The sequence below is a fragment of the Haliotis rubra genome, unplaced genomic scaffold, assembly GCF_003918875.1.
Source record: "Haliotis rubra isolate DU_JTF1 unplaced genomic scaffold, ASM391887v1 Scf80, whole genome shotgun sequence".
NCBI lineage: Eukaryota > Metazoa > Mollusca > Gastropoda > Lepetellida > Haliotidae > Haliotis > Haliotis rubra.
This window is the reverse complement of record NW_025767524.1, coordinates 602,892-747,070: the sequence shown is the minus strand read 5'-3', so window position 1 is coordinate 747,070 and position 144,179 is coordinate 602,892. Positions and strand designations below refer to the sequence as shown.

Genomic DNA, 144,179 nt, shown 5'->3' with positions numbered 1-144,179 from the left:
AATCCACTTCACGATCCCTCGTTATCACAAGGCACTTCTTGATCTTTAACCACGTAGGTAGAGAGAGGGTTTTCTTGCCGAGAACGTAATTAGTACGGTACACCCTGTATGCGACATTGGTGATGAATACGGGCTTCCACTTCGTGTTCGGACGCTGTTGGAAGATGAGTTCGTCTAGGTTTTTCCTGTGAATTCTTTTCACTACACGGTTCAGCGAATCACGCTTATGAATTAAAGGAGGTCTGTCAAAAACAAAAGTGTTCTCGTATGGAATAAAGTATCTGTATTCACCCGTTTCAATGTGACGTAAAATCATCCCAAATGATAAGTTCACTTTAAACGAATTTTCTTCGTGCTGGAAAATGTAATCCAGCTGATTCCGGAAATTGATTGCGTCCGTGTTGGCGGATTCGGTCAATGGGAAATTGAACGTGTGCACAATATTATCTCCGCCATATTTATGCGGACGCAGTATGATATCTCTGTGGGTGATGTATACGTCTTTAAGAGTTTCGTTCACCACCGAAGCTCCGTCGACTTGGTCCGTCCACGGTCTTCTCGCATCTCCTTCTGGCCATGGTTCGGGTTGTAAGAGTTCGCCATTAGCACCGTAATGGCTTCGACGTTGATGACGCCACAATAATTTACGACTTTCAAATCGTTGGTGACATTGACGGCACGTTACCTTCTTAGTCGTTGCTCCGGAAGACGACGTCGTTGATAGATCATTGTTGTTGCGACATTGCGACGAGTGGTCGTGAAACGATCGTTGGCTTTGGAATATCTTGCCACAGGATTCGCACGAATACAAACTCCTTCTACAACATTTCTTGATATGTGCGTTGAATTTGGTGCGAGTCCGGAAGAGTTTATCGCACTTGGGACACGTGTACGTAATACCGGTTCGTTTCCCCGCCGGGAAACATTTCACGTGCGTGTGAACAGTCGTGACCGGCGCCATTGTCACAAACGAGTCCGCAGGACTCGCACAAATAAACGTTGCTGGGAGTACGTTGATTACCGTCCTCTCTATCATCATTAGTTTGTCGGTTACTACACGCGTCAATATGACGAATAAGATGATTGCGCGTGTCAAATCGAGTCCGACACAGTCTACACTCGAAACAACGTCTTTGCGTACAGGCACAATCTACGACATGTTGGTTAAATGCTTGTCCCTTCACCCGCTGATTACAAAGTCTACACCGCCGATGTTTATCTTTTCTGTTCGTATTGTTGCTACCAGACGTCGACATCCTACTTCTCTCTCTGGTCGATGTTTAGTTTTCTTTTCAAATATTTGATCACTTTCAGGAGATCCTCCACGGGGAAGCATATGCCGTTATCTTTTTGGTAGAGCGTGCCCTCTTGTCCCTTAAAGCGACGAACATCCGCGTACCAGTAGTTATCAATCTTGGTGAAAGTACAACGGTAGAACGGTTTCCTGGAGACGAGCAGTTGAGCCGCCTCTCTCACGTCGTGATCTGATTTGTGTCGCTTCACTACCACGCTGTACGTGTGTTTGATGACCCCGGTCTTCTCAAACAGCTGTAAATAAATAAACATAATAATTTTAAAAAAAAAAAATATTTTGCAATCATCATAACACGTGCCCTGATAAAAATGAACAATTGCTGCGAGCGAGCGTTTGTGTTTCATATACCGTTAAATATAAAGCTAAAATATATATATATATACATATGTCATACATCTTAAGTTTTCCCCCTACCCATGCCCCGCGCGTGCACACACACACACACACACACACACACACACACACACACACACACACACACACACACACATTAAATGGAGAGAAAAAAAAAGTTAATATATATAATTGTTACGACCTTACCCTTTCTCGCAACATTTTCCGGGAAGCCCAGGTTTCTCGAGCGTTTGTGACTATAACCGCAAAACTATTGTCTCTCTTAACCTATAATATGATTGTCCATACTGGTAAATAAAATAAAATACTTGGGGCAAACTGTATTCGTATTCGTTTGTTTTAGATACGGCTTTGGATTTGTTTGGCTATCCCAAACCTCTGGGCGACGTTAATGCATTTATCAAACTCTATCGTACCAGGGCTATTGATGACTTTAAAACAAGACTGGTATTCATCTTTATATGAAAAGTTCAAGATATGAATGTTATCGTGAGTTTAAATCTTTACTTGAACCCGAGTCGTATCTATACAACTTACGTAGTAAAAGCTTCGTAATGTTTTCATGCGCCTGAGACTTAACCTAAATGTTTTATACATCAATCAAGGAAGATATTCATCTATTATAAAATCACAAAGGTTCTGTCCATTTTGTAATACTGTAGAGAATGAATTACACTTTCTATTTCTTTGACCAGCATATAATGATTTAAGGCAACTGTATTTTCCACAACGGCTAGAAATCAAATATTAATGCTACAAAACTGTATTCAATACTTTCATGTAAAGCATTCCTATTACAATATAAGGTAGCTCCATTTATTTTATCACACGCTTATATTGAGAAGAGATTCAATGTAACGTGTGTGTGTGTGTGTGTGTGTGTGTGTTACATGTTGTACATATCATACATATTTATTCTGACCTTCATGCAATAAACTGATATATACGCCAAGCACGCTCTCCCCTCACGCACACACACACACATTCGTGCGAAACATAGGAAAATAGTGACATTTCATATACCGTTAAATAAAGCTACAATATAATTAATACATCATAAGTTTTTCCCCTACGCATGCCACACACAACACACACACACACACACACACACACACGCGCGCGCGCATTAAATGTAGAGAAAAGTTACATCTTAAGTTGTACCTACCTTTCTCGCGACATTTTCCGGGAAGCGCAGGTTTCTCGCTGATGCAAATGTATATTTTTGGATGTAGATGATACCTCCGTCGATCTTGATTGAAATCTTTCTGGAGATAGTGTCCTTTAAAGTGACATAGGGCACGTTTGGGTTGCCGAACTCGTCGTAGTCATCGTCGCTGTCATCGCTTAACAGGATAACATCGCTTTCGGTTTCGCTGGTAGCGTCATCGTCGAGGTCTGTTCTTTGTTTTTGAGTAAGATTACTCAGCGCGAAGACATCGTCGTCATCATCATCGTCGTCACAGATCACGATATCAGTATCTTGTGAGGAGCATTCGGTTCGTTCTTCCAGTTCACCGCTGGTCGCTTTTTCGTTTTCTCGAAGAAGAACTCGATACAGAAGAACGCGGTGTCGATCGCAAGAAATCAGCATGAGCTACTTCACCAGAAAGGAATATCGTTGATGCATCGATTGATGCCGTGATCACCGGATCCTTGTTCGGATTGGTCCAATGTCGCATACAGGGTGTACCGTACTAATTACGTTCTCGGCAAGAAAACCCTCTCTCTACCTACGTGGTTAAAGATCAAGAAGTGCCTTGTGATAACGAGGGATCGTGAAGTGGATTCACTATGCGCTTTCAGATGTCTAGCATATCATCAACTGTATCGTGAAGCGGGAGGGTGTAGATTAAAACAAACACCCAAGAAAAGTACCATTTTAAAGCTATTTCGAACATTTATGCGTGCTAAGGGAAGAAAGGAAATCAGCCCACTATCGTTTAAAGGATTGAACGTCCCGGATGATGTTCCTTTGTTCGAGAGGACTTTTAACGTTCGTGTCAACATTTTCAAAATGCAAGACGAAGGTCATTCTTGCGTACCCGTCTATCTGTCGAATAAACAAAGCAACGACAATGACAAATCCACTCTGAATATGGACTGTTACGAGAACCACTTGTCCTATCCGCGGTAGATCCACATCCTCAAAGAATACACCGCCGCTCCCACGATGCAGAGGAGTACGTCTTCCAAATAGGAAATCAGTTCTGGTGAGGGGAAAAAAGTAAGATATTATATGCTCTATTCCAAGTGAGAGTGTTCAATAGAGAAGGCATCATCAGCATAGGCAGGGGGAGTGGGCACGCTCTGGCACCGGGAGCCGATGAGCTCGATGTCCGGCACAAAACGCTGACGTGCACCACGTCGACAACACCGTCTAGATAGACGTCGTAGTCGATGCCTGCACACAACCCCGATGACGAGGGTAAAAATTAGCCATCCTCCGCTCAGCACGCCAACAAGGGGGTACCACATAACTTTCAAATCTGGAAACCGAGTAGAAAGGGAAAAGAAATTAGGGGTCGTTTGATAATATGTTATCTAATTACTTCTTCGTACAAAGTATTTTCTTCATCTCCCTCCGATTCAAAGCAATCATTATTAGATATAAACCCGGTACCACCCCTGTTGACGAGATGTTGCAGTTCGATAGAAGAAGGTAAAACACTTCGCATATGAATGTAATTAGACCTTCTCTGAAATCTACACATGACACCACACATACATATCAAGATCACACAAATCACACCCAAAATAACGAAAATTACAACGAATAAATTCCACACTACCACCGTGTCGTTAACACCCGTTCTCGACGAAGCTCTATCATCGCCGATAGTAAACACAGCACTCGACGCGACGATGTGTGAAACCGTCATAGTAGAAACAGGGTCAGCAGCAGGAGTAGTAGTAGTAGTAGTAGTAGTAGTAGTAGTAGTAGAAGTAGTAGTAGTAGTAGTAGAGAGGTTTATAGCAACAGTACTCGCAGAAGTGATAGAAGGTGCTCGTGTTGATCTATTAACACCTGAAATGGAGAAAGAATCTGAATCCGTGCAATAATGAGTATCTGAAGTATCTCTCTCTCATCCAATCACACACACACACACACACACACACACACACACACACACACACACACACACACACACACACACACACACACACACAGACAGAGAATGAAATGCGAGTTTACTTACTGTCAACTAGAGCGCTATCGCTTGTCGAGTATGTCGTGATGTATCCAAAGGTTGGTAGGTCCGATCCAGCGTCGTCTAACAATAGAGAAACAAAGAACATTAAGAAAAGAAGTTAGAAATACAACAAAATAAGTAAAATACGATCGGTTTCAATACAAAAACTAATGGGATATCTAATAACAATACCTGTGAATGGAGGAGTAGTGGTGGTGGTGCTAGTTGTCGTAGATGTGACGGTTTTGATGACGGTTGTCGCGGTTCCGGACGTCAACGGTGGGCTAGCAAGAATCTGCGAAAAACACGAAATAAATGAATAAATAAATAAGTAAATAATAAAATGAATAAATAAATAATAAAATGAATAAATAATCCTCAAACTCTCTCTCTGCTGCATAGTACTTTTAATCTGTAAAACATTATATATCATAATTATGTTTGCATAACTCACCTCGGGACACGGTTCGGCGTTAATCTGTATCGTGACCCAGGAGGGTCTCGCAATCTCCCCACAGGTCACGGCGCTGTTTTTAAGGTCTATGAATCCCAGGTTAGGATAGCTGTGACCACTGACAGAAAACTCCCGGTCCCACCTCTCGCCTGTTATCCTTAGGACCCGGGGGTACGGTCCTCCCGTTGAGAGGTCTCGGGTGCCAGCGTAGCACCACAGTTCCCCTCCATCCATCAAAGAGCATCTTGGGGGTAACCCCAGGACACTGCTGGTAGTCCACCATAGACTCACCAAACTCAACCAAGACATGTTAAGAAATCCCATTGTGATCTTCTCGTCGCGCTGTCTCTAATCGACTGACCCCAGTTAGTTAAGACAATAGGTAACGTAACCCGATACCCGAAGTCCGGCATGACCATGGGGGGAGTGTGGGGTGGGGGGAGAACAGGTGACCCGATACCGAAGTCCACTCGGATACAGGGCTTGTGGAATTACATAATTTCCACATACTCGAGCCGCGCGGTTCGTCGAGTGGAGAACCTTGCTAGCACACGAGATACCAATCCCCAGTTTCGTGTAATCATTAGTTTTTGGACTAGATGAATATTTACGTGTCTAAGAAAGTATTTAATAAAATACAGACTACAGCGGACTCGATGATCGAAAAAACAAATCAAAACCTTACATATATACGTTGATCATGTCGAACGAAAACTATAAGGAGAAGACACAGCACCAATCGGATAAAATATCATCGACTACCCAAGACGATTCATCCTCAGAAGATGACTGGTTAGATAAACCGTGGTTTGTCACGTTCGATGAATTTATAACGTTACGTCCTTTTGCAATACCGCAGAGTAGATTCATCAACCAGTGCGAAAAAAAACAACTCATAAGTGCAGGAATTGTGGTTTCAAAACGTATAATGAAGTGGACACTGAATATCACCGAGATCAACACGCTCGCTATCTCAATGAAGAAGTTGAATTTGTCGTCATTCATCATACTACACATACGGTATCAAGAGACGATGATCAAGAAATACGTAACACACAAGACGAGAGGTAAGTACACCCATAACGAATGCAATAATATCACGTGGTATATTAGTCACAACGCTATCAGGGATATCACACGGGAATAATTAATACAAATGTATTTATGTATTTGTAATTTATTTATTTTATTTTTTGCAGTGCCGAACAACACCACGAAGGGCAACGAGAAAACACTGCATAAGTCGCAGTTGAACAACGAAGCCGTGTACTATGATCGGTTCGCAAATGGAACAGAATATATACAACATTCCATTCAAAACATCTCTTTTCTTATTGGCGTTCTTCCTTCTGGCGTATACTTCTCGTAGCGATATGGTCCAATGTCCGTTCAGTCTGAGTGGTTGTTTCAGGAACACGGAAAATTTATAAGGTTTATTTTCAGGAAAATACTCGACGCTATCATCGCTCTTAGTCACAATCCATTCCGTTGACATCATTCTCTCACTACGTGTACGTTCTTGATTTGGTCAGCGTCGATCCATGAATTGAATTTCTTTGGATATCCCAACCACTTCACTAAAACACGTTTGGTCCTTTTCTTACTTCCTTTCTTACCGATGTATTTCGTTTTGAGTATTTGTTCAACTCGCCAATTCACTTCGTTGGGATCGTGAGGATATTTCTGCAACTCGTTTTGATAAAAGGATCCTTTAATGGGATCGGATTGAAGGTCTTCTATCCAATATACGTGTATATTGTCTCTGAGTTGTCGCTGACGTATCCTAAATACTTCTTCCGACCATTTCTGTTCGTATTCCTTCTCGAACGTTCTCTTGACCAATGATGCTCTGACGTGGTCTCCTACTTTAAATGCAAAGTTGCTGTTTCGTAGAGGTTTGATATTCGCTTTGTCCGCGTATATATCCAACCATATGCTAGCTTCGTTTGATGGTTTCACTTCCACGGGTGCTCTTCCTCTCAGGCTCCTGTGCGGGCGATGGTTGTAATTATAAACAAGGTCTTGTAATACGTTGATGTACCTATGGGTATGCTTGTACGTGAGGAATCTATACATCATAGATCTCAAAGTACGAATGAATCGTTCGGCGTAGTTCGCTTTAATGTCTGAGTTTTGCGTAACAAAATGTTTGACGTTAAATAGAGTGTAAATCCGTCGCACTGTTTGATTATTAAATTCCTTTCCTTTGTCCGTTCTTAGTGTGTATGGCGGTTTCTCCATAGATGACAATAGTTCCCTCATCGCTTTGGCAGTCGTGTTTGATTCTTTATTTTCCATAGGTCGAACCCAGACATACCTCGAAAAGCAGTCGATTACGATGAGAATATACTTAATTCCATCGTTGTCTTGCGCTAACCTAGAAACGTCGCATAAGTCTCCGTCTGCTTGTACGTACATTCCTCCCACGATGACTTTATTTCTTGAAAATCGTTTCTTTGGTAAACGATGTAGGTTGTAGGCGTCTTGCGTTCTCATCCATCTTCGTACGCTATGAGAAGAGACATTAGGGTTACGATGCTTCAGAGCGGCATAAAATTTTTGTTCACCCGCGAAAGCGCCTGGTTTCCTGGGATCGTAGTATTCCTGATGATAATCAACCTGCATGATTATACTTTCCCACACCAACGTTTAACCGTCCTTTTGATATGGTTCATCCACTGGTCGGTTTTGACACTGGTATCTCGGTAGTCTCTACATTGATATTTCAGAAAATATAGTGGAGAGATGACGCGTAGATACGGATCACAATCCACGTACTGACGCCACTTCAGAATAACCGCGTCTTCGTCAATCGCTTTCATAGACGTATGAAAAAAATGTATCGAAATCGTGCTCTGTGTTCCTCTCATACTTTTTTATGAATTTCCATACCACCAAGGTATAGGCGCACGATAGATAGTATTCCAAATATGTCGTTACTCTCTCAGAGTCTATTTCGTCCACTTCTATTGGTAAGTTCATTTCCTGTCCGCTATGATGTAAGGACTACGGTGGTTGTACGCTGTCCGAGAATATATATATATACACGGGCTTCCCCATGAGTCTGGAATGTCCACGGGTCGATATCGCAGCTTCTCTTCCAGATGGCGCACACACTCTCCTTTTGAATAATACCAACGTTGACTACATCCCAACACGACTTCGTCGTCGAAATGCGCTCTATACCGTTGTGGTGGCTTGGCGACAATAACCCACTGATATTGTTTCGTATCCATCGCGAAATATACAATGAGTTCGGTGTTTGTATGTCTGTAAGTTTTATGGTTCTCGCGTGTACGTATATTGTTTACTTTCGACTCGACGTCTGTGTACTTTTCTCGCTAGCTTCCCGGGGCTGGTGTTTACCCTACGCGGCGAGGTGTTTAATTAGTGGGCGACGGTCGCTCGCCGTGGCAGAGCTCGCTAATTGGGGTACCTCTTTTTATCGAAAAATTTAACATAGGAATCCCCATTCAAAATTACTGGATAGCAGCTAATACATAACTACTTACCCATCAAAAGTTTAGACTCACTTAAAGCACTCACTATATGTTATGTATATATACATGGTTACATCGAAGATGAATTTCTGCACTATCTTGGAGGAACCAACTGCAAACCTTATGCAGATGAATTGCTGAAAAGCATGTGCATGTGAACTGTTGCGTTTTGATGTAAGTTTTGTTAAGAATTCGCAAATATTCACTGACTTTCATCATTTATTTAACTCATGACAATGATCTTTTTTCAACGTTACAATTTGGTTTTACAATACATCAGTTCATGTGTAAACAGTACCTTTAAACAGTATTGAATATTTTGCAAAACCTAGCTAAGAACAGTTGCCTGAAGTGGCTACATTTACACTAGTGAGTCTAAACTTTTGGTGGGTAGTATATGTAGGTCTGTCCGTCCGCCTATGTTTGTGCGTGCAATGTAAGCTCATTGCACATGGTTGGATTAATATATCAGGATAACAACATACAGGGAGGCCAATCGGGTCAGCGAGAGAGAAGTCAATGTACCCACTATATACCAAGAATAGAGCGGCCTCGCAGCCAGCAGTTTGCTTATATCTTTGCTTATATCAATCAATATCCGAATATGAGTTTCAAGATTACTGCATCTGTGTGATCAGTTGTGGTATATCGATGGGATTTGTGATAGCTGTCTGCAAACGATTTCATAAACAAACTTGGCGAACTGTCGGTTGGTACATATTCGACTTCAGCTGTGCAACCGAACTGGCTGGCACTCGTCATCACTCGTGTCTTCCCATAACACGTGTCTTCCCGTAACTCGTGTCTTCCCGTAACTCGTGTCTCCCCGTAACCAACGCCATCGTAACTTTTGCGAATGAGTATATCGCCAGCGAAACAAACGTTTCTACAATATAGCATCTTGTCTCTTGTATGAATATTTCACAATGCCACTTGGTACTATTTAATTACTTGCATTATTGTCACTGGGTATTTAATTACGTTTATGCACTTTTAATCGATACGTCACACAGTCTCAGTGAGACGACGTCTATAATGATCAATGTCTACCAGTGATTGATCGCCTCTGGGGAGTTATTATATCATTTATCATTACGTATTCGATCCTCCCTTTTTCTTTTCTATCACATGTAAAGATGCAATCTTCCATGATTTGAATATTTCACATGATATGGGAATAATTCACATGTACTTCCTAGCTATCAGCGGAGAGGTGATTACGAAGCTGGAAAATCTCACTCTCTTACTCATTCACTCACTTGCACTTGCACACGCACACGCACTACCAGGTACCTGTACATACATATACTCTCCCAAAAAGAAACGCATCATGAAAATAGCAATTTCATGTAGCAATGAATTAAAACCTGATTCATTTTACAGAAGGTTTTGCACTGTTTATGAGTCCTATGGTGTTTATGTTTTGAAACATCACAACAAAACGCACCATCCGTAAAATACCCGTATTAAATGATTTTCAGTTTCGGCGTGTAGTGTCACAGAATACACAATTCACATGCAATGCACGTGAAAGTTGGGGATCAGATAGTCTCAATGATGGGTATAAAAGGTTGATCGCTGTCTGTCGATTATTCACTGTATTTGGAATATTGTTGACGAACGCAAAATGCCACGTCTAAGTGAAGCCAACCGTCATATCGCCATTGGTTTGCTAGAAGCTGGCCAGTCTCAACGTGCAGTTGCCTGACGCATGAATGTTCACCAAAGCACCATTTCACGGCTCTGGGAGAGATATCGCCGGCAGAATGCGGTAGCAGATGCCCCTCGTAGTGGGCGACCTCGAGCGACCACTGCGGCGAAAGGATCGCTACATCCGGGTACATCACCTGCGTCATCGAACACCTACGGCGACCAGTACCGCTCGGCAAATACCCGGATTGAGGAGGCTTTCTGCACAGACCGTCAGGAACAGGATGAGAGAGGGTGGTTTACGTGCAAGAAGACCTTATTTTGGCCCTGTGCTTCGACAACAACATCGTCGACATCGAGTTCAATGGTGAACCAACGTTCAGGCCTGGAACCTACCGAATTGGCGTAGAATCTGGTTCAGTGATGAACCACGATTTCTATTGGAACGACGCGATAGAAGAATGCGGGTGTACAGACGTCGACGTGAACGTTTCGCCGACGCTTGCGTTTCCCAGGTGGACAGATTCGGCCGGGACAGTGTTATGATGTGGGGAGCGATCACCTGCCGTAGGAGAAGTGATTTGGTGATGATACAGGGCAACCTGACAGCTCAACGGTACTGTGACGAAATCCTACGCCCACACCTCCTGCCAATCATTGATCGCCAGAGGGAGTTGTTTCAACAGGACAATGCCAGGCCCCACACAGCACGTCACACTAGAGACTTCCTCCAGAACCACAACATCAATGTGCTCTCCTGGCTCTCAAGATCACCGGACTTAAACCCGATCGAACATCTGTGGGATGCCCTGGACAGACGGGTGCGACGCCGTAACCCTCAGCCCCAGACACTTCAGCTACTCGCACAAGCACTACAGGCAGAGTGGGCTGCAATTGGGCAACACGAGATTCTGAGACTTATTCGTTCAATGCCGAGGCGATGTCGTGCAGTTCTGGATGCCCACGGTGGTCACACGAGGTATTGACTTCAGCGCCACCACACGTCTCCATGTGACACTCAAACTGACTTTCCTCGAGTTGTTGCCTGAGACGGATAAGTCTGCATTCCCTATATTTCATTGACTCATAAAGCCTACAAGATGTTTCAAAATAAACATAAAATACAGTTGAAATTCCTATATGCGTTTCTTTTTTGGGAGAGTATATATTCTTACAAATGTAGTTGACACAAAAACATTAATTCCAATTATTAAAATAATGATACCGTGTATGTCTGCTAAGCTTAACATCAAAACACATCCTATAGCTTGCTCGTGCCCCTCGCTGCACCGTCACACACGATCGTGTAGTGTCATCCGTGATTTTGACACTTTCAGTGAAGGTCGACTATTCTCTGTGGGCCTTTACTTTGATTTCATTCACCATGTTTTAACTGGCGATACGAAGTCTGCAAAACGCGGAACACCTATTGACATGATGGAAACTAGCAGGTATCTACGTGCAGATGTCATTACGTTCAACGTTCTACAGACCGCGTTAGGTAGACAATGAAACAAGTATAAATAACAAACAAGCTATCAACGATAGTCCCCGTTCAGGTCAACCCAGGTCAACGCCAAGAATACAGGATGGATTGGTCCGAAACCAGGGTGTATGAAATCAAACGGTGAGTCAAATTGCTGCCATGCTGGAGAACGAATTACGAATCTGACGATGAAACATCTAACTGCAGCTTATCTCAAATACGGTCACGTGTAGCAACATACTTACCACATTACCAACAGACAGTAATTGTGTCTACAACATCGAAACCATGCGCTGGTCGCATGGTGTCAGATGAATCTCTATTCACTTCCTTACTAGACATCACCATGACTGGATGAACATCCATACCAACCGAGGAGTGAGTGAGTGAGTATGGTTTTACGCCGCTTTTAGCAATGTTCCAGCAATATCACGGCGGGGGACACCAGAAATAGGCTTCACACAATGTGCCCATGTGGGGAATCGAACCCGGGTCTTCAGCGTGACGAGCGAACGCCTTAACCACTTGGCTACCCCACCGCCCCTCCCACCAACCGAGGAAGGGTCACTGGCCAGAACTATTAGGACAACATGGGGACCGGTTGTTGCTAAGGCGTAGGGGTTCTTTTAAAGCGTCAAAGGTCGCCATCCAAAAGCGTTAACGCAATGTGCTTAGTGGTGTGAATGAATGGTTGACAATTTGTTGGGGCATTTAGCACCACTGATCCAAAAACGTCAAGATTGTTGACGGGCATAACATCTACGCTCATACTTCACTACCGTTTCGTCTGTGTTTCCATTTCGTACGTTATTACCGTAGGACTATTGCTTGAAGCTAATATTTCTCACAATTTTAAAGATTGTAAGTTATTTTCGAGTATACAGATACACACACTCTCTGTCATTTCACTCTATCCTCTCCCGACCGCCTCTGTGGTGTAGTGGTTAGAGCGTCCGCCCGGAGAGCGGAAGGTCGCGGGTTCGATCCCCAACCGCGTCATACCAAAGGCGTTAAAATATGGTACTTGCTGGCCCCTGCCTGGCGCTCGGCATTAATGGGTACAACAAGGACTGGTCGGCTCGGAGTCAGTATAATGTGTCTGAGTAGGGTATTCATGCTTCTCTGTGGCATGGTATCTCAGTGGGTTAGCACTATAAAACCAGCTTAAGTCTGGGCTAGTACAAGCAGCCGCACATACACATACACACGCATGCACGTCATCATATGAGCAAAATATTCTCAAGCACGACGTAAAACCCAATTTCACCTCACCTCACCTCTCCCCACCACACACGCACGCACGCACACATACACACACACACACACTAACCTTCTACCAGCATTAAACCTTTGACCTTTGTTGTGTACAATGCACATTACCTTCACCGCTACCACCGCATATGCCGCATATGCCACCACTCGCGTCTTCCGTCTTCCCGTAACCAACGTCATCGTAACTTTAACAAATGAGTATATCAGCATCGACGCCAACGTGCCCACACTATTGCATCTTGTCTCCTGTTTATGGATATTCCACCTGCGTATTGTCAGTAGTTGATTTGGTCGATTAGGTGTGATATGACCTGCATATTACGGTAAATGACTTGAAGACATGACTACAAAACACAAACTGATCGATACCAATCATGATCAGATGAATAGGTGAATCATTCGTTTACCATCAAGCAGTAGCATTCGAAATTGATCTGGCAAAACATCCACGTTTATCAAATGGTTGAAATACGAACATTCCTGGGTTATTAGTTTCGGTTTTATACGCCCCGTGGATTTGGAGAAGATGGCGGAAATGTGCAGTAAAGTTTGAACTAGAATGGCGAACAGACAGACAACGTTAATGGCATATGCTGGGACATTATAAGGACTGATCTTCTCAAAAAATCATTGAATATGTAATTGGTTTTCAGTCGGATCATTAATAACATACACCATTTGATCAATGCACATTATTAACCCCTTGGCTATTGCAACAGATGTCGGTGCAAACGTGTGACATGACAGAAGGGATGTAGCGAACCGGAAATGTCACTGTATGAGTTATATGTATTGATGCTATCCACTGAGTTGCTATGTATTCCTATAATTCCTTTGTGAACACAATGCAACAACCAGGCCAGCAAGGTTTCTGGACCGCGGCTCTATTAAAAGGGGTTGTTTGCACCCTTGGTTGCACAAACTTCAGTGTTAGGAATTCGGGATGTCAACATTACCCATCTACCAAGAACAACCAACGTCCCTTACACATGACCAAGCCGTTCACACACACATACCAGTCCATGACTGTCTTACGATCAGCGGAATCCCATCAGGTCGTTGCCTCTTTTGTTAAGACTCGATGTTGGATATTAGTATCAAAGAAGAAACTCCATTAACATAATTTGAAGTCAAATCGTCCTAGCGTGTGTCAGCTGTTTCATCAAAGGCCACCACAACACCGGCTTGTATACAAATGAAATGGAATATTTTGACGCGAGCTCTCGTCATGAGGCATTGTCATTCTTTAACCTGCAAATAATTATTGCATGTTTGACTGGGTTCCGCCAACTGACGCCATGTCTGAGGATACCGTTGTTATCAGAGCCTTACATTAGTAAACAGTTACGGGTGACCTACAATCGCCAGTGTTACACGCGGCCTACAATAATTAGTGTTGTCAACTCATTCCATATCTGTTTTAAAGAGACTTTGCAATGAGGACACATGTATGGGCGTCCGCGATTACAAGACAATAAGCCAGTTTCGGGTGTCAATATTTGTTTAGATACCATGCCAGCGTAAACACAGACCTAACTCGTGTAACTCACGTCGGTAGGAACGACTGTGACAGAAGGACAACATGTACTGATTCAAGGACTGTGGTTATCACCCGTGTTTAAAGGTAAGAGCTTCAAGTTTATTGTTGTAAGGGTCGCGGGCGGTGTTCAGCATCCTGTTAATCAGGCTGTGTGCTCTCTATAACTACAGTTGGTGGTCACAGAGGGAATTCGAGGAATCAGACAAATAACATACACCGTATTTCTACCTTTCACAGATGTATGGCCATGCAGCGGATAATAATCAATTGATAATTTCACATTTGAATCCCATATACAATAAACGGGCTCCGTGTGATTTGTTTGTTTGTTTGTTTGACGCCGCACTCAGCGATATTCCAGATATATTGCGGCGGTCTGTAAATAATCGAGTCTGGACCAGACGATCCAGTGATAACCCTGATTAATGGCGAGTGATAAAGAGACGCATTCTCTTACGTCTTCTCTGAATGGACTAAATAGTGAGATTTAACATTTCAACGTAGTCTGTATCACAGTCCCTAAAGAAACCCGTAAAACCTTCGAAAAAACAAAGCCCATACGCACGCACGCACCCACGCAATCACCCAGTCCACAAGGTCGGAATTAATGGTTGAGGGGATTCTCCGGCAAATCCAGCGCTATCGTGGCATTTCTCATATACCAGAGTAATGCTGAATGAGGACTATTTTTATGGATGTACAACTTCTTTATTCTATATAGGCGACGTTTCGACATAGATGCTAATGTCGTCCTCAAGCAAGTGGTACATGAGAGGTAATTTGGGTGATATATACATGTATACATGAGATGTTTGTACAATAGATGAGGGATGAGGCGAAACTGAGTTGTTTATACAATAGAAGAGGTTGATAACACTGGATTAAGTAGGTTGATAGGAAGCCAGTAAAGAACATGTACATAGTTGTATACATAAGAGATTAAGGATGTTGATGGGCAGCCAGTAGGGAATGATATACATAGGTTGTTTACATAAGTCCAGTGTTGAAGTGATGTTTACTCAATGGATAATGTACAGTGTTACACAATGGATAATGTACAGTGTTACACAATAGATAATGTACAGTGTTACACAATGGATAATGTACAGTGTTACACAATAGATAATGTACAGTGTTACACAATGGATAATGTACAGTGTTACACAATCGATAATGTACAGTGTTACACAATGGATAATGTACAGTGTTACACAATAGATAACGTACGGTGTTACACAATGGATAACGTACAGTGTTACACAATGGATAACGTACAGTGCTACACAATGGATAACGTACAGTGTTACACAATGGATAACGTACAGTGTTACACAATGGATAACGTACAGTGTTACACAATGGATAATGTACAGTGTTACACAATAGCTAATGTACAGTGTTACACAATGGATAATGTACAGTGTTACACAATGGATAATGTACAGTGTTACACAATGGATAATGTACAGTGTTACACAATGGATAATGTACAATGGTTGAGTAGGGTTACATGAAGTTAATTGAGCAAGTGATGTTATAATAAAATGAAAGACATTAATGCATAAGGTAGATTGTAAAAGCAATGATGAGATACAGTTAGGTTCTCACTGTAATATACTCTGATACTCAGTTCTCTGCTACTAATCATCCTCGATAATCTCCAGGGTGTACGTTACGATCACTCTCTACTATACCCTGGATGCATCCACGGCTTGGCCCGATAATTATATTACCTCCCTTTGCTGTCTCCGCATTCTCAGGGTAGCCAACCAGCTAAGCCGCCGTTACATCCGAGTTTTCCAGTGTCGACAAAGATAGCGGTCGCAGTCGTGAAGGTTATTCGCAGTGCCACTTGGATTTTTGGGGAAATAGTACAGACAAATTGACAGATCTAAAATTTAAAACAATATATGAAAGAACTCCTTTCTACCTCTTTCAGAGTACCTCTGCATCAATTGTGTTGCCAAGTTTAAACGGTTAGATAATGTGAGAAGCGAAAGTGAGTTGTGATTGGTTCGCTCTACTTCCCGGCGTAGACACCTGATTGGATAAACAACCAGCAAAGGGAGGTTATAAAATCATCGGGCCAAGCCGTGGATGCATCCAGGGTATAGTGGAGAGTGATCGTAACGTATACCCTGGAGATTATCGAGGATGGCTACTAATAGGCTTTTAACCAACTAAACCCTACAAAATGGAGCGTTCGCCTAGCACTGATGGTCACAATGGCTAACCTGCAGAGGGCAGAGTTCATTTTGTCTCAGAGAGGAGAGGTACTACATGGTGGCCACAAGTATCGACTGAATGTTGTGAGACAAGTAGCCACACACTGGGAAGTGACCAAACTCACTCACATCAACGACCCGAATGATGTATGTCGAATAGATATGTGAAGCAATCAAATAGATACTAACCAAGCCCATTTATGCCTTTAGAAGTCATTCTGTTGGTTTAGCCTATATCCCAATTCGTCTACAACCCATATCGCATACAAATACAATGTAGGCTAATTGGGATTAGAAAATGCACCCCCATACTCTTATAATGAGCCTGACTCACTGGCCAATGACTCACTCGTCAGGGCCATACTAATCTTGATCGACTGTTGTTATAAGGATATGTAGTTGAGTAGAGATGATTAGTGCATCCACTAAGAATTTACAACTGGGTTATAATAAAATGAAAGAGATTAATGCATAAGCTAGATTGTAAAAACAATGATGAGATACAGTTAGGTTCTCACTGTAATATACTCTGATACTCAGTTCTCTGCTACTAATCATCCTCGATAATCTCCAGGGTATACGTTACGATCACTCTCTACTATACCCTGGATGCATCCACGGCTTGGCCCGATAATTATATTACCTCCCTTTGCTGTCTCCGCATTCTCAGGGTAGCCAACCAGCTAAGCCGCCGTTACATCCGAGTTTTCCAGTGTCGACAAAGATAGCGGTCGCAGTCGTGAAGGTTATTCGCAGTGCCACTTGGATTTTTGGGGAAATAGTACAGACAAATTGACAGATCTAAAAATTTAAAACAATATATGAAAGAACTCCTTCTACCTCTTTCAGAGTACCTCTGCATCAATTGTGTTGCCAAGTTTAAACGGTTAGATAATGTGAGAAGCGAAAGTGAGTTGTGATTGGTTCGCTCTACTTCCCGGCGTAGACACCTGATTGGATAAACAACCAGCAAAGGGAGGTTATAAAATCATCGGGCCAAGCCGTGGATGCATCCAGGGTATAGTGGAGAGTGATCGTAACGTATACCCTGGAGATTATCGAGGATGGCTACTAATAGGCTTTTAACCAACTAAACCCTACAAAATGGAGCGTTCGCCTAGCACTGATGGTCACAATGGCTAACCTGCAGAGGGCAGAGTTCATTTTGTCTCAGAGAGGAGAGGTACTACATGGTGGCCACAAGTATCGACTGAATGTTGTGAGACAAGTAGCCACACACTGGGAAGTGACCAAACTCACTCACATCAACGACCCGAATGATGTATGTCGAATAGATTTGTGAAGCAATCAAATAGATACTAACCAAGCCCATTTATGCCTTTAGAAGTCATTCTGTTGGTTTAGCCTATATCCCAATTCGTCTACAACCCATATCGCATACAAATACAATGTAGGCTAATTGGGATTAGAAAATGCACCCCCATACTCTTATAATGAGCCTGACTCACTGGCCAATGACTCACTCGTCAGGGCCATACTAATCTTGATCGACTGTTGTTATAAGGATATGTAGTTGAGTAGAGATGATTAGTGCATCCACTAAGAATTTACAACTGGGTTATAATAAAATGAAAGAGATTAATGCATAAGCTAGATTGTAAAAACAATGATGAGATACAGTTAGGTTCTCACTGTAATATACTCTGATACTCAGTTCTCTGCTACTAATCATCCTCGATAATCTCCAGGGTATACGTTACGATCACTCTCTACTATACCCTGGATGCATCCACGGCTTGGCCCGATAATTATATTACCTCCCTTTGCTGTCTCCGCATTCTCAGGGTAGCCAACCAGCTAAGCCGCCGTTACATCCGAGTTTTCCAGTGTCGACAAAGATAGCGGTCGCAGTCGTGAAGGTTATTCGCAGTGCCACTCGGAATTTTGGGGAAATAATACAGACAAATTGACAGATCTGAAACTTTAAAAGAATATATGAAAGAACTCCTTCTACCTCTTTCAGAGTACCTCTGCATCAATTGTGTTGCCAAGTTTAAACGGTTAGATAATGTGAGAAGCGAAAGTGAGTTGTGATTGGTTCGCTCTACTTCCCGGCGTAGACACCTGATTGGATAAACAACCAGCAAAGGGAGGTTATAAAATCATCGGGCCAAGCCGTGGATGCATCCAGGGTATAGTGGAGAGTGATCGTAACGTATACCCTGGAGATTATCGAGGATGGCTACTAATAGGCTTTTAACCAACTAAACCCTACAAAATGGAGCGTTCGCCTAGCACTGATGGTCACAATGGCTAACCTGCAGAGGGCAGAGTTCATTTTGTCTCAGAGAGGAGAGGTACTACATGGTGGCCACAAGTATCGACTGAATGTTGTGAGACAAGTAGCCACACACTGGAAAGTGCATCATAGATTAATGTAAGAGTAAAGGTAGAACCATTGGCGACCACATATCTTCCGTCACAGATCACAACCACCCTCCTCTGGTGAATGGAGAAGTGACCAGACCCCTCACCAGACTGAGGCAACGTGTTCGTGATGAGATACAGCCCATCCAACAGACCTACAATGAAGATTTCAATACAAACAAATAGAGACAAACTTTAAGGTTTTTATTGCTTACAACAGGATGCTAATCTTCATAACCACAGAGAAGATGGATACCATTGCTGATGCCGAAACAGTGTACGTGGATGGGACATTTTATGTGTGCCCGAGTCTCTGGACCCAAGTGTGTGATTTGCACTGCCTTGTACAGTACCAGATGTATCCAGTGGCCTTTTCCTACTTTCCAGAAGAGAATGGACATGCCCACAAGTGAACTTTCTCAATACTGATGTGATATGATGTGATTTGTATATGATAACTATATGATCATTTGATTGTGATGAGAGAATGGTGTGATGTGATGGTATCAACGATTTGATTGTGATGAGAGAATGGTGTGATGTGATGGTATCAACGATTTGATTGTGATGAGAGAATGGTGTGATGTGATGGTATCAACGATCCGAATGATATATGTTGAACAGATTTGTAAAGCAATCAAATAGATAACAGTTAAGTCCATTTAGGCCTTTAGAAGTCGTTCAGCTTCCGGATCTGACACCGTTTTATGACATGGGCGTAACAGTAGGCATCTATTGTATCTTATTGGTGGGAGGCGCAAATGCCTCCAACCTTATAATCAGGCTGAATTTTCTCTCAGGTGAAATTTCCCTCTATATATGTATATACTTGGAATATTCAAAATAACTTTCAGCCAATGATATTTTTATTTTTTTTTTTTCACTTTATTTCTTTTTTACCCATTGGTACAGTTTTATCATTCATACTCAACATTATTTCAAATACACAGCACAATAAGTAACAAGCATAAGTGAGATCGAGTAGGTTATGTAAATAAGCCAATGATATTTAGTATCTTTGTATTTTGGCAATTCCAAATGACCAATGAACAGAGATTTAGCAAATTAGGAGCCACGTGCTCATGTGGGTAATCCGAAATAATTGTCCCGCTTTATTGCGGAAATTGAGTTTTCTATAAATCTCTAATTTAACACATTTTGTGTTTTTACTGATCAAAACGTTAATAAACTGATACAGTTTCAATTCAAAACAATTTTACACGCACACTTGTACTAGTTCAGTGATTAATTTCGAATTGCAGAATCCGAAATCCATTCCATTTTAGTCGACCCATTAGGTTTTTGTAGATGCATAGCGGCCACATACATGCGTTACATAGCGCTCACGTGTGTTACTTTAGGGAGGGAATTCCTGGCTCGTCACAGGTCACGATATTCAAACTGACGCCTCTGGATATTCAGATAACGAAGATGAGGCGCACTTGTAGGTATAAGTACAAAGACGTCATTCATATAAGTTTTTCGTGCGCAATAATCGTAACAGGTGCCCGAAAGTGCAACAAAGGTTTTCCTCGATTGCGGCCTATAGACGAGCTTCATAGCGTTCGTGTATGTGAGTGCCTCGTATCTCAACTAAAACATGGGTAAACATGACAAAGACCTTTGATATAAAATGTCATATACTGGAGATGAGAGTACCGTATTTGCGATGCGAGTACCGATCTCTAATGGAAGCAAGACTCTAATAGACGGAGGTATGGTCATCCTGATACTCTTGAAATCAGTGTTTGCCCTTAACCCTGAAAAGCTGCAGACCCTAAGGACCCAGAACCATAAAAGGTTCTGGGCCAGGATCAGAATGTGTGGGCCCTATATTTTAACATGGAAATAATACTCTTAGTTATTGGGGATTAAAAAGCTGTCGGCCATAAGGAGTTGTAGAAAACAAAAGTTGTGGGTCGGCTTCGGGCTTAAGGACCGACGTTAATTTCGAACGCAGCTTGAAATCAGCTTCACCCCAAAAATGATCTCAGGTCCGTCTCACTAATTTTCTTAATTTACTCACGTGCCTCCAACGTTGCCTTTCAAAAGGCTTTTCTTGTTCGTTTTGTGAACACAATGCAACAACCAGGCGAGCAAGGTTCTGGACCGCGGCTCTATTAAAAGGGGTTGTTTGCACCCTTGGTTGCACGAACTTCAGTGTTAGGAATTCGGGATGTCAACATTACCCATCTACCAAGACCAACCAACGTCCCTTACACCTTACCAAACAATTCACCCACACATACCAGTCCATGACTGTCTAACAATCAGCGGAATCCCATCAGGTCGTTGCCTCTTTTGTTAAGACTCGTTGTTGGCTATCAGTATCACAGAACAGACCCCATAAACATGTTTTGTAGTCAAATCGTCCTTGCGTGTGGCAGCTGATTCATCAAAAGTCTATACAACACCAACGTGTATAAAAATAAAATTGAAAATTTAGACACGTGCGTTCACCATGAGGCATTGCCACGCTAAAACTGCAAATAATTATTTCAGTTTGACTAGGTTCCGTCTGACTCCATGCCTCTGGCAGAGCCCATGGCCCACCAGCCCTCAGTGAGAGAGAGAGAGATTCTTTATTTCCTCCAGAAATCAATCCGAAGATTATTGATACATGCAGTCAATCAAACATACAATACAATAGTATTTACAAACAGGACAATGTTATTCATAGTTGACAATTGATATGTACAGAAACATTTACAAAGGGATGGCGTCACTTCTGACTCCATTAAAATACAAACTCAAGATATTGTTTCAAATGATAGACATAGTTTGCAAAGTTTATAATGACAGCATGGTATGTGTCCCGCACTAGGGATCGTGTGAACTGTGTAGCTGCACCTTGGAGAGTTGACAGCATTTCCTCGTCTTCCAACATTTCAAAATTTACATAGGTTTCAACATCAAGTAGATCAATCAGAGATGAGAAAAAGTTATTTCGGAGACCTAATAATTTTTCACAGTGTAGTATCACATGGTTGTCATAGTCATAAGCGTGCTTGTTACAAAGCAAACATTCTTTTGAGATTTTATTTCGTGATGAAAGTTTCAAACATAATTGCAAGGCTGCTCTGTGTTCAGGGTATAAAATGCTAAGTTCAAAAGTATGTGATAGTCAGTGATGTATGACCTCGCATGTAACGAGACAGTCCTGCATTAAGTGATACTTTGTTACGCCAGATGTGTTCTTCATATTCTTGTACGTGTCTGTTTGTAATTCGTCTCCACTGGTGTTTGGGGAAATGAACCACTGTATAAGTACGTATGTAAGTAGTTTATAAGGTTGTATTTGCACAAAACAGACTGAAGATCTCCACAAATAGTTGATTTTCGGGGTGTATTAGCCATGGAAGCACAGAATATGTGTTTTATGAGATTGTCACAACTAGCGTTGCATAAAGAGCCAAAGAACTGGAGTTTACTTTTATCAATGTAGCCAATCATGGTCCACAATCCTAAGTTTGCAATAGTGGATTCAGACGGAGATCTCTTATCTAGTCCCTGGACAGTGCGGGCAAAGTACCGCTGTGTGTTTTCTAGCAACCAAAGTTGCTGCCCTTTAATGTCAAACAATAGTTCACAGCCATAAAAACTTGTTTTCAGAATCATTCTTTGCCATATCTTAACACTGGTAGCTGGATGTAGGTCAGTGTTATTTAGCCCCAAGCATTTAAGGGAATTAACACTCTGTCTTGCTTTCTGACAGCACTTTTCGATTCTAGATTTACATGTTAAATCAGACGTTAGAAGTATGCCGCCGTAAGTAGTGGAATCTGCTGGTGCGATGTTTTCATTGCCAAGAGTGTAGTTTACAGTTTTAACTTTACGTTTACGTTTATTAAAAATGATTACTGTGCTTTTTGCAGGATTGTATGTTAAGCGCCATTTATTGGCATATGTATGTACAGTATCGAGAGCAGTTTGAAGTCCCTTTGGTGAAGTACTTACAAGTGTTGTGTCGTCAGCAAGCAATATAGTCGGAACATTCACACCATACACACTTAGGCCATTACTAGCCTGTCTTAGTGAAGAAATTAAATCATTGATAAACACTAGGAAGAACCAGGACGACATGACTCTGCCTTGGCCAACACCTTGCTTAATAGGATACCTGTCAGAGTTTTCACCCTTATATTTTACAAAAGCATAACTATTTGTATAGCTGTAGTGCAGTAGTTTCCAGATGTTTCCCTGGATACCTAGTTCATGTAACTTGTAAAATAGACCATCGTGCCATATTCTGTCAAATGCTTTTCGTTATCTAAAAGGCAGCATATACTGTAGAGTTTCTCTCAATGTAATATCTGATACTTTCAATAAGAGCAAAACGCTCATAACTGCGCCATGTTCCTTTCTAAATCCAAACTGGAGTATATCAGGGAAGTAAGGATTATTTTCAAGTAATTTAGTTTCTATTCGTTTAAGTAATAGCTTCTCAAAAAGTTTTCCAAGGCATGACGTTAGAGTAATTCCCCTATAGTTTCTGGGATCGGATTTTTCCTTTTTACCTTTATAGATTGGAATGACCATACCAAGTCTATAGTTAAAAGGCACATAGCGAAATTTAATTATTTTGTTAAACAGGTCACAGCCCATGGCCCACCAGCCCTCAGTTATGTGGTTCATTTAGCAAACATTATGGGACATGTCAAATTGCTGTGACTTTTTAGCCATGCACTACAAGTTACTTGTATGAGTTCACTCCCTTTTTAAAACTTTAAATCCACGTGAGGTCAACAACAGACAACAGAAACCATTTTTCAACTCATTAATAAAACAGTTAACCTCAAAAAGAATTTGAAAAATATGAATAAATAATAAACTATAAACGAACCAATCTCTAAGTTCACTGACAAGTCAACTGAACATTTCAATACTGACTGAACAGTTTTCTTAGTCTAGCTGGTACGAAGTCTGAGTTTTCAACCTGAAACTTTGAAAAACTAACGGACACTTCAACAATAAACAGTGATTATGATCAGTCTGTCAGTGACTAATACATTTATGTTAAAGCGTCCGAAAGCCAATAACACAAGGATACCTGTAATGTTGGTTCGAAAGTCTCACTCAGAAATTAACCATACCCCATAAACACACTGTTTATTTCGTGGGTAATGTACATCGTTGCTTGTTTGAATGATAGCTACTGGCAAAGATGGAACCACATACTTTTAAAGAACCAATCACGTGTACACAGCTTTTTCTCGAAAAATGTAAGACTTTCAGACTGATATCGGCGTTTTACAGCCAATAGGTCCCCCATGGCAACAAAAGTGGGAAACTGCAACATGCAACATGATTGGTTCACTTAACGAGAACTGACCTATCGCAACCAATTTTACTAGGCGCCTTAGTTTTTCTTATTACACCGACTTGCAGGTCTCGCAATATCATTCTAAACACGGGTTGAAAGTAATGAGCTGAGTTCAGAGTTCTCCAAACTCGTTTCAGCGAGAATAGGTGTAGTGTTGTTTTTCAAAGACGTACTTGAGTTTTGCTTGACTTGCCAAGCGAAAAGAAACACGTGATGCGTTTCAGATTACATTTATGGACGCGTCGACACGACCCGCCCGTACCCGTAGAGTGCGCCATGTTAAATGTTAGTGTGCGAATGGCGCAAGGGCGCGGCCTAGAATAAATGCGGCCACTGTTGGAGTGACATACTTCCGGTAATGTCGTTATTATCAAAGCCTTACATCAGTTAACAGCTTAATCTGTGTCACGGGTGGAATACAATCGTCATTGTTACGGGTGGATTACAATCGTCAGTGTTACGGGTGGCCTACAATCGTCAGTGTTACAGGGTGGGTTACAATCGTCAGCTTATTCCATAGTCCTTATCCTGTTTTAAAGAGACTTTGCAATGAGGACACGTGTATGGGCGTCGGCGATTACAAGACAAGAAACCAGTTTCGGGTGTCAAAATTTGTTTAGATACCATGCCAGCGTAAACACAGACCTAACTCGTGTAACTCACGTCGGTAGGAACAACTGTGACAGAAGGACAACATGTACTGAATCAAGAACTGTGGTTATCACCCGTGTTTAAAGGTAAGTGCTTCAAGTTTCATGTTATAAGGGTCGCGGGTGGTGTCGGCATCCTGCTAATCAGGTTGAGTGCTGACTGTACCTACAGAGGGAGGCTGACAACATACACCGTATTTCCACCTTTCATAAATATAGAGCCATGAGGCGAATGCAAATCAATTGATAATTTCACATTTGAATTAACATATACACATGTACAATAAACGATTTATTGATTAATGAAAAACATATGTTCAAACAAGACCGATGAGCAATGTCAGCGAGAGATTGTGTCATAGCTGTTTATACACTGATCATTTGGATTATTACTACAATAATGCCCGGCCAAGATATACGATCAAAGTATGATCTCGAAGCTCCGTATGATTTGATTGTTTGCTTGACGCCGCACTCAGCAACGTTCCAGATATATTGCGGCGATCTGTAACTAATCGAGTCTGGGCCAGACGATCCAGTGATAACCATGCTTATGGCGAGAGATAAAGATACACATTCTCTTACGTCTTCTCTGAATGGACAAAATAGTGTGATTTTTAAATTTTAACGTCACATCGTAGTCTGTATCACAGTCCCTAAAGAAACCCGTAAAACCGGCGAAAAACAACTCTCCGACGCACGCAGGCACGCACCCAATCCACATGGTCCTAATTATTGGTAACCGCCTCCGTGGTGTAATGGTTAGAGCGTCCGTCCGGAGAGCGGAAGGTCGCGGGTTCGATCCCCAACCGCGTCATACCAAAAGACGTTAAAATATGGTACTTGTTGGTCCCTGCCTGGCGCTCGGCATTAATGGGTACAACAAGGACTGGTCGGCTCGGAGTCAGTATAATGTGTCTGAGTTGGGTATTCATGCTTCACTGCGGCATGGTATCTCAGTGGGCTAGCACTATAAAACCAGCTTAAGTCTGGGCTAGTACAAGCAGCCGCACATACACATACACACGCATGCACGTCGTCATATGAGCGAAATATTCTCAAGCACGACGTTAAACCCAATTTCACCTCACCTCACCTAATTATTGGTTGAGGAGATTCTGCGGCAAATCCAGCGCTAACGTGGCGTTCGTCATTTACCAGAGCAATGATGGCGGTAGTCTTAGTAGTAGCATACTGCACTTATACAGATATAAGTATCTCGTCCAGGTTAATTTGTTCCCCGACAAGTAGATCGGCTTCTGTTTATCATTCTCAACTCCCTAGTCAGTATACAAGCGGAGCTGCCTAGTTGCGCTAGAATATTTTCTATGTATCAAGTTATCTTTACTCCGAGACAAGGAAAAGCTCATGATAGTGCTGATACCAATTCCGTCGGGAACATAAAGGGAGATTATTATTTACCATGTCTTGAGCTGATGATGTTGTAAAGATATATATGTTCCGCTCTAAACAACATCACGGTTAGCAACGATAGCGATATTACAGAATGCCAGGTATTGATCTGTGTTGTAAACAAGCTACCAGACCCGGAGGTTACAGACACGCTGTTACCGTCGAGGGTTGTAAATTGTTCCGCCTTGTCGAAAGGTTACCAAACGCACAGCACACAATGTATGTTGTAAACCCAATAAGTTTATTCAGTAACCAAACACGCTACACGAAATATGTGCCAGCCCTTATGGACAGCAAGTCACGCCATCAATCAATGTGTAACGCTAGAAAAAAAACCAGTGTATGTGATTACCTGACACGCTGCTCCGTGAGTTGGAGAAGGAACGAGTATTCCAGGTATGTGACGGCGTGTCAGATTAATGTAGGAGCAAAGGTCTCAGGCGTTTGCCGTTTTGGTGAAACCTACGAGTACCGGAGTTACTGCTGGCAAACCTTAAAGCATAATCGGGGCCTACCGGGATTCGAACTCACGATAGGTTGCTAAGGAACGCGACTGCACAGCCTTATGCGGCGCCTTAGACGTGCCGCCGTGTGTTGGATCAGTAACAAGGAGACGAGTATGGTCGGTTCACGTTATAATGGGCATATCGTCAGTGAGCCGAACTTTCCTTGTTTCGTCAACTAACAGGGTTCAAATCGAATATAAAGATGTTCAAATCAAATTTAAAGACGTTAGTATTGTGCATACTGGTGTTCGTATATTTTATTTTAATTGAAGAATACGTTCATATATGTCATGGGCAACCTATGGTGGAAGTAAGAGTCGATCGGATGATGGTCACATTCCTCGACTTTATGACTTTGTCATTAAGTCAATCACTGGATTTTCCGATTCAGATTTGCCTCTTTCGGAGGCTACCGTAATGTAGCTTGAATATTGCGGAATGAAATATTATCGGAGAGGGGCGGTGGGGTAGCCTAGTGGTTAAAGCGTTGGCTCGTCACGCCGAAGACCCGGGTTCGAATCCCCACATGGGTACAATGTGTGAAGCCAATTTCTGGTGTCCCCCGCCGTGATGTTGTTGGAATATTGCTAAAAGCGGCGTAAAACCAAACTCAGTCATTCAGTATTATCGGAGATTGACACACTAACCAGGCAGTCCCTCGGTGGTTGGTGCTGGGAGATAGTACTGTAAACGTCTACTGATCCGACTGGCCTGTTATATTTTGGGGCGGTGGGTATCCTAATGGTCAAAGAGTCCGCTCGTCAAGCTGAAGGCCTGGGTTCGATTCCATACATGGATACAATGTGTGAAGCCCATTTCTTGTGTCCCCCGCCGTAATATTAATTACTGGAATGTTGCTAAAAGCGCCGTAAAACTAAACTCACTCACTCACTCACTCCAGTTATATTTACCTGAACTTTCATTGTTACGTTGTTTGAATCATTATATCAGCAAGGTACGGCTATGGTGCGGACAAACCAAGCATCATAATCAGGTAACGATCTTGGATTCGAACTCATTATCATAGCATCTTAGCACGCCTAAGAGCTGCAACACAGTCTTTACCTATACCATCAACTTCATGGAAACTACCGTATGTTAACTTCATTGAGAGATATTGATTTTAACGTTGATTCAGTCGTAACACATTTCTATTTTATGTTGAGGAAAGACGAAAGTTACACCCCCATTCCACTGACCATCGGAACCTCACCTGAAGCCCATCTCATCCCAATTTGGCGAAAATTCAGCGTTCCGAAAAGTTCCGATGAAAATTCATACGACATCCTTTTTTTGGGGGGGTCCATTTTTTCCGTAAAATCCGACAGAGATCCAACACTGATCGGGTTGATCGGATGAAAGACTGGTAGCGGCCTGATGTCTGTCCGCCATAATCATCAGCGGCGTCCGACTGATCCGACTGCAGTCGGATTGTAATTCGAGGGTGACCTGACACTAATCTGACGCTTCCAACACTCTCCCGACACCAATCCGACAAATTGGTTACTATTTGAAGGGCTATCGGACACTGAACCAATCCTGGTCGGATTTGTAGCCCAAATCGGCAGTGGAGTATAAAAGCAGGCTGCACCTCCTGACGGTACTAGTCATGGATCTACTTCCTCGCAACGCTGCAGCCCTGGACTTTGTTTTTATACTGCAGCAACAAACTATGCAACAAGATGCAATGACCCTTGAGGTCCTGAGAAGGACAATATAGAACAAACTATATGGATAACAACTTCTTTTTATTCGTGAGTGCGACGTTTCGATACAGATTCTTGTACCGTTGTCAAGCAGTTCGATACAGATTCTTGTACCGTTGTCAAGCAGGAATGCTTGACAACGGTGGCTTGACAACGGTACAAGAATCTGTACCTAAACGTCGCACTCACGAATAAAAAGAAGTTTTAGAACACGCCCGACACGTCGGACACTGACCTGATAGTCGACAAACAAAAATCGGATTCCTCGGACTGTGAATCGATACTCTTCGGTGGGTTACCGGAGAAAACTTTCCGATGAGTGACCGATGAGTTCGAAATCTCTGTGGAATGGGGGTGTTAACGTTAACATTTCAAGTGTGTAAATAAGTGAGTGAGTTGGGTTTTACGCTTACGTTTAGCAATATTCCAGCAATATCACAGCGGTGGACACCAGAAATGGGCATCACATATTGTACCCGTTTGGGGATTCAACCCGGGCCTTCGGATTGACGAGCGAAAGCTTTAACCACTAGACTACCCCACCGCCCCATTTCAAGAAGGACATGTATTGTAAATGACAAATATGGGTATAGAACATAATATTTCTGAAGTACCTTGAGTCAGGAGACCCTCAAATAACTCTCCTGTCTTTCTCTCGATGTTTTTTTTCATCATTCGAGCACACTGCTCATCATCGATCGGGGCGGTAGCGTAGCCTCGTGTGTGGTTAAATCATTCGCTCGTCACGCCGAAGACCCAGTTTTGATTTACCACCTGGGTACGGTGTGTGAAGCCGAATTCTGGAGTCCCCCGACGTGATATTGCGAGGCTATTGCGAAACGCAGCTTAAGGCTAAACTCACTCACATCAACGATCCGAATGATGTATGTTGAACAGATTTGTAAAGCAATCAAATAGATAACTGTTGAGTCCATTTAGGCCTTTAGAAGTCGTTCAGCTTCCGGATCTGACACCGTTTTATGACATGGGCATAACAGTGAGCATCTGGTCTAACCTTATTTATACAGCAATTCTCTAGCTCTCGGGGTAACAGTGAGCATCTGGTCTAACCTTATTTATACAGCAATTCTCTAGCTCTCGGGGTAACAGTAAGTGCTTCTTAGAAGCTTTTCAAGCGTAACAACACTATATTCTGTTTGTGTTTGAAGTAAGAAATATGAATACGGAGCTCACCCATATATTGAGTGAGTTTATGTAAACACAGAGGAGGAATTTATTCTATTTTTCTCAGTTGTATCCAATCAAATATGCATTTACCGAACACCACCAAGCAGCGTATCCATTTCCCTAATGTGGCAATGTTTCACAAAAGAGACTATTCAAGTCTATATCACCACTGCAAACAAACTTTTCGTTTGGGGTATATTTCTGAACAAACTATTGTAAAAAGTCTCATGTACCCTGCTAAGTAAACATTAAAACATATTTAGAATGAAATGCGACACGTTAGCTCACTATCCTGAAACGAACAGTAACTGTAAAGCTGCGATGTCACTAAAACATTTCAACTGGTCCAAACAATTTATACAACGTTTTATTGATGTCCTACATCCACAATGATAGGTTTCAAGTTTACCCGGAAGCATGACTGGTGTTACACAAGGATACTTTCCGCCTAACTGTGACATGCCACTTATAGTGATGGTATTATAATGGTGGACGTGTAACTCATAGATTGTCATGTCCAACCACATTCATGGAGAAAGTAAGTATTGTTTTAGTCTTTATCTGATGTTTTATCACCCAGTTTGTCAGTCTGTTACTTATGATTTGATATTTTAATATTTGCTGAAACACACCACCTAGGGCTGTTATGACTGTTGTATCACGTTGTTGGTCCCTTCCTGCTGTTATTCACACTGCCAAGTGGGTCAAGCTGACACGCATGTATGTATCCTGAATGTATTGTATTTCGCCGATTGTTATTCATGACAATAACGAAACATAAGGATTGTATGAAGAATCCATTATTCATGATCCTCAGACTGGCATCCTCACAACTAAGTGAAACTTATTCAATCGTGCCGGATCGCGATTTACAGAATGATAAGGTGTCAACTGGAAGAGCTTCATACACTACTCATATTAAGTTAAGGATCAGCTGTTTTTTCATAATGGAATGACAGATTAACTATAGCAAATGTGAAAGAACAGGGAGAGAGAGAGAGAGAGAGAGAGAGAGAGAGAGAGAGAGAGAGAGAGAGAGAGAGAGAGAGAGAGAGAGAGAGAGAGAGAGAGAGAGAGAGAGAGAGAGAGAGAGAGAAAGAGAGAGATTCATGTGTTTATATAGATCTATCTACGTTAAATAAAACTGTTGTTTTAGCACTACAGAACAGAACAGAACTTTTATTACGCTCAGGCCGGGATCCTCGGCATTAGAGGTTCAAATACTAGTATACAGTTAAGTGTACATATGATAGCGGGATCGTTTACATGGAAGATTGTACAGTTTTCATGATGGTTTTACAAAATATAATTAGTTTACAGTTAACGAATTCGTTAAATTTTAGCACATTGTATTTTTACATAATGGTTGAGATATAAGTTTTCCAACGTTGTTTGAACAAAGGTCAGAGTAAAATGTAATGAAATTCATCGCCAACATCATCTTCGGGTGGAATTTTGTGCCACCTACCTACGTCTGTATGTAAACGATGGCAGGAAGTTCTACACAAAAGAAATGCAAGAGCCAAGGAGAAAGGGATATATGTCAAATAGTTTTCAAGGACAAGTTCAGTTTTGAATATGCGATAAGGGGTGCCTTCGAAATCTCTGCGGGCTGGGTATGAGTTGCTACATGAAGTAACTTTAAGGAGATTATAGATTTAATTTCATTGGGAAAAACAGATTGTATAGTAAAAGCTATATAGCCATGACTACACAATGCCATTTAGAAAGTGGTCAAATGTAACATATATTATATGTTGCTGGAAGTCGCGGTGAGCGTTGCTGAGCGGATAAGGTGGCTGACTTTGCGTGGTGGCGATTAGGTGCCTAACTCTGAGGGTGTGGGTTCGAATCCCGGTTGAGACTCAACCCAACAAAAGTGCTAGAATCTGTACTTTACTAAGAAAGTGTAACCCCAAATATAACACGAGTGTATAGCTAGTTTATAAAAACGGCTTTCACAGATTTGATCCAGTTTTGATTGAATTGATTCATCCAGATTTGATTGTTTACACAGGTTTCATTATATAACATTTGGTGTAAAATTGTTGACAGCTTTTGTTCTTTGAAAGATAAGAGTCTAGCACAGAAATATACCATACAGCATTTGATAGAGTTAATTAGGGGTAGCCTTCCACGTTCTCCATATAACATGTATAATGGCGTGCTTCTCTTAACGGGAAGTAATTTGCGTAAAAGGTTAACATGAACAGATCGATGACTTTACTGTTTTCAAAACCACAGGTCCGGTTTCGCAGCCACATAACAGAATGGCTTAACCATGGTATCAAAGTGATATAATTGGCATTTTATTGATAGGTGAAAGAAATTGGACTTTTACGCAGAACGAAATACATTGATTTTTGTAGCAGATTCGCAAAGGGCTTTTACAGAGGTATAAAACTGTGACATATTGAAGAAGGCAGGTGGTCCCTCTAGTGACAGAATTGCGTCAAGAATGTTTTGTAGAACGCAATCATATATTCCCAATTTTAAAATATACAAATAATTATTTGATGGAAATGCAAAATATACATGTATATGTCTGGACAGAATCCCCTTACGGTTATCAATGGTGCTCACTTATATGTCTGGACAGAATCCCCTTACGGTTATCAGTGGTGCTCACGTATATGTCTGGACAGAATCCCCTTACAATTATTAATGGTACTCACGTATACGTCTGGACAGAATCCCCTTACAATTATCAATGGTGCTCACGTATATGTCTGGACAGAATCCCCTTACGGTTATCAATGGTGCTCACGTATATGTCTGGACAGAATCCCCTTACAAGTATCAATGGTGCTCACGTATATGTCTGGACAGAATCCCCTTACAAGTATCAGTGGTGCTCACGTATATGTCTGGACAGAATCCCCTTACAGGTATCAATGGTGCTCACGTATATGTCTGGACAGAATCCCCTTACAAGTATCAATGGTGCTCACGTATATGTCTGGACAGAATCCCCTTACGGTTATCAGTGGTGCTCACTTATATGTCTGGACAGAATCCCCTTACGGTTATCAGTGGTGCTCACGTATACGTCTGGACAGAATCCTTACAAGTATCAATGGTGCTCACGTATATGTCTGGACAGAATCCTTACGGGTATCAATGGTGCTCACGTATATGTCTGGACAGAATCCTTACAAGTATCAATGGTGCTCACGTATATGTCTGGACAGAATCCCCTTACAAGTATCAGTGGTGCTCACGTATATGTCTGGACAGAATCCCCTTACAAGTATCAATGGTGCTCACGTATATGTCTGGACAGAATCCCCTTACAAGTATCAATGGTGCTCACGTATACGTCTGGACAGAATCCTTACAAGTATCAATGGTGCTCACGTATATGTCTGGACAGAATCCTTAAGTATCAATGGTGCTCACGTACATGTCTGGACAGAATCCCCTTACAGTTATCAATGGTGCTCACGTATACGTCTGGACAGAATCCCCTTACAAGTATCAATGGTGTTCACGTATATGTCTGGACAGAATCCTTACAAGCATCAATGGTGCTCACGTATATGTCTGGACAGAATCCTTACAGGTATCAATGGTGCTCACGTATATGTCTGGACAGAATCCTTACAACGGTTATCAATGGTGCTCACGTATACGTCTGGACAGAATCCCCTTACAAGTATCAATGGCGCTCACGTATATGTCTGGACAGAATCCTTACAAGTATCAATGGTGCTCACGTATATGTCTGGACAGAAGTGCTATCAATATGTCTGACAGAAAGTTATCCGTATATGTCTGGACAGAATCCTTTACAAGTATCAATGGTGCTCACGTATATGTCTGGACAGAATCCCTTACAAGTATATGGTGCTCACGTATATGTCTGGACAGAATCCCCTTACAAGTATCAATGGTGCTCACGTATATGTCTGGACAGAATCCTTATGTCTGGACAGGACAGAATCCTTATCAATATCAATGGTGCTCACGTATATGTCTGGACAGAATCCCCTTACAAGTATCAATGGTGCTCACGTATATGTCTGGACAGAATCCCCTTACAAGTATCAATGGTGCTCACGTATAGTACAAGTATCAATCGGTGAGTTCCCCTGATCAGTGGTGCTCACGTATATGTCTGGACAGAATCCCCCTTACGGTTATCAGTGGTGCTCACGTATATGTCTGGACAGAATCCTTACGGTTATCAGTGGTGAATCCTTACGGTTATCACGTATATGGTGCTGACATACTGTCTGGACAGAATCTTTACGGTTATCAGTGGTGCCTACGTATATGTCTGTACAGAATCCTTTACGGTTATCAGTGGTGCTCACTTATATGTCTGAACAGAATCCCCTTACGGTTATCAGTGGTGCTCACTTATATGTCTGTACAGAATCCCCTTACGGTTATCAGTGGTGCTCACTTATATGTGGACAGAATCCCCTTACGGTTATCAGTGGTGCTCACTTATATGTCTGTACAGAATCCCCTTACGGTTATCAGTGGTGCTCACTTATATGATGCATGCGCAATCACAAGACCACGAAAGGAGTATACCACAACTTAAACAAAGCGTCAAACCATTTCTATATTCATAGGAAATCTGTTGAAAGCCTAGTGGATTGTACGATTCCGGCTTGAACACGTGTTTATGAATCACTATCACACAGTGATGCCAGCAGGTGTTGACGATAGGTGGGCGCATCCTGCTCTACCAGTGGCACTCATCACAGACGCGGGTTGGAATAGGCCCCAGCAATCCATGCTGGTTGTAAGAGTGAGTGAGTGAGTGGCGGCGGTCTATAAATAATCTGGTGTCTGAACCAGACAATCCAGTGACCAGCAACATGAGCATCGATCTACGCAATTGGGATACGATGACATAGGTCAACCAAGTCAGCGAGCCTGACCACCTGATCCCGTTAGTCGCCTCTTACGCTGATTGTAAGAGACGATCAAACAGATCGGGGGTCAGGCTCGGTGGCGTCAGTGATTATTTGTCACTGTTTCCCAACTGCTGGGCTCTCCATCACAGGATTGTCAGGCCCAGATTCGATCGTGTATAGACATCGTCCAGTATAAAGATTTGACATCATGATCTATACATTCGGAAAACGATGCCGTCCATCAACCTGAGCCATAACCCAATACTGTTAATCCATCTCGTGACAAGCACAAGTTGTTGAAGACATATTCTCACCCGGAACTTCACCGGAGTATTATTACACTTACGCCATACCTACATCCATAACCACATAAGTATTCCTCGTGGCAGTAGCACTTGATGACACAATACCAGTCTGACCGTCGCCTGCACCTGTGCATGTAAATAGAACAGACGCCCTCACACCTGTAACGCCATGCAGGTTACCCCAGGTTTACGATAACATAAAACGGTTACATAGGCTCGGTTGTTCTACATATATAACCACCAAGGTATGCACATGATTCATCGTGTTAAGCCCGAGTAACAATATGCTTCTTAGGCACACGAGAGGTAATGTTGTACTTAGGTTAATCTGACAATGAGTGCACGGCGAGTAGGAGGAATGCTGTACACAGCAAAAGGAAAATGAGTAGCCGAAGTATTAATCAACGTGTTCTTGGGGACGGTTCTTACAGGGATACTCTACAACATATATAGTCTCCCTGGTTCTTACGGGTGTCAGGAGAAAGGCGAGAGCATCACCGTGTTAAGGTGAGATGTTAATGTGCAGGGAACCTGTGGAGATCAAGGTTAGACGTCTTCAGCAGCGTTGCATGCTAAGAGGCGATTAACATGATTCAGGGGTCCAAACCGCTGACTTTTCTTATGCATACAGGGATAGAAATACTTTTTTTTCTAAGTGTGCCTTAGGGCACCAGACAAATATTTTAGGTGTGCCTTTCAGAAATTGAGTATGCCCACATGTTTTTAGAATAAATGACAATGATGATGATCATTTGAAATTTATTGTTAAATAAAGAAATGGGTTTTTGAGCATTCAAATATGTATGGTATTATTCAATTTGGAGAAAAAAATAATTGTTTTGGGGATTAAATGACCAAATGTGAGTTATGTCTCTGAAAAATCAGGCGTGTCAAAAGGGCACCGAGAACATTTTTTAGCCGTGCCATTTCAGTATTTTACCGTGCCATGGCACACTAATATATGGGGTATTTCGAACCCTGGCATATCGTCGTAGATCGGTGCTCATGATGTCAATCACTGGGCTGTCTGCCAGTTTCTATTATTTACAGACATATAGCTGGAATATTGCTAAGTTAATAATAAGAACAAACAAAAAAGGTATAGAAAAATAATTAAGATGGTGATATTGGGGGTAGACCTATATTCCGTGATGTCTAACATTCGTACCACCTCTAGTAAAGGCCTATTTCAAAAGAATTCGCAGACACCTATTCTCACAGCCCCTGTAAATTGATTGAAGTCTGCAGACATCGTAAATGCACACAGTATTGTAATCTCTGGGAAAGATATTCTTTATCTATGATAATACATCATAATGTTGACTATAGGACAATATGTCGATCAACTACACATTGGGGTGAGGGAATTAGGAGCACAACCCGCTGGCGGTCCCTCGGTACAAGAATAACTATCACCAACAAAAGGCCGAACACAAACTACAAATTTTAATGTATGATCAGAATTGTAAGCAAATATCAAAACGGCAGCCAAAATTCCTATCTGGTTATTAAGACGTTATCCATTAGCAATTTGGCATGTGCTTAGTTGTGTATGTCTGTGTGACTGCCGGCCAGTCCTTGTTTAATCCACTTGAGGCCAAATGCCAGGCAGGAAAGACACCAACCAAATTTTAACATCTTTGGTATGACCCCGGCCTGGGGATCGAACCACAGAACCTTCCGCTATCCAGGCTGACGCTATATCCACTACACCACGGGTACAGTTTAGACTGATGGCTCTATGGCTAAACTCCAATGGGTTTAAACACATACAAAATACGTATATCCAGTTCTTAGAAGTAGACGAATAGAATCAACTGTGACTGGTTTCCCCCAAATAACAGTTCGATATTTTACGAACTCATTGTAGGACAGTATAAGCACAATTCCATGGGGAGTTGAATTTTGTTCTCTTATAAATATCAGTGTGTTACTTTCTACGTTTCTAATAATACTCAGTGATTTCAAACTCATAAAATAATTAATAATGAAATATTTACCATAAGCACTACTACCAAAACACGACGAAATGAGATCCTCAGTTAGTGTTGTGTGCTGCTGACAAGTCTGCACGTTTTAGTGAGGGTCAGACTGCTTTTGATGTTATCCTCGTGAGCCCTGAGTTAATGCGACATGCATTATGTGCACACATGTTCTAGATGCAGCCTCCATCCAAACCCAGCCGATGCTGGAGATAGTTGTTATGTAACACTACACATCACGTTACAAGTATACTACTCAAACTCCTGCAGTAAGCCTGGGATGGTATTCTCCGTCATGGCACGACTGACCAATTACGGCAGTATAAAGGGAGTTGAGAAGCGTAACATTTATAGTGGCATATGATCCTGTTCGAGTGTGTTGAAGGTTATCGTCCACGTCAACGTGTTGTGCCGTTCATGGCATTGCCGGAAGTCATCGTGATCGTGTAAGTGTGTCTGGGAGGGGTGGGTGGTGTTGTGCACTCGTGTTGTCCTTAACATATTTTGAGTAGTATACGATGTTGTTGAGAGACATTGATAATCCTGACTGTGTCTGTTGCAGTTTATCCTCCACTTCAACATGCTGTGCCGGTACGCGAGTGTGCTAGGGGTCATCCTGGTCGTGTACCTGTGTCTCGGGGCGCTTGTGTTCCACAACATCGAACACCCTAAAGAGGCCGAGGTCAGGGACAACCAGCTCAGCTCCATCAAAGAATTTATGTGTGAGTACCCGGTAGATACTACCTGGTTGCCTGTTACTTGTCACCTGGTGTATCTGGTACCTGTTACCTCGTGTATCTGTTGTCTCTTACCTGAAGTATCTGTTATCTGATGTTTCTGTTACCTAGTATATCTATTACCTGTTACCTGATGTATCTATTACCTGTTAAGTGATGCATTTGTTACATGTCACCTGATGAACCCTTAACTTGTTACCTGATGTTTCTGTTATCTGATGTACGTATTAGTGTACTACGTGGTTGTCATGAATTCTTGGGGCGTTGGGGTAGACTTGTGGTTAAAGCGTTAGTTCGTCACGCCGAAGACCCGGGTTCGATTCCCCACATGGGTACAATGTGTGTAGCCAATCTGTGGTGTCCCCCGCCGTGATATTGCTGGAATATTGCTAAAAGCGGCGCAAAACAATACTCATTCACTCACGAATTCTTAGTGACCAACGACTATATCCGCCTAGAATATGTGAATGAGCATATAAGTATATCTGCGCAAAATGTGTATATCAAAACACACGCATTATATCAACGAAAAAGAAGTATACCAGCTGACAATGAACATATCAGAGCACAACTACTATATCTGCGCACAAGAAATATATTAGAGCACTGTCTCAGTACACAGCAATTATATAAGTGAACAACAAGTATATCAAAGGACAATGAATACATTTGGCCCCAGGCCGTGTATCAGCCTACAGTGAGTGCCATAGAAGGTAAAACCCTTGGGAGTTCCTGGGTAAGAGAGTTCCCCAGCAACCTGTACTGGTTGGCGACTTAATTGATCAGGCGATGAGACTCGGTGACTTGGACCATTAAGTGTTATCCAACACCGCCGGCGTTGATCATTTTTCGCTATATCAATATCTGTATTGTCATCAGGAAACATCAGGCCCAGACTCGATTGAAAGAGACATAACACATTTACGGTCTGTGGGTCAGGATCGACAATAGAGTTGTTTGGCATCCCTTAATCATCATTGAATGAACATACAGCAGAAGGTCGGGTGGTCGGTCGCTCCCATTGATTTGATACCAAGCGCTGCCCTACCCAATATTCCACTTTTATGACCGCAGTCTGTATGGACTGGCGTGGTAGGATTAACTGTTTGTTATTTCGTTGTTTAACGCCACCAGCAGCAATATTGCAGCTATATGACGGCGGTCTGTACATAAGCGAGTCAGGACCAGAGAATCCAGTGATCAACATCATGAGCATGAATCTACCCAACTGGGATACGATGACATGTGTCACCCGAATCAGAGATGCTGACAACCAGAACACGTTAGTCTCCTCTTACGACAGGCACGTGTTGCTGAAGACCAATTCTAACCCGGAACCACAGGGGCTTGTAACGCTAAAAACAGCCATCAAGGTATGTACTGTCTCTAACGGGGTCTTATCACTACATAAAAGGAAAGGGGTGTAACGAGGTCAACACACCAAGTTCGTTTCAGGCCGAATTTAACAACGTTCACTGTATTTATCCCATTTAAGGTATGCACAAGCCAATAGATTTACCTACAAAACAAGACATACAGCACAAACATCGAAGCAGTACTTTGGGAGCTAAGATCTTTGGAAGCTCGAAAAAAATCGTGCTTTCTCGATTCCGAGCCAAATTTCCCTGCTCAGAATTTGTAGCGGTATTCACCCATTTTCTTGTTTATTTCACAGTATACACAAACGACATGCACAAACACATGTTGAACTGATGGCACCTGTCAGCGCGCTAGTCGCCATTCTTTCGGAGACACTTACACCTTACTGTCATAATGAGTTTACGTACATTAATTCATCGCAAACAGAATTGTGTCTTGTCCGTTCGCCATTGACGACCTTGGCCTTAACCTGCCCCGCACTGAAAAGAGTCAGCGATCTGATAAGACATATTTTATTTATAGCCAATGAGCTCCCTTACTCCTTTTAGTGCGATTTTTTCGAGCTTCCGAAGACCCTAGCTCCCAAAGTACTGCTTCGGTTTTTGTGCTGTATGTCTTATTTTGTAGGTAAATCTATTGGCTTGTGCATACTTTAAATGGGATAAATACAGTGAGCATTGCTGAATTCGTCCTGAAACGAACTTGGTGTGTTGACCTCGTTACACATCCCTTTCCTTGTATGTAGTGATAAGACCCCGTTAGTGACAGTACATACCTTGATGGCAGTGTTTAGCGTTACAAGCCCCTGTGCCCGGAACTTCACAGAGGTAAGATTCAGCCATACCCCTCAATTATATTTTACTCAAGAGGGAGTCTGTCTTAGTGACCTGCTCCAATGACTGATCAACTTTAGAGTGAAATAAAAGCTAGGATAAAAAAGATCACTCCCCCCTCATGACCAAATATCCCACATCACCCCACATCACAAATCCGTAAAAGTATGCTTGAATTACGATGACATCGAGTCAGACCACCCAATCCACCAAAGTCATTTTAAAGCATGGTATGCTTTGGACTAATTCCAACTCGGCACCCCACGGACTAACCCGTTCGTACTTCTTACACATGCTTCGTTCTCTTTCCAGCTAACTACAGCTGCCTGTCTCCTGCTGAGTTGGATCTGTTCATCAGGAAGGCGATGGCAGCCTATAAGCAAGGCGTCCTCGTCACCACCAACACTACCTCTAAGGACAACTGGGACTTCTTCAGTTGCCTTTTGTTCTCGCTTACCATCGTCACCACCATTGGTTAGTAGATTAATCTCAGTACTTGTAATGACTGTGGTAGCTGCGAGGGAACATCGCCTTCACGAAACGGGAAAGCGACAGAGCGAGAAACCGATATAAATGCGTTGCTTTCAAGTCTTGCAGTATGCCTTCTCTTCTCCTGTTATCGCCAATATGGCTCCTAAGCCCAAATCAACGGAACAGGAATATGAGGTTGATAAAATCTGCATTCTGTAATGTTTCCGTGGGTACTTAAATAAATACGACAAAACCCTTTCCATGATCTGTTAACATAAGCTTATTCCCGTTACTGGCTTTCAATTATCTGTTGTCACAAGCCTATTTCCTTAACTGACATTCCATAATCTGATGAAATATGCCTATTTTCGAACTGACTTTCCATAATCTGTTGACATGAACCTATTTCAGTTTCTGAGTTTCTATAATATTTTAACATACTGAGCCTATTTCCGTAACTGACTTTCCAGAATCTGTTGACATACGCCTATTTCCGTAACTGACTTTCCAGAATCTGTTGACATACGCCTATTTCCGTAACTGACTTTCCAGAATCTGTCGACATACGCTTCTTTCCGTAACTGACTTTCCAGAATCTGTTGACATACGCCTATTTCCGTAACTGACTTTCCAGAATCTGTTGACATACGCCTATTTCCGTAACTGACTTTCCAGAATCTGTTGACATACGCCTATTTCCGTAACTGACTTTCCAGAATCTGTTGACATACGCCTATTTCCGTAACTGACTTTCCAGAATCTGTTGACATACGCCTATTTCCGTAACTGACTTTCCAAAATCTGTTGACATACGCTTCTTTCCGTAACTGACTTTCCAGAATCTGTTGACATACGCCTATTTCCGTAACTGACTTTCCAAAATCTGTTGACATACGCTTATTTCCGTAACTGACTTCCCAGAATCTGTTGACATACGCTTATTTCCGTAACTGACTTTCCAAAATCTGTCGACATACGCTTCTTTCCGTAACTGACTTTCCAAAAGTTAACGTCTTTCCTGATCTGTGTGAAATCTCCCCCCTCTAGGGTACGGCAACATGTCCCCGGTGACCCCCGGGGGGCAGGCCTTCTGTGTGTTCTACGCTCTAGTTGGAATACCCTTGTGTGGAGCCTTCATCCTCAACGTGGGCGTCAAGCTGCAAACTCCTATGCGGAAACTCTTGGGGAAAGTGTGCTTTCCAGAGCATCCGAAAATTGAGATGTACCTTAAGAACGGCCTTTTCGTGTTAGTTGGACTTCTAATGTGGCTATTTCTACCAGCAGTGGTATTTTCAAGGGTTGAAAAATGGACATACGGGGAGTCACTGTATTATTGTGTCATCACCATGACAACAGTGGGTTTTGGAGACTTCGTGCCAGGTGAGTGGTCTCCTACACAAATGTATTTTACATCTTATTGATGTGTTTATCGAACATTTTGACTTAAAGGGGAATTGTTTATACCCAACATGGCAGACATCCGGTTTGTGTTTGACAATGTGATTTAACATAGTGTGTAACATCTGTCACATTAAATCGTTTGCATCGTTGACAGATTCATATTCGATTTTCCAATTTATGATATTTCCATTTCCTAATGTATTATGCATATCTATCACTATCGAATGTATAAACATAATAATAATAATATTATTATGCGAATATTATTAATCGGGGATACGGAATATTCCACACCTAGTATATCTGCCCACTGTCTACTTATACCAGGGCAGGAAACTTGAAACAACTTTATATATATCCAATACAAGCAACAAAGATTTGTCGTAACATGTGAATCAACTCGTGACATATTGTAAAGTGCCTCTCGTGCATGTTATTGCAGGTCAACAAACGAAGATCTGTCGGGTACTGATCGTGTATGTTCTTGTAACGCCATTTGATATCATTTCAGGTCAACAAGTGAATTGATATCAGGAGGTATAACGGGCCCTAGGGGTGGATCTTCCAGTAACGCCATCTTATATTATTGCAGGTCAACGGGCCTAGGAATATCGGGAGGTATATCGAGTCCTGGTGGTTGATCTTCCAGTGGCGCCATGTTATATTATTGCAGGTCAACAGGCCAAGAAATATCGGGAGGTATATCGGGCTCTAGGTGTTGATCTTCCAGTCACGCCATCTTATATTATTGCAGGTCAACAGGCCAAGAAATATCGGGAGGTATATCGGGCTCTAGGTGTTGATCTTCCAGTAACGTCATCTTATATTATTGCAGGTCAACAGCAATAATATCGGGAAGTATATCGAGTCCTGGTGGTGGATCTTCCAGTAACGTCATCTTATATTATTGCAGGTCAACAGGCCAAGAAATATCGGGAGGTATATCGGGCTCTAGGTGTTGATCTTCCAGTAACGTCATCTTATATTATTGCAGGTCAACGGGCCAAGAAATATCGGGAGGTATATCGGGCTCTAGGTGTTGATCTTCCAGTAACGTCATCTTATATTATTGCAGGTCAACAGGCCAATAATATCGGGAGGTATATCGAGTCCTGGTGTGGATCTTCCAGTAACGTCATCTTATATTATTGCAGGTCAACAGCAATAATATCGGGAGGTATATCTAGGTGTTGATCTTCCAGTTACGCCATCTTATATTATTGCAGGTCAACAGGCCAAGAAATATCGGGAGGTATATCTAGGTGTTGATCTTCCAGTTACGCCATCTTATATTATTGCAGGTCAACAGGCCAATGAATATCGGCAGGTATATCGGGTCCTGGTGGTTGTGTGGATTCTAATGGGTTACGCATGGCTCGCAATGCTTCTCAGCAAGATGACAGACACAGTCGTTAACGTCAACAACACCATCGAAGATAAAATACGGCCATCGTCAAGGGTGAGTAGATTGGAATATGCTTTAATTGAAATTCTCAAGGTAAGGGGACAATCATCTGGTATTCTGTGGGGGAGATCTAGGGCTATTTGGTAAAATAACTTTCTCCCAGGAAAAAGCTTGACAGAGGCAGTTGAAAAGAAAGAATTTGTTTTCCACACAGAAATACATAGTGTCAATAAATTTCAGACTCATAGTTTCATCAAAAATATTCTGGTGAAGCTGAAAACGTATCTCGTCTCCATGCAGGCTATCATACTGTTTATGTTGTGTTGGGGTATGGTAATTCGTGTTTGTATTTACGATCAAACTATGACTTACAGAAGTCGTCTACTGACGAAGATGGAGAAAGTTGTACAACCACTGAGAAGGGCACAAAAGAGGTGAAGGTCAAGAATGAGGTCAAGGACATGAAAGAGGCCAAGGACACATCTATGATCACCACCATTCTGTAGTAACAAGACACCGGAATATCGATCTGTGAAAAATAGTTGCACATGACATTAATGAAAGGATGATGGCCTCGAGAATCTCACAAACGTACAATTTGACAATTTTGGGTTCAGATCATAATGAATTCATATATGGTGGTGCTATTTCGTACAAAAGATGTTGGTCCGCGTAAAAAATGTAAGTAAGAGGTAAGTGAGTTGGGCTTAATGTGGTCGAAAGTTTCATGTTTAACATGGTGAAGACAGACATGAGCACGACTTGAGTGGCAATTCTAGGGTACAAATTGTACCCATGTGGGGACTCGAATCCGGGCCTTCGGCGTGACGAGCGAACGCTTTAACCACTTGGCTACCCCATCGCCCCACAATAGAGAACGGCAAAACGATTAGTAACTGTTGTAGGGAAAACTGATGCATACAATATTCATATCGATAATCATTAAACCTTCTTCCCATCATAGATGATTTGCCCTTCTGGACACTGCACTATTTTACTGTTTTCATCTTCTGTAGCCGAGTGTACTCCACGACAGTATAAATGCTGTTTTAGGGACTTACTTCTTCCATGTACCTATGTCCATAGCGAAGTGCTATCCATGTCATCATATTCAACACAAACAAATAAAATCTATTTTTGTTATTCCACAACAGCATGATATTAAGCGAACTTCGTCAGTTAAAGGCTGTGGACATTGTCTGTTGTGAAACGCCGCGCTGAACATAGTCCAGCTATTGTTGTAGCTACCTGGAGGAATCTGACTGAGAGAGTGAGGTTAATTTTACGCCTTTATTTTAAGCAATATTCCAGCAATATCACGGCGGGGGGCTTCACACATTATACCCATGTGTGGAATCGAATCGGGTCTTCGGCGTGACGAGAGAACGCTGTAATCACTAGGCTACCCTATCGCGCATAAGCCGAATCTGGACCAGACAAACTAGTGATTAATGTTATGAACCACGCCCAACCTTCGGGGCACGATGACACGCTGTCAGCCAATTCACCTAACGTGGCGTGAACATATTGAGTCCTTGTACAGATTGCTGAAGGAGTCCGGACATTCCACTGGAATAGTGCAAGTAGCGTAGAAATCGAACTAAAGACTGAAGACTGAATGCCTGCAGATGGGATAGGTAGCACAGGTTTGGTTTTCTTGCATAAAACTACGAAAAAAGGAAAGAGTTCAGTGGTTGCATTAATGGTAGGAGTCAATTGCCAGTGTGGACTTGCCAATACAAGGTACCTGGAGGTTGGAACGTTTTTGGCTTGTCACAATCTACGTTTTGTGTCTGGACACACCAACTGTTGTTTAAATACCTGTATGAAACACATCGAGATTGAAAACCACGTACTGTCACAACTTTTCGGAGATGAAAAGAACGCTAAGAAACATATTCAGGGAATCATTCGGAATCACAGAAGCATGCAGTCCTATATGTATCATCTCCCAACAACACCGAGCTATTCACAAACAATGTAACTCCACATCTACACGCTCTTGCTCTCGTCAGTGTCCATGAATAAACGTTAATTCACATCGTCAGTATTTTTCTGGATTTTGACATGTAATGTTTCAGAGTTTACAGAACACACAAAGGCGTTGTTGTCTTGTCCGACATGTTTATAGTGCATTAGTTTGACGTCCAACGGTGTACTTGGTGACCTGGCTTCGCCCATGTTGGTTGTGATGTCCTGGGACCGGCGCTGATACTTCATCACTTCCTGGCGCAGTCGTCTCAGCTCTGCCTGAAACAGTTGGGAAAAGATATAGAGGATTTTATGTACGCTTCGTGACGGTCTTCGTGACAGCCTGACGCCATTCCGAGACAAGCCAGATGAAGGATTTTATATTGGCGTATGAATGTCAAAACTACTTCAAACAAGCCTTTTACATGCATATACTCACCTCCAGTTCAGTGAACGTGTGTCTCTCCACAGATGGGGCTTTCTCCACGACTGTGTTTGAGATACAGCTGATGATGAAACACACATATATACTCACCTCTACCTTGGTCAGTGTGTGTCTGTCCACAGATCGGGCCTTCTCCATGATGATGTTTGAGACACAGCTGATCATGAGACACACATATATACTCACCTCTACCTTGGTCAGAGTGTGTCTCTCCACAGATCGGGCCTTCTCCATGATGATGTTTGAGACACAGCTGATCATGAGACACACATATATACTCACCTCTACCTTGGTCAGTGTGTTTCTCTCCACGGATCCGGCCTTCTCCACGATGGTGTTTGAGACACAGCTGATGATGAGACCACAGGGGCGTGTCACGCTTAGAAACAGCGTTGGAAAGACATATAGGTATATAGACCCTACCCTAGTACTATATAAAAGGAAAGGGATGAAACGACGGAACCACCCCCTCCTCGATCAAAGTTAGATTTCACCACGTAAACTATTTTTAAGGCCCCGTCGAGCCCTATGGATCGAAAGCGAGACGATTTGCCTACAAAATGAGCTATAAATGGTCACAATCGGATCATTATTTCAAAAGTTATACGCCACGACTCACCGAAAACAGCTACCTTCGCAATTCCAAGCCAAAATCATGGATCACCCAAGACAGCGAAAACTCACATTTTAAATTCGTTTACTAATTCCAGCCACGTTGACAGCACCTATGTAGGGCTAGATTCAATCGGCAGCGGCATTCCACGGGTCTAAAACTTATTGCAACATCTACAAATCATTTCCTCGACAGTAAGCAGGCATTTTCTCCAAAACCACCGGTAATCATACTCACTTGTCGGCCATAGATGGCTTTTACATTTAAGTGACCTGAGCAGTAAATTTGTAAGAATAATTTTAGAGGTTAAATATTTATAAATATAATTTCCTAAAAAGGAATCAATATCGAATGCATTTTTACAACCTCTAAAACTATTCTTAACAATTTACTGTTCCGTACATCACCCCAAATAGAAGGAATATTGCAAAGTTCATATTTCGCGCCCATTAGCAAACAGTCAAAATCTTACAGTATATTATATTTACCACCAATCGGATGGCCCAATTCAGTTTCTGCGGATCTGCTCAGATCACTTGAATGTCAAGGCCATCGGCGGGGCCTTAAAAATAGTTTACGTGGTGAAATCTAACTTTGATCGAGGAGGGGGTGGTTCCGTCGTTACATCCCTTTCTTTTATTTAGTACTAGGGTAGGGTCTATATACCTATATGTCTTTCTAATGTTGTTTCTAAGCGTGACACGCCCCTGTGGATGAGACACACATATATACTCACCTCTACCTTGGTGAGTGTGTGTCTCTCCACAGATCGGGCCTTCTCCACGATGGTGTTTGAGATACAGCTGATGATGAGAGATATATAAGCCAGTCCGATGAAGACCCAGATGTAAAGGGAGAATCTGTACAGACGTCTGTTCCAGATCAACAGATCTTCTGAAAGAAAGCGGGTAAACCGAAATTTCGAAGTATCCATTGCATCAACACAGGGTTTTCTGCTGGCAATCACAGTTTGCAGTTGATACCTGCTTTTTTCGTAAATTCATAAAACGATGTTAAGTGAACATGAACAACACTCGCGCTTTGGTCGCTTTGTGAAACAGGTTCCAGTTGGCATATATGTATACTGATATCAATTACATTAACACGAGTTGATACAGTTACAAATATCCGAGGCTTGCCTCATCAACTGGAACCTGTTTCACAAAGCGACCAAAGCGCTTCGAGTGTCGTTCATGTTCACTTTACATCGTTTTACGAATTTATGAATGTCATAATCAGTGTTGTCACAACCCCTAGTGTACAATACACAACCCTGTGCACTTAAAAGAACCCGCAAATCCGTTGGTATATGAACAGATGGTGGCCACATTAACACCTATAGTTTGGCATGAAATGCATGTGGACCCGGTTTTTGTAAATATCTCTTCATCCAATGACCCAATCGATCTCAAACTGTGCAAGTGGATGTTTTGTCAGACAACCTAATCACATTGTAAATCACCGATTTTATGCATTTGTATTAAAGAATCTGTCTATGTAACTGTCAACAAAATAAACAGCAGAACGCAGACGGCTTGCAGAGGGTGGGAGCCAATGACCTGTAACAGCGGCAGCGTTGGGTCATAAAGGTCAACGTTCGTCAATGTAGGTCAGCTATGCTGATGACCCTGATGTCAAAAGAATCTAACTTTGGATGCCTACCTTATTCAATAAAAAATGTACATCTCTGAACACGGTTCTACCATTAGACTTGCAGTGCTGAGATGTCATAGCATTGTGACGTCATCAAGTTCATGACGTCATAGCATTGCCAGGGCATTGTACAAAATCTACTGTCGGAACGATATCTCCCAGGAGATATCGGTTGATCTCACACAAGCAATATCTCCCGTGAAACACAGTTTGGGATGATAAAGATATCTAGGATATGTTTTATTCAGGTTTTTGTTATTTAACCCCCTTGATGCCACAGGGACATATATGTCCTTCCCCTTCAACCCTCAATTTCAAGTCCAATAAAAATCAAAATATCCCACGCACACAAATACACTTCACAGTTTCGAATTCTGCGGGAAATTTCCTGTTTCTTGATACCATCCACTATTATTTTAGACAAAGCTCAAGTGCTGAAAATGACCTTTCAAAATAGGCTTCATCGAAAATGTCGCCATTTTTGACACAGCACGAAATCGCGATTCACAGCATTATTTGCTGTATGTTTTGAAATGTGAAAATCGGATAATTACTGGGAGTATGGAATTTCAAAAATAACATATTCATGATCACTGATATCAGTTTTACATGAAATCGCTAATTATAATTCTGAAACGTTGCCGATGAATCTAGAATCGGTTGGGATGTTATCGAAAATGCACTTACACGAACGCCGTAGAGCGCTTTCCGCCATATTGGATAGTGTTTACAAAATCACGTTTCGCGAAGGCCGGTATTGAGACGCCTATTACATCGTGGATAGTGTGAAGCGGCCTTTTATACGGGGGTGTTTGGTTTCAGCTTCGTTCACATTTGAAAATTCCACCGTAGACCCTTTAAAATATTTGCAGCTTCACTGAATTCAGAACCCCATACATTTTAAAATCAAATTACAACTGGTCTGTGTCACCAATACCAACTGTCTAGATAAAATGAAACGGAACATATTGGGTGTGAAAACGAACGCTGTGCTTGAAAGACTGCGCTTGTCTGAAATGTAAACAAAGCCAAATTCCGATTTTACACTGCGTAGCATTTTCTGAAATTTTTCAACATTCATCCGTCTATTCATTGCTTGCAATGGCTCAATACCTTTGGAATATGCATGGAAAGAGTATCGTAGCAAGCAATAGGAAATTATAAATAGATACAATGCAATGATTTGATAATTCATAAGAAATTGTCAAAGTTTCCATGCAGCGTGACGCCATGACTGACGCAAAATCACGCAGAACGACAACTGTAATTATCTGCATTTCTGGCTTTTTCTCTTACTTATAGTGAAAACGATAAAAACATATAACAATACACAGATAGTCAGAATCATTCTGATTACTTACATCTCATATTTATGTACAAACGATCCCTGAATCAATGGAAGGGTCCTCGCAAAATCCTGTGTACCCTTGTCAGCAAAGCCGCCATTTTGTAAGAAATCGGTCATCGGTAGTGATGTCATACGTCAACATTGTTCTACATATTAGGCAATTTCTTTGAGGTGAAGGTCGGTTGAACAAGAGTAAACACAATCGCCCAATACTTCCGATTACACTGTAAGTATTATGGTGTATATTTTGCGTATAGTTCAGGGCCCTGATCCACAAAGCATTCGTAGCGCTACGACATTCGTAAGCTTATGATAAACTATAAAGTTACGACAGGTCGTAACGTTACGAACGCTTTGTGGATCGGGACCCAGATACTTTTTCATGAAACTGACTTCAGTATCTACATTTAGCCTTGTTCAATATCATATCATACGTGCATATAGGGTTTACGGTGTTTTATTCTTTGAAAGTTTTTGATTGTTTGAATCATATTTACATAAGAAATTGACATATTTAGTGCAATACACCATATTCTAAACCTTTCACAAGTATTAGAAGATCAAACGTAGCCATAACTGCAACTACTTTAGTTCCTATAATGTACAATATTCAATTTGTTTGGACTAATATTGCAATTTCATATGAACAGGTTAATGAATAGTGATTTAATTCCACCTTATATGTAAAACTGATAATATTAATGAAAATGATTTATATATGGTATGAAATGTATATGCACACATATTTAAGGGAATTGTCTTGTTTATTGCATAATTTTGTGTCGTTTTATAGACAAAAGAATGATGCATATTGATCGGCCAGGTGCGCGTTTGTTGGAAACGTTTTATGATTCTCTATCATTGTTTTCGATAATATAATCAATTCATATTCGATTAAATAATATTGTGATGACAGGATATCAAACTCTAACTACATTTATAGGAAAATTGTTGAAAAATATATATACTATCTCATGTGTTAATTCGGACAAATCTTACATCCATATTCTAATATATAGTTCCATATATAAAAAGCTATCTTTTTGCATCTTTCATTGCATACGTATGAAGAGAAATAGCGACATAATCATAAACAAACAAAATCCCTATCCCAAACAAAATATTCGGGTGTTGTGAAATATTATTTTTATTTACGTTAAATTGATGCCAAACAGGTGCGCGTGTTGTTCACAATAAGATATGCTGTCAAACCGTCTAATTGTTGATATATTCAGGACACTATTTAAATGGAAAAATCAGTCATTTTATGTTTTGTCTAAAGAATGTTAAATTCTGACGTAGAAGCCGAGACCTTTAATGGAAATTAGGGGAGGTATATACTAATCAGCATACCAATGTCGTCTTTTTCCGACGTCGCAAAATGCATAAAACAAGCAATGACGTCAACTAAAATGTTGTACTATTTTCAGCAATTTCATTACATTTGAAGATATGGCTAGTATTCTGGTAATAAAGATGCAAAATTAGTCAAATTACATCTACACCAACAGGAGAATATGGGAATCTAAGAACTAACTTATAAATGGGATAGGGCCATCCAAATCGCTATTACGTGCTTTCACATGTAATACGTTGTCATTTTTCTTGTAAATTGTGAAACTACCAAACTGCATCCGCTTACATTGGTGAACTCTGAATTGGAATAGTTTGGTTCACCATGAACATAAAATAACGAAAATATAGCGTCCGTATCCACAACAAATTCTCTCCAAGTGATCAGAGTTACATTGACCTAGTGGTACGCATAACGGAGTTATGCCCCTTATCATTATACGTGTATGACCTCTCTGTCGTCGTTTGACGTCATAGAAGAAAATCGATTTTTTGACATTTATTGCGAGTCATTTTTAATGTTGAGCGTATAACGTTATATGCACAAGTAGTCCAGGAGGAGAATCTCAAAAGGTGCCTAGAAATAGGATTTCGTAGCCTCCCCAGTACTGATTTTGTTTGAGACTATTTTCAGTTAGTATGATGTCTTGGGCTCATGAAAAGGCCTGTAATACTCTCAGATTGTGGTATCAGTTTTTTTTTACAGGCCATTATATGTGGTGGGGGTCTCCGAGCATTTTCGTCACATTTGGTTTGCTGTCCGACAACACATAAAAGTTAATCATTAATAGTTTTTTTTACTATCAATCTGACCCCTTTCATTTTGACTTCTGTGTACTGCTAAAGGATGTAGAAATTATTTGACATAATTTTGTTTTGAAAAAAAAATCAAAATGGCCGCCATTTTGGCCGCCATTTTGTTTTGTCGTGTTTTGCCTTCTCGGTACTTAAATTTACATAAAAATGAACACCGAATGTTTCCATTTACATCCAAAGTTGATACTTTTGATGTTTTTTGACACTTGTTTCTCCTAGAGTGATGACTTGGGCACAAAACAAGTTATTTTGTATGATAATATCGTGTTAATTGAATGTTTTACAGCTTATTCTTTGAGACAGGGGTATTTTAGCGATTCTCCGACTTTTCATGGAAATGTGTGATGGTGATTTATTTAATGGTAGTTAACATTATTTTGTTACTAAAACAAGTTGTTTTTGTTTTCTCTTTACTTCTAGAGTGACAGCATATTATTAGGAATTTTTATATATTACCCAGAATTCAAAATGGCCGCCTAAATGGCCGCCATTGTAGTTTAACTTCATATACTTAGTGGAGGACTAAATTTGTACTGATATGAAATCCAAACAACTCATTTGGTGTCTAATGTTTAATACAGTTTAGGAATAGAGCTAAATTTCAATGATATTGTCAATCAAAGCTTCACACTCCTAAAATATTTGATGAAATAACATTATCCAGAAGTGTTTGAAAACTATGCTTCATGACCGATAACTACGTTTAAGCTTTGGTTGTATGTATTCAAATTGTTCTATCAGATAACTCTTAATCACATTTGATGCATCCATAAGCTTGCAATTAACCCTCCTTTTCACTTTCTTTCATTTCATATGTTACTTCATGTCAGAATCGGACCTGTAAAGATCCGGGTTAGAATTGATCTTCAATAACCCATGCTTGTCGTTGGAGGTGACTAACGGGATCGGGTGGTCAGGCTCGCTGACTGGGTTGACACATGTCATCGTATCCCAATTGCGCAGATTGATGTTCATGCTGTTGATCCCTGGATTGTCTGGTCCAGACACGATTATTCACAGACTGCCGCCATATAGCTGGACTATTGCTTAGTGCGGTGTGAAACTAAACTCACTCATGTCAGAATCGGAGTCATCTACTGGCAACAAGTCGAAGATGTTCGGGCAACAATCATCTGCCATACAAATGAACATGCCTCTGTACACACTATATCATTCTTTCTGCTGGCATGCTGACCTTTTGCATTTACACGATGTCAGTTCAACCAATCCACGGGGAGCAGGATCTCAACACATAGAATAGGGATAAGCTGACCATCACAAATGCTCCAACCATGGTCAACTGGTGAAGGAATGTTCATGATTGGTTGCAGAGACTGTTTCCAAACATGGACTTGGTAGTTTACTCGTTCAATGTGATGTTTTTGACTGTTGGATGTTGGTGGGAGGTTTTCATGCAATATCTTGTGTCATCTACAAACATCACTGGATTATTTGGTACATACATAGAACTTACAAACTTGCCACAAGATGTAATGAGTGTTTCTTGAAGATCTAGATTGTCACCCAATTGTGTCAATGTTTGTTGGTGATTTTCAGAGGACTTCTGTAAGTTAATTCCCCATGTCGAACGTTCTACACGTTCTAAAATTGGACGGAGTAATAACGTACTTAAAATGAGATTGCCATACTAAGAACGGAATTGCCATACTACGAACGGAATCGCGGCGCTTCAATCTTACTGGGTACGTGTGCGGACGTAGTGCAGTCCGGCATCAATTGCAATACGTTTGTACACAGTTTCCAACTGGTCCATCCCATTTGCAGAACTCTACTGAACTCTAGTTAGTCGCTATTCCAATCAATTATGTTCAAAAGAAAATGAATTGTTCTGAAGAAGCTTGTAGTAGAAGGTTTTAACAGTTTGCAATGGGTTCTCATCACGTTCTACTCGTAAGTATGTTTATGTAGTTCTCATGCAGTTCTTACTTTGTCAACTCTGTGTGCATTACGATATGACAAGGTAGGGTATATATACATGCGTTTTTAACATGGTCGTCATTTGGGATTGAGTTTCTATGAACAAGTTTGCAGTTGTCAAAATATTGAATGCTGGTTTCCTGCAATTTTTTATCGGACTGACTGAGTTTAGTTTTACGCCGCTTTTAGCAATATTCCAGCAATTTCACGGCGGGGGGACACCAGAAATGGGCTTCACACATTGTGCCCATGTGGGGAATCGAACCCGCGCCTTCGGCGTGACGAGCCAACGCTTTAACCACTAGGCTACCCCACCGCCCCATTTTTATCGGAAGCAGAGCAAGAGTACAAGGAGTTGGTAGAGCAAGAAAGAAGGAAAACACAAGAACTTGTTGGGTGAGGAACTGGCTTAAACCTGAGAGGTGAATAGTTGTGGGACATTATCATCAACTGATGGACGAGCTCCGCCTTGATGATCATGAGTCCTTCTACAATGTCTTGAGAATCACCCCACCCATGTTTGATGAACTTCTTGAACACATTGACCTCTTTAAAATTAGTTTTCCACCCTTCTTCTTCCTTGGAGGCATGGTGATGTCAATGTTTCCACCTTGAAACTGAGAACGGAATAAGAATGGGCAGGGTATTTATACAAATCGAACCAGGAAGTGATTGCTATTACGACTGCACGCACTAGAAACGGAGGAGAAAGTAGTGAGAATGGGAAGAAGTGCCTGAAAATGAGTTGGTTTAGTTAAGAATGAGTTAGAACGGGGTTGTGCTTGTTAAGAACGAGATAGGTCTAGTTCAGAAGGGATATAAAGTGACTAAGGACGGGACTGGACTGCTTGAAAACGTTGTCCACACGAGGTGAACGGGCAATTTTACCCACTCTAAACGTAACACCAACTGTCTGGGAATGGGGTAAAGAGGAGACAGACGTACTGAGAACTGTTTATGATCAAACTAGCATTGTAATTTATACAAAAGTTACACGTTCTATCCCGTTCGAGCTCACTTTACAATTATTGTTTGGACGAGTCAGGACATCCTAAGAACTACCTTGGTGTGACTCGGGCTTTACCCACAGGTAGCATGGCTGGATCAACAGAACACCATCGTTCGTTCATAAATACTACAAGACTAGACTTGTTGACTGCTGATGTGTTTGTCCCATTGTCTTGGCATTGGTTTGTTTTTGCCAACAATCTTGACTTCTACCGCCGTTGGCGATCCTCTTTTGATTTGCTCCCCTACTTTGATTGACTCTCGTCTATGCATACCTGTCCCAAACAACATCAACTCTAATGTAGTCTGTTCGATTCAGAATTGAAGTGAAGTTGTCCCAATGCATATCAGCCAAGTCTCCAAATCTGGAAGCAGTTCCCTTTCTGAACATTTGCAATTTTGCCATTCCATCAACTATATGAACTGGCAACATTCTCGCTTCTGCTAGTATAAGCAGCGAAGGACCAAAAACTTCCTTTTCATGTTCAATTAACAAACCGCTTTTGATGTTCTTTCTTAATTTTCCATCTGAATGAGCCATTGTAAAATGAACACTAGAAATGTCCATGTTCACATCAAGGCTGATGACAAATCCATTCAATCTTCCAAATAAATTATGTCTGTGAACATTGAAAGTGAAGTTGTTGTCCCAAAGGATATGATTCACAGCCTCTTGCATGTTAAACAGATTGGGGCAGAGCAAAGGGATAACTTCATAAGTAGTCGATTGAACTCTTCCAGGACAAACTTGTGGTCACCTTTACATCGACTGAACCTGAAAACCTATTCTACATTGATTCCCAAAAAGGCTGTAAAGCCCAGGGGTGAGAAGCTTCACACAACAAATGGATGACAAGTTGGATGTTCAAGAAACACTCATTACATCTTGTGGCCAGATTGTGAGTTCTATACATGTACCAAAAAAATCCAGTGATTATATGTCTGTAGATGACACAAGATACTCAATGGAAACCTCCTACCAACATCCAACAATCTAAAACATCACACTGAACGAGTAAACTACCAAGTCCATGTTTGGAAACAGTCTCTGCAACCAATCATGAACATTCCTTCACCAGTTGACCATGGTTGGAGCATTTGTGATGGTCAGCTTATCCCTATTCTATGTGTTGAGATCCTGCTCCCCGTGGATTGGTTGAACTGACATCGTGTAAATGCAAAAGGTCAGCATGCCAGCAGAAAGAATGATATAGTGTGTACAGAGGCATGTTCATTTGTATGGCAGATGATTGTTGCCCGAACATCTTCGACTTGTTGCCAGTAGATGACTCCGATTCTGACATGAGTGAGTTTAGTTTCACACCGCACTAAGCAATAGTCCAGCTATATGGCGGCAGTCTGTGAATAATCGTGTCTGGACCAGACAATCCAGGGATCAACAGCATGAACATCAATCTGCGCAATTGGGATACGATGACATGTGTCAACCCAGTCAGCGAGCCTGACCACCCGATCCCGTTAGTCACCTCCAACGACAAGCATGGGTTATTGAAGATCAATTCTAACCCGGATCTTTACAGGTCCGATTCTGACATGAAGTAACATATGAAATGAAAGAAAGTGAAAAGGAGGGTTAATTGCAAGCTTATGGATGCATCAAATGTGATTAAGAGTTATCTGATAGAACAATTTGAATACATACAACCAAAGCTTAAACGTAGTTATCGGTCATGAAGCATAGTTTTCAAACACTTCTGGATAATGTTATTTCATCAAATATTTTAGGAGTGTGAAGCTTTGATTGACAATATCATTGAAATTTAGCTCTATTCCTAAACTGTATTAAACATTAGACACCAAATGAGTTGTTTGGATTTCATATCAGTACAAATTTAGTCCTCCACTAAGTATATGAAGTTAAACTACAATGGCGGCCATTTAGGCGGCCATTTTGAATTAAGGTAATATATAAAAATTCCTAATAATATGCTGTCACTCTAGAAGTAAAGAGAAAACAAAAACAACTTGTTTTAGTAACAAAAATAATGTTAACTACCATTAAATAAATCACCATCACACATTTCCATGAAAAGTCGGAGAATCGCTAAAATACCCCTGTCTCAAAGAATAAGCTGTAAAACATTCAATTAACACGATATTATCATACAAAATAACTTGTTTTGTGCCCAAGTCATCACTCTAGGAGAAACAAGTGTCAAAAACATCAAAAGTATCAACTTTGGATGTAAATGGAAACATTCGGTGTTCATTTTATGTAAATTTAAGTACCGAGAAGGCAAACACGACAAAACAAAATGGCGGCCAAAATGGCGGCCATTTTGATTTTTTTTTCAAAACAAAATTATGTCAAATAATTTCTACATCCTTTAGCAGTACACAGAAGTCATAATGAAAGGGGTCAGATTGATAGTAAAAAAACTATTAATGATAAACGTTCAGGTGTTGTCGGACAGCAAACCAAATGTGACGAAAATGCTCGGAGACCCCCACCACATATAATGGCCTGTAAAAAAAAACTAATACCACAATCTGAGAGTATTACAGGCCTTTTCATGAGCCCAAGACATCATACTAACTGAAAATAGTCTCAAACCAAATCAGTACTGGGGAGGCTACGATTTGAAATTTTTCAGCTGCCTCCTCCTGGACTAAAGCACATTAACCCAATTCATATACACTTATGTCGTTCAGATATCAGGCTGTATTTTCTTCTCTCACACTTTCCGTAAAGATGCCACATTAAAAAATTCGTAGCACAGTGCTTTTATCAGTGCGCGAAAAATGCGGATAAATTTACTGTTTTTTAACGCATAACAAACTTTGGACAACATTTAGCAGTGTCTATTTCTCAAAACCGCCAAGGTAGTTGCACTTATATTTATACCAACGGATAGGAAATTTAATATTCTACATTTCTGCGTAATTTTATAGCCGTACGCAGATCCAGGGCCACGCGAGCGCAATTCTCGCACAACGTTCACTTTTCAAACCGTATGAAAATGTGCGCCTGAAAAAAACTCGGCGTCAAGGGGGTTAACTCCGCAATTTAATTATTACAACTATATGTTACAGCGTTCTGTAAATAACTGAATCTGGACAAGACTTAATAATACTCTTTATAAATGTGTTTTACTGTTGCCATTATCGAAACATCAGTCTGACATGAACAAAGTGAAATTATACTGTATTTATCGACGAAGCCGAGTATGACTTTAGTATATACTATCCCGAAAAAGAAACGCATAGACGTTTTGAATTTTTAAAATCTATTAATTACCTATTGTGTTCATACAATCGTCAAAATATGTAACAAATGTGTTGATAACATAATTTTACACAATTGCACAAGTAGAAAATCGACTTTACCTGAAAATGTTGATTTTGATGAGATTTCTTACAAGGATTAAAAAGACATCGCCACACGCAATAGAAATTGTTTAAATTGTGCAGCAAAGAGCGTGCACTGTCTGCCTATAAAAATCCAGATTACTTTCGGAAATCGGCATTCGTTTTGAAGTAGTTTCAAGGGTCAAATCACTACGCCACGTCTTGAAGCTGCGACACGGAACATCGCCATTGAAAGAATGCACGCTGGAGATTAACAATCTTCTGTTGCCAGGCGTCTGAATGTTAGTCTGAGTACGATATCACGGCTTGCAGCTCGTTACAACCAAACAGGTATAACAAATGACCGTCCCAGTACAGGTAGACCTAGAGTCACCACTGCAGCCCAAGATCGGTACATCCGGGTACTACATTTGCGTGTTCGTACTGCCACGGGTGAGAGCACAGGAGCCAGGGTGCCTGGACTTCGCAGGATATCCGGTCAAACGGTACGGAACAGGTTGAGACAGATTGCACTGAGAGCCAAAAGGCCCGACGTCGGGACCGTGCTACGTCGTCACCATAGCGCTCAGCGTCTCCGTTATCTAAAATAATCCACTTGGTTGTATAGACATATCCTTCTTCTAAACTGATGTAAAAATTCATGTACTAAAGTCTATTTGTGGACGAGTTATACATGTTTGAAAATACAACATTTTCGCAACAGATTTCTGACATATGCGTTTCTTTTTTTTTGGATACTATATCTGGTATCTATAATGACGTAATTGGCTATGAGAAGGCTGGTCACGTGTCATCGCTTGTACGTTACTTTGCCCATATTATCAACCACTAGCTTGTATGATTCTGGCTGGATTCTAGGTTGTTTACAGAGGTCATCATATGGTTTGAATATACACGGCTGCGGTGTCACAAGAACACTCTGAAAAACACTTTGTTTGGTGGTTTACTTACAGAGTTAATTATATTTATAACTAACCTAAAGTTCAATTTGAAAGAAATTTAACAATTAATCAGACAACATTTTCCTCCTGTTTCAACTGTTATAAGTAGTAACTTGACCGGGTGTAATTATATTAGACAGCATGCATTAACGTCACTCACACTATCTCGGATCAAACAACGTGTTTACAGACGTCTGTGGTTAACACTAATCGTGCCGTTACTATGGTATGTCCATAGCTCTAGACTATCCTCGTACTGCTAGATGTGATTGATATCAGCTGATGGATCATGTGTTTCTACTGATCAACCCTGATTAAACGTGCATTAGGTGATTTCCGTCCCGTGAAGCACTTGGTATTTCAACTCGCTCGCTTACTGAAAGTAATGAATCGAATTGGGAGAATACAACAAACACATCAAAAGCTTAAATTAACAGAAACTGGCTTCCCCTAACGAGGGGCGGTGGGGTAGCCTAGTGGCTAAGGCGTTCGCTCGTCACGCCGAAGACCCGGGTTCGATTCCCCGCGTGGGTACAATGTGTGAAGCCCATTTGTGGTGTCCCTCGCCGTGATATTGCTGGACTATTGCTAAAAGCGGCGTAAAACCAAACTCACTCACTTTCTCTAACGAAGGTGATTTGTCGTAGTTGGATGTACACAGCTTGAGAAAAGTACAGCTCCCTTGCTTTGTGTGTATATTCTACAATTGCGAATATCCGATGGCAATAATCTCACAAGTGAGTGAGTTCATTTTTACGCCGCTTTTAGCAATATCCCAGCAATATCACGGCGGAGGACACCACCAGAAATTGGCTTCACACATTGTTCGCATGTAGGGAATCTAACCCGGGTCTTCGGCGTAAGGAGCGAACGCTTTAACCACTATGCTACCTTATTGCTTCGATCTCACTTTGAACAATACCTTCGTAAACCACCGAAACTTTGCAGAAACAATATGTAGAAGTCTTGCATATTTCTCAAGTTGACCGCAAATACCTTTATCTTACCTCAAACATAAATGTCGCTTTCTGATTGGCTGAGCGCTCTTCTATATCATTTTCAATGTACCTCGCTTACAAGCAAGTAACATTTCAATGTACCCCGCTGTCAATGGCAACTCATTCTGTACTTCGTGGTAGTAATTCTTTATCTCGAATAACATTGAATCACGTATGATGTACGGAAATGACCGATATTTTGCGAATGCAAATCGATGGAAGGGAGATAACTCTAAATCTGTTTTTCTTGTCAGCAAAATCTAGCGATGGCTACAAAAAGATTTGTACCCGTGCTTCAAACAGTTCCAAATCAACATTAAGGTGTTCGGTAAGATAAAATGTTGTTCACTGGACCTTCGGGGCCCATGGGTTGATGTACCCTCAATGTTTGTTTATGTTCCCTGAGCCCGAAGGGCGAGGGAACATAAACAAACATCGAGGGTACATCAACCCATGCCCCCCTCGTGACCAGTGAACAACTTATAATGTTGTATACAGGGCATACCGATTCTCACCAATGACGGAAATAACTGTTTCGTTTTGTAAACAAAAATAACAAAAACAAAGTCTGTTGCAAGGGAGCGCAGCATAGAATATTTTTTAATGGTTTAAAAAAAATGCTATCTCTTTTTTCTTATGTATAACATTGGACTTCAGTTTGTTATTGAAAAACTGTTTCTATTCATATTAACCGTTTCTATACTATACCATTACACGTCGGGTAAATAGGGACAATAAAATGTAATTACACTGAACATTTAGGAGCATAACGTATATTGAATTTCACGTACTTCGCTTTGCCGGCTGTGTGTTAATGTAGCGTTAATTACAGCTGCCCTCATAGGTGGGGCCGTCATGTATTATCACGGCTACTGGTAATTCATCGACATGACTGAAGCTCACTTTTTTCCGTATTGCAGGTACATCATGTACTGTCAGACAAATTTGAGTGAGTGAGTGTGGTTTTACGCCGTTTTTAGCAATATCCCAGCAATATCACGACGGGGGACACCACCAATGGACTTCACACATTGTACTCATGTGGGGAATCGAACCCGGGTTTTCGGCGTGACGAGCGGACGCTTTAACCACAAGGCTACCCCACCGCCCACAGACTAATTTGAGAAGACTAAAGTAACTTAGGTCATTATATGGAATGTAACACGTTGCTCAAAGTATTGGCCACAGGTAGATCAGGAGCACGGTCGTATAATTTGGTACCCGAATCTTGGGTAAGCGGATATTGTCATGGCTAAGGTACATAATTATCTCGTGACTGAGTACCGAAAACTATCGTTCACAAAGGTCATCAATATTCAAGCTACATCATGGTGGTCTGTAAATAATCGAGTCTGAATCAGACAATCCAGTGACTGACATCATGCGCATCGACATGCATCAACCACGTGTGGGAACCTGACCACCCGATCCCGTTAGCCGCCTCTTACAACAAGCACCAGCGAGTGAGATGAAGGTGCTGAAAACCCTCCTAACATAATTGGAGCTAACCGGGATTCGAACCCATTATCACAATTCTGTAAACCACTGGGCCAGCAATACGCCAGAAGTTAAACAACATACCAGTTGTGTATAAAGAACTCACCACCCCAAGGCAGAAAATCCCCAAAGCCAATTGTACTGAGTGTGATGAAGCAGTAGTAGACAGCGTCCATCATCGTCCACCCCTCGACGTGAATAAATAACGCTGACGGTAGAAGTATGGTGACGTTAACGCCCACGAAGACAACGATGGATACGTTGATGGTCCTGTTAATCCAGGTCCTCTGACAATACTGTACCCGGTACAAGCGGGTTATCCAGTTGCTCAGCTTGTCGCCGATGTCCTTCAACATGATGAGGGTGAGGGGGATACCGATCAAGGCGTAGATAACGGTGACCACACGACCGGGCGTCGTAACGGGGGTGAGGTGACCATAACCTGCAATATAGTCATTGTATATTGTCACTCAGTTATACAGCCACTGTACACTTTTGTGCTGACGGTATAGAACATTGCCGTATATAAGCAACGACATATAGCGCATACCTGTTCGTTTTGTTGGTTGGTTGTTGTTTAACGCCGCACTCAGAAATATTCCAGCTACATGGCGGCAGTCTGTAAATAATCGTGTCTGGACCAGACAATCCAGGGATTAACAACATGAGCATCAATCTACGCAATTGGGATACGATGACATGTGTCAACCAAGTCAGCGAGCCTGCTCGCCCGATCCCGTTAGTCGCATCTTATGACAGCGACAACGACAACCTCCTACGACACAGGTACTCACCACGACATAAAACGTTCTCGTACAGTCGTGACGAGACACGACATCGAAACTGACTGCCAAAAACCTTTACCATGCTTCTAAATCAATTTGGGTTATAAAGCACAAACGATACATGCATGAATTAAAATGTAATGAGTGTATCAGAACCTCAAAGAAATCAACATTCAAGAAGACAGAAACATTCATACAGAAACCGATATTGACAGTTGCCCGAACTGAGATGGAGCAGCAAAACAAGCTTTCGATATAACGGGGGCAGTGGACATAGAATCTGAAATCGCTCAGATGACGTCACATCAATTGCGTGCATGATAATCCCTGTTGCAATACTCGCAAAAGCTAACGTCAGTTGTCTGATGGCGTCGCCTTTCTTCATGTAGGGCTGGATCAGTTAATGTCGGTTAGCTGATGGATGGGGTCACTATCGAACAACGCCCATGAGATCCCAGGGGGACAAGTTGACGATGGGTGCTCTACAAATCGGGTTGTATGGGGCCTGGCGCTATAGTGTTGATTAAGACAACACGTGGCAGATATAGAAATGTTACGATTTGGATGGAAACGATGACACGTGTCGACAAAGTCAGTGAGCCTGACCACCCGATCCCGTTAGTCGCCTCTTACGACAAACAAGGGTTGCTGAAGACCAATTCTAACACGGATCTTAATGGGTCAGTATTGCATGAAAAATATCCATGAGCTACTCCTGCTCATCGGAACAACTGTGTTACGAAATCGTGGTCAAAGAACCTGTATACCTGAGACCAACATGCTATTCCACATTGATGCACGACGGCCATCAATTTGCAATTTCATTTTGAAAGTGGTAGTTTCTTTTGGCCACCAGTTTACTTGTAGTTGTGACGACATATAACACTTACCTGTAGTAGTGACGACGTATAACACTTACCTGTAGCAGTGACGACGTATAACACTTACCTGTAGTAGTGACGACATATAACACTTACCTGTAGTAGTGACGACGTATAACACTTAAAGGTAGTAGTGACGACGTATAACACTTACCTGTAGTAGTGACGACGTATAACACTTACATGAAGTATTGACGACATATAACACTTACCTGTAGTAGTGATGACGTATAACACTTATCTGTAGTAGTGACGACGTATAACACTAGTAGTGACGATCATGTAGTAGTGACGACATATAACACTTACCTGTAGTAGTGACGACGTATAACACTTACCTGTAGTAGTGACGACTGTAGTAGTGACGATAAGAACACTTACACTGTAGTAAGTAGTGACGACGCATAACACTTACCAGGTAGTAGTGACGACGTATAACACTTTACAGGTAGTATGACGACGCATAACGACCTGTAGTAGTGACGACGTATAACACTTACCCGTAGTAGTGACGACGTATAACACTTACCTGTAGTAGTAGTGACGACGTATAACACTTACCTGTAGTAGTGACGACGTATAACACTTACCCGTAGTAGTGACGACGCATCTGTAACACTTACTGTAGTAGTGACGACATAACACTTTACAGGTAGTAGTGACGACGTATAACACTTACTGTAGTAGTGACGACGCATAACACTTACCCACCCGTAGTGACAGGTAGTAGTGACGACGCATAACACTTTAGTATTGACGTATAGTAGTGACGACATTATAACACCTGTACACGTAGTAGTGACGACGTATAACACTTACCCGTACCTGTAGTGACGACGTATAACACTTACCTGTAGTAGTGACGACATATAACACTTACCTGTAGTAGTGACGACGTATAACACTTACCTGTACAGTAGTGACGACGTACCGACTGTAACACTTGTAGTAGTGACGACGTATAACACTTACCTATAACACTTACCCGTGTAGTAGTGACGACATATAACACTTACCTGTAGTAGTGACGACGTATAACACTTACCTTGTAGTAGTGACGACGTAGTGATAACACTTACTACTGTAGTAGTGACGACGTATAACACTTACCTGTGTAGTAGTGACGACGACGTATAACACTTACCTGTAGTAGTGACGACGTGACGATAACACTTACCTGTAGTAGTGACGACGCATAACACTTACAGGTATGTAGTAGTGAGTGACGACGTATAACACTTACTGTAGTAGCTGTAGTATTGACGACATATAACACTTACCTGTAGTAGTGATGACGTATAACACTTATCTGTAGTAGTGACGACGTATAACACTTAAAGGTAGTAGTGACGACGTATAACACTTACCTGTAGTAGTGACGACGTATAACACTTACATGTAGTATTGACGACATATAACACTTACCTGTAGTAGTGACGACACTTATAACACAACGTATACCTGTAGTAGTGACGACGTATAACACTTACCTGTAGTAGTGACGACGTATAACACTTACCTGTAGTAGTGACGACATATAACACTTAGTGACGACGTATAATAACAGTGACGACTATACACAGGTAGTATTGACGACATATAACACTTACCTGTAGTAGTGACGACGTATAACACTTACAGGTAGTAGTGACGACATATAACACTTACCTGTATTTATGACGACGTATAACACTGACCTGTATTTATGACGACGTATAACACTTACCTGTAATAGTGACGACATATAACACTTACCTGTAGTAGTGACGACGTTTAACACTTACCTGTAGTAGTGACGACGTATAACACTTACCTGTAGTAGTGACGACATATAACACTTACCTATAGTGGTGACGACGTATAACACTTACCTGTAGTAGTGACGACATATAACACTTACAGGTAGTAGTTACTACGTATAACACTTACTTGTAGTAGTGACGACGTATAACACTTACAGGTAGTAGTGACGACGTATAACACTGACCTGTAGTAGTGACGACGTATAACACTTACCTATAGTGTTGACGACGTATAACACTTACCTGTAGTAGTGACGACATATAACACTTACCTGTAGTAGTGACGACATATAACACTTACCTGTAGTAGTGACGACGTATAACACTTATCTGTAGTAGTGACGACGTATAACACTTAAAGGTAGTAGTGACGACGTATAACACTTACCTGTAGTAGTGACAACGTATAACACTTACCTGTTGTAGTGACAACGTATAACACTTACCTGTAGTAGTGACGACATATAACACTTACAGGTAGTAGTGACGACGTATAGTGACGTGATTACCTGTACTAGTGAAGACGGATAACACTTACATGTAGTAGTGACGACGTATAACACTTACCTGTAGTAGTGACGACGTATAACACTTACAGGTAGTATTGACGACATATAACACTTACCTGTAGTAGTGACGACGTATAACACTTACCTGAAGTAGTGACGACGTATAACACTTACAGGTAGTTTACAGGTAGTGACGACATATAACACTTACCTGTAGTAGTGACGACGTATAACACTTACCTGTAGTAGTGACGACGTATAACACTTACAGGTAGTAGTGACGACGTATAACACTTACCTGTAGTAGTGAAGACGTATAACACTTACCTGTAGTAGTGACGACGTATAACACTTACCTGTAGTAGTGACGACGTATAACACTTACCTGTAGTAGTGAAGACGTATAACACTTACCTGTAGTAGTGACGACGTATAACACTTACAGGTAGTAGTGACGACATATAACACTTACCTGTACTAGTGAAGACGTATAACACTTACCTGTAGTAGTGACGACGTATAACACTTACAGGTAGTATTGACGACATATAACACTTACCTGTAGTAGTGATGACATATATCACTCACCTCTAGTAGTGACGACATATAACACTTACCTGTAGTAGTGACGACGTATAACACTTACCTGTAGTAGTGATGACATATATCACTCACCACTAGTAGTGACGACATATAACACTTACCTGTAGTAGTGACGACATATAACACTTACCTGTAGTAGTGACGACGTATAACACTTACCTGTAGTAGTGATGACATATATCACTCACCACTAGTAGTGACGACATATAACACTTACATGTAGTAGTGACGATAAAGGCACTTACCTATAGTAGTGACGACTGTGATAGCAAATGACATCGCACCAGAGTAATCCCATGTGTCTGATATGGACCTGTTCTCAACAACCGCCCTGGCCATCCGCACGTCGCCCTCCACAACTCCAACCAGGTAGATCAGCTCCGACATCGTCACACACGTGGAGTTGGCTGCGGTAAAACCACAAGCACGTTACAACATGGTATTATTATAGGGATGAGTGAGTGAGTAAAAGTATTCCAGTCATATCATGGTGTGTCACTTTAATATGGGAGGGAAACCCGAAGTCAGGCATATCTCAGACGTTCACTACTTTAACAAAACCCAAGAGCGCCGATATGGTTCCGACAAACCAATCCAGTTTGGATCTTGGGATGACCTATAACATTTGTCATCATCATCATCATCATCATCATCATCATCATCATCATCATCATTAAATTACTACCTCTGCCTCTCACCTAAAAATGCCTGGATCTCTTGAATCATCTGGTCTCTCATTGCCTTCTCGTTGTCCAGTTCAAGGCTACGGAATATGAACATCCCGATGAACAGGTAGGACGCGGTCACAAAGATGTGCAAGCCCAGACGGCCATTGCCCTCCATCGTCTCCTTCATGACCAGAAGAAAATAACATCAGATGCTTCTGTATGTGCTGTATAACTGAACTGAACTGTATTTACACTCCGGGTGCGTTCTGCGGCATTAGAGGTACATGTTCCCATCATTATGTACAGCTTATATATGTTACATACATGTGTGATACACATTATATATGTTACATACATGTGTGATACACATTATATATGTTACATACATGTGTGATACACATTATACATGTTACATACATGTGTGATACACATTATACATGTTACATACATGTGTGATACACATTATACATGTTACATACATGTGTGATACACATTATACATGTTACATACATGTGTGATACACATTATACATGTTACATACATGTGTGATACACATTATACATGTTACATACATGTGTGATACACATGTTATACATGTGATACATACATGTGTGATATTGTTTATTTGATGAGACATTATTATTTTTCATACATGAAATTACATGCATGCCATTATGGATACACAAAAACATTGCTGAAGAAAATAATACTAGATGCGTCTGTATGTGGTGTATAACCATGCCGGACTCTGGTTGGTCAGAATCATTTCCCAGACACTTGTGCACTCCAATCAGATTCTCATAGCCCTGGGGGGTACACAACCTAGTGGGCCATACAGGAAGTAGAATGATTGGCACTTGCGTTATCATTTCATCCATTTTCATTAGTTTCCTCACCTTAGATACCGTAAATTATTTATTGCATGCGTTTTCCCAAACTGGCATAAAAACAGACGGTCAATATACTTGTGTTTACAGCTGTACATGATTATATTCTGTCGCCTGAAAGATTGAACCTATTCATGATTTTTTCTCTAATTATGTATCGCATTTAGTTACTTGTATCACACTTAGTATCCTATTTTACAAAAGGTGGCGGGACTGAATATGGTTTTAGCAAATGATAATTCCATTCACAAGGAGGTACTAGCTATAGTTTCGTGCAATCACGCCAGTTTCGTGAAAGCGTTTTTCATGATGCGCATGTGAACATGGTTGGGCTTAACTACGAAATTTACAGCGAAACGTGTCAATGAGTTCTTGTAGTTTTCAGAGATAGAAACCAGACTGAAAGTTTTTCTGATATTGTTTGAAACACTTATATATTTTTCTAAATGCGGCATCTCTTGCGCCAGCAAAGCAATTGGCATGTTGGAAGTTGGAATAAGCTCGAACTCTCAACGTTTCACAGATAGTAATTAACAGACTATAATCAAAAGACAAATAACGTTGATAACAGACTTGATCTGGTCGACTTTGAGGGACAAATGACGGTGAGCGACAAGACCGTTCTTCAGGACGACTGTGTTACGAAATCGTAGTCAAAGTGCCTCTCGAACTGGAGATGGGCTGCAGGTGTTAGAGTGAGTGGACAGACGACTGGTAATCAGCGAAGATGTTTAAGATGAAGGAAGATGTTGATTAGGAGCATGCCTTGTCGAATCATGGACTGTCTTGAGAATAGAAGCCGTTACTCGCAATATTAATGAGTTTTACTTATAATGGTGGACGTGCCTGACAGCAAGGTGCATATGCCAGTCATCTTACAACCAGGTGCATAATGATCTTGTGATTTTATTGCCCAGGATATGATTTCTGGTGTGTATTTCTGAATGGCCAGTGTACCATTGATTCAAGGGTTATTGTGAAATCCCTGAGAAATACTATTTCAGTGCAGACAGGAACCTGACCTACTCCACCAACTTACTCGTCTGTTGGACCCGTGAAGATCCAGGTCTTCAGCAAACCCATGTTTGTCGAAAGAGACGAGGAACGGGATCGGGTGGTCACGCTTGCATACTTGGTTGATGCTTGATGTATTACAATGTATTCCATTTACGTGTACGATAACCTACGCAACAAACAAATACTTCGCTGCCGTCCCATCTTAGGGTATGATTGGAAGACTGGCACTGTCAAACATCATCCTCAAGATTTCTGTGTCATTAATAAAATATAGAATCATTACTTGTTCCTGAAAGATATGCACCTGAACTACAGGTTGGAACTTTAAGAACACTTGTAAATTACAAATATCATTACACAATTTTAATGTTGAAAAATGTACATGATCAAAATAATAGTTCATGTCATTATTGTACTTTATTATTATGCCGAGGATGAGTTTCATGTACTTTTCATTTGTAAAAATGTTCAATATCTTAGAAACAGATGCCTCCCTATGACCCTATGATCTCAACTATGTACAAAGATGAACAACTAATGAAAACCTTGTTAAACTCAAGAAAAATCAACATAATATTATCTGATTCAATATTCCGAAAAACTAAAAAAGAAATTTTAAATTTGACTTTAATATATGTATGTATATATATTTGTCCACGTTACTGTATAATGTCATAAAACAACTGTACTATAGGTCATATGGCCTGAAATATTGAATAAAACTTCTGTCTGTCTGTGTGGAAGACATTTGTTTATGTGTGTTGTAATTCTGTTGTTGACTGCATATACTGATGTATTGATATTTAATAACTTTTGGAAAGCAATTTATCAATCGGGAGCAGATACCTTTTGTATGTTTGTTATCAAAACAAGAGATAAACATTCGCTGTATGTAAACAGAGGTAGAAAAAGAAGGTCTTTGATCTTAAATAAATTCTGACAAAGCCAATGTTTTATTAGTGAAGCAAAATATTTGATTTCACATATGATTTCATATTTGTACATGTAAACTGACACTCTTCTCGGTCCTGCTTTGTTTTCAAGTACACACTTCACGTTAAAGAAATACATATGATAGTTAATGTATAATAACTACAGCAAAAGTACGAATAGTGTCTTTAATGTGTCGAAACTGCCCCGGACAAAGTCCCATAGCGTGGTGCCAGTATAGTCACCAGAAACAGTTGTGAGAACATGTGGTCAAACAAAGCCAAACAAAGTCACCAGGAACAGTTGTAGTAAGAACATGTGGTCAAACAAAGCCAAACAAAGTCACCAGGAACAGTTGTAGTAAGAACATGTGGTCAAACAAAGCCACACAAAGTCAACATCCTTTCCATAACAAACGTCTGCCAAAATCAGAGGGGATTCCATTATGAGCATGTGTTTATGACTCACCATCAAATAGTGATGACGTCAGGTGTTCTGTAAGGATATTCCACCCCCAAAGTAAAACAAAACAAACAAAAGTCACCAAACAAAGTAAGAACACACACACCACAACAAACATCCCTGTAGGAACATATGGGCATCAAAGTCCCAAACATGCACAGGTAAGTCAATTGTAGTAAGAACATGTGGTGTGTGTGAATTCCAGTATGCATGTGTTAATGACTCACCATCAAATAGTGATGACGTCAGGGGGTGGGATGTGGTACCGGACAAAAAAGAGAATCAGTTTTGTTCCTGATGTGTCAAATTTCGAATTTCTTTAAATGTCCACCTACAAGTGTAAAGCTTTTCTGACTCCTTGAATATTGTAACTTTGATTAAAAAGAAATCAACAAGACTATTGAGGTGAGATGAAATTGGGTTTAACGTCATACTTGAGAATATTTCGCTCATATGACGACGTGCATGCGTGTGTATGTGTATGTGCGGCTGCTTGTACTAGCCCAGACTGAAGCTGGTTTTATTGTGCTAGCCCACTGAGATACCATGCCGCAGTGAAGCATGAATACCCCACACAGACACATTATACAGACTCCGAGCCGACCAGTCCTTGTTGTACCCATTAATGCCGAGCGCCAGGCAGGGACCAACAAGTACCATATTTTAACGTCTTTTTGGTATGCCGCGGTCGGGGATCGAACCCGCGACCTTCCGCTCTCCGGGCGGACGCTCTAACCATTCCTGCAGACGAATTCAATGAGACCGGTAGAAAAGCCGGTTTAACAAGGGTTCACTGCAAATAGGGACGTGGGTGTGCGGGTGAGCGTTCTTGCGTGCGTTCGTGTGTGCGTGTGCGTGTGCGTGCGTGTGTGGTTTTGTGACCTGCCAAGTGAAGTACGTGGATTCGAGTGAGTGAGTGAGTTTAGTTTTACGCCGCTTTTAGCAATATTCCAGCAAGATCACGGCGGGGGACACCAGAAATGGGCTTCACACATGGTACTCATGTGGGGAATCGAACCCGAGTCTTCAGTGTGACGAGCAAACGTTTTATCCACTAGGCTACCCCACCGTCCCACATGGATTCGAAAGACTAGTGCATGAAGTGAGATAAGTATAACAATTGTTATTTATTCACAGTTCTAATTAAAATCAGATCTCCGTTCTCTCCACCGCTAAACACTGGCATCTGATATTACTGAGGTTGTAGTGAGGCTGATCACAATTTGACATTTTGAATGAACAAGTACTCATCCGAAAATATACACGAGGAACCCGTCTCAAGTTTTCGGAGAACAATGAATCTTGCTTTTCTTCAAATATTATTATATAACATTTAGCTTAATATGTTTGGAAAGCAGATTTAAATGATTTGCATAAGTCATATTTACCTTTAAATACTGTACAGAGCTGTCCACGATTCTCCTTCGGTAGAAATGTTTATAACTGTACTTGAAACCAAGAAGCTGTCTTCACATGACAGTCGAGCTAGTAATTTGTTTATGTAATCCAGACAAAAATAGGATCTAAAACATCATCTGACTCCTTCATTTATCAGATTCACTATACTGCTCGCTGAATTGAAAACCTTGTCAATTGGTTTCCACGAACAACCTGTCCACTGATATGACACGAGCCACCTCAAGTCCTTCCGGGCAATGAACACTTCTATCCAGATCGTGATAGTGCCTATTGACTGCGATAACGTTTAAGTAATGACATCACAACCTCGGTAAAGGCAGCAGTGTTGTGGCGACAGTAACGGCTGTGTGCATCAAGGCAGGCGTGTATATATACACACATGTGCGTGCATGTTGATAGCGATCAGAGCGTAATACATTGTCGGAGCCGTCTTCCAATACATCCTTTATGTCATCGGCGTTCCAGGTCTGTGGGTGTATCTGCAAGTGAAAGGTCAGCGGTAAATCGTAGGTACAGAAGCTCATTCTACTTGAGTTATTAACGTAGGTATAGAAGCTCACTCTACTGGAGTTATTAACGTAGGTATAGAAGCTCACTCTACTGGAGTTATTAACGTAGGTATAGAAGCTTACTCTACTGGAGTTATTAACGTAGGTACAGAAGCTCACTCTACTGGAGTTATTAACGTAGGCACAGAAGCTCACTCTACTGGAGTTATTAACGTAGGTATAGAAGCTCACTCTACTGGAGTTATTAACGTAGGTATAGAAGCTCACTCTACTGGAGTTATTAACGTAGGCACAGAAGCTCACTCTACTGGAGTTATTAACGTAGGCACAGAAGTTATTAACGTAGGCACAGAAGCTCACTCTACTGGAGTTATTAACGTAGGCACAGAAGCTCACTCTACTTGAGTTATTAACGTAGGCACAGAAGCTCACTCTACTTGATTTTATTAACGTAGGTACAGAAGCTCACTCTACTTGATTTATTAACGTAGGTACTGAAGCTCACTCTACTTGAGTTATTAATGTAGGCACAGAAGCGCACTCTACTTGATTTATTAACGTAGGTACAGAAGCTCACTCTACTGGAGTAATTAGCGTAGGCACAGAAGCTCACTCTACTTGATTTATTAACGTAGGTACCGAAGCTCACTCTACTTGATTTATTAACGTAGGTACTGAAGCTCACTCTACTGGAGTTATTAACGTTGGCACAAAAGCTCACTCTACTGGAGTTATTAACGTAGGCACAGAAGCTCACTGTACTGGAGTTATTAACGTAGGCACAGAAGTTATTAACGTAGGCACAGAAGCTCACTCTACTGGAGTTATTAACGTAGGTATAGAAGCTCACTCTACTGGAGTTATTAACGTAGGTATAGAAGCTCACTCTACTGGAGTTATTAACGTAGGCACAGAAGCTCACTCTACTGGAGTTATTAACGTAGGCACTGAAGTTATTAACGTAGGTACAGAAGCTCACTCTATTCGAGTTATTAACGTAGGCACAGAAGCTCACTCTACTGGAGTTATTAACGTAGGCACAGAAGTTATTAACGTAGGCACAGAAGCTCACTCTACTGGAGTTATTAACGTAGGTATAGAAGCTCACTCTACTTGAGTTATTAACGTAGGTACAGAAGCTCACTCTACTGGAGTTATTAACGTAGGCACAGAAGCTCACTCTACTGGAGTTATTAACGTAGGCACTGAAGTTATTAACGTAGGTACAAAAGCTCACTCTATTGGAGTTATTAACGTAGGCACAGAAGCTCACTCTACTTGAGTTATTAACGTAGGCACAGAAGCTCACTCTACTTGATTTATTAACGTAGGTACTGAAGCTCACTCTACTTGAGTTATTAACGTAGGCACAGAAGCTCACTCTACTTGATTTATTAACGTAGGTAACTTGATTTATTAACGTAGGTACTGAAGCTCACTCTACTGGAGTAATTAGCGTAGGCACAGAAGCTCACTCTACTGGATTTATTAACGTAGGTACTCGAAGCTCACTCTACTTGATTTATTAACGTAGGTACTGAAGCTCACTCTACTGGAGTTATTAACGTAGGTATAGAAGCTCACTCTACTGGAGTTATTAACGTAGGCACAGAAGCTCACTCTACTGGAGTTATTAACGTAGGCACAGAAGTTATTAACGTAGGCACAGAAGCTCACTCTACTGGAGTTATTAACGTAGGCACAGAAGCTCACTCTACTTGATTTATTAACGTAGGTACTGAAGCTCACTCTACTGGAGTTATTAACGTAGGTACAGAAGCTCACTCTCCTTGAGTTATTTACGTAGGTACAGAAGCTCACTGTACTGGAGTTATTAACCTAGGTACAGAAGCTCACTTTACTTAGAGTGAAGTTCGTTCATGGGCGGAACGTGAATGTTGGACTATACGTTTATTTTTTAAAAACAAATATATGTCATCGTATGATGTGAAGAGTTTCATGTTTATTGTTCAGGTGAATGGTGTCACTATAAGAAATGTTTACAGTGTTGTAGAAAGGTACACTGACGCCCAAAATAAAGTACACAACTGGTGCTTTTGCATTAATTTCCAAAAGGAAAATAACACATATACTTTAAAACATTGTTTTGATTGGCTTACAAGTCACAATCATTATGTACATGTTGCCAAAACACTACAGATGTCCTTCTTGGAGCTGCGCGTGGGATATAATGAAAATGATGATTTTGCTGAATAGCAGTTTATATCAATGTATATGACATCAAAATAAACGCAGTGACAAACTGTGGAGAGACGAATGGACAAGGAAACCCCATTCATAACAATGATGGTACAAGAAGAGATTCAAAACGCCTTTAGAAGATTATTGTTTATTCAAACGTTTTGTGAATATTTTTACCTGAAAACATTGACACCTCTAAATGTGATTAGTTTGAGCGGCAATAGCACAGTATGTTTTGTACACATTTTATGGAGGTCTGAATTCAAAGTATTTCAATAGCCCAGGCAGATACCACAGGCCTTTCCATGGACAGTGAGTTACAGATATCTATTCCACTTATTAAAACGCATATCATGTTACCAAAGATCTTTAATGTTACGTTATTCACTACTGTAAATATATCTGTATATATTTTTCACTTATCAATTATGAATATATGTTATATATATGTTCTGAGACTATGCCTCGTGTCTGTACATATTTCATGCAATTATATTGTACTTGGGCCTGTGGCGTGTAAAATAAATAAACTCGTCTCATGTATGGAGGGTGCGGAACGCCAGATCTAAAACTGCAAAAGAAAAGCATGCCCGTCCCTCTCGGTGGTATGAACCATGGATATGTCCTAAATGCGAGTGTTTGTTAATTTACGCCGCATTCAGACATTGTGCAGCTATTAATTTTATGGCAGACAAAAAGTGACCCAGTCCAAGTGAGTGAGAGAGTTTAGTTTTACAACGCTTTTAGCAATATTCCAGCAATATCACGGCGGGGGACACCAGAAATGGGCTTCACACATTGTACCAATGTGGGGATTCGAACCCGGGTCTTCGGCGTGACGAGCGAACGCTTTAACCACTAGGCTACCCCACCGACCCGATCCAGCCCAAAGCAGATAAACAAGTGACTGCCAAGATAAACAAAGGACATTTTCATATGAGGTACAGAGACAGCTAGATTATACACTGTGGCCACTGAGCAGGGACAGAAGAAAATACTCGGTAACAACAGTTTCCATAGTGTCATTAGTCCTCACTGGAGCCGTGTGTTATAGTCATGGAACTTTTCTACCTGATAAATGCAAGTCCGCTTCTCACGCCGCTAACAAAAGTCCAGTCCTATCTGCGAAACTGTAGTTCTGTAGTGTCCAACATGTAACACACGACTTTCACCATACAACATCCCGATACTAATACCACATGGACTGCGCCACTTTCAATAACATCCACAGGTCCACACTAATATCACATGGACTGTTCCGCTTTCACGGACTTCGACACGCTGATATGCTTATAGCACAGCTCCTGTTCTGATGCATCTTAGGGCTACGAGTTTCAGGTCAGTGTTCGTGTTTTTCAATGTTTAACCTCTGTCGAACTTCGATGTAATTCATGATCATCCCGGACGCATCACCAAAATTACGCTTTTCACTTCAAAACACTACGTCAAAACACTACTGATACAGTTTACTTCTTTGAGTAACATTTAGAAGTTCCTGTGATGAACAACGGGGAATGTTTTTAATGGATATACAGCTTCTTTATTATTAATGTGAGTGACGTTTCAGTGTATCTACTAACACATTAACAGGCAAGTGATGTACCATTCACTAATACAGTGTCTACTGTTCCGCCTCGTTCTTGGTCGATTGTTTTTCTGTTTTTCTGACCACTCGATAACGGTAATCACGGAACACCTGTTCCATAGTATAGTTCATGTCGACAGCAGAATGGACAATGTGTCAATGCAACAGATGGACTCTAAAGCATGTGTGTAACGGTCATGTCTACCAATATCTACAATTCCACTGTATCTTACAGTGTACACACTGTTGGGATGCTGGTCATTTAGGTTTATATTGATTTCAAACAGTTCAGGAGTTTGTAACACATTGTCGTTGCACCAATTTACTGATATATACTCAACAAAATTAGAAACTTGTCACCCACATTATTGGTAACGATTGTGAGGTCGGTAATTCTTGTTGTGCCACACAGACGCGGAAATGAAGACTGTCTGAACATGGTCACAGAGCGGATAAATAGCCTGTGTGTAGCCTAATCAAGAGCAACGAGTCGCCTCAGCGATCGTACGTGCATTTGAATGCTAGACAGATAAACGCATCATATTGAATAGCGGTATAGGTTCTGTTGGAACAAACCGACATAAATCCATTAACCTAGAACACTTTTGAGACATTATAATAAGGAATGCAGAACGTTCCACCAGTGAGTCACGGAAGAATCCTTGAAAATGTGTATACATGTCGTTGGAACTAGACTTTAAAAGTCAGTCAGGGAAAATGTTTGGAAAGGACTGAGGAACATCAGAGGGAAAATCAAGACTTGGTTCGTGTGGAGGGAAATAATATATCTTGGACTGAATAAGTGAGTATGGTTTTACGCCGCCTTATGTAATATTCCAGCAATATCACGGAGGGGAACACCAGAAATCGGCTTAACACATTGTACCGATGTGGGGAATCGAACCCGGGTCTTCGGCGTGACAAGCGAACGCTTTAACCACTAGGTTACCCGAACGCAACTGTGTCTTGGAGCTGGAAGACAGACAATCCGTGTCCTTGAGGAGCATGTCCCCTAACCTTTGGACTTCACGATCCCTTTGTCGTGACTTGTAAGTCACAATCCAAACAATTTTCAAAGTATTTATGTTATTGTATTTTTGGAAAACAATCCCATAGCAACAGGTGTGTACTTTACTTTGTACACCAGGTTTCTTTTCTACAAAGACGTAAGCATTTCACCTTAACATAATACAATATTGTACATTCACGTTCCGCCCTTGAAGGCACTTCACTCTAACACAGACAAAATTGTTAATTACTCAAGTAGAGTGAGCTTCTGTACCTACGTTTATGACTCAAGTAGAGTGAGCTTCTGTACCAACGTTAATAACTCATGTAGAGTGAGCTTTTGTACCCACGTTAATGACTCAAGTAGAGTGAGCTTCTGTACCTACGTCATGGGCGGATCCAGGAATTTTGAAGGGTGTGTGTGGGGTGGGGTTGGGGTGGGGTGTGTGCGTTCGAACCCCCTGAACACACACACACACACACACGCACACGCACACACACGCACACACACACGATCCTCAAATGTACGTTCATAACTCAAGTAGAGTGAGCTTCCGTACCTACGATTTACTACTGACCTTTCACTTGCAGACAGACCTGGAACGCCGATGACATAAGGGATGTATTGGAAGACGGCTCCGACAATGTAATACGCTCTGATCGCTATCAACATGCACGCACATGTGTGTATATACATACGCCTGCCTTGATGCACTCAGCCGTTACTGTCACCACAACACTGCTGCCTTTACCTAGGCTGTGATGCCATTAACTAAACGTGAGGAGCAATACTCGGTGGTTATCGCAGTCAATAGGCACTATCGCGATCTGGATAGAAGTGTTCATTGCCCGACGGACGTGAGGTGGCTCGTGTGATTTGACTGGACAGGTTGTTCGTGAAAACCAATTGACAAGGCTTTCAATTCAGCGAGGAGTATGGTGAATCTGATAAATGAAGGAGTGATATCATATTTTGGGATCCTATTTCTGTCTGGATTACATAAACAAATTACTAGCTCGACTGTCATGTGAAGACAGCTTCTTGGTTTCAAGTACAGTTATATACATTTCTACGGAAGGAGAATCGTGGGACAGCTCTGGGTTTGGTGTGTACAGTATTTAAAGGTAAATATGACTTATGCAAATCATTTAAATATGTTATGAAACTTTATGAAGCTAAATGTTAAATGACCGAAAAGATATTTGTAGAAAAGCGAGATTTATTGTTTTCCGAAAACCTTAGACGGGTTCCTCATGTATATTTTCGGATGAGTACTTGTTCATTCAAAATGTCAAATTGAGATCAGCCTCACTACAACCTCAGTAATATCCGATGCCAGTGTTTAGCGGTGGAGAGAACGGAGATCTGATTTTAATTAGATTTGACTGTGAATAAATAACAATTGTTATATTTCCCTCACTTCATGCGCTAGTTAATTAATTTCTTGCTCGCTGTAGGAGCATTCCTTAATCTTGTTAATTTCTTTTATCAAAGTTACAACATTCAAGGTGTCAGAAGAGCTTTAAAAAATATTTGGTGGACATTTAAAGATCGTCTCGAACTTTTGACACATTGACACATCAATGACAAAACTGATTCTCTATTTTGACCTGTACTACATTTTCCCCTGAACAAATGACTTACCTGTGCATGTGTTTGGGACGGATGATACCAGTAGGTGGAATATCCTTACAGAACTCCTGACGTCATCACTATTTGATGGTGAGTCATAAACACATGCTCATAATGGAATCCCCTCTGATTTTGGCAGACGTTTGTTATGGAAAGGATTTTGTGGCTTTGTTTGACCACATGTTCTTACTACAACTGTTCCTGGTGACTTTGTTTGGCTTTGTTTGACCACATGTTCTTACTACAACTGTTCCTGGTGACTTTGTGTGGCTTTGTTTGACCACATGTTCTTACTACAACTGTTCCTGGTGACTTTGTGTGGCTTTGTTTGACCACATGTTCTTACTACAACTGTTCCTGGTGACTTTGTTTGGCTTTGTTTGACCACATGTTCTTACTACAATTGTTCCTGGTGACTTTGTTTGGCTTTGTTTGACCACATGTTCTTACTACAACTGTTCCTGGTAACTTTGTGTGGCTTTGTTTGACCACATGTTCTCAAAACTGTTCCTGGTGACTATACTGGCACCACGCTATGGGACTTGGTCCGGGGCAGTTTCGAGACATGAAGGACACTATTCGTACTTTTGCTGTAGTTAACTATAATATGTATTTCTTTAACGGTAAGTGTGTACAGAGCAGGATCGAGAAGAGTATCAGTTTACGTGTGCAAATATGAAATCATTTGGAAATCAAATATTTTGCTTCACTAATAAAACATTGGCTTAGCAAGAATGTATTTAAGATCAATGACCTTCTTTGTTCTGCCTCTGTTGACATACAGCGAATGTTTATCCTCTTGGGTCAGATGGTATTTGATAACAAACATACGGAAGGATTTGAAAATGCTCCAGAGGTAATATTGATAAATTGCTTTCCAAAACATAACAAGGTATGCTATGGATTTACAACTTCTTTATTATATATTTACAACACGACGTTTCTGGGCTACGTCTTGCTCCTTCATCAGGCGAATCATAACCATAGATTTTATTAGATACTGGCAATTCTCAATCATGTCATTTTCACCATTAAAAGTGAAATTAATATCCACCTCTATTCTTAAGACAACCAATGTTTTGACGAGGCATCTTCTATCTGTGTTGCCGATTATGAATCGTCTGTCCACAAACGCCCGGAGCTCTGTGAAGCCCATCTCCAATTCGAGAGGCACTTTGGCAACGATTTCGAAACACCATCGTTCTGATGATACGGATTTGTGCGCCATTTTCCGCTCAAGCTCCACCAGGCCGACATCTGTTATCAACGTTATTTGTCTTTTGATTGTAGTCTGTTAATTACTAACTGTGAAACGTTGAGAGTTCGAGCTTATTCCAACTTCCAACATGCCAATTGCCCGTAGGCGTTGCTGACGTAACAGGCGCAGCATGTCGAAAAAGACATTAGAGTTTCAAACAATATCAGAAAAACTCTCCGTATGGTTTCTATCTCTGAAATGTACAACAACACATTGACACGTTTCGCTGTAAATTTCGAAGTTTAGCCGACATTTTTAAAAACGCTTTCACGAACCACCTTGTGAATGGAATTATCATTTTCTAAATACACAATAATATAATCATGTACAACTTTAAACAGAAATCCATTGACACCGTCTGTTTTTTATGCTACTTTGGGAAAACGCATTCCTCAATAGTTTACGGTATGTGAGGTGAGGAAACTAATGAAAATGGATGAAATGGTAACGCAAGTGCCAATCATTCTAGCTCCTGTATGGTCCACTAGGTTGTGTACCCCCCAGGGCTATGAGAATCTGATTGGAGTGCACATTGTCTGGGAAATGATTCTGACCAACCAAAGTCCGGCATGGTTATACACCCCATACATACGCATGTAATATTTTCATCAGCAATGTTTTGCAAAATAATAATGTCTCATCAGATAAACAATAACACATGAGTGTAACATTGTTCATTTATCTGGTTAAATGCATGTACAGACATAGTTTATTCTACCAACCAAGAGATATGTATGTATTACCATTTTGTTTATCACACATGTATGTAACATATATAATGTGTATCACACATGTATGTAACATGTATAATGTGTAGCATATATGTATGTAACATGTATAATGTGTATCACACATGTATGTAACATATATAATGTGTATCACACAAGTATGTAACATATATAATGTGTATCACACATGTATGTAACATATATAATGTGTATCACACAAGTATGTAACATATATAATGTGTATCACACATGTATGTAACATATATAATGTGTATCACACATGTATGTAACATGTATAATGTGTATCACACATGTATGTAACATATATAATGTGTAGCACACATGTATGTAACATGTATAATGTTTATCACACATGTATGTAACATGTATAATGTGTATCACACATGTATGTAACATATATAATGTGTATCACACATGTATGTAACATATATAATGTGTATCACACATGTATGTAACATATATAATGTGTATCACACATGTATGTAACATATATAATGTGTATCACACATGTATGTAACATATATAATGTTTATCACACATGTATGTAACATGTATAATGTGTATCACACATGTATGTAACATGTATAATGTGTATCACACATGTATGTAACATGTATAATGTGTATCACACATGTATGTAACATATATAATGTGTATCACACATGTATGTAACATATATAATGTGTATCACACATGTATGTAACATGTATAATGTGTATCACACATGTATGTAACATGTATAATGTGTATCACACATGTATGTAACATATATAATGTGTATCACACACGTATGTAACATGTATAATGTGTATCACACACGTATGTAACATGTATAATGTGTATCACACATGTATGTAACATATATAATGTGTATCACACATGTATGTAACATATATAATGTGTATCACACATGTATGTAACATATATAATGTGTATCACACATGTATGTAACATATATAATGTGTATCACACATGTATGTAACATGTATAATGTGTATCACACACGTATGTAACATATATAATGTGTATCACACATGTATGTAACATATATAATGTGTATCACACATGTATGTAACATATATAATGTGTATCACACATGTATGTAACATATATAATGTGTATCACACATGTATGTAACATATATAATGTGTATCACACATGTATGCAACATATATAATGTGTATCACACATGTATGTAACATATATAATGTGTATCACACATGTATGCAACATATATAATGTGTATCACACATGTATGTAACATATATAATGTGTATCACACATGTATGTAACATATATAAGCTGTACATAATGATGGGAACATGTACCTCTAATGCCGCAGAACGCACCCGGAGTGTTAATACAGTTCAGTTCAGTTATACAGCACATACAGAAGCATCTGATGTTATTTTCTTCTGGTCATGAAGGAGGCGATGGAGAGCAATGGCCGTCTGGGCTTGCACATCTTTGTGACCGCGTCCTACCTGTTCATCGGGATGTTCATATTCCGTAGCCTCGAACTGGACAACGAGAAGGTAATGAGAGAACAGATGATTCAAGAGATCCAGGCATTTTTAGGTGAGAGGCAGGGGTAGTAATTTAATGATGATGATGATGATGATGATGCTTTTTATTATTGCAGTTAGTCGACAAATGTAGGTCATCCCAAGATCCAAACTTGATCTCTCTCACTCTCTCTCTCTTGGTATAGTGCTAAAAGGTGCTTGGTCTTATATCTACTTACTCACCCACTCACACCCGGGTTAGAAGTGATGTTCAGTAACGTATGCTTGTCGTAAGAGGCGACTAACGGGATCGGGTGGTCAGGCTCGCTGACTTGGTTGACACATGTCATCGGTTCCCAATTGCGCAGATCGATGCTCATGCTGTTGATCACTGGATTGTCTGGTCCAGATTCGATTATTTACAGACCGCCGCCATATAGCTGGAATATTGCTGAGTGTAGCGTAAACGTGGTGAACGTCTGAGATATGCCTGACTTCGGGTTTCCCTCCCATATCAAAATGACACACCCTGATATAACTCGAATACTTTTACTCACTCACTCATCCCTATAAGTATACCATGTTGTAAAGTGTTTGTGGCTTTACCGCAGCCAACTCCACGTGTGTGACGATGTCGGAGCTGAGGTACTTGGTTGGAGTTGTGGAGGGCGACGTGAGGATGGCCAGGGCGGTTGTTGAGAACAGGTCCATATCAGACAAATGGGATTACTCTGGTGCGATGTCATTCGTTGCCACAGTCGTCACTACTATAGGTGAGTGTCATACGTCGTCACTACTACAGGTGTTATACGCCATCACCACCGTAGGTGAGTGTCATACGTCGTCACTACTACAGGCAAGTGTTATATGTCGTCACCACTACAGGTAAGTGTTACACGTCGTCACTACTACAGGCAGCTGTTAAACGTCGTCACTACTACAGGTAAGTGGTATACGTCGTCACTTCTACAGGCAAGTGTTATACATCGTCACTACTACAGGCAAGTGTTATACGTCGTCACTACTACAGGCAAGTGTTATACGTCGTCACTACTACAGGCAAGTGTTATACGTCGTCACTACTACAGGCAAGTGTTATACGTCGTCACTACTACAGGCAAGTGTTATACGTCGTCACTACTACAGGCAAGTGTTATACGTCGTCACTACTACAGGTAAGTGTTATACGTCGTCGCCACCACAGGTAAGTGTTATACGTCGTCACTACTACAGGTAAGTGTTATACGTCGTCACTACTGCAGACAAGTGTTATATGTCGTCACTACTACAGGCAAGTGTTATACGTAATCACTACTACAGGTAAGTGTTATACGTAATCACTACTACAGGCAAGTGTTATACGTAATCACTACTACAGGCAAGTGTTATACGTAATCACTACTACAGGTAAGTGTTATACGTAATCACTACTACAGGTAAGTGTTATACGTCGTCACCACTACAGGTAAGTGTTATACGTCATCACCACTACAGGTAAGCGTTATGCGTCATCACTACTACAGGCAAGTGTCATACGTCGTCACTACTATAGGTGTTATATGTCGTCACTACTACCTGTAAGTGTTATACGTCGTCACTACTACAGGTAAGTGTTATATGTCGTCACTACTATAGGTGTTATATGTCGTCACAACTGTAGGCAAGTGTCATACGTCGTCACTACTATAGGTGTTATATGTCGTCACCACTATAGGCAAGTGTCATACGTCGTCACGACTATAGGTGTTATATGTCGTCACCACTATAGGCAAGTGTCATACATCGTCACTACTATAGGAGTTATATGTCGTCACCACTATAGCCAAGTGTCATACGTCTTCACGACTATAGGTGTTATATATCGTCACTACTATAGGTGTTATATGTCGTCACCACTATAGGCAAGTGTCATACATCGTCACTACTATAGGTGTTATATGTCGTCACCACTACAGGCAAGTGTCATACATCGTCACTACTACAGGCAAGTGTTATACGTCGTCACCACTATAGGTAAGTGTTATACGTCATCACTGCTTCAGGTAGGTGTTATAAGTCGTCACCACTATAGGTGATTGTCATACGTCGTCACTACTACAGGTAAGTGTTATATGTCGTCACTACTACAGGTAAGTGTTATATGTCGTCACTACTACAGGTAAGTGTTATATACTATCACAATTACAGGTAACTACAAGTAACTTGATGCCCAAAAGAAACTTTACCTGTTTAAAGGTGAAATTGAAATTGCAAAGGTTTAACAACAAAAGTTTAAATTAAATCACTGCAGAACATCATCAAACATAACAGTGCTCTATGCAGAAAGTGATGCACGTCCACGGCACGTACTGTAGAAAATACGAAAAAGTGAAAATCACGTGTGTCTTGGGCAACCGTAACTACACGTGCAATCAGGGTAGAGAAATGATACGGACGGCACATGAGATATACACACTGATACTAAAACCAACACCAACGACGTCATGCAGCAATGTGGCGGTGGGTTAGGACGTGCACGTCAGGCATGCAGGTTCCATGTGCGTAGCCGATTACGAATTTTCTGTCCACTCACTCTTAACACCTACAGCCCATCTCTAATTTGAGAAGCACTTTGACCACGATTTCGTAACACAATCGTTTTGGTAAGGGCGTCCGTACTTAATTCTGTGTTTCTCATCGCCTGAATGTTCCAAGATTGGGGCGGGCGAAAAAATAGGCAAGAAAAAAAATACTATGCAATATTCAAATATGAATGTATACTCACCTTTTGCATTGAGAATCATGGTAAAGACAATACAGTTTGCCCCTAAGTTCCCTTCCAGTGTGGGGGCGGTGGGGTAGCCTAGTGGTTCAAGCGTTCGCTCGTCAAGCCGAAGGCCCGGGTTCGATTCCCCACATGGGTACAATGTGTGAAGCCCTTTTCTGGTGTCCCCCGCCGTGATATTGCTGGAATATTGCTAAAAGCGGCGTAAAACCATACTCACTCACTCCCTTCAAGTGTGTATGTTCACTGGTAGGGAACTTGGCTACAGTAAGAGTGGAGTTTTTATGATTTTTGCGACAGAAACTTTATGATTTCTGACAGAGTTTTTGTGATTTGTCACAGAGTCTTTGCAATGATATGTGTTATAATAAGATAAAATGGTAATTATAGCTTTAGTTTGTGGTATTAAAGACTATTTTCCTTAGCAACACATAATATCATCTTGCAACTTTATATTTTACTTAAATAAATATAACAATAGCATAGATATACATGTCATCGGTTCCCAATTGCGCAGATCGATGCTGATGTTGTTGATCACTGGATTGTCTGGTCCATACTCGATTATTTACTGACCGCCGCCATATAGCTGGAATATTGCTGACTGCGGCGTTAAACTAAACTCACTCACTTAATATCGGTTGTTGTATGACTGTCTCCTTGAATGTTGATTTCTTTGAGGTTCTGATACGTTTATAAAGGTTTTTGGTCTTCTGTTTCAGAAAATATACAATGACTACATTGCAGGTTATGGTCACCTCGCCCCCGTTACGACGCCCGGTCGTGTGGTCACCGTTATCTACGCCTTGATCGGTATCCCCCTTACCCTCATCATGTTGAAGGACATCGGCGACAAGCTGAACAACTGGATAACCCGTTTGTACCGGGTACAGTATTGTCAGAGGGCCTGGATTAACAGGACCATCAACGTATCCATCGTTGTCTTCGTGGGCGTTAACGTCACCATACTTCTACCGTCAGCGTTATTTATTCACGTCGAGGGGTGGACGATGGTGGACGCTGTCTACTACTGCTTCATCACACTCAGCACGATTGGCTTTGGGGATTTTCTGCTTAGGGGGGGTGAGTTCTTTATACACAGCTGGTATGTTGTTTAACTTCAGGCATATGGCTGGTCACGTGGTTTACAGAATTTTGATAAGGGGTTCGAATCCCGGTTACCTCCAATTATGTTAGGAGAATTTCTAGCACCGTTATCTCACTCGCTGGTGCTTGTTGTAAGAGGCAGCTAACGGGATCGGGTGGACAGGTTTGCACACGTGGTTGATGCATGTCATCGAATCCAATTGTGCAGTTGGATGCGCATGATGTCAGTCACTGGATTTTCTGATTCAGACTCGATTATTTACAGACCACCATGATGTAGCTTGAATTTTGATGATGTCGGCGTTAAACACAAACACTCGTTGGTCAAACTAACCCCGCTTACCTGTGATACTTTTCAGTTATATGTCAATGGAACAATACTCACTCAGTCACTAAATAATTGCGTCCCTTACCAAAGATTCTTGTACCACATTATACGATCGTGCTCCTTTGTCTTCCCGTGGCCAAGAGTTTGAGAAATTTGTTAAATTCTAGACAATGGCCTATGTTACGTAAGTCTACACAAATCAGTCTGACTGTATATGATGTACCTGCAATAGTGAAGACAGCGAGGCGCTACTTCCGGTACTAAGCTGGTTCCCAGCTCCCTTTTAGCTCGCCAACTTGCGATATGCGAGAAGGGGCCCAGCTTACTTCCGGTACCAGATTTCCTGTGACCAGCGTATGTTCAAGAACCAGTTCTGGTTGAATTGCGCGACCGCCAAATATGACTATATGCTTACTGTCACAGCTGTTGACATTCGTAATAGTTGGCTAATTTGAGGATGGTCAGATCGGAAAATTGTTATTCTTGCAAGGATTATCGGTTCCTTACTGTCAACTGACAACCATGGGACCATTCGAAAAGGTATCAAATGTTGTTCATCACCGGAAGTACTAAGGTCTCGCGAAGTGCATTCGTCACCACTCGCCCCTTTCCGTAACCTGCAAGAAGGCTTGTCCCGGAATAACACGAGTTGGTCACGAATGCGCGAAGTGCCGTGACCTATAGCTACGTACGGGCCCTATTACCAGTGACCGTGATGATACGGATCCTTTTAACACACCTGTGAGGACAGTTGCAATTAACTTTACATCAGGCACACAACCAAAGTGTGGTACGTGAAATTCAATATATATGGTACTCTTAAAGTTCAGCGTAATCAAATTTAACGGTCCCTATTTCCAGGCAGTGTATTAATATTGTATAGATAGTCTGGAAACAGTTAATATGTCCACACATATGAGTAAAATCATGTTTTCAATAAACAACTGCAGTGACGAATCCAATATCATCATCTGGAAAAAGAGATTGCCCATTAAAATATATTTCCGTTTACGACATACATTTAAAAAAAAATGCTATGCTGAACTAATATTCGGATATAGAACATTTGCTTTGTTTCTTTTTGTCTACAAAACCTTTTGATTTATATCAAGTAAATTGTCCCTTGATATAAAACGTATTATGTCTATTTAATCGGCACTCACATGGATTATGTACAGATCGACGGCTGGAATATTGCTGAGTGAGTCAGATTGTGTGATGACGCCCAGAGCAGTCAGATAATTTCGGTGTACCCGCTTTCTTTCAGCAGATCTGTTGACATGGAACAGAAGTCTGTACACATTCTTTATTTACATCTGGGTCTTCATCGGACTGGCTTATATATCTCTCATCATCAGCTGTATCTCAAACACCATCGTGGAGAAGGCCCGATCTGTGGAGAGACACACACTGACCAAGGTAGAGGTGAGTATATATGTGTGTTTCATCATCAGCTGTATCGCAAACACCATCGTGGAGAAGGTCCGATCTGTGGAGAGACACACATTGACCAAGGTAGAGGTGAGTATATATGTGTGTTTCATCATCAGCTGTATCGCAAACACCATCGTGGAGAAGGCCCGATCTGTGGAGAGACACACACTGACCAAGGTAGAGGTGAGTATATATGTGTGTTTCATCATCAGCTGTACCTCAAACACCATCGTGGAGAAGGCCCGATCTGTGGAGAGACACACACTGACCAAGGTAGAGGTGAGTATATTATGTGTTTCATCATCAGCTGTATCTCAAACACCATCGTGGAGAAGGCCCGATCTGTGGAGAGACACACACTGACCAAGATAGAGGTGAGTATATGTGTGTGTCTCATCATCAGCTGTGTCTCAAACACCATCATTGAGAAGGCCCGATCTGTGGAGAGACACACACTGACCAAGGTAGAGGTGAGTATATGTGTCTCTCATCATCAGCTGTATCTCAATCACCATCGTGGAGAAAGCCCGATCTGTGGAGAGACACACATTCACTGAAGTGGAGGTGAGTATATGCATGTAAACAGGCTTGTTTGAAGTAGTTTTGACATTCATACGCCAATATAAAATCCTTCATCTAACTTGTCTCGGAATGGCGTCAGGCTGTAAAGGAGAACTTGACGAAGCGTAGATAAAATCCTTTATATCCTTTCCCGACTGTTTCAGGCAGAGCTGAGACGACTGCGCCACGAAATGATGAAGTATCAGCGCCGGTCCCAGGACATCACAACCAACATGGGCGAAGCCAGGTCACCAAGTACACCGTTGGACGTCAAACTAATGCACTATACACATGTCGGACAAGACAACAACGCCTTTGTGTGTTCTGTAAACTCTGAAACATTTCATGTCAAAATCCAGAAAAATACTGACGATGTGAATTAACGTTTATTCGTGGACACTGACGAGAGCAAGAGGGTGTAGATGTGGAGGTACATTGTTTGTGAATAGCTCGGTGTTGTTGGGAGATGACACATATAGGACTGCATGCTTCTGTGATTCCGAGTGATTCCCGGAATATGTTTCTTAGCGTTCTTTTCATCTCCGAAAAGTTGTGACAGTACGTGGTTTTCAATCTGGATGTGTTTCATACAGGTATTTAAACAACAATTGGTGTGTTCAGACACAAAACGTAGATTGTGACAAGCCAAAAACGTTCCAACCTACAGGTACCTTGTATTGGCAAGTCCACACTGGCAATTGACTCCTACCATTAATGCAACCACTGAACTCTTTCCTTTTTTCGTAGCTTTATGCAAGTAAACCAAACCTGAGCTACCTATCCCATCTGCAGGCATTCAGTCTTCAGTCTTCAGTTCGTGTTCTACGCTACTTGTACAGCTATGCCAGTGGAATTTCCGGACTACCTCAGCATTATCTGCAAGGACTCAATATGTTCACGCCACGTTCGGATAATTGGTTGACAGCGTGTCATCGTGCCCCGAAGGTTGAGCGTGGTTCACAATGTTAATCACCACTTTGTCTGGTCGAAATTCGGCTTATTTGCGGTAGGGTAGCCTAGTGATTAAAGTGTTCTCTCGTCACACCGAAGACCAGGTTCGATTCTCGACATGAGTATAATGTGTGAAGCCGTGATATTGCTAGAATATTGCTAAAAGCGGCGTAAACTTGATCTCAATCTCACACTCAGATTCGATTTCCTCCAGCTAGCCACCGAAACAGCTGCAATATGGTTCAGCGCAGCACTACAAACAATGCCCACAGCCTTCAGCTGATGAAGTTTGGATAATATCATGCCGTTGTGGAATAATAAAAATTCATTTTATTTGTTTGTTTTGATTCAGATGACACGGAGAGCACTTCGCTATGGACATAGGTACATGGAAAACAATACGTCCCTATCACATCATTTTTACTGTCGTGGCAATACACTCAGCTACAGAAGATGAAAACAGAAAATTAGCGCAGTGTCCAGAACGGCCGTTAAAAAGACCGATAATAGGAAATATCGTCGATGGGAAGAATGTTTAATCATTACCGATATGAATATTGTATGCGTTCGGGCGGACCCTTCAATAGGTACCTAACCGTTTTGCCGTTCCATGTTGTCCTAGGCGATTTAAGCCTGGACTTGCCTGGTACGTCGAGGGTCGCCTGGTCGGACGAGTGAGGAGTCGGACGACCGTGACTGCTAAATGTGGACACATCACATACATGCACTGGCTCACCAGGTTCTATACCCACATACGGTTACTTTGTTTAAGTCCTCCTCTCTTACTACAACCTCAACACATGACAGGATAGGATCGTCCCAAACTGGGTGAAACTGAGTGGCAGTGATACGCCTCGGTCGATTGGAAAGTCCGCACCACTCTTATAGTGTGTCTTTTAAATGGTTCGAGGGTGACCTGATCCTGAAAACCTGTCCAATACAACACATGTAAACAATGTCATTTACGTCTTTTAAGGACCTTGTTTCGCTATAGCCGTAACAGACCCATGTGAAAAACCGTTGAGTGAGTGAGTGAGTCAGCGTCGTTCTGGTATGATTCCAGCAACGTCACGGCGGGGAAGACCATAGACCACAATTTACTCTCGTTGGTCTATGAAGTGCATACTGTCAATTGTGTGCTGGTCCTAGATTCGCCATGGTAATGGTTTGTTGACACTGCAGTCGTGTTGATGTGTGTCTTCACATGTTAGGGGGACCAACATCTTTTGTACGAAATAGCGCCACCATATGTACATACAGTATGATCTGACCCCAAAAGGGTCAAATATTAAGTTTGTAAGATTCTCGAGGTCATCATCCTTTTATGAAACTGTTTATCAGATTGATATTCCGGTGTCTTCTTACTACAAACTGGTGCTGATCATAGATATTTCCTTGGCCTCTTTCATGTCCTTGACCTCATTCTTGACCTTCACCTCTTTCGTGCCCTTCTCAGTGGTTGTACAACATTCGCCATCTTCGTCAGTAGACGACGTCTGTAAGTCATATTTCGATCGTAATTACAAACACAAATTACCATACCCCAACACAACATAAACAGGATAATAGCCTGAATGGAGACAAGGTCATTTTTCAGCTACAAAACCAGATATGTTTTAAGTTTTACCATGAGCCTGAATATTTCTTGCCGCATTATATTTTGGTGTGCAAAGCAAATTCTCTTTTCAACTCTTTTTGTCGATCTTTTTCCTCTGAGAGAGTTATTTTACGATGTAGCTCCAGGCTCCTCCCCGCAGAATATCAAATAATTGGTCCCTTACCGATCGTTTTTTATGTTCGATGGTGTTGTTGACCTGAACGACTGTGTCTGTCATCTTGCTGAGTAGCATTGCAAGCCATGCGTAACCCATTAGAATCCACACCACCATCAGGACCCGATATACCTCCCGATATTCCTTGGCCTGTTGACCTGCAATAATATAAGATGGCGTTACTGGAAGATCCACCACCAGCACCCGGTGGCCTGTTGACCTGCAATAATGTAAGAAGGCCTTACAGGAAGATCCAATACCAGGACCCGACAGATCCTCCTTTGTTGACCTGAAAAACATGCACAAGTACCAAAGATGAGGCTAGGCACTTTACAAAGTGCCAAATTATGATGTGTAAGAGAGAGTGAGTGAGTTTATTTTTACGCCGCTTTAGCAATATTCCAGCAATATCACGGCGGGGGACACCAGAAATGGGCTTCACACATTGTACCCATGTGGGGAATTGAACCCGGGTCTTATGCGTGACGAGCGAACGCTTTAACCAGTAGGTTGTGTAACCCCCTGATATGTAAGACAGCTTACAGACAGACGTGTGAATGGTGTAGAAAGGGTGTGTGGGGGGTGATATTTCCTGGTTATCAATGTTTCACCATTCTCTAATGCAGCTCTGTAGTTAGCTCTGTATTATATACCCTCTTATCTTGCATTAATCTGTTACTTTATAAAACACATCATAGCGTAGCGGTAGTAATTCAATACGGAATCTGGGGTGCAATACGGAATTTGACCACGTCATCCGTATTGCACCCCTATATCACTATCCTAAGTTTACTAGGGTATATAATAAAACGAAATATCTTTGTTGCATGTATCGGTTATATTTGATATATTTTTCAAATTACCTATCGTGGTATAAGTATATGTGTGTAGATTAACTACGAGTAGAATATTTCCAATTCCCGAAGAATAATATCTGCATATGAAATTATTATAATATTTCTACATTCAATACGATTTGAAAAATATTCATAATATATTAGGAAATGGAAATATTATAAATTGGAAAATCGAATATGAATATATCAACGATGTAAGCGATATAATTTGACAGACTTTACACATTATGTTAAATGAATATGTCACTTAATCAAACACAGAGTATGGTCACGAACCGGGTGTCTGCCGTGTGTATAACGGAGAATTGAGTTTAAAGTCTACATATTCGATAAACACATCAATAAGATGAAAAATGTATTTGTGTAGGAGACCACTCACCCGGCACGAAGTCTCCCAAACCAACTGTTGTCATGGTGATGACACAATAATACAGTGACTCTCCGTATGTCCATTTTTCAGCCGCCGAAAATACCGTTGCTGGTATGAATAACCACATTAGAAGTCCAACTAGCACGCATATGCCATTCTTGCAGATTTGAAGTTTTGAAAAGCACAGTTTCTCCAAGATTATCCGTAAGGGAAATTGCAGCTTGACGCCCACGTTGATGATGAAAGCTCCACACAAGGGTATTCCAACTAGAGCGTAGAACACACAGAAGGCCTGCCCCCCGGGGGTCACCGGGGACATGTTGCCGTACCCTAGAGGGGGGAGATTTCACACAGATCAGGAAAGACGTTAACCTGTCTTAACACGGCCACATTAAAAACGGGAATTGAAATATACACAAATATCAGCAGATTTTGGAAAATCAGTTACGGAAATAGGCTTGTATTAAAAGATTATTGAAAATCAGAAACTGAAATAAGTTACGGAAATAAACTTAATATGTTAACAGATCATGGATAGTCAGTATCGGAAATAAGCTTATGTCAACAGATAATGGAAAGTCAGTTACAGAAATAGGCTTTGTTATCAGATTATGAAAATGGTTTAGTCATATTTATTTAATTCCACAGGGGAAACATGATAGAATACAAACTGTATCAGCCTCCTATTCCAGTTCATGTATGAGCGGGGGCGGTGGGGTAGCCTAGTGGTTAAAGCGTTGGCTCGTCACGCCGAAGACCCGGGTTCGAATCCCCACATGGGTACAATGAGTGAAGCCCATTTCTGGTGTCCCCCGCCGTAATATTGCTGGAATAATGCTAAAAGCGGCGTAAAACCAAACTCAGTAAGTCATGTATGAGCGACCCCATTCCTTTTCTGTGGATTTTGGTTTAGGAGCCATGTTGGAAATTCCTATGAATTCAAAGTCTTGTTGACCGAGAGACTCCGATAGACCTCTTCACTGCGTTATTTATGGTCACCGAGAAGGACACATCGTTCTTACGACCGCAAGAAAAAGTTAAGCGAGAACACAGGACGAGAAAGCGATAACACTGAACGGGCAAGGGATTCTGGCTCTATCGCTTTCTCGTCTCGTGAAGGCGATGTTCCCTCACACCTACCACAGTCGTTACAAGTACTGAGATTAATCTACTAACCAATGGTGGTGACGATGGTAAGCGAGAACAAGAGGGAGCTGAAGAAGTCCCAGTTGTCCTTAGAGGTAGTGTTGGTGGTGACGAGGACGCCTTGGTCATAGGCTGCCATCATGTTCAGGATGAACAGATCCAACTCAGCAGGAGACAGGCAGCTGTAGTTAGCTGGAAAGAGAACGAAGCATGTGTAAGAAGTACGAACGGGTTAGATTTGGAACCCAGCATACTATGCTTGTCTTAAAGGACGAATAGATTGATCGGGTGGTCTCACTTGGCGTGCCTGATTTCATTCTGAAGGGGTGTTTTGATCATGAGAGGAGAGTGATTTTTTATCCAAGAGTAGTTACACTCTAAAGTGGATCAGTCACTGGAGCAAGTCACTTTGCATGACCATAGCTTGTAACTAGGAGAAACTCACTGTTGAGTAAAATATGATTTAGGGGGTTTAATCCTATTCCTGTGAAGATCCGGTTTAGAATTGACCTTCAATAACCCATGCTTGTCGTATGAGGCGACTAACAGGATCGGGTGGTCAGGCTCGCTGACTTGGTTGACACATTTCATCGTATATCAAATGCGTACATCGATGCTCATGATGTTGATCACTGGATTGTTGGTCCAGACTCGATTATTTACAAATCGTCGCCATGTAGCAGGAATGTTGCTCAGTGAGGCGTTAAACAACAAACAAACAGTTAATCCTACCAGTACCACACAGGAAACAGGTTAAGGGTACATCAGGTAACGGATACATCAGGAAGCAGGTAACACATACACCTTGTAACAGATAGACCAGGTAACAGGTAACAGATACATAGGTAACAGTTAATGGATTCACCAGGTAACAGATACATCAGGTAACAACAACAAAAACAGTTAATCTTACCAGTAACAGGTACATCAGGTAATGGGTGACAGAAATATCAGGTAATAGATACACCGTGTAACAGATAGACCAGGTAACAGGCAACAGATACATAAGGAAGCAGGTAACAGATACACCAGGTAACGGATATACACCAGGTAACAGGCAAGAGATACACCAGGTAACAGGTAAAGGGTACATCAGGCAATGGATAGCATATATACAGGTAACAGATGCATGAGATAACGGATAACAGATGCATCAGGTAACAGATAACAGATACTCCAGGTAACAAGTAACAGATACAAGTAGCAGGTATATCGGATAACAGGTAAAGGGTACATCAGGTAACAGGTAAAGATACACCTGATAACAGATAAAATATACGTCAAGTAACAGGTAACAAATATCATCAGGTAACAGGTAACATATATACAGGTAACATACATCACACCTATTCTCACGAAATGTGCACCATTTGTAATTTTACGTGTCTCCGCATCCAAAAGAACTTTTATACTGATTTCACTTATTCGTTTCATGTTTATATTAGGAGAAAAGCTTGGTAGGTTTCCGTGACATAGAAATTGTTAATAATATGTTATACATATGTGTGACTCAGGGTAATGAAAAAAGACCATATAATTATTATAAAAATTATATGCATTCATTAGATAGTATTCCTTATTTACAGTTTTATGTTGGGACAATACAATATCAATCTCACAGCCACTAAATTTCAGCCGATTTCTCACCATGATGCTTCACAGGTTTAAAGTTGTAGAGATTCTTTAAGGATGTAATCTACGTGACGACCATAAGATACAAACTGTACATCCAGTGTCACCAAAAGGGTTTTAAAATGAACGGACCTATTCAGTAGTAATAACTAAGTGAAGGAGATGCTGTTCCTTACCACTTTAAACGTTTGGTGGGGGCTAAAAGATGTCTGTGTAATCTACGTTATGTAATCTACGTGACCTCGTTTCCAAAGGAGCATCGTCTTTTTCTCGGATTGCACACAATAGTTACGTACCTTTGGCACTGACCGTCCACTGGTTCCAGAAGTAGGATTGACGCAGTCATCCAAGCGCCAAAAGCACATGGCATGACGGACATTTTGTTCAGTGGTGTGATTGAAAGGTGCGCGAAAGTCCAGTTACCTGAGTAGAACTGATCACACACCATCAGGGCTACTCAGGTAAGACAACTATGGATCTAAAGTTATAGCATGAACTCTTCTGAACATTAAACGATTATTTACTTTTAATTGGCTTTTCATTGCTAACATTCTATATCAAACTAAACAGGTAACGTGATTACAGTTTGGATGAATTTTCACTGTGCTTATGTACTATCTGTACTTTAAATAACGATTGAAACGAAGAAACAGTTGATCTCTTTTGTATCTTTTAATGTAACTCTGTGTAATAGAAATAGCAACATTTCACCAGTATTTTTTCAAACTTTCTATATAGATATGGTAGTGTTACGCTAACGTAGATTACAAAATGTATTCAAGTTGTAAAATGGCCAAGTTTTGTTGTTTATCACAATATAATCAGATAAAACTTATGTGTAAAAACCTGTATAGTAAGTTTGATGATAAATTTATGCAAATTAGTTTACCCCATCATGGGTACCCAATCATGATTGGCGATCTTCGTGTTCTCCTTGACATCTGACTTTTGATAGTTTGAACTTTGTGAACAATAAATGATGGTCTAACAATAAAATGACTTATCATTTTAAAAAAAGAACTTTAAAATTTTATCATTTACAGTTATCAGTTGGTGCACATTTCGTGAGAATAGGTGATCAGATAACGGATAATAGGTAGGCAGGTAACAGATACATCGGATAACAGGTAACAGTTACATCAGGTAACGGATACATCAAGGGACAGGTAACAGATACATCGGATAACAGGTAACAGTTACATCGGGTAACGGATACATCAAGGGACAGGTAACAGATACATCGGATAACAGGTAACAGTTACATCAGGTAACGGATACATCAAGGGACAGGTAACAGATACATCGGATAACAGGTAACAGTTACATCAAGTAACGGATACATCAAGGGACAGGTAACAGATACTCACACATAAATTCTTTGATGGAGCCGAGCTGGTTGTCCCTGACCTCGGCCTCTTTAGGGTGTTCGATGTAGTGGAACACAAGCGCCCCGAGACACAGGTACACGACCAGGATGATCCCCAGCACACTCACGTACCGGCACAGCATGTTGAAGTGGAGGATGACCTGAAACAGACCCAGTCAGCATTATCAATGTCTCTCAACAACATCGTATACTACTCGACATATGTTAAGGACAACACGAGTGCACCACACCACGACCAGGATGGCCACGTACAGTACAACATGCTGTGGAGGATAACTTTCAACAGACTCGATCAGCATTATCATTGTCCCACGATCATATGCTACTACAAACAATTAAGCTCCTCCATATTCTCTTATACTGCCGTAATTGATCAGTCGCGCCATGACGGTGAATGCCATCCCAGGTTTACTGCAGGAATTTGAGTAGTATCCGTAGTAACGTGATGTGTAGTGTTACATAACTACTATCTCCAGCATCAGCTGGGTTTGGATGGAGGCTGCATCTATAACCTGTGTGCACATTATGCACATTTAACTCAGGGCTCACGAGGATAACATCAAAGAAGTATTACCCTCACTTAAACGTGCAGACTTGTCAGCAACACAAAAACATCTAAATGAGGATCTCATTTCGTCGGGTTTTTTAAGTAGCGTTTATAGTAAACATTCAATTATTCAGTTACTGAGTATGATTACAAACCTAGAAAATAATACACTGATATTTCTAAGAGAGCAAAATTCAACTCCTCGTGGATTTGTATTTATAGGTTGTACATGAATTGTCTGAATATTGAACTGGTCGATGTTATTTTGGGGAGACCAGTCACAGAATGATATATTCGTCTATTTCTAAGAACTCGATATACAGATTGTTTATGTATTCAAACCCATTCGATTTTAGCCACAGAGCAATCAGTCCAAACTGTACCCATGGTGTAGCGGATAGAGCCTCAGCCTGTCATGGTTCGATTCCCAAAACATGTTAAAATTTGGTACGTGTCTTCCCTGCCTGGCACCTGGCCTCAAGTGGATTAAACAAGGACTGGCCGGCAGACACACAGACATACACAACTAAGCACATGCCAAATTGCTAATGGATAACATCTTAATACCCAGATAGGAATTTTGGCTGCCGTTTTGATATTTGCTTACAATTCTGTTCATACATTGAATTTTATAGTTTGTGTTCGGTCTGTTGTCGGTGATGGTTATTTATTCTTGGACCGAGGGACAGTCGGGTGTTTGTGCTCCCATTTATGACATCTCAAAGTGTAGTTGATTCACAAACTTGTCCTATTAATTCAAGACTATTATGTTTAATCTTAAACAGGACATGTTGTTCCTAGAGAATGCAATTATGTTAGTAATTACGATGTCTGCAGATTTTCATCAATTTCCGGGTGCTTTTGACAATTTGATGTCTGCGAATTCTATTTAAAAATTTCCTTTACTGGATGTTACAAATGTTGAACATGAAGGAATATTAGGCGCATCGCTCCGCCATCAACCACTTAATTATATGTCAATACCTTTTTTTGTTTGCTTGTAGTATTAGCTCAGCAATATCCCAGCTATATGTCAGTAAATAATAAAAACTGGGGCAGATAATCCAGTGATTGACACCATGAGCTAACTACCACGAAATGCATAAACAAATCTGAATCACAATAGTCGCCTCTTACTACAACCAATGACTGTTGAAGACTTCTAACCCAGGACCTCCTTTCACAAAGCACTAAGGTGATCGTAAGTCACAACCTTAGTGCAATTAAAGAATGGGAGTTAAGGTTAACCTTAGTAAAGGTTGCTTCATGAAAGGAGCCCCTGATCTCCACAATTTCTCTGTACATTAACATCTCACCTTAACACTGTGATGCTCCCGCCTTTCCTGACACTCGTAAGAACCGTCCCCAAGAACACGTTGATTAATACTTCGGCTACTCATATTCCTTCTGTTTTGTACAGCATTCCTCCTACTCGCCGTGCACTCATTGTCAGATTAACCTAATTACAACATCACCTCTCGTGTGCCTAAGGAGCATATTTTACTCGGGCTTAACACGATGAATCATATGCATACCTTGGCAGGGGCGTAGATACAACTGTAAAAAAAGGCCCGGGCTTACACATGATTGTTGCTACTACGATTCGGCAAACTCTCAGTGCCATCTAAATATATAGCTTTGTAACCTATCGGGCTTACACGAAAAAATTTGCTTGCTACGCACCTGCTTGGTGGTTATATATATATAGAACTACGGAGATTATGTAACTGTTTTATGTTATCACGAAACTGGGGTAACCTGTATGTTTAGGTAATGTAGGTGTGAGAGCGTCTATTTTGTTTGCTTGGACGGATGAAAGATGAACCGGGGCCATTCAGCTTAATTTAAGGCGCCTCAACTCACTTCGGGAATTGATTCTACATTAAACTGACACACAGTCACATCACTTAAATACTGTTCAAAGAGGCGTGATACGTGAAGATCCGGGTTAGAATTGACCTTCAGTAACCCATGCTTGTCGTCAGAGGCGACTAACAGGATCGGGTGGTCAGGCTCGCTGACTCGGTGCACATGTCATCGTATCCCAATTGCGTAGATCGATGTTCATAATGTTGATCACTGGATTGTCTGGTCCTGACTCGATTATTTACAGATCGCGGCCATAAAACTGGAATATTGCTGAGTGTTGCGTAAAACTAAACTCACTCAGAGCGGTGTTCAGCCCTACTCACTCATTCCTTCTCCAACTCACGGAGCAGCGTGTCAGGTAATCACATACACTGTTTCTCTCTCTGTGCAGTCGCGTTCCTTAGCAACCTATCGTGAGTTCGAATCCCGGTAGGCCCCGATTATGTTTCAAGGTTTGCCAGCAGTAACTCCGGTACTCGTAGGTTTCACCAACACGGCAAACGTCTGAGACCTTTGCTCCTACATTAATCTGACACGCCGTCACATAACTGGAATACTCGTTCCTTCTCCAACTCACGGAGCAGCGTGTCAGGTAATCACATACACAGCGTGTCAGGTAATCACATACACAGCGTGTCAGGTAATCACATACACAGCGTGTCAGGTAATCACATACACTGTTTTTTTTCTGGCGTTACACATTAATTGATGGCGTGACTTGCTCTCCATAAGGGCTGGCACACATTTGGTGTCGCGCTTTTTTCGTTACTGAAAGGGACTTATTGGGTTTACAAAATAGATTGTGTGCTGTGCGTTTGATACACCTTTCGTCATGGCAGAACAATTACAACCCTCGACGGTAACAGCTTTTCTGTAACCTCCGGGTCTGGTAGCTTGTTTACAACTTAGATCAATACCTGGCATTCTGTAATATCGCTATCGTTGCTAACCGTGATGTTGTTTTAGAATGCAATGGGACATGTTTATCTTTACATCACCAGCTCAAAAGATGGTATATAATAGTCTCCCTTTATGTTCCCGACGGAATTGGTATCAGCACTATCATGAGCTTTCCCTTGTCTCGGAATAAAGATAACTTGATATATAGAAAGCATTCTAGCGCAACTAGGCAGCTCCGCTTGTATACTCCTGGGTGAGCTGAGCAAGATAAACGGAAGCCGATCTACATTTCGGGGAACAAACCTAATTTTGACGAAATACTTATATCTGGGTAAGTGCAGTATACTACATCATTACTCTGGTAAATGAGAAATGCCACGTTAACGCTGAATTTGCCGGAGAATCTCCTTAAACAGTAATTACTACCATATGGATTGGGTGGGTGGGTGCGTGCGTGCGTGCGTCGTGTTTTCGCCGTTTTATCGGGGTTTTTTTTTCAGGGACTGTCATGTAATAACCTCTTAGTACCGACCTTTGATATCTTAGGATGGCTTCGGATGCTGCTGCCGTGGCACGGGTTACCAACGTTGCCGTACCTCCTCATTACTGTCGACCTCCCTCCGTGGTGTTGTGGATATAGCGTGTCTGCCCAGAGAGCGGAAAGTTGGTAGTTCGATGCCCGGCGGCTTCATAACAAAATACGTTTAGTAAATTATGTTTGTTCTACAGCTGACTTGACCCTCGGTATTAAACGGATAAAACAACGAGCGGGGTTGCACGGAGACAATATAATGTGCCGGAGTTGGGTATTCATTTTAAACTTTAGAATGGGCATTGCTGTTTTTGACAGTATTTAGACGGCGTTAGTACGGGCTAGCGCACGCCGCACGCGCGCATACACACACACGCACACACACGCATGCACGCACACACATACGTGTGTTTCATGGCGTCGCTACATAGATGCAAAATTCTTGAACGCGATGTTACAGTCCATTTCACTTCATCTCCAAAAATTAACATCGGCAAACCATATGTCCCGCGCCTGATCTGTTTAGGTTGTATGGCCCATTAGGGGTCAGTTTAATCTTCCTGACGGGAAGACTACCTCGTAAGGTGTGCGCATGCTCAACAAACCACAACACCCATACCACTACGATGTAAACAATGAACCCACTCGATAGATATTTAACTGGAACAGGTGTCAACATTCATGGCGCGATCCGATTGTAACTTCAGATCACGTGAGGATGCCGATCCGATTCTGAAACGCACCGGATCCAGATTGGGGATGGTGGTTTGGTGTAATTGAACGTTCTCTCGCTTTGGTACTAAAACCAATGTAGGTTACAGTTGTGATTATCATCATATACCTATGAATAATATAGACCATTTTGCACATACAATGCTGGCTGTCGGCATATGTCCATGTTGACCACCTGGGCCGAAAATCCATATCAGCCGTATTGTCCGGCTATTATACATTCGTGACCAACTCGACTGAACAAGCCGAATAGCTTCTTGCAAACGAATGGCGAAACTTCACACGCAAACGCTCGAAACTTCAATCGACGGGGCCTAGTTTGATTTAGAGTTACGTCCCTTGATGTTGTATACGATAAAAAGGTTATGATATGACAGTTTCCCATTTGCCAGTCAATCAGCCCTCGACTACCATATCAAACCTCGGGGCCTTCGGCTCTCGGGCTGATATGGCTGGCGAAAGGAAAACTGTCATGTCATAACTTCTTATAATGTGACTATAAAACGACGGCAATGTGTCACTATTTGGTCCATTCTGAGAAGGCGTGTGACATAGATTATAATGTGACTATATAGAACGGTAATATGTCACTATTTGGTCCATTCAGAGATTGTATTCGCTCTATCTCTCGCCTTTATTCACAGTTATCACTGGATTGTCTGGTCCAGACTCGATTAAATTTAGTTACAGACCGCCGCCATATAGCTGGGATGTTGCTGAGTGCTGCGTCAAACAAACAAACAAATTATACGAAGCCTGGAGGTCATAGTTTGATCGTATATCTTGGCCGGGCATTATTGTATTCATGATCCAAATGATCAGCGTATCAACAATTATGACACAATCTCTCGCTGACATTGCTTGCTCATCGTTCTTGTTTGAACACTGTTTTTCATCAATGAATAAATTGTTCATTGTATTTGTTCCTTCAAATGTGAAATTTTCAATTGATGTGTATTTACTACTTGGCTGTATGTGTGTGACAGGTAGAAATACGGTGTATGTTGTTTGTCTTGTTCCTCGTCTTCCCGGGGCGGTGGGGTAGCCTAATGGTTAAAGCGTTCGCTTGTCACGCCAAAGACCCGGGTTCGATTCCCCGCATGGGCCCAATGTGTGAAGCCCATTTCTGGTGTCCCCCGCGTGATATATTGCTGGAATATTGTTAAAAGCAGCGTAAAATTTTCTGTGACCACCAACTGTAGTTATAGAGTGCACAACCTGATTAACAGGATGCTGAACACCACCCTCGACCCTTATAACAATAAACTTGAAGCTCTTACCTTTAAACACGGGTGATAACCACAGTCCTTGAATCAGTACATGTTGTCCTCCTGTCACAGTTGTACCTAGCGACGTGAGTTACGACGGGGAAGATCTAATATTGACACCCGAAACTGGTTTCTTGTCTTGTAGTCGCGGACGCCCATACACGTGTCCTCATTGCAAAGTCTCTTTAAAACAGACATGGAATGAGCTGACAATTTGACACTACTAACGATTGTAGGCCGCGCGTAACAATGACGATTGGAGGTCACCCGTAACACTGACGATTGTAATCCACCCGTAACATTGACGATTGGAGGTCACCGATAACACTGACGATTGTAATCCAACCGTAATGATGATTAAACTGTTAACTGATATACGACTTTAATAACAACAATATTACCGGAAGTAAGTCACAGCCACAGACATGGAGTCAGTTGGCGGAACCTCGCCAAACTGCAATAATTGTTTGCAGGTTAAGCGTGACAATGCCCCATGGCGATAGCACGTGTCAAAATATTCAACTTCATTTGTATACACGCCGGTGTTGTGTAGACCTTTGAAACAGCTGACACACGTAAGAGCAATTTCACTTCAAAACATGTTTATGAGGTCTGCTCTGCGATATTGATATCCAACAATGACTCTTAACAAAAGATGCAACGGCCTGGGTTAATTCCGCTGATCATAAGACAGTCATGGATTGGTTTGTGTCAGTGAACTGCTTGGTAAGGCGTTAGGAGCGTTGGTTGGTCTTGGTGGATGGGTAATGCTGACATCCCGAATTCCTAACACTTACATTCGTGCTTTTAAGGGTGCGAACATCTGATATTAACATAGCCGTGGTCCAGACAACTTGCTCGTCTGGTTGTTGCATTGTGTTTACAAAGGGAATACATAGCAGCCCAGTGACATTTCCGGTTCGCTCCATCCCTTCAGTCATATCACATCAACATCTGTTGCAATAGCCAAGCGTTTATAATGAACATTGATCAAATGGTATATATTATTAATGATTCGACTGAAAGCCAATTGCATATTCAAATGATGTTTTGATAAGGTCAGTCTATAAAATGTTCCAGCATATGCCATTAACGTTGTCAGGTACCTGTCTGTTCGCCATTCCAGTTCAAACTTTACAGCATATTTCCGACATCGTCTCAAAAACCATGAGGCCTATGAAACGTGGATGTTTTGCCAGATCAATTTAGAATACAGCTGCCTGGTTGTGAACTAATGATTCAGCTATTGATCTGATCATGATTGGCATCGATCAGTTTGGCGTCTGTAGTAACTTCAGGTCATTTACCGTAATATAGAGGACTTCACAACTAAAGGGCCTAATGGATGACTGAAAAGAAGCAGATAATATATCTTCCTAGCAAGGTTTTTGTTTGCAGGTACTGAAAGATAACATACTATAAAATAAACAGGTGTTTTTTAGACTCTTCATGTACTGAAATAACATAAACATGCCATTACTATAATATTCACATGTACGGAAAAGATATATTGTTTCTATGAAAATAACACAAACAGTTTTGGGGATTACATCCAGTGCAAAATACTCGTGCTTTATTTTTGAAAATACTGATGTTGGAACAGACTTTCAGGAAAACTCAACATTTTACTCGACTGCACCAAGATATTAATGTCCACATTCTGATAAAAGTGATGACTAATATGAGTTATGTTGACACATTACTTCACAAAACAAGTTGCTCTACCTGTGATTTCACTGCACCATGATAACATCAGTAAAATATTTTAGCAAAAGGAATGTGTGTAACGGTAATGGAAAATGGCCACTGCAATGATCCCGTGAGGCGGCAACAACTTCGAAGAGATACGTAAATAGAAAACTATGATGGATAATGTCCATTCTAAATAGCGTACTGTCCTTCTTCAACACTGTGTAACATGTTCAAAACCTCTATAATTTCAGAAGACATGGTGTATGAAATCCTTTAAAATGCAACTGATAATGCAAGAAATATTTTAACCAACTAACACTGCAACAGATATATGTTACGAAAACTCATATTCTTTGCAGCCAAAGGTTTTCCTGTTTTTCTCATTTTACACTACCCTTTTGTATGCTGCATGTCTATCAGCATTGACACACTTAGACCACTCTGTTACTAAATATTGGCCAGATGGAATGATTATAACATGCCTGCAGACCATTCAAACTTGAAGCGACTAACGGGATCGGGTGGCCAGGCTCGCTGACTTGGTTAAAACATGTCATCGGTTCCCAAATGCGCAGATCGATGCTCATGCTGTTGATCACTGGACTGTCTGGTCCAGACTCGATTATTTACAGACCGCCGCCATATACCTGGAATATTGCTGAGTGCGGCGTAAAGCTGAACTCACTCACTCACTACTACTTATACTTTGCCATCCCTACTATTTATACATGAAACATACAAAAATAGGGCTATGTGTTTCATTTTGATATACAATATTGTGAATTACCTGAATTGTGTCTTTACGGTCACATATACTTTGTACCGATACTGACCTTTGATGGTATGACGTTGTTTCTCATCAGTACACATGACAAGGTCACTAGGCGTCTTAGAAGGTCAAATTGGACATGAAGGCCACATGGCAGAATAACTTGCTAGAAGTATTTTAAAATATTCATGTTTGGGGGAAATGCAAAAAACGGTGTCAAAATATGGAGATTATTACACGAACAAGGGTGCCATACGACGTATACGAAACGCGTATGAAATTTTGTACTGCCCGAACGAGAGCACATGTGCACATATGATATATATTACACTGGTTATGTTTCACCATATGGATAATAAACAGAGGATACTACACGACCTTCCGTGTTATACCATTTTTATTAATAGAGTTAATGATTTGGTATTAAACGAGCGAAAGCGAGTTTGATGCTAAATCTTTCAGGAGTTTAATAAAAATGGTATTTCACGAAAGCGAGTTTAGTATTATGTTTATTACTCTCCAACATAAATTGATAGAAACTGCCCATGAAGTGTGATGACTCAACTTTCCACGAGTCAAGCAAGGTCTAATACCATTGTGACAGAGGTATTGGAATTGTGCATGACGTCATAACTGTAAACCATTACGACGTCATACGCCTATCGGTATTACTCTAGTGTAATGTTGCCGTAAAAATATTACACTGCAGTATCTTCCACGGGCGAGTAATAAATGTCTATATTACCCATACGGGCTAGGATACACAGGTGATTATGTTTGTGATAATCGCACATATTCTTTTCAGTGATTCTCAACGTTGATTGGTCAGCTAAGTAGGGAAGAAATATGATTGGTTGACGGAACTACTTTTCATGATCCAAGTTCATTGACAACTTTCACCGTTTCATTGATATTTAGAACGTGCTGTACTCACACATTCCGAGATTTAAAGAAGAATACATATACATTGTAGGTTAGAGAATAAGAATAATCTTTATATTAGACATTATTATTTTGCAATAAAATTGCGTTATAAATAGTAGTTTTTTAAATATAAATAACCTCAAAAAATACAAAAAAAACCCCAATAGTTTGCATTGTTTGTAAACAAACATAGCCGCCATTAGGCTAAGCCCGATCAAGGTCAATGACCTAGTTAAAGTTGAGAGTGACCTAATAGGAAGAGAGATAAGAATGTTTACATACCTTGAATTCCTACAACCTGTTTGTTGTTAAAACTGAATTGGGGGAAATAGAAGCAGCAAGATACCGACTAAAGGTGTTACCTGAAAGTGTGACAAGTAAGTCTGTCATGGTGCCCATGCCATAAAACCAGACACAATATTCCGAGCACAAAAAAGTTCAATCAATAAGCAGTTACTCTTCAATTAATGAGAAACAACAGCAGTCCATCAATAAATTGTTGTCAAACCCTTGTAACTCCACCACTCTGCTCGCTCATCCCCAGCCTCGGACTACCACCATGACGTCACAGTGCTTGTCGCATGCCGTAAATCTTCATTCTGTACATACACTATTCTCAGGTCCAATTTATGGTGGTGTATTCCACTTCAACATCTCGAATGACTCCTATGGGTCTTGGACAGTCATTTGTACATATTGTAACATAACCGAACCGTATGTTATTTTTTATATTGTATATTGTATATACTCTCTCATAGTCAATTGTAAATGTAGAATGGGCCTGTAGCCTCCACTACAAGAAATAAAGATTGATGTAATATGAATGACTCCTCTGTCAGTCGACAATCTGCTCCAAAGAGGCGTACTCTTGACTCGGATTCCGACTAGAGTTATCCTTCTTGGAACTGCTGTACTGTACTGGAACAATGACGTGACTGTAACACGCCTTCGACAGAACAAAATGTTGTTTTCATCTTCAAACTTGTTGAGTTTCCTGACAAAAAATATTTTCTAGATGTATTCGTGGGATGAGATTTGACACAATCATAGATGGATCGGACACAATTCCACATTTTGGTAGTACGCCCTTCTCATTTAATACAGACCATAATTTTGCCCTATTCACCAAATCAAACGCTTTTGAAAAGTCTACAAAAAAGCATATAATTTCGCTTTCTTAGATAGAATTCTGTTAATAATACTTTGTAAAATGAAAATGTTATCTATAGTCGAGTAACCAGCTCTGAACCCTGCCTGCGACTCAGAGATATTGCAATAAGCATCAGTCCAAAACCTGAGCCTATTATTAATAACTGACACATATAGTTTACTAAAAACACTGAGAACTGTAATCCCTCTGTAATTGGACACCTTATTAACATCACCCTTTTTATGAACAGGAACTATTATACCCATAGACCACTGAGCTGGGAATATACCTTTATCAAAAAGCATATTGAATAAAATAGTAAGATATGGAATAATAACATCCGAAGAGTGCTTCAAGAATTCAGCAATAAGCTTATCATCCCCCGCTGATTTAGAACACTTGAGTGCATCTATTCCCACCATAATCTCATCAGCCGAGATTGGCGAGTCAAGAATAGCAGTGGTATTACTATCAGTAAACTTAGACTCACTATTGGCCACACTATTGCTAACTGATGATCTACCAGGTGTCATATACATACTGCAAAAATGACCATGCCACTCCTGTAATGAAATACTAGGGGTAACTGGAACTGTGGATGAAAAACGTTTTAATAACTTCCAAAATGCCTTACTATTATATATAAATTATCTCTCAAAGCTATAGACATTTTATCCTAGTAAGCCACTTCTTATCCCTCGTAACAGAAGAAAATTTTATTTTTGCCCTTAGATAATCTTTCAGAGTATCATCAAGTTTACATCGTCTATAAACACACAACAGCCCTCTCTCAGAGCGATAATAGCTACACTCAGAATCATACCAAGGCTGAGAATTTATAGTGCCATCACGACATTTACGTTTCATACATGTACCAGCTTCACATATAGCATCAGTAAATATATCAACAGACTCAATAATATTATCGAACATGCGATCTAGGCATTCATCAAACATTGAAATAATGTTATCTGACAATAGATTTTCTCTGAAAAGTTCTGTGTTAGCATCACACCATACATAGCGGTAATCTTCTCGGGTGTTTGATGAATCACTATCCTGAGCGTGCTGCACGGGCTGGTCACGTAACTGAAATTGACATGTTAGCGGTAGATGATCACAGTCGGATCGAGAGAAGATGTTGAAGTATTGACAGACATTGAAGATACCGGGAGAAGCAATAACGTAGTCAATGACACTTCTACCACAATGGCTTATGAACGTGAAGTCACCCGCCGAGTCGGGAGAATTGGTGTGCTGTATTAAACTTATTTATTATGAATGGTCGATGTGGACTCGACGCTGGCTTAAAGTGACTTCACGTTCATAAGCCATTGTGGTAGAAGTGTCATTGACTACGTTATTGCTTCTCCCGCTATCTTCAATGTCTGTCAATACTTCAACATCTTCTCTCGATCCGACTGTGATCATCTACCGCTAACATGTCAATTTCAGTTACGTGACCAGCCCGTGCAGCACGCTGAGGATAGTGATTCGTCAAACAACTGAGATGATTACCGCTATGTATGGTGTGATGCTAACACAGAACTTTTCAGAGAAAATCTATTGTCAGATAAAATTATTTCAATGTTTGATGAATGCCTAGATCGCATGTTCGATAATATTATTGAGTCTGTTGACATATTTACTGATGCCATATGTGAAGCTGGTACATGTATGAAACGTAAAATGTAGGCTTCCTAATGACGTCACGGATTCCCCGTCGCGCCATGAGCGGGTTTTACAAGTTGGAAAATGGCATAAAATAAAAGCTGCAATGCGTCGTAAACGTGCACTTATTCCACAAATAAACGATCTTCATAAACAATAATAGCAATACTTAACAGAATTATTACGAAATCATCTCTGCCAAGCGTCACAATACATGTTAGTAGGATCCAATGCACAGCCACCATCCCACGCCTCTCCCGACTCGGCTGTGATGGCTGCCGTTTGTGCTGATCGCTCATTCACATCAGCTCCACTTATTATTGCAGGCGGAATTATTCTTATTGACTACATTAATTTTAATTGCGCGAAAAAAAGTAATAATTTTTATAACTTCCGAAAAAGTCACTTTATCATCATGTAGCTTAACTTATGTGTATTTTTAGATTATTTTCTCTATGGCGGGTCGAGTCAAAACTTGCATGGAGACAATCTTGAAGATAAAGGCATTTGATAAATACAGCGGTAATAAAATATGAAGATCGCACGTAACACTGAATATTTTGGATGTGTAAATAATAACGGCTTTAATTAATAAGCAGAATTCGACGAACCGGAAATGATATGCCCGGTATTACTTTGCACGGGTATAAATAAAGTGTCACCACGAGTTGCACGAGACGAATACACGTTCAACATGTGCTTAAATACCGATGTGGAGCGCCTCATATCCGATCAGCAATAGCATGTATGTATTGCATTGACTTTCAACAATTTATTAATATTTAGTAGTCCAAAAAAACCCAGTTCAGATGCATTATGATACATTATGAAAGTACCGTTATCTTATTTTGGGGGATAGATACGTTCATGTCAACATTGCGCTTCAAAGCAGTTTGCATCGAGTCCAAGTAACAGACAAGTTGTCAAGTCGAAATCGAAAGACGTGTATGGAAATATTGGGGCTATTATGTTATATGAAATGGCAATTGCTTGTTGCGTTTTGAGGCTTCTTTGACCATCCCTGTACTTCCTTGAAAACGAAACACTTTGTGGCCCTTTACTGAAGTTACTGTTAATATATTTTCTGGGAATTCCCCTTTTGAACGTTGTCAATAATATTGCTGTTACAAATACTAATATAGGTACATATAAAATTGTTAATACGAAAATAGAAAAACATAATATTTTGTATTGTATTTACATATCACATTAAATTGACACAAATGTCTGAGAGATGATCCTGACACAATTGAATGCTTCGCTGAACCTCAAGATCCCGTCATCGTCGGAAACGAGAGAGAGAGAGAGGACGAGCACTATGTTGTGATTACCCAATATATAACTTGAGGTTTGGTCTTCAGCAACACATGGATGTTTGTCGTAAGATGTGATTACTAACATGATAAAGTAGTCAGGTTCGCTCAGTTGGTTGTTACATGTCATCATACCCACTTTGCGTAGTACGATGTCAGTAACTGGTTTGACTGGTCCCAACAAAATTATTTGTAGCCCCTTTCATATGGTTTCAATATTGCTGGGTGTTGTGTGAAACGACAAACCAATTTAATGGATTGGAAGGATTCGATGAAACACGGGCATGTGTATAGCTGAATGTATGATTAATCCTCTTCAAAAACATAAGGTTTGTTTGAACGCACGTGAAAATAGTCGGGCTGTCCGATTTTCGATCAGGCTTTTAGCATCGCGAGTGTCACCCCTTGTGTATTTTATGTAATGAGTATATTGGGAGAATTTTCTAAAAAATCCATTTCTTCAGCGATTTCGTTCAAATTTGAAATGTAAGTCACTCATAACATGTAAAAACAATATACGGTTGCAAAATTCTAGATTTTTATGCTTTTTTAATTATTTTCCAAACAGTGATTCGAACCCCTGTGATATGGATTAATGTTCATCCAGTCTTTGTGATGCCTAGTACGGAAGTGAATAGAGACTCATCTGAGAACATAGATCCAGCGACGAAGACCCCAGTTTCAATGTTGTATATACCAGTATCGCCTGTTGGTAATATAGTAAGTGTGTTACTACACGTGGCCGTCGAGCGTTTGAGATGAACTGCACGTAATTTCTTCATAGCCATCGTTATTTTTCATTCGTAGGCCTCCTCCAGCAATGCAATTTGATTCACCGTTTGAGTTCATACACCTTGGTTTCGGACCAGTCCCTCATGTACTCTTAGCGTTGACCTGGGTTGACCTGAACATGGACTATCGTTGACAGTTTAATTGTTTTTTTATACTTGTTCCATTGTCTACCTTACACGGTCTGTAGAACGTTGAACGTAATAGCCGCTGCATGTTAATTTCTGCCAGTTTCCAGCATGCTATTATAATTAGCCCGTAGATATTCCGCGTTTTGCAGACGCCCTATCGCTAGTTCAAACAGGTATCACTGCTTCCATCGTGGTATTGCTACAACATTGCTCTATTGCTTCAAATAGATGGTGAATGAAATCAAGCAATTCTATCAGAAGTAATGGTTCACAGAGATTATCTTACCTCACATAATAAAATGTCGTTTTCTGATTGGCTGAGCGCTCTTCTATTATTTTAATATGCCATCTTTACAAGCGAGTAACATTCTATGTTACCCGCCGGGAATGCCAGATTGTAAGAATTCATTTGGTACTTCGTGTGAGTAATTCTTTATCTCGTATAATTGAGTCACGTATGAGGTACGGAAATTACCAATGTTTTGCGAATGCAAATCGATGGAAGGGAAATTTCTTGTCCGTCGTTGTCGGTATTGGCTAATTGCTTAACTGTGGTACTCCTTATTGTGATCCGATACCCGTGCTTCAAACAGTTCAAAATTAACATTGAGGTGTTCGATAAGATGAATACGTTGCTCACTGGTCCCTCGGGGCCCATGGGTTGTTTGTTTATGTTCCCCGTCCCCCCTCGTGACCAGTGAACAGCTTATAATATTCGACCAACATTGAAAGTGTCAAATTCATGGATGACAACACAAGTACCCTTGCGTGACGCTGCTGCAAAGTATAGGATGCGTTTTGGTGTTACGTTTAACAACGAGACATAAACGTTATTGCGAAGCATATTTGTCGTCAACGCTCATCGTCGTTGTAATACTTGGTATTTACGTTTTTATTCTGTGATCTACACTTGTAGGGGTATAGTTATGTGGAGGTACCAGGCACGTATAACAGTAAATCCGTGCGCAATTTCCAGTTGCTAAATCCCTTTTCGTCTGATATTAAGGAATTACAGGTGAATTATTCGCTCATGGGTGGTTTGTATTTGGGATAGTAAAGATAAAGGAAGTATCTGATAGGTGATGATAAATAATATATCACCTCCCTATTGTATTGGAGATCAGTAACAAGCAGATGTTGATCATTATAGACTTTGTCTCACAGTCTTGAGATGTATTGATTTGAAGGACATACGCGTAATTAAATACCCAGTGACAAGGCGAGTAATGAAATAGTGCCAATGGACATCGTGGAATATCAATAAACAAAAGACCAGAGGGCAATACTGTAGAAACGTTTCGCTGGTGATATACTAATTTGTAAGTTACGATGGTTACGGGAAGACGCGAGTGGTGATTCGAATACCAACCGCTATTGCCATTAAGAGTTCGTAGAGTCTGTTTGTGGTATCGTTTGCTGCCAGCCAGCACAATCCCCACAATACCACAACTGACACAGATGCAGTAACCTTGAAACTCATTGTCGGATATTGATTGAAGACATAAGCAAACCGCTGGCTGTGAGGCCGCTTTCATCTATTCTTGATACTTAGTAGGTATATAGATTCTCTCTCGTTGATCCGATTGGCCTCCCTGTATATTGTTATAAACCCAACTATGTGTTAACATTGCACGTACACCCACAGACGGACGGATCTACATACATACATCACCCAAAACTGGATTAATGCAAGATCACCCACAATTGGGAGGCCATATATTGCTATAGTCACCAACCATGGGATATCAACTCTAGTCATGTGATGTTCGGATGTCCTTTTCGTCTTATGAGTAGTGTATATTAAGTCAGATGTAGCTGAGTCATCATCCAGCTGATGAATGGGCAAGAAGTGAGTGAGTGAGTTTAGTTTTACGCCGCACTCAGCAATATTCCAGCTATATGGCGGCGGTCTGTAAATAATCGAGTCTGGACCAGACAAGCCAGTGATCAACAGCATGAGCATCGATCTGCGCAATTGGGAACCGATGACATGTGCACCGAGTCAGCGAGCCTGACCACCCGATCCTGTTAGTCGCCTCTGACGACAAGCATGGGTTACTGAAGGTCAATTCTAACCCGGATCTTCACGTATCACAACGCTTTGAACAATATTTAAGTTATGTAACTGTGTGTCAGCTTAATGTAGAATCAATTCCCGAAGTGAAGCAGGTGTAAGACGTTTGCCTTCACGGGTAGGGCAAGAAGTAGACGTGACAACCCTTAACAATAATATACGATGTCCTGCACAAACTTTGTCTTCAGAGTACCGTTCTCAATCTTTTACTGTATATTTACGTACATTTGTCTGCCACTAGTCTGACACTGACACAGAAACTGAAGAATTTATTATCATAGCTCTTGGACCCTTTGCATAAAGAAATCTTAGCGCTAGGCTTACGGTAGTCACAAGCTCACAAGCCACATTATCGCTTTGTGCAACAGGAGTAAGATTAAGTCAAGCAATAGTGTAGTTTTCAAAGTTTAGATGTGTCCTAATAATAATAGGAAATAATTCCCTTCGTTACAGTTTCTCTCTCGAAAAGGAGTGTCCGAACAGATTTTGTTCATGACATCAAGCGTGGACAGCGGAATATGTTTGTAAAGCCTTGGAAATGTTATATTTTTCTTTGGCTATTTTTTAGAGCACGTGTTATGCCCCAAAATGAATATTTTTCCCAGGTGGACAGAGAAGTGCGCATGAAATCACCAGCAATCCTCAAATTGCAAACCGTTTGCCAACACACGTACGCGCGCGCACGCACGCAAAACATTACAGCAATACTCTACGTTAATACCGCTACGTTAAAATCAAATTCCCTATTACTCCAGCTGGATCTTACCCTGTTTGCTAGAAAACAGCGTCTCCGTCATCCCCTGGTCGATGTCTACAACTCGATCGGGTGGAACGGCGTAACGTTGCTGCTGTTTTCATGGTGTCGAGTATTTAATACATAGGCTCTTATTGCAATATTTTTTAAAGACATTTAACCTAACAACTCCAGCAAAGCCAAATTTCCATTCTATTATCCATACAAGATGGCATTTATCTCCTTCAATATCAACACGTAGCCCCTTATCATAAGGCACGTCATTCCAGTGATAGATAGATGAGAACAAGCAGATTTTACTGAGTACCACCGGATGTAGTCCTCTACGTATTGTGTATAAATATTGATACTTATGTGTATATGAGTACATATGAAACTTACGTGGACATACAACCATGATATTAGTTACTGGAGTTTGTTTATTCAGGAATAAGATAGAATAAACGAAGCCTGATAACTGAATTTCTTTATATGTATAAAAGTCAAAATACATTTTTTATCACACACGTAATACAATCAATATAAAGATAAACCATGAAAATGTATGGCAAGGGATTACGGAAAATCTCCGTCTAGTTGCCAGTGTGACGCATGTTTTCGATGCCGGAATTGGGATTTTCTCCCACATTGTGTAGACAAATTCAAGACACTTTCGCACTCAACGGAGGATTGCAAAATACCTGACGCACAATAGAAAGTAGCCACAGGTTTTGGTAATGATTATTTTCCCCCAAAACCAACGTAATTGTTTAAACAGAGTTTTGAGATTGCCTTACAAGTCACAGACATTATGTACGTGTTTGCCAGTATGCCGAAGCAGCGGGGGTGTACTTTCTTTTGTGCGTCAGTTCAGTATTAAAATCTATAAGAACGGAACCAATTGGTTCAAAAAGTCACCGGAACTTTGGGACAGTTTCAACATGTAGAACAAGTAGAAAACATATAAACACACATATACTCACCACCTGTACATACATATTAAGGGCAATCATACACACATAAATGATAATTTAAAAAAGAATTGAAAAGTGTATAATAATCTAAAACATATGCTTCATTGTCAACAATTACATTGTCAGTAAAGCATTCATGGACTGTATAGTTGTGTGAGTATTTTCACAGTGACATTTTAGGTTTCACATTTCTGCAGTGTCATAGATGTGTAGAATATAGCGTATTAACGCCGAAAGTTACAATGAATCACGATTTCGCATGCCGCATACTGCATATCAAATTATACAATCTTGTAACATATTCAGAGCTACAGATAACTTTTTGAGTCATTGAGTTGTACTCGTTTGTGTTCATCTCAATTGGGTATCCTAATTTTCCTTTGAATAACCAAATAAATTGTACCCACCTGACTGACTCATTTGGGTATTCTGTCAGTTTCCATTAATTGTAAAAATATAATAAAAGTTTAAATGTTGGTTTACATGTTTGTTATTTATATTTGATGTGTAATTTGAGAAACCATAAGAAAGACTGAAAGTTGCCACGTTCATGTGCTGAAATAGAACCTCTCAATATACCTCAGTTATTTGATCCATCCTCAGTAACACCCGAGCTAAGACTTGACATTTCTGTGTGTATGCATGTAAGATGAAATTTATTGAGTATTTACAAATATTCAAGCGTACCTGTACGCAACAGACATAATAGGAATAGAGTTTTCACATAAATATTTGCGTAATTTACGCAGATACGCAGCTTATCTGTACCTCTGCATATTATAAAACCCATAAATAGTTGAATACTGAAACAGATTGACGTTTCCATCAATAAAGGATCATACTATGTATCAAAGAGCGTTGTCATTGGGGTTATTACATATTCAGTGTGGTTTTAGGTATGTTGACATCAATATCACTGGTATCACCCGGAACAGTGGGTTTGGAAGTCATATGTGGAGGATCGTGAAGACATGCAAAAAATGTTGCAACACAATAGTGCTGTCTCCATGTGTTATGCTGATATAAAGAGAGAATTGTCTTCGTCGTGGTATACCGGTATCAATAGAGTATTGTCTTCGTCGTGGTATACCGGTATTAAAAGAGTATTGTCTTCGTCGTGGTATACATGTATCAAGATAGCTCTGTCTTCACCGTCGTATACTGGTATCAAGATAGCTCTGTCTTCACCGTGGTATACAGACATCAAGATAGCTCTGTCTTCACCGTGGTATACTGGTGTCAAGATAGCTCTGTCTTCACCGTCGTATAGTGGTATCAAGATAGCCCTGTCTTCACCGTGGTATACTGGTATCAAGATAGCTCTGTCTTCACCGTGGTATGCTGGTATCAAGATAGCTCTGTCTTCACCGTGGTATACTGACATCAAGATAGCTCTGTCTTCACCGTCGTATACTGGTATCAAGATAGCTGTCTTCACCGTGCTATACATGTATCAAGATAGCTCTGTCTTCACCGTCGTATACTGGTATCAAGATAGCTCTGTCTTCACCGTCGTATGCTGGTATCAAGATAGCTCTGTCTTCACCGTGCTATACTGGTATCAAGATAGCTCTGTCTTCACCGTCGTAAACTGGTATCAAGATAGCTGTCTTCACCGTGCTATACATGTATCAAGATAGCTCTGTCTTCACCGTCGTATACTGGTATCAAGATAGCTCTGTCTTCACCGTGGTATACTGGTATCAAGATAGCTCTGTCTTCACCGTGCTATACTGGTATCAAGATAGCTCTGTCTTCACCGTGGTATACTGGTATCAAGATAGCTCTGTCTTCACCGTGGTATAGTGGTATCAAGATAGCTCTGTCTTCACCGTGGTATACTGGTATCAAGATAGCTCTGTCTTCACCGTGGTATACTGGTATCAAGATAGCTCTGTCTTCACCGTGGTATGCTGGTATCAAGATAGCCCTGTCTTCACCGTGCTATACATGTATCAAGATAGCTCTGTCATCACCGTGGTATACTGGTATCAAGATAGCTCTGTCTTCACCGTGGTATACTGGTATCAAGATAGCCCTGTCTTCACCGTGCTATACTGGTATCAAGATAGCTCTGTCTTCACCGTGGTATACTGGTATCAAGATAGCCCTGTCTTCACCGTGCTATACTGGTATCAAGATAGCTCTGTCTTCACCGTGGTATACTGGTATCAAGATAGCTCTGTCTTCACCGTGGTATGTATACTGGTATCAAGATAGCTCTGTCTTCACCGTCGTATAATGGTATCAAGATAGCTCTGTCTTCACCGTGGTATACTGGTATCAAGATAGCTCTGTCTTCACCGTGGTATGCTGGTATCAAGATAGCTCTGTCTTCACCGTGGTATACTGGTATCAAGATAGCTCTGTCTTCACCGTGGTATGCTGGTATCAAGATAGCACTGTCTTCACCGTGGTATGCTGGTATCAAAATAGCATTGTCTTCACCGTGGTATACCGGTATCAAGATAGTATTGTCTTCGTCGTGGTATACTGGTATCAAGATAGCTCTGTCTTCACCGTGGTATACTGGTATCAAGATAGCTCTGTCTTCACCGTGGTATACTGGTATCAAGATAGCTCTGTCTTCAAAGTCGTATACTGGTGTAAAGATCTTCCCTGGTTTGAAGAGAATGTCAGCATCGTCTTATGCTGATATAAATCAAGATATCACTGTCAGCATTGTCATATGCTGGTATCAACATAGCACTGTCAGCATTGTCACATGCTGGTATCAAGATAGCACTGTCAGCATCGTTTTATGCTGGTATCAAGATAGCACTGTCAGCATCGTCTTATGCTGGTATCAAAACAGTATATTCAATACACCGTGGTGTACTGGTATTAGGATCGTTTTCTATTCGTCGTACTGTACAGGTATCAATGCTTCCACCGTGGCAATGCTCCAACATGGCTCGGTTGTTTCAAAACTTTGATCAAAGGAATTCCTGTTGCATGATGGTACGTTGCATTTGTTTTCACACAGGTACGTCATGTATCTTTCTTTGAACAAGACGATAGAGTAAGGCTGACGCTATTCCACAGGTCATAAATCATGAATCCACGTGAATTCTGTCGCAGTCGCAGACATACAGACATGCCTCAGCGTCCCTTGTGAACCAGGACACCGAGTATCAGGTATCTCAAATACCTCACTTTACAAGCACATTTTCTATACTTTCTGTGTCGAGACTTGTCATCTCGTGTTCCTTGTCTTTACGGTCCTGCAAGGCAAGAACATACCAGCTCAGTGATGCTTTAACGTAAAAACAGCCATTACTACTACTACTACTACTACTACTACTACTACTACTATTACTACTGCTGCGACCGCCTCCGTGGTGTAGTGGTTAGAGCGTCCACCCGGAGAGCGGAAGGTCGCGGGATTTGATCCCCGACCGCGTCATACCAAAAGACGTTAAAATATGGTACTTGTTGGTCCCTGCCTGGCGCTCGGCATTAATGGGTACAATAAGGACTGGTCGGCTCGGAGTCAGTATAATGTGTCTGAGTGGGGTAGTCATGCTTCACTGTGGCATGGTATCTCAGTGAGCTAGCACTATAAAACCAGCTTAAGTCTGGGCTAGTACAAGCAGCCGCACATACACACACACACGCATGCACGTCGTCATATGAGCGAAATATTCTCAAGCACGACGTAAAACCCAATTTCTCACCTCACTAATGCTGCTGTTGGCACCCCATCCTCCTACTACTATTATGACTACTACTGATGATGATGATGAGGAGGAGGAGGAGGATAACATTTATAGAGATGGAGGGGGGACGCTCGGTGAACCTCTAACATCGGCATCATATTCAGACTTTGCCCCCACACGAGACTGGCACGCCGTGGAATATATGACATTAACCAACTCTCTGGGTACTTTGAAGTACTCTAACAACCATAACAGCGCCATCCTCTTAACAGGTCAAACGCCTTCGACCTATCGATTCTGTTGACATTAGTCTGTAATTAACTTATCCGACCCTCTGATCGATTGAATCTAACGGCGCTTCGAACAATTTCCAGTTATATGGTGGAGCGTGAGGTCAACGCATTCGTTGCGTTTCTTCACCGTTGTTTGATGCTATCAAGACAGCATGAGGAAAACACTGACTTTGAGGCGACTTCCACCTCAGACCAAGGAACACGACTTGGCTGAATGTGGAATAAGCCGCGGATCCTGCATTGAATAAGGAATGTCTCGTCTTACTTGAACTGTGAGTGGGTGTATTTGGTTTTATGCCGCTTTGCGTGAACACTGTGTTATTATTATCACGCAGGGGCGGATACAGCTTTTTGAGAAGGGGTGGGTGTTTAGGGGTTGGTGTTTAGCACAGTTCATCTACACCCGTTTTCATGAGATTAAACTTTCAGCACGCGCACGCACGCACGCACGCACGCACGCACGCACGCACACACACACACACACACACACACACACTTTGGATCCGCCCAGTCAGAGGGAACGAGGTCTCTCTTTGCCTAAGGTGCCTAAGCCCACTATTACGAATATGGGGCTGATAAAAACCCAGAAACATTCTGGCCAAACGGTGAATCGAGTCCACGATCACGGGGTTCAGTCAAACGTAACTATCCAGCTCTGCCCAGTGCATAAGACAACGGGGTAACCGATGCTTCTACTTAGGTACAACCTGCTGGGCAGCTATAGAATCTGTTGATGAATGATACCCCAAACTTCCATCAGAACTGGTTTTAACAAATCCGGGGTCTAATCCCTATAATGGGTACAATGTGTGAAGTCTATTTCTGGTGTCCTCCGGAGTGATATTGCTGGAATATTGCTAAAGGCGGCGGAAAACTGAACTCATTCATTCATCTTTGCCGAGGATTCGCTTGTTTTGGTCGAAAAACTGCCTTGATGTAGCTTTTATATATTGCTGACAACGGCGTAATTTAATATTCACAAACTGCCGTTGTGCCATGATGTGGCTGACGCCACTGACGACATATGATTTAATCGCTAACTAAGGGTTTTCACCGTTTCACTGACACTCTTGGAACATCTCATTTCGTTCTTGACGATCTTGTCGTTGATGTCTCCAGTCATCTCACTGATGATCAGCGCTACCCAGGCAAGTCCTAGAACCACCCAGACGCCATTGACGGCACGGTATAGATCGCGGTAAGGAACTGCTTGCACACCTGCAACAGAAACAAACAGCATACACTCTGGTTTACACATTCTAGTTTACACAATCTGGTTTACACATTCTGGTTTACACATTCTGGTTTACACAATCTAGTTTACACAATCTGGTTTACACAATCTAGTTAACACACTCTGGTTTACACATTCTAGTTTAAACAATCTGGTTTACACATTCTGGTTTACACATTCTAGTTTACACATTCTGGTTTACACATTCTGGTTTACACATTCTGGTTTACACAATCTGGTTTACACAATCTAGTTAACACACTCTGGTTTACACATTCTAGTTTACACAATCTGGTTTACACATTCTGGTTTACACATTCTAGTTTACACATTCTGGTTTACACAATCTAGTTTCTAGTTAACACACTCTGGTTTACACATTCTAGTTTACACAATCTGGTTTACACATTCTTGTTTACACATTCTAGTTTACACATTCTGGTTTACACAATCTGGGTTTATACATTCTGGTTCCATTTCTTGAGGGGTGGGGTGGGGAGCTTGTTTATTGAGACTAGAATTCTGTTAACTTCAGCTACAAAAGCAAACGCTGTGATCCTAAATATATGTTATTTTTTAACAAAAACTGGCAACAATGCATATTTTGTAGTATATAGTTTCTCTGTTTTCACAGTTTGAAATTTATTCATTTTTTTCAAGCATTTTCTGGGACAATAGTTTCTCCGTACACTCCATTATTCCACCGGAATAGGAAGTATATGCTGACACATAAAACATATGATAAAGGTTCTTTTGTCTTTAGTGTGTTTCGTACTAGACATGTGAACAGTAACTAAACACCACCTGAATCCAAGGGCAATATATATAATTTTGGTCAACACGAACGTTTATACCCTAACAGACTGGAATGCACATGTAAAGCACGTGCATCACGCTATGGGTCGCATGTTCACGTGTTGAGAAGGCACCAGGCACATTGGGGTATAAATTTCATAAGTGCAGTATCTGCACGTCGGCTTTCTGAACTGATTTATAAAACGAAATCACTGAACCTTTCTCGACATGGCAAAACGTACATTCAGAGAATACACGGTAACAAGTTACTGGCATCATGACGAAGGGATTTCCTGTCGCAAAATCGGTGAACTAAAGCAACAACCCCACAGTCAACTTGTGAGAAAGCACGTGGCCACCGGTGAAGTAAGAGACCGTCCAAGACCAATGGCCGCGATGACCGAGCCCTGATTGGTCTGGCAACACACAATCCTAAGATCCTTGCCAAAGAGCTGCACCTGCAATGGAGAGTGGCAGCCCAACCACCAGTACCACCAGAAGCAGGCTACGGTCTGAGTGAACGACATCCGATCAACGTCACTTCCTCAGAGACTGTCACAGGGATTAATGTTTCCAAGTTCCGAGAAAACATGGTGCGAAGTTCATTGGTGTGATAAAAGTCCTCTTTTAGAGGCATTTAGAAATTGGGCACTATGGTGGGATAACAATATATGGATGAACAACTTCTTTATTACAGTGGGAGCCATCCATATATTGTTACCCCTCCTTCTCTGAGGAAAGTTGCTATCTGTGTGATGTACAGGCGTTGTCGCGGATGGAGACGTCCTTACGAGGCATATGACCAGGAGATGGTCCATGCTGCTCATCCCTGTGGTGATGGTTCAGTGACTGATGGGGTTCCATCGACTGTTTTGGACCTCTTACAGTACCTGACAGTGTGGTTATTAACAGGAAGTACCGGATACCGCCGTCGTGCCACCTTTTTTTATAATATCCCCCTTGCCAATCGTCCTGTGTTCCTGCCTCACCCACAGGCAAACTGTAGCGCAATAGGGTTGCGCAACAGAGAGAAAATGACCAGTCTATCTATATGCGGGCGAAGCGGGCAAAGGTTGGCAACGTACTTTCTTCGCTTCGGGTCGAAAAATATTTTTGTTATCAAAATAAAACATCGCCACCATCAAAGGAAGACACCCATTTCCTCACAGGGTTGTGTTCTCAGATTTCCAACCTTATTTAATAATTACTCACGTACAATATATTTTGAACCGGAAGCTGGCAGGGGTAATGGAGGCGAAGAACGATTTGATATGCTACGAGAGGCGCTTAAAATGTTGAATTAAATATATTTTACGTGACAAATTATCACATATGATGTTGGAAATCTGAGAGCACAACCCTGAACTCCAAGTTCGAGTTAGAGATCCTCCTGTTCAAAATTAAATCTGCAGGAATTGACGCAGTCATTCTATGGAATGGCAGAGGACTCCGTTACTGAGAATTGGCTTGATTGGCAGTATGAGGAGGAGACTGGCAGATGTTATCCATTTGAGGAGCGGCAACACCGGGTGTTGACATGGTCGCCAGTGGTGGTTTATACAATCACAACAATTTTTATTTGTGGCTTGGTGCCATAGTCATGGTGATCGTACTTTCGGCATTTTGTATTTAAGCTTTTCTGTGGATTATTCTCAGGTTGCATGTAAATTGTTTCCAAATTTCAACTTCAGATTTATCATTTTGATATGCGCAACTTGGTTTTCAAAGTATACACTACAACATGCAGTGTTTTCATTTGCCACGTACCAAAAGGTGGGTGGTGCGTGATTAATGTTCATATACATGTATATGTTCGTATACAGGATGGAAGATCCTGTCTTATGTCTTCACATGGACGATATTGTGCTTTTAGCATTAAAGTGGTGTTTTTAGGTACTGTTGTCATAATATTAGATGTTTTCTATGAAATCAGGGTGCATGGTCTACCTTTTAGCAAAATATTAATTTAAGGCAATTTTGGCAAAGGCATTTTGTTGGCTCTTGTTATGCACGGCTCGCTTAGCAATGGCGAACGGCCACGGCAATGATATGTATAAATCTTGATTAACTAACTCATTATGGCTGTCAGGTTTTTTGTTTCTCGGAAATAGTGGCGATGAGCCCGATAACAAGTGCGTGGTGTTTGCGTACAAGATATAATAAACAAGATGGTGAGGTGAAATTGGGTTTAACGTCGTGCTTGAGAATATTTCGCTCATATGACGACGTGCATGCGTGTGTATGTGTATGTGCGGCTGTACTAGCCCAGACTGAAGCTGGTTTTATAGTGCTAGCCCACTAAGATACCATGCCGCAGTGAAGCATGAATACCCCACTCAGACACATTATACTGACTCCGAGCCGACCAGTCCTTGTTGTACCCATTAATGCCGAGCGCCAGGCAGGGACCAACAAGTACCATATTGGTATGACGCGGTCGGGGATCGAACCCGCGACCTTCCGCTCTCCGGGCGGACGCTCTAACCACTACACCACGGAGGCGGTCTAATAAACAAGAAATTGGGTAAGTTAGCGGTGAAAATTCTGAGCAGTGTTTTTGGCTCACGATATTTAGTAGGCATTAATGGGTGCATCAAGGGTACATCACCTATGTCTCATTTAGTAGCTAAATCTATTGGCGTGAAATGAATATATAGGTTTATATTAATATCTACAGTGGGTATTATTGAATTCGTCCTGAGACGAACTTTGTGTGTTGACCCCAGTAACATCCCTATTATATTATATATTGCTGAGAACACGGCAGTAGCAATATAAACATTAATGAGAAGTTTCTTTTCTTTTTTATGATTTTTGTTACAAGCCTCTCTGCATAAAACAACATTCACAATAACCATCACTGTAATGCAAGTATAGAAAGAGTAACTGCAAGGTTGGAGACATAAATACCAAGTCCTACCTACCTGCTACATAGTCCCCGAACCCTATTGTAGTAAGGGTTACAACACTATAGTACACAGACACCCCATAGTGCCACCCTTCGGCCAGGGTGAACATGACAGAGGGCAGGAAGATGAGCAGGGTGGAGCCCAGTACCACACACAGACAGACTTTGACACATCGGAGGACACGGTGAGATCGGCCCGTGATCATCTTCTCCTGGAGCTTAGTGATGGGGAACCTCAACTTCTGGCCAATGGCCGCCAGGAACACAGTACATAATGGTATTCCACACAAGGCACAGAATATGCAGATTATCTTTCCAGCCAAGGTATTCGGGGCGATGTTGCCATAGCCTGAAACAGAGAGCGTGTGATCCTTCATAGCCTGATATACAAAGTTTACATATCCAACAAAGCCCATGGAATTCTAGGTTACTGTAGTTTCAGGAATAGAGAAGGTTTCTTGGCTCCAGTTTGTAAAATGATATAATGTTCATTTAAGGAATGTTTCTCTGAAAGAAGGTTAATTTCAGGAAAGAGATGTTAGTCCAATCCTTATCCCGCGATTTAATATTTCGGCCAAGTCTGACCATCAAATCCCGTTACTGACTTTTTATGAGAAGCATGGATTGCTGAAGACCAGTTCTAACCCGGATGTTCACAGGTGATATATACCGACCGGGGGCGGTGGGGTAGCTCAGTGGTTAGAGCGTTCGCTCGTAACGTCAAAGACCCAGGTTCGATTACCCACATGGGCACAATGTTTGAAGCCCATTCCTGGTATCCCCCAATGTAATATTGCTGGAATATTGCTAAAAGCGGCGTAAAACTAAACTCACTCACTATACCGACCAGTGCATGTCGGGTTGTAAAAGGGAGGTAATACATATCTACGACCCTGCAGCTAACATACGTACCTATAGTGGTAACCACAGTCGCGGAGAAGAAAAAAGAGCTAGCAAAATCCCAGTTAGTTTCCGACGTCTTCGTCGCTGTTGCCACCACGCCCATATCGTACGACTTTAACACTCGTTGTACAAACACCTCCAGTTCATCTTGCGGTAAACATGGAAATTTACCTGAAAGTCAAACATTGGCATCATTCCTCAATCCTTTAGAGTAATGTTAGCTACACCACGTTCTTCGATTTAGCGGCTTTGCGTAATCTGTACAAGTTTAGTGGACATTTACCTACAGTACGTGTATGTGGACAAAGATGGAATCAGTAAACCAGTCAGACTTCAACATTCTCAGGTTGAGGACAGACAATTATTTTTACCTGATAGATGTAGCAAGTTGAGGAAAAAAATATTTTTTCCTGATAGATTCACAAGATGAGTTAATGTACTTAATTCATCCTGATAGATGTACAAGATGAGATAATGTACTTAATTCATCCTGATAGACGCACAAGATGAGATAATGTACTTAATTCATCCTGATAGATGCACAAGATGAGATAATGTACTTAATTCATCCTGATAGATGCACAAGATGAGATAATGTACTTAATTCATCCTGATAGATGCACAAGATGAGATAATGTACTTAATTCATCCTGATAGATGCACAAGATGAGATAATGTACTTAATTCATCCTGATAGATGCACAAGATGAGATAATGTACTTAATTCATCCTGATAGATGCACAAGATGAGATAATGTACTTAATTCATGCTGATAGATGTACAAGATGAGATAATGTACTTAATTCATGCTGATAGATGTACAAGATGAGATAATGTACTTAATTCATCCTGATAGATGCACAAGATGAGATAATGTACTTAATTCATCCTGATAGATGCACAAGATGAGATAATGTACTTAATTCATCCTGATAGATGCACAAGATGAGATAATGTACTTAATTCATCCTGATAGATGTACAAGATGAGATAATGTACTTAATTCATCCTGACAGACGTAGCAGGATGAGTTAATGTACTTAATTCATCCTGACAGACGTAGCAGGATGAGTTAATGTACTTAATTCATCCTGACAGACGTAGCAGGATGAGGTAAGATCATTATTTTTATCGTGTAGATGTACCAGATTGAGGTAAAATCATTATGTTCAACGGAAAACTGCAGAACAGCCTGAGTTATGAATCAAGTCTATACGGTATCACGATGAGAGCGACCTACTTTAGTGGCTGAACAACTGGTTCTTTGTCTCTGGAGACAGTTGGATGACTTAAGAGGTGAAGTGAGAGAACAAAATCGATATTTCACTCGAGAGTAATAACATTTGTGTGTACTCGTAGTCGTGTAAATGTCATATTGTGAATCTCCATAATAACCACACATTAACATTAATTAAGCACCAGCCACGCTGCATGATATGACAGGGGTGGTTCGATGTTCCAAACTGACAAAAAAAAACGCCTGGCACTAGGTAAAACCATAAAAATAAATCGAAGTCGCGTTGGGTCTTTAAAAAAATGCATCCCAACACTGCTGAAAAGTATCGGCCCCCAGCCCCCAGAACACACCCGGCAGTGACACTACGCAGGGAAAATGATTATTGTCAACCTAGGCATGAACACTGACTGTGAAATCAGTATCTGGAGTATCTCCCCATCTCACGGATGGCATTAGCGAGGTGTTTCCTGAGGAACCGTTCATAATGTATGGCTCTGTGTGTGTGTCTGTGTGTGTGCATAAAAACGTATGCTTAAAAGTTATGGGAAGGCGGGGTGGGGAAATTGATTTTGTACATAATATGCAAGGGGGTCACTTTCTACTCCTGTTAATCAACGGATACACCAACAATCGTCCTTCATCAATCGTTTTCGACCCCATTCTTACATAAAGAAACATATTGTTTTCCTTAAATAATGTAGACTAACGGAGTGGTAAATGTGACTGCAAATACGCTGAGAAGTAGTCTATGGTCATGTATACACAAGGTTCCTGTATGGAGTGTAGTGTGTACAAGGACGGATGGTATATTTCGGCTGGACTAATGAGTATATGCATAACCCAATCAATTGCGCGTCACGAAATAGACATCAGGTTGAAAAACAACATGACGACTGTCGTAGAGATTTCAGTCGATTGCAGGATTTGGAGAGCATGTGTGCTGTCCGTTCGGCGTCGACATTCGAAATCCCTTCATGTTGTTAATCATTTGCTCGATTGACTTGATGCACGTCACACTCTAAGATTAGGTTAACTGCGATAAAAATCTGGAAAAGATGGAATCTGAAAGGGGGAATCTGATTGTCAGTTGAAGGGGCATATAAGGAATACAATGCGTAATGGCCAGTGGTGATGCTATGATCCGGAAAAAAAACTGCAGCCTAGTTCAGCAAGGTTGGAAACTGGACAGTCAGTTATCTCCTTTGTCTCGGGAAGGAAGATGCCGTGAGAGACGATTACATTCGTTAATAGCGTTAACAGCTTCGCGGGCGAGAATCCCAACCTGGACCAATGTTTTTCATCAAATTGTTCCATCATCAAAATCAGGGACAGTAACAGTTATATCACAGATCACAGATCTAATCACAGAAGCTACAGAAATTTAGGGTATAAATTCCACAAGATCAGAAGGAATATACAGACTTATCTTGTTCCAATAAAATACCTACTGGCGAGCTGCAGGTGGCACCATGATAGCTGTCACACACATTACTTATGAATCAAGTATGTTCAGTATCATCCAGACTCGATCAGAGCGACCTACTTTGGTGGCTGGAACAACTGGGTCTTTGTCTCTGGAGACAACTTAATGACTTAAGAGATTAAATGAGACAGGAAAATCGATACTCCACTCGAGAGCTCTGATACGTGTGGTCTACTATGTAATGTTGTGGTCTACTACGGGAGTCGTGTAAATGTCATAATGTGAATCTCCATAATAACCACACATTAACATTAATTATGAACCATCCACTTTTCATATAAATGATACATGATATGACTGGTGTGGTTCAGTGTTCTACACTGACACAGAGAGCATCTGGCACTACCATGAAAAAATACCGAAGTGGGCGCTAGGTCTAAAAGCGTTCATCCAACACTGCTGAAAAGTATCAGCACCCAGCCCACGCCACAAATTCCACTCTCTCACACTATGCAGTGAAAAATGATTCAGTTATCAGTATCTGGAGTATCTTCCCATCTCACGGATGACATTAGCGAGGTGTTTCCTAATGCTGTTAATCAGACGTTTCATATTTCCCTATGCCATCCATGTTAGGCATGGGGCAGTGGGGTATATAAAATATATATAACTAAGAACTTACATAGCGCGAGAATCCAGCCAATAATACTGCTCTGACACGCTTTGAGGGGATGCGTGTACATGTATCAACAATGGCTACTTGGTCTAGGCGTATGTCTTTGAGAAAAGGTACGTTTTCAGATTGGTTGTAAAGGTGGCCAAGTTATTGACAGGTTATTGGCTAGCCTAGTGGTTAAAGCGTTCGCTCCTCATGCCGAAGACCCGCGTTCGATTCCCAACGAGGGTGAGGCCAATTTCTGGTGTCCCATCGCTGGAACATTGCTAAAGCGGCGTAAAACCAGACTCACTTACTCTTATTTAATTTCTTTTCCGCTTAGCAAAATGAATTTGTCCACCATGACAAGTAATGTTATTACACAGTGAGCCCTGGCCTTCCCAGAAATGCCAGAAGATTGTGTACAGTATGAGCTCTACGTAACTGGTTTATGAGCATGAAATCAGGCATTTTGGGGGTACTGGTAATTGAATCATCTGATACAATAAGAGAAAACATATTTAATGCTATAAAGCCGATGCCATGTACTTATCGTGGTAAATGGTACCTGCACTGGCTGCAACCTGACAATAAATTTTCCTGCATTAATCATAATTTTCCTGCACTGGTGCGGCCTGGAAATAGCGAAATCGAGTACTGAGAAAATAGCTTCATATTTCAAAATAGCTGTTTTACTATAATTTACATAATTTACTATTAAAAAGTAGGGGTGTTGAAAAAATAGTTGTCACAACTATGAAAAAGCTCTCATTCCGTTAACGACACACTCCATTGCGTCTGCTACGTCCAGTGAATTAGGGTTGCTAAATAATTTTACCTTACCTCACACATAAATGTCGTTTTCTGATTGGCTGAGCGCTCTTTTTAGTATTTTCAGTGTACCCCGCTTACAAGCGAGTAACATGTTCTATGTTACCCGCTGATAATGCCGAACTGTGGGAATTCATGCGGTACTTCGTGTTAGTAATAATTCTTTATCTCGAATAATTGAGTCACGTATAATGTATGGAAATTACCAATGTTTTGCAAATGCAAATCGATGGAAGGGAGATAACTCCAAATATATATTTTCTTGTCTGGCGTTGTCGGTATTGGCTAATTGCCTAACTCTGGTACTCCTTATTATGATCCGATACCCGTGCTTCAAACAGTTCAAAATTAACATTGAGGTGTTCGGTAAGATAAATGCGTTGTTCACTGGTCCCTCGGGGTCCATGGGTTGATGTACCCTCTACGTTTGTTTATGTTACCATCTCCCTTCGGGAACATAAACATAGTTACACTTTTCAAGCTTGTTATCATATAACAGCTATAGACTAGTAGGGAAAGTTACTTTTATAAAACTCCTGCGCTTTTGTTTACACTGTGGTCAAAACCAAATTTTGTTTATGACTCCTCAAGCGTTTCTTGGTCGTGCACTCGTTACGCCAAATGTAGCTCGCGTTCACTGTCAGCACATGCGCACTGTCGTTGTCTGTAGTGTTCATACTCGTTACTAGGTCACCTTGCAATATACCACCTTTCGTTTGCATGATATGGTTGTATATTCTATCTAGCGAACTTTTCAATGTTTTTGGGGAAAAAACATTTTTTTAAATAACTGTTAAATTTCTCAGGCCCAAGTATTTCATTGTCGTGGGTCATGACTTTAGCATTAGACGACTGATCACCGCTATATTTCAATGAACACACTGAAAACATAACTCGAGAATGAGTATCAGAAGAAAAACATGAAAACTTTAAAACTAGGGATGACTTGACCATGGATATACATGTTCAACATAAGGAAACACACTACCATTTTTGCATGTGTTTTTACCAATTTTCTTGTCATTCCCCACGGGGCCATTTGCACATGAATACATTATGATGTTTACATAAGCCAGTCGGTTTTGTCAATAGTGTTAAGTTGATGTTACTTAGCAGTGTTTCAGGGGGGTTGAATTCATATGCGAGTTCATCAATATTCAAGTCTATTTTTTCTTCAAGTATGTGTTTATCAAGCAAAGGTGATGTGTGCGCATGCGTGCGTGCGTGCGTGTTGTTTTTTTGCCTCCCGTCACTTTAAGCCATTGTGTTTTCCCTTTGAAGTGGAGTGCACCACGTGCTATTGCAGGCTCTGTGTAATCTACATTAACGTTGCGTACATCCTCAGATGACATGATGGTTCTCGTGGACGTTCATGTTTTATGGCTGAATAGTCTGAAGCAACATGGCACCGATGAGATCAATCAACATTGCCAGAGAGCCAAGTGCCGATTCTCCCTCACTTAATACAATAGAAAAGAGGGAATACTTCACGACACTTCATTCCCAACACCACTTCGCTAATTACCTCACATGAAAATTTAAATTTTGGGTCGAGTTACATGGTGTCAACAGAGTGTAAGTTTTATTACTGAAACAAAATACGATCCTATTGTTACGATTCCTCAACTGTATGTTTGCCACGAGACGGAGGGTAGTTATCGATTTGCTATTTTGTGCTTGAAGATGAAAACGCACTGACAAGAGAACGTGTTAACCTTAGGTATCCAACAACTTAAAATAAATTATGTAAATACATCATGACGACAATGGTATGGTATGGACATGTGTAGTAATAAAATGCAACTCGACACTTCAGTAAAGCACATATCCTACTGAATTCATAGTAATTAGCAAATATCTAAAACTTATAATGAGCTATAGTGATACGAAACGAAGTACGAAATTATTTTCCACTCCATTGCAACCTCGCCCTTCTCACTGTGATCGGCTTGGTTGACACATGTCATCGTATCCCATTTGCGTAGATCGATGCTCATGCTGTTGGTCACTGGATTGTCTGGTCCAGACTCGATTATTTACAGACCCCTGCCATATAGATGGAATATTACTGAGTGCAGCGTTAAACAACAAACAAACAAATAAAATAAACACTATGATCGGAACCATAGTGTAGTTGATAGGTCGCTGGTTCGATCCAAACCCGCGTCATACCAGAAGATGTTACAAATGGTAATTGTTGTCACCCAGCCTGGTGTAGGGAATGCAACAGAGATTAGTCAGCCCTGAATCAGTATACTGTGTCTGGCGTATAGGGAATACAACAGAATAGTCAGCCCTGGATCACACTTCGGCATGGTATTTCATTTGGCTTGCGCTATAAAAGCGACATCAGTCGGGACTAGTACATAGTGATAACAATTTGCATGCATCGCGAACAATGAATATTAAAAGCTACGGTGAGAGAGAGAGAGAGAGAGAAGAGACACACACACACACACACACACACACACACACACAATTTACATGCCAAATTCTGTAGCGCGACTTTCAACCCCATATTCACCTCCCCGTCAGTAAGTTCAAAGTCTGAAGCAATTCAATATTGACAGTATCATTACTTACGAAGGAACTCCATGTGAAAATCCCGTGTGAGATTCTTGACAAGGATTTCATGTGGCTGTTCCAGAAAATGGAACACAGTCGCTGACAGGAGAATGTAAACGGCAAGGACAACGAAGAGGATGCCTATACTCTTCCACAGCATGGCGAGTTGTCACGCCTGCAGCAGACAGGGAGAAATGTCTGTTGCCAGGGCTAGCTGTTCACCACGCACGTGACCCAATCCGATAGGCGCCGTTTCCTCCAGAGCGCTCGTATCGTTTCATTCCTAGCATCGTAAAAATGACGAAACTTATCAAGATCACAGAACGTACCTAGAAATAAATGACGTATGTATAATGAAACGTTTGTTAAAAACTAGGACTCTACGGCTCCGCGGTTTATAGACTTTGAACTGGCCCTTGTTGATGAAGTTTCACCAGGACGACAGAAGATGCCTTTGACCGTGTACAGACCTTGTGGGTCGATCCTCGCCACGCGATACAGAACGAACAGTTACACAATTATAGGATCTGGGTGCTTCGATCGATTGTTGGGAAGCGTTATGTTGAAGTATTCCTATCTCCCAGTAGGAGACCAGACTGCTCGTACTGTCAATATAACTTGATAGGAAATTATGTTTGTGTACTGTACGATATGTATATCCCGTTATAGGTCCTATAGCAGGCAGCTGAGGAATAGTACTGAGACATATGAAAGGGGCCAACAGTTCGCCACTTTTCGTGATTGAAGAAACCTACAGTTCGGCACATCTCTAGTGATCTTAACAAGAGTTTAAAACATCAATGCAGAAATATTGAGCCGGATAACATGTTATGATTCGAGATAATGAAGTTCATGGTGGAAATGCAGGTTGAAGCATTTGGCCGGGTCCACAAATCCATCGTAACCCATATTTTAACATGGACCAAGTCGTATGTTGTATATCGTAGCTGTAACGTCGTTTTGTGGAACAGGACCACAAATCTTGCATTCATGCATGCTAATAGAAATCAGATACTCTGGATTTCATGAATGATGCACAGCAACAGAATTCAATCGTGTGAGTTTATGAACCTAATTTCAAGCCACAGCTTTCCCTTTTCTTGGCTTCAATAGTGTTTCCCGTCCGGCGTGTATTTAATTGATTTGCTAGGGGGAAAACTGACAATACATATATTGATTTTTAGATGTACATCAATACCACCTTTGTATATGTTGAGAGCGTTATAGTTTAGATTGAATTGTTAAGTTACGTTAGGTTACTTTCATGGAAGAATATTGATTCTTCATGGTTCATTTCCACACTAGGTTTTAGCGCCTGGTACTTTACAGCTGTGATAATCACTTACATTCCTATCAATATCTGAATGGTTGTGGCCTATGGCTGGGCATGGGCGTGTTAATTAATATTAACTGATGTGAAAACAACATATCCAACCTGTATGCTCTACCTTGTAAAGTGTTGTTATGTCCTCATACGTTCCCTTCACAGTTAACGTCTAAAAATAGACTCATCGTAAACAAAAGACAACATCATACATTAATCTAAAGACTATTACAGAATTATCTAAATTTAAAACTTCATATGATATACAATAACTGAAAATAACGTACAAAACGGCTTTGGAGACTCGGAGGACAAGGCTGTTAGTCTGTCTCATGGATCATAGATACTAAGTTACAAAACTAATTCAAGATAAGTCTTAAATGATTTGGCAAGTCGAGACTACATCAGTTCTGAAATTAGGCTGCAATTGGATTGTACCTTTTATTTTGTAGCTTCATGATTATGAGATATCTATATTTCCGAAACGAATCATTGCTCTACTAGCTATAGGCCGTATTAGAAGCGCTGTTACAAGGGCCGGTCTACTGGGATGGCCAGGTACTTACGCATCTCCGGGACCACAGGGACCCCTGTGACGCTGTGGACTCTAACCTTTGCCTACATTTGCTTGAGGGCCACTGGGCTATCCCACTGCCCTATTCATCACCATGTGAGTATGACGTGGAATATGTGTTTCATACGAGCACACCCTATATCAGAGCTGAAGTGTGTCAATAGTCGTTCGGGTGTGTGCAGATCGAATTCCCGGAAGTAGTAAGAAGGCTACTTGACGGCAAAATCATGACGTCACAGGGACGCCGGCCTTGACCTACATTTGCCTGACTGCACTTGTCTCGTGGACGTTTGACCTAATTCAACACCTGCTCGACCGAGTTTGGTACCGTGGGATGTTCCGGCAAGGGATGTTCTCACGGTCCTTCAGTCCTAGCTGACCTCACTTAACCTTGACCTAATCTAAACTTAACCTTGAGTTTGATATCGTAGGATGTTCCAGCAAGGGATATTGACCTCACTTAACCTTGACCTATTTCAACACCTGTGCGACCGATTTTATGTTGGAATGTTTTTCGCACACACACCTTAGCAACAGTGGCATCATAATCTATTTTTAGTAGTCAGATTCGACTATAAATAGGGGTCATTTTGCGGATATGTGAGGTGAGGTGAAATTGGGTTTAACGTCGTGCTTGAGAATATTTCGCTCATATGACGAGGTGCATGCGTGTGTATGTGTATGTGCGGCTGCTTTTACTACCCTAGACTTAAGCTGTTTTTTTTAGTGCTAGCCCAATGAGATACCATGCTGCAGTGAAGCATGAATACCCTACTCAGACACATTATACTGACCCCGAGCCGACCAGTCCTTGTTGTACCAATTAATGCCGAGCGCCAGGCAGGGATCAACAAGTAACATATTTTCACGTCTTTTGGTATGATGCTGTCGGGGATCGAACCCGCGACCTTCCGCTATCCGGGCGGACGCTCTAACCACTACACCACGGAGGCGATAGACCTCATTCACCAGTTAGACACATACTGATTGTCGAAAGACGAGGGCAACCTTAAAACGTGCAGATTGAATGAACTATGTTTTCACAATATAGCCAGACATACCTGGCCTATCAACATAATAGAAGCGACAAAACCCTTTCCACATTCGCAATCTCTGCTAAAAGCATAGTCGATTATGCAATGGTTACATGAGCATATATACTATTCCCAAAAAAGAAATGCATAACCCAGAAATCTGTTGCGAAAATATTGCATTTTCAAACATGTATAACTCGTCCACAAATAGAGTTTAGTACAAGACTTTTTACATCAGTTTAGAAGAAGGTAATGTCTGTACAACCAAGTGGATAATTTTAGTTAACGGAGACGTTGAGCACGACGACGTAGCACGATCCCGACGTCGGGTCTCCTGCCTCTCAATCCAATCTCTCTCAGCCTGTTCCATACCGTTTGACCGGATATCCTCCGAAGTCCAGGCACCCTGGCTGCTATGCTCTCACCCGTGGCAGTACGAACACGCAAATGTAGTACCCGGATGTACCGATCTTGGGCTGCAGTGGTGACTCGAGGTCTAACTGTACGGGGACGGTCATTTGTTATACCTGTTTGGTTGTAACGAGCTGCAAGCCGTGATATCGTGCTCGGACTAACATTCAGACGCCTGGCAACAGAAGATTGATAATCTCCAGCGTGCATTCTTTCACCGGCGATGTTCCATGTCGCAGCGTCAAGACATGGCGTAGTGATTTGACCTTGAAACTCCTTCAAAACAAATGCCGATTTCCGAAAGTAATCTGGATTTTTATGGCCAGACAGTGCATGCTCTTTGATGCACAATTTCAACTGGAAGGTGATTTCTATTGAGTTGTGGCGATGCCTTTTTAATCCTTGTAAGAAATCTCATCAAAATCAACATTTTCAGGTCAAGTCGATTTTTTACTTGTGCAATTGTGTAAAATCATGTTATCAACACTTTTGTTACATATTTTGACGATTGTTTGAACACAATGGATAAAAAATAGATTTATAAAAATACAAAATTGCTATGCGTTCTTTTTTGGGATAGTAGATGTATTTGTTTTAGCAGTATTACAGCTGTACAATGTTGTTTGTAAACAAATCGAGTCTGAACCAGACAATCCAGTGATTGTCACCATGCGATACGATGAGTATGTGTTAATGAATCCCTATGAAATAGTGATGATACCAGGTGTTCGCGAAAAGAAGAGCGTATCCTGCCCCATCGGTGGCACCCGTCATAAACATATGCAATTGCCTAGTCAATGGTTCACCTGAAACAGAGACCATATACCGTATATACGTATATACGGTATATGGTCTCTGCGTGAAATAATTCGGGAACGTATGGTACAAGTAAAAATAGGAAATTGCATTGGACATCACTTGTGTCACTGATGCATCAAATTTCGAAGTGTCCTCCACATGTCTACCATAAAAAAATGTTTTTTAAATGTCCCAATTAATTCTGATAGTTTATGACAAACATACGCATTAGGAGAGACTAAGAGATACAAAGTATTTATTGATAATAGTGTTGATCATTAATGAAAAACAAATCATTATTAGTCTAATAACCTTAAAGGAAACTTCTGAAATGTTATTAGGCAATAATAACAATGTGAATATATATATTGCACCTCATCCACTTCTGGGCATGCTCTCACTTGGTGACTTAGCATTATTTGACATAACACTGCTTTCATATTATTTTCAAAATGAATCGGAAATAAGTTCTTAAAATTTCTGTTCAGACACTTTATTGAAAAGGTTATTTTTACTCATGATGTGACTTTTGCTTGTCATTAATAATCAGCAATATTATTGATAAATTCTTTTTTCTCTCTGTGACTGCTAATGATTTTCTTTTTCCATTTAAACTCAGAATTATCAACTTTTATCATAGAAGATTATTTGACAAATTATGCTCTTTGTTTTCTTTTTAAGAAATTAACTTGTTTTCTTGACAAAAAGAAAAATAAACCTCATCTATGAGTCATGTTGATTAGCCAGGAGTGTTCCTGTTACACATCTTGTAGGTTTACAGGTGACCCTTTGTTTTTCAACAATCCTGTACGGTGCGTGCGTAGAATTTACTAAAAAATGTACCTGTTACGACGTAATTCTAATAAAAACGCAAATTGTAATAAACTTGACGTAAATTGTAATAAAAACGTAAATTGTAATAAAAATTGACGTAAATTGTAATAATTTTCGTTGCGGTAAAATGTAATAACTATTTACGTAAATCGTAATAACATTTCATACATCAAATAAGCTTGTTAGGGCGATAACTCAAGAAAGAAATGATGGATTTTGTTCAAATTTGGTATATTGGCGAGATTCACCGACACAAGTGAAATGGAGTGACCTTGAGATAATTTTCAAGGTCACAGCAAAAATCTGAGGGTTTTGCCAATATAAAGATTGTTAGCGCGATAACCCAAGAAAGAAATGACAAATCTTAGCTCAATGACGAAAATGATATTCGTCCTGATATATACTCTCCCAAAAAAGAAACGCATCATGAAAATAGCAAATTCATGTAGCAATGAATTAAAACGTGATTCATTTTCCAAAAGGTTTTGCTCTGTTTATGAGTCCTATGGTGTTTATGTTTTGAAACATCACAACAAAACGCACCATCCGTAAAATACCCGTATTTAACAGCATGATTTTCAATTTCGGCGTGTAGTGTCACAGAATACACAATTCACATGCAATGCACGTGAAAGTTGGGGATCAGATAGTCTCAATGATGGGTATAAAATTTTGATCGCTGTCTGTCGATTATTCACTGTATTTGGAATATTGTTGACGAACGCAAAATGCCAATCATTGATCGCCAGAGGGAGTTGTTTCAACAGGACAATGCCAGGCCCCACACAGCACGTCACACTAGAGACTTCCTCCAGAACCAAAACATCAATGTGCTCCCCTGGCCCTCAAGATCACCGGACTTAAACGCGATCGAACATCTGTGGGATGCCCTGGACAGACGGGTGCGACGCCGTAACCCTCAGCCCCAGACACTTCAGCAACTCGCACGGGCACTACAGGCAGAGTGGGCTGCGATTGGGAAACACGAGATTCTGAGACTTATTCGTTCGATGCCGAGGCGATGCCGTGCAGTTCTGGATGCCCACGGTGGTCACACGAGGTATTGTTTTCAGCGCCACCACACGTCTCCATGTGACACTCAAACTGACTTTCCTCGAGTTGGTGCTAAAGACGGATAAGTCTGTATTCCCAGTGTGCAATTTCGCTATATTTCATTGACTCATAATCCTACAAGATGTTTCAAAATAAACATAAAAATACAGTTGAAATTCCTATATGCGTTTCTTTTTTGGGAGAGTATATAATCGATATAAAATCTCCTACTGTCCTCTGTATCATGTCTTTTTGCAAATATCTTTTGAGGTTTTGATATGTACAAATATAAAGTGGTGTGGGGTGGGGGTGGGTTTCTAACGGGTATATCAAATCAAATCAAATTAGACATTTGTATAGCGCTACATATCCAGAGTCCTGCTCATGTGCACTTAGTCGAATGCTCGTTTGAAGAGGATGGTTTTGCGACAAGATCGGAAACTGTTGATATTTTCCGATTTTCTGACATTTTCAGGTAATCAATTCCAGGGTACAGCACCCGGTCTGCTAAATGATCTGTCTCCGTATGTTGTGGTTCGGACAAATGGAATAGCCTAGCTGACTAGCAATAAAATGCATCACAAATTAAACTTCAGGAAACAAAATATGCAAGAAACATTTTTGTATGTTTGAGATTGGTAGAGGTCGGCTAGAATCAAACTTAGATATTAAACTGCACAAAAAGGCAATTTGAAACTACAATCGCTTGTTCAAATGACTCCCCCTTCGGTTTACTGAAAGAACTCGAGAAAGAAATGATGGATTTTGTTCAAATTTGGTACCAAGGTTTATTGACGAGATTTACCGACACCACTTGAATTTAGTGACCTTGAGGTCATTTTAAAGGTCACAGCGAAGGTGTAACAGTTTTGCACATGCCAAGCTTGGTAGCCGCGAACTTAGGAAAGAATTAATAGATTTTGATCCAATTTTATATCAAGGTGTATTGGCGGGAATCCCCCTACACCAATTGAAACAAAATATGCAAAAAAACATGTTGTATGTTGGTAAAAGTCAAACGTAGATATAAAATTGCACAAAAAAAGAAATTGTAAACTATAAAAGCTTGTTCAAGTGACTCCCCCTTCATGTTTACTGAAAGGGCTTGTTTTGGAGACACTACCCACCCCGTTTCAGTTGACGTCATAATAAGGATATAACTCATCCTAAAGTTTTCACTTATTCATACATGATGTCGAAGGTTCAAACTAAATACTGAATGGTCACACAAGTGTCAGCTCTCAATATGTTGTATATCTGGACACAATGTTTTTGAAAATTTAAAATGAGGGTGTCCTGAAAAAATCAGTCCGCGTCTAAATGTAAATCAATCAATCCAAATCTTTGAATTTTGATGATGACGGGAAGTCATCGAATACTATGCTGAACATATTTTATATGATATTATCTGAGGGTACCATTATCCAAGAGATAGCGCAATAGTGCAGTTGTAAGGCGTCTGCCTATCACGCTGAAGGCCCGGTTTCGAGGAGGCACCGAGGTTCGGTTCCCGAGATGGGCACATTTGCGTAGTATCCTTGGACAAGATACTTAGATCTACACTGTCCCAGTTCACCCAGCTGTTAAATGGGTACCCGTGAGTATGTGCTGGCAATGTGAGTGTTTAGTTCATTGCGCCTAACAGGCAGCATGGCTGTACAGTCCCCAGGGAGTTGAAAAGGTATCGGAAACTACGATAGTGTCCTATGATCGGGGATAGTAATGTACGTAGCGCCGTGAGCAGGCAGTGTGCCTGGATGTGAACGCCATATAAGCGGACTATAACTATTACTAGATACCAAATGGGAGATCGTTTTCCATTTTCTGCAAATTTACAAGAAACATAATACCCCAATGTTGTGATGACTAATATCTCGTTAACCACATTACCCACATGAAATTTTGGATATGACTTTGCTAATTATTCCTTCAAAATAAAATGGAAGCTTTTTTTCAAACATTGGACATCGAGAATATAGTTAGTTTTACTACTTTTTCAACGCCCCTCGTAAAATACTTAAAAGAAAAGAGAACGTCTAAGGAAAAAAGCATTGCGATCTCTGAATACTTCTGAGCTATTTAAGTACAAAAAGCAAAGGAATAAAGTAAATAATCTAAAAAGAATAGCCAAGGGAAACGTTTAATCTAACTTTGATAACTATTTATCACCTCAGTCTACTCAATCAGGTGGTTACTACTTCATCGGGACCCATTCCCCTTCTTGTCACTGATGATTCTGGGATACCTTCAGTTTTTACAGATTTGGATAAATCTCAAACATTTAATGAATATTTTGTATCTGTTTCAAATGTTACTGATGGCAGCAAGACTTTGCCACCTGTTAGCCATCGCTGTGTTAACAGTATAACAAATGTCATTGTAACCGAAAAGGAGGTATCTGATAAGACCTTACCAGCAAACAAATCTAGTGGACCTGATGGCATTAACATGAGAGTGTTAAAACGAATTTGTACATCTATAGCTGAACCTCTTTGTTTGTTGTATAATATATCACTGAGTGACTGCATTTCCTACATTGTGGAAAACGGGTTATGTTACTCCTATTTTGAAAGAAGGAGATGCATCCCTCCCAACTAATTACAGATCTAATAGTTTATTACCTGTCCTTTGGCAAATCCTTGAAAGAATAATGGTAAAGCATGTGCACGACCATTTCCATGAACATAACATTTTAAGTAAATTCCAGTCAGGTTTTACTGCTAGTCATTCTACTACATCTTAACATAGACATTTATCTTAATATATGCTCAGTCCTAGAGAATCACCACCTTTACTGTATGCTGTTTTGTGATATTTCAAAAGCTTTTTACAGGGCATGGCATAAAGGTTAATTGCACAAATTAGAAAATGATGGTGTTCGTGGAAACGTACTTAGTTGGTTAACTAACTATTTATCTGGGCCCGGTTGTTCAATACTCGGTTATCTTAACCGCCGGTTAACTCCTAACGGCCGGTTAAATCCTTAACCAGCCGTTAAGTAACCGAACGTTAAATATGCATTGTTCAAAACATGGTTAGTCATGCCGTTAGCTAAGGTCGCCGTCAAAGTTTAACAGTGTGGTTAACGTCACTGGTTAGCTTCCATATATCCCATAGTTCCGTTTTCTGTTTACTTCCGGTTTACCAAAAAGCGAATCGCAAAATGTCGCCTGCACCCCAAGGAAAAAGAGAAGTCGAAATTTCTCTGCTGACGAAGAGAATGTAATCCAGTCAATGGTTGAGGCCAACTCTATAGTTTATCATAGACATGCGAATGTCGTAGCGTTACGAACGTTTTGTATTGGAACACAAGGTTCCAGCCGTTTGCATAATTTATATTTCAAAGACATTATATGATCCCAGCTCTGTGTAGGACTTACTTCAATTCCAGCAACAGAAAAGACATTTTAATGAAAAACTATCGCACAGCTATAGATAACATATGATGAATCCATGAAAATAATATTAATATTAGAAGCATGTTGTCCGTGGATAGAAAATGTATAAATATTACACACAGAGTTACGCTTAGACGGCTACAATCTTAATGAATCTTTGAATTCCCACAAGACCTATCGCTCACTTTTCACTCCTTAAATTGTCATGACTGTATGGCCAAGTCGTGAAGATGCTATCAATATCATTTATTAATTATTTGCCAAGTCTGTCAAAAATTGTAATGTATGAACACACATTGCCAAATCTTTTAACATCAAACAATATAGATGTGAAATTAATACCATAGCTTTTATCTGAAATATGCATTCAATACCAATAGAAACTTAATATGTTACTAGCACCACGTGCAAGTAATCAAACTGTAATCGTACTATAGGCCCCAGGGCCAACACTGCTGAATAAAGTCGATCTATTATCAGACCTTACTTTTGACAGGAATCTCATGAATAATACTGTGCAATATCGTCATTATCTGAACGCCTTCACAGACGCATATTCCGGAAAGATGTCTTGAAAAACATGAAGCTGCGTCTAATTTATAGATGAACATAATTTCCTCGATACTCATTAATCAGATGAACCTTTATTTAGTTCAATTCACAAGTGACTGCAGAAAATGCATAATTCTTGTTAATGACTTCACGGTCGGAAAACATATATTATATTTCATAAGTTCCTCATAGAACGCTGCAACGATTCGACAGAGAAATACATGTATATGGACACTATTCGGACGCTGGTAACTGTCATCACACATTATTTGACAACATTTCTCATGGTTTGAATATAGCCGACTTTATAGAAGATAAATATCAGTTTACAACACAACTGCCTAGATCTTGGTATTTTCGGAACCAGAGAAGGGATATGCCGATATTTAGGTCGTTAACCTAGCATATTATGGTCACGAATATAATTTTCTATTTATTACTGAAGTCTTTAATTGCGGAAATTACGCGATAATCTACTTTCCAACAAAGGCAGGCTCCCCGTCATCGTTGTATTTAGAAGGCGGCTTCTTAGAAGCAACGTGACGTCATAACATTGTTCATGATGTCATGTCACCATGACAAAGTGATATTTTACCCGGTGCATATCGCATCAAAACAAATTATCCCCGATATGTTTGCCCTCGTAGGTATATAAGCATTGCTATGATCATTCTTTGAGGTTAATGCCACCCGTTGAATTCTTTGTTGTATTTTGAGCGGTGAAACTAAATAAATGATTTCTTTAGTCTACCCATAACAATTAAGGTGTCAACTTCCACTGTATACCTTACAGAAAGACTTTACTTTGATAACGAGCACATCTGATCGATTCCTTGAAGCAAATGATGCAATTCAATATCATTTCTACATTATATTTAAAATGCATCAATCAAATACAACAAATGAGTCTAGACAGATTGACTGCTATGTGGCAAGGAATAACCAGGCGCCAGCGATTTATGATATCCTTAGTAAATGTAACTAAAATTCCCTCTCATAAAAATACAATAATATGTAGTAATATGATGAAGAAAATAATACGAACAGGTTAAACTATGACAACGCAATATATGAATGTATGATCGAAACATAAATCATAATAAATCACATATGATTAAAACATTAAATTAACTTCAAATATGTCATTGCGTCAACATTGAAAATAAAACGAAAATGAAGAAAAAGAAACGTACATTTCAAAGGGTAAACAAACAATATCCTGTTATTTGGGGATATGCTATGAAGAACTTCAAAATGTAATAGAAATAACATTAAATTATTGAAAGCTATTGCTCGTAAAATATGTCCTTGCGTCAACATCGAAAATAACTCCATAATGTAAAACAATTAACTTTAATTTTCGAAACATTCACAAATAATATCTGGCTTTTTTAAGACGTGTCACGAATAATTTCACAGCTGGTAGAATTAACATGAAATTATAGAAACCATATGCTAACAAAAATTTGAAAATTAGTAAGGACAAAGCGTTTGTCACAAACATAGCTATTACCCCCGCCACATGTCGATATCTGAATGTCGCAATTATCCTCTGTCTGACCCTGAAAATTATGTAAACGTTACCGAAACTGTCATCTGATGCCTTGATACAAAATGCGAACAAATTCCATCCATTAGGTTTGGAGATATCGCAAGAATACTCGCTGTGACCTTGAAAATAATCCGAAGGTCACTGAATTCGACTGGCGTTAGACGATACTCCCAACGCATGTTGGTACTACCTTTAAGCAAAACATATTAATTCTGTCTTGTATTTTCGCACTAAAAAGTTAGACATGTTCAAAACACTTTTCACTGTGAACTTAAAATGAGCACAAGTTTCCCAATCAATTGGTGTTGGGGGAATGCAGATTTTACGTTTTTTGGGAGAACCAAGCCAAGATACAAAGTCTCCCAAAATGGGGATCGTGAGGCTGCAACATAGCAAAACCAATTTGCTTGAGGCTGACAGATAATATTTAGAAAAATAAAACATAAAAACAGCTGCATTTGTATCATATTCTAGGTGAGGCTGACTACTATTTGAACGTCCCTCGTAGTTATACCCGTTAGAACACCCACCCACCTCTCCGACTCTACATGCATGCAAGTGTGTTAGATATACCCGTTAGAAACCCACCCCCACTTTATATGTATACGTATCAAAACCTCAAAAGATATTTGCGAAAAGACATGATACAGAGGACAGTTTATATCGATTATATATCAGGACGAATATCATTTTCGTCATTTAGCTAAGATTTGTCAATTCTTTCTTGGGTTATCGCGCTAACAATCTTAATATTGGCAAAACCCTCAGATTTTTGCAGTGAACTTGAAAATTATCTCAAAATTGGATCAAAATCTATTAATACTTTCCTGAGTTCGCGGCTACCAAGCTTGGTACCAAATATATACCTTGTTACCAAATTTGAACAAAATCCATCATTCTTTCTTGAGTTATCGCCCTAACAAGCTTATTTGATGTATGAAATGCAACGAAAAACAAACACCCGCGTATTTACGAGTGATTAAAACTGTTATTACAATTTACGTAAATATTTATTACATTTTACCGCAACGAAAATTATTACAATTTACGTCAATTTGTATTACAATTTGCGTATTACAATTAACGTCAATTTTTATTACAATTTACGTTTTTATTACAATTTACGTCAAGTTTATTACAATTTGCTGCAACTATTACAATTTGCGTTTTTATTAGAATTACGTCGTAACAGGTACATTTTTTAGTAAATTCTACGCACGCACCGTACAGGATTGTTGAAAAACAAAGGGTCACCTGTAAACCTACAAGATGTGTAACAGGAACACTCCTGGCTAATCAACATCGTAACAGTACCAGTGCACAAAAGATCCTCAAGTTGAGGAAAAGTTGGTTTTGAGCTCATAGTTTCACCTTTCCTCAGAAACTTATTACCATTTGAGAACTGGTGACTAAAATGTTACAGTCTAACATGTATTTTTAAAATGGCAATATCGGCTAGACTCGCCGGACGATCCAGGGGAAATCCTGCAAGAAAAACCCATTTTCCAGCAAATTTGGTTTGTACTGTACTTGAGCGATCTTTCATATTCTTAAATAAACGTGGAGGACATTTCTGGTTTGGAAGTATGAGGTCGAATTCTTGTTGATCCCAATTTTGTTCCACAATTGTATCCCATTCATTCGTAATACCTCTGACGTTCTTGCCAGGGCCACATAAATAGCTGGAGCCATACACTCATTTGGGATCAGGGTTATAGATTTCTTCAACTTGACATTCGTATCAAGATCAATAATATGATGTCTTCCATCTCCTTTTGGCATTTCAATAATACCAAGATCAATTTCGAACGAAGAGTCAAGCATCAGGGTTTTATGACTTGCCATTGTTTTGGCTAAATGGCCAAGAACCACTTTACCATCGAGTTCATCCAATTTCTG

The 144,179-nt window shown here is 40.8% G+C and overlaps 5 protein-coding genes and 1 long non-coding RNA gene across 14 annotated transcripts; 2 read left to right on the top strand and 4 right to left on the bottom strand.

Moving 5' to 3' along the window:
• Positions 1-4,075: 4,075 nt before the first annotated feature.
• Positions 4,076-5,144, bottom strand: LOC124261578. The gene is made up of 3 exons (XR_006894360.1): positions 5,053-5,144; positions 4,867-4,941; positions 4,076-4,155 (listed from the first exon to the last, which is right to left on the bottom strand). It is a non-coding gene; the product is annotated as an uncharacterized LOC124261578 (long non-coding RNA).
• Positions 5,145-14,455: 9,311 nt separating this feature from the next.
• LOC124261559 (potassium channel subfamily K member 16-like) lies at positions 14,456-44,702 on the top strand. 5 transcript variants are annotated; one of them, XM_046695878.1, is made up of 6 exons: positions 14,456-14,846; positions 37,882-38,041; positions 40,582-40,743; positions 41,788-42,120; positions 43,443-43,600; positions 43,921-44,702. In XM_046695878.1, the coding sequence occupies exons 2-6, from the start codon at positions 37,900-37,902 to the stop codon at positions 44,050-44,052; spliced, it is 927 nt and encodes a 308-aa protein (XP_046551834.1). In that variant the 5' UTR covers positions 14,456-14,846; positions 37,882-37,899; the 3' UTR covers positions 44,053-44,702. The 5 variants fall into 5 exon arrangements, with proteins under 5 accessions (XP_046551834.1, XP_046551835.1, XP_046551836.1 ...); XM_046695879.1 differs by lacking the exon at positions 14,456-14,846 and adding an exon at positions 25,002-25,435; XM_046695880.1 differs by lacking the exon at positions 14,456-14,846 and adding an exon at positions 27,019-27,157.
• Positions 44,703-45,536: 834 nt separating this feature from the next.
• On the bottom strand, positions 45,537-77,412 carry LOC124261558 (potassium channel subfamily K member 16-like). Of its 2 annotated transcripts, none has more exons than XM_046695876.1 (7): positions 77,303-77,412; positions 71,390-71,899; positions 66,736-66,886; positions 66,283-66,444; positions 61,564-61,899; positions 47,312-47,469; positions 45,537-45,796 (listed from the first exon to the last, which is right to left on the bottom strand). In XM_046695876.1, exons 3-7 carry the CDS (start codon positions 66,878-66,880, stop codon positions 45,578-45,580), a joined length of 1,020 nt encoding a protein of 339 aa, XP_046551832.1. In that variant the 5' UTR covers positions 66,881-66,886; positions 71,390-71,899; positions 77,303-77,412; the 3' UTR covers positions 45,537-45,577. The 2 variants fall into 2 exon arrangements, with proteins under 2 accessions (XP_046551832.1, XP_046551831.1); XM_046695875.1 differs by lacking the exon at positions 77,303-77,412 and adding an exon at positions 75,203-75,326.
• A 299-nt stretch (positions 77,413-77,711) lies between these two features.
• LOC124261557 (potassium channel subfamily K member 16-like) lies at positions 77,712-89,347 on the top strand. Of its 3 annotated transcripts, XM_046695873.1 has the most exons (7): positions 77,712-77,849; positions 81,792-81,942; positions 82,481-82,642; positions 85,381-85,716; positions 87,336-87,493; positions 88,228-88,493; positions 89,229-89,347. In XM_046695873.1, exons 2-6 carry the CDS (start codon positions 81,798-81,800, stop codon positions 88,444-88,446), a joined length of 1,020 nt encoding a protein of 339 aa, XP_046551829.1. In that variant the 5' UTR covers positions 77,712-77,849; positions 81,792-81,797; the 3' UTR covers positions 88,447-88,493; positions 89,229-89,347. The 3 variants fall into 3 exon arrangements, with proteins under 3 accessions (XP_046551829.1, XP_046551830.1, XP_046551828.1); XM_046695874.1 differs by having other exon boundaries at positions 87,339-87,493; positions 88,228-89,347; XM_046695872.1 differs by having other exon boundaries at positions 88,228-89,347.
• LOC124261561 (potassium channel subfamily K member 16-like) lies at positions 89,319-102,960 on the bottom strand. Its single transcript, XM_046695883.1, has 6 exons — positions 102,039-102,960; positions 96,159-96,318; positions 93,190-93,351; positions 92,023-92,343; positions 90,796-90,944; positions 89,319-90,510 (listed from the first exon to the last, which is right to left on the bottom strand). The coding sequence occupies exons 2-6, from the start codon at positions 96,298-96,300 to the stop codon at positions 90,379-90,381; spliced, it is 906 nt and encodes a 301-aa protein (XP_046551839.1). The 5' UTR covers positions 96,301-96,318; positions 102,039-102,960; the 3' UTR covers positions 89,319-90,378.
• A 13,840-nt stretch (positions 102,961-116,800) lies between these two features.
• Positions 116,801-131,150, bottom strand: LOC124261565 (potassium channel subfamily K member 16-like). Of its 2 annotated transcripts, none has more exons than XM_046695892.1 (5): positions 130,769-131,150; positions 124,048-124,209; positions 123,152-123,484; positions 119,253-119,416; positions 116,801-117,470 (listed from the first exon to the last, which is right to left on the bottom strand). In XM_046695892.1, the coding sequence occupies exons 1-5, from the start codon at positions 130,908-130,910 to the stop codon at positions 117,399-117,401; spliced, it is 873 nt and encodes a 290-aa protein (XP_046551848.1). In that variant the 5' UTR covers positions 130,911-131,150; the 3' UTR covers positions 116,801-117,398. The 2 variants fall into 2 exon arrangements, with proteins under 2 accessions (XP_046551848.1, XP_046551849.1); XM_046695893.1 differs by having other exon boundaries at positions 119,265-119,416.
• Positions 131,151-144,179: the final 13,029 nt, after the last annotated feature.

Bases quoted from the DNA above. Each gene is read 5' to 3' on its own strand.
- LOC124261561 (XM_046695883.1), bottom strand. From the start codon at position 96,300: ATGCTGTGCCGGTACGTGAGTGTGCTGGGGATCATCCTGGTCGTGTAC. The intron at 93,352-96,158 runs GTGAGTATCTGT...TTCTCTTTCCAG, and splicing joins CTCCATCAAAGAATTTATGT to CTAACTACAGCTGCCTGTCT. The intron at 90,511-90,795 runs GTAAGGGACCAA...TATGACTTACAG, and splicing joins TCGAACATAAAAAACGATCG to ACGTCGTCTACTGACGAAGA.
- LOC124261559 (XM_046695877.1), top strand. The intron at 40,744-41,787 runs GTTAGTAGATTA...TCCCCCCTCTAG, and splicing joins TACCATCGTCACCACCATTG to GGTACGGCAACATGTCCCCG. The intron at 42,121-43,442 runs GTGAGTGGTCTC...ATATTATTGCAG, and splicing joins TTTTGGAGACTTCGTGCCAG to GTCAACAGGCCAATGAATAT.
- LOC124261557 (XM_046695873.1), top strand. From the start codon at position 81,798: ATGGAGAGCAATGGCCGTCTGGGCTTGCACATCTTTGTGACCGCGTCC. The intron at 81,943-82,480 runs GTGAGAGGCAGG...GCTTTACCGCAG, and splicing joins AGAGATCCAGGCATTTTTAG to CCAACTCCACGTGTGTGACG. The intron at 82,643-85,380 runs GTGAGTGTCATA...ACTACATTGCAG, and splicing joins CACAGTCGTCACTACTATAG to GTTATGGTCACCTCGCCCCC.
- LOC124261558 (XM_046695876.1), bottom strand. From the start codon at position 66,880: ATGGAGGGCAATGGCCGTCTGGGCTTGCACATCTTTGTGACCGCGTCC. The intron at 61,900-66,282 runs GTAAGTGCCTTT...ACTATATTGCAG, and splicing joins CACAGTCGTCACTACTATAG to GTTATGGTCACCTCACCCCC. The intron at 47,470-61,563 runs GTGAGTTCTTTA...GCTTTCTTTCAG, and splicing joins GGATTTTCTGCCTTGGGGTG to AAGATCTGTTGATCTGGAAC.
- LOC124261565 (XM_046695892.1), bottom strand. From the start codon at position 130,910: ATGCTGTGGAAGAGTATAGGCATCCTCTTCGTTGTCCTTGCCGTTTAC. The intron at 123,485-124,047 runs GTACGTATGTTA...TCTCTGTTTCAG, and splicing joins GACTGTGGTTACCACTATAG to GCTATGGCAACATCGCCCCG. The intron at 117,471-119,252 runs GTGAAAACCCTT...CTTGCCTTGCAG, and splicing joins CCAAGAGTGTCAGTGAAACG to GACCGTAAAGACAAGGAACA.